At 41.8% G+C, this 140,013-nt stretch overlaps 3 protein-coding genes across 6 annotated transcripts; 1 reads left to right on the top strand and 2 right to left on the bottom strand.

Annotated features, from left to right (window-relative positions):
• Nucleotides 1-3,166: 3,166 nt before the first annotated feature.
• LOC117518935 (vesicle-trafficking protein SEC22b-B-like) lies at nt 3,167-13,302 on the bottom strand. The gene is given in 10 exon segments (XM_034180207.1): nt 3,167-4,069; nt 4,071-4,121; nt 4,123-4,181; nt 4,355-4,487; nt 4,489-4,502; nt 5,153-5,313; nt 5,501-5,610; nt 6,976-6,987; nt 13,218-13,254; nt 13,256-13,302. Coding segments are annotated over 10 exon segments (654 nt in total). The 5' UTR covers nt 13,288-13,302; the 3' UTR covers nt 3,167-4,024.
• Nucleotides 13,303-17,189: 3,887 nt separating this feature from the next.
• Nucleotides 17,190-61,556, bottom strand: npl (N-acetylneuraminate pyruvate lyase (dihydrodipicolinate synthase)). Of its 3 annotated transcripts, none has more exons than XM_034180206.1 (12): nt 61,373-61,556; nt 38,035-38,107; nt 37,809-37,882; nt 33,607-33,694; nt 33,439-33,496; nt 27,938-28,013; nt 27,697-27,789; nt 25,329-25,471; nt 25,142-25,188; nt 21,570-21,654; nt 21,448-21,487; nt 17,190-17,296 (listed from the first exon to the last, which is right to left on the bottom strand). In XM_034180206.1, exons 2-12 carry the CDS (start codon nt 38,094-38,096, stop codon nt 17,205-17,207), a joined length of 858 nt encoding a protein of 285 aa, XP_034036097.1. In that variant the 5' UTR covers nt 38,097-38,107; nt 61,373-61,556; the 3' UTR covers nt 17,190-17,204. The 3 variants fall into 3 exon arrangements, with proteins under 3 accessions (XP_034036097.1, XP_034036095.1, XP_034036096.1); XM_034180204.1 differs by lacking the exon at nt 17,190-17,296 and adding an exon at nt 18,809-19,762 and having other exon boundaries at nt 61,373-61,550; XM_034180205.1 differs by lacking the exons at nt 17,190-17,296; nt 61,373-61,556 and adding exons at nt 18,809-19,762; nt 38,311-38,361.
• Nucleotides 61,557-77,191: 15,635 nt separating this feature from the next.
• Nucleotides 77,192-139,558, top strand: edem3 (ER degradation enhancer, mannosidase alpha-like 3). 2 transcript variants are annotated; one of them, XM_034180202.1, is made up of 21 exons: nt 77,192-78,279; nt 78,362-78,407; nt 78,787-78,887; nt 96,372-96,411; nt 96,816-96,928; nt 98,097-98,250; nt 99,023-99,157; nt 113,642-113,747; nt 113,909-114,006; nt 115,111-115,236; nt 115,848-115,931; nt 116,145-116,228; nt 116,601-116,725; nt 117,785-117,956; nt 118,055-118,200; nt 118,320-118,464; nt 119,834-120,025; nt 123,585-123,750; nt 124,360-124,545; nt 124,868-124,915; nt 138,386-139,558. In XM_034180202.1, the coding sequence occupies exons 1-21, from the start codon at nt 78,191-78,193 to the stop codon at nt 138,760-138,762; spliced, it is 2,733 nt and encodes a 910-aa protein (XP_034036093.1). In that variant the 5' UTR covers nt 77,192-78,190; the 3' UTR covers nt 138,763-139,558. The 2 variants fall into 2 exon arrangements, with proteins under 2 accessions (XP_034036093.1, XP_034036094.1); XM_034180203.1 differs by lacking the exon at nt 124,868-124,915 and having other exon boundaries at nt 77,193-78,279; nt 138,386-138,762.
• Nucleotides 139,559-140,013: the final 455 nt, after the last annotated feature.

The raw sequence follows: 140,013 nt of genomic DNA, 5'->3' as shown, positions 1-140,013 counted from the left end.
GCAGGAGGCCTCTGCCCAGCCTGCAGATCAGCCTCCAGACGCTGCTTCCACCTGCTGGCCAGGAAACGTACCACCAGATTGCAACTGCAGGGCAAACTCGTCAGCAAAGGATGGAAAATCAGCATCATAAAAACAGTTTGGAGGACCAGCACTGTGCAGTGGCACTTTCCTGTCAAACCACTTCTAGGTCTGGAAGGAATATTAACTTTAGAATAAACAACAGATCACTTCCTGGGTCATGAGTCATAGTTTCCTCCCTAAAATTTGGAGTTAACATGTTTTTCAACATCTGTTTCCCACATGTAATGAGCTTTTTCCAGGAACCCTTTGCATATACTTTCACTTTTTTTGTTTTATGGCATAAAAGTTTAAAGGTTAAACCTTAAACTGTTTTTCAGACAAATTCCTTTGCTGAAGTTACATCTTAATTAAGGAGGTTCACCAACATGTCTCCTGAATCCCCCACAACAGTTCCTCCAGTAGCCTTATAGTCGGGCAGCTGGGACCATCGCGTTCTGCTTCCACCCCACAAATAAAACCAAACCGACTATGTTTAGGACTTTACACAACCACAAAACACAGTCAGGATGTTACCAAAAATAAAAACAGGTCTGACGCCAGAAACCCAAAATATGACATTCTGGCTGTCTCAAATCAAAGGCTGCATCCTCCAAAGGCTGCGTTTGTGGACCGCCTACATCTTAGTGACACGACTAGCCTTCACTTCAAAGGCTCCTAAGAAAGTTGCCGACAAAAACAGCTTTCTTTCCCCTGGAAAACACAAGGTTACAAGTGTATCCTTTGTGACCCAAACTTTGTGAACCAAACAAGAGTCGGCACACATTTGCTTTGTCCCCCCAAAACAAAATGCTTCCTAACACACACAATTTCATATTCCATACACACAATTATAAATACATTTATACAGTAGTGTTCAGAATAATAGTGCTATGTGACTAAAAAGATTAATCCAGGTTTTGAGTATATTTCTTATATACCAGTAGATTCAGTAGATTCTCACAAATCCAACAAGACCAAGCACTCATGATATGCACTCTTAAGGGTATGAAATTGGGCTATTAGTAAAAAAAAAAAGTAGAAAAGGGGCTGTTCACAATAATAGTAGCATCTGCTGTTGACGCTACAAACTCAAAACTATTATGTTCAAACTGCTTTTTTAGCAATCATGTGAATCACTAAACTAGCATTTAGTTGTATAACCACAGTTTTTCATGATTTCCTCACATCTGCGAGGCATCAATTTTGTTGGTTTGGAACCAAGATTTTGCTCGTTTACTAGTGTGCTTGGGGTCATTGTCTTGTTGAAACACCCATTTCAAGGGCATGTCCTCTTCAGCATAAGGCAACATGACCTCTTCAAGTATTTTGACATATCCAAACTGATCCATGATACCTGGTATGCAATATATAGGCCCAACACCATAGTAGGAGAAACATGCCTATATCATGATGCTTGCACCACCATGCTTCACTGTGTTCACTGTGAATTGTGGCTTGAATTCAGAGTTTGGGGGTCGTCTCACAAACTGTCTGTGGCCCTTGGACCCAAAAAGAACAATTTTACTCTCAACAGTCCACAAAATATTCCTCCATTTCTCTTTAGGCCAGTTGATGTGTTCTTTGGCAAATTGTAACCTCTTCTGCATGTCTTTTATTTAACAGAGGGACTTTGCGGGGGATTCTTGCAAATAAATTAGCTTCACAGAGGCATCTTCTAACTGTCACAGCACTTACAGGTAACTCCAGACTGTCTCTGATCATCCTGGAGCTGATCAATGGGTGAGCCTATCATTCTGGCTATTCTTCTATCCATTTTGATGGTTGTTTTCCGTTTTCTTCCACGCATCTGTTTTTTTTTTTTGTCCATTTTAAAGCACTGGAGATCATTGTAGATGAACAGCCTATAATTTTTTGCACCTGCATGTAAGTTTTCCCCTCTCCAATCAACTTTTTAATCAAACTACGCTGTTCTTCTGAACGTCTTGAATGTCCCATTTTCCTCAGGCTTTCAAAGAGAAAAGCATGTTCAACAGGTGCTGGCTTCATCCTTAAATAGGGGACACCTGATTCACACCTGTTTGTTCCACAAAATTGGCGAACTCACTGACTGAATGCCACACTACTATTATTGTGAACACCCCCTTTTCTACTCTTTTTTTTTTACTAATAGCCCAATTTCATAGCCTTAAGAGTGTGCATATCATGGTCTTGTTGGATATGTGAGACTCTACTGAATCTACTGGTACCTTGTTTCCCATGTAACAATAAGAAATATACTCAAAACCTGGATTAATCTTTTTTGTTTTTGGCCCAGGTTGGGAATAGAGATGTTCCCAAAAATGAAAAATAGTCTCAAGCCAAATATTCAACACTGAATCAGTTTTGACTTCTCCACCAAAGAGGTTATTCACAGATGTAAGAATGTGACCGTCATTGGAAACAGGAAGCTAGCTCCCCCCAAAAAGTTCACCAAAATTTGAGTTTCTCCTGTTATAAATGACATGTCCTCACTGCTTTCTTTTTTTTTTCTTTTTTGGGGGGGGGGGGGCTAAACACCTTAAATGTTGGTTTTGTTTAGTTTAGAAAACTGAGTATGTATGTAAGAACTCAACAAGACCATAAACATTATTGGCGTCATTGGAGGAACAAAACCATCCTTTCAAAACAAAGTCTTCAAACAGAAAGCAAAGTTCTTTGTAAATTATTTTTAATTCATAGATAACAGAACAGAAAAAAGGACAAGGTGTCTGAATAACACCTGTGACTCCTGAATCAGCCTTTTTTTTTTTTTTTTTTCGGTCTACACTCATGTAAACTTTACAGAAAAAAAAAAAAAAAGGACCAAGCATCTCCATTTTAAAGCCTGTCAAAATGTGGCGGTCCACACAGGCACTAGAGAGCACAATGGGAGCATGGACACGCTGTGCTGGGGTCAGAGATCAGATCAGAGGGGCTCACACATCATAGAAATATGACCAGTCAGAAATGAGTGAATCTGCAAAACATTCATACATAACAGTATGAGGAAAAAAAAACCCCTGATGACTTTAAAGGAGTTTGTGTCTGTTGTTATCCAGCAGGGCATTAGTCACAGCCCTTACACTGTGGCTGATTCACTCATTTTTATTTTAAATTGCCATTTTTAAAAAAAAATTGAAAATCAGGACCATTTTTGACATCCAAGTCTTTGTCTCTGCTGAAATTTTTCCAACACAGACGACAACAGTTCAGACTCCAAAATCAGGCCAACTTCAAACTGTCTTCATTATTTTATTACTATTTGGAGGTACGCTGATGAAACGGACTCATTATCGAGATCAGTGATATCCCGACATGGGTGCAGGTTTGACAATTTAAAACTGGACCAGTTTTACATATTTTGGCTCTCACCCCTATGGACAGGTTTTTTTTTTGGGGGGGGGGGGCTGCCTGTCATGACCTGGTTTGAGTGACACGTCTCGATCTGTTTAGCGGTAATGCCTGTTTCTGTCTGTGCCACAGTGACAGAGCAGCTGCATCACCTCGAAGCAGGGAAGAGATGGAAGCAGTTGGGGCAGATTCCCACCTGCTGCTCTGTTTGCACTTTTCTGGGGTTTTTTTAAGTATGAATGAACGAGTCTGGCGTTCGAGGTTTACAGACTCACAAAACAGCGGAAAAAAAAAAGAAGTATCTTCATGTTTCTCCCACACTTGCATACAAATCACCTTAAACACAGCCGACCCACACAGTCACACGCAGGAACATACTGACTTCCTCTAAACTTCAGAGAGATTCGGAGCGCGTGACGGTACGATGACATCATTACTACTCAAATTACAGGATGATCGACACGTGGGAACAAAATGGGTGGTGGCATAAAGTCTTATGTGGAGCCGAGCTCCTGTTATTGATTTATTTTGTTTGGTTTTTTTAGTTGAAGGTGGTAACTTTTTGTCGTCTCTGCAGACTGTGTACAGCTCAGTTTCCACTCCGGTACCTCCTACACCTTCTTCTATTTCCCTCTCAGAGCCACCAGAAGCGTACGTACACAATGAGCATGATGAAAAAACACGCCGCCGGCGGCCAGTTTGGCGTAAGTGGAGCGAGTATTCAGATACTTGGGCATCACTGCGATACTTCTTCGACAGGCTGGACAAGTTGCTGGCCTTGGAGTCCAGTGCTGCAGGGGAGCAGAAATCAGGAGGTCAGAGGAAAAGAGGCAAGAGTGAAATTAGAGGAGGAATTGGAAGGGAAAGGAGGGGACAAAAAAAAGACAAAACAAAGACACAAAGGATGAGAGTGCATCAGTGAGCTTTAGAATTCAACAACAGACCAGAGAAAAACAAAAGGTACCAGAGAGCGCCTCCCCTCGCTGCAGCACCTCCTCTATGTTGGCCACCATGATCCTCTGCACATCTTGGAGCTCCGTATTGATGCTGCCCAGATTCCTTCTGGCTCGGCTGTCGATGTACGACTTCTTTGTTTTTTTGGATGTATGTGTCTGGCAAGTGGCAGAACGAAATGGTTAAAGCCCTGAGAGGCACCTTTGGAGGACTTTTCTTTAACCAAACTTAATTATGATGTAGGATGTCAAGGTGGCCTTGTGGTTAGCACTGTTGTCTCACAGTGAGAAGGTCCCAGATTTGATTCTGACCTAGTCTTTCTGTGTGGAGTTTGTATGTTCTCCCCGTGTTTGGGTGGAATCCCTCCAGGTGCTCCAGCTTCTTCCCATTTCCAAACATGTGTGAATGTGTTTGTCATCTTGCCCATTGACTGCTGGGATTGGCTCCATCAACCATCTCTCCCCCATGACCCCGAGATTGAATAAGTGGCTTTAGAGAGTGGATGTGATGGATAGTTGTGATGTCTGATATACGCTAAGCAACAAGGAGTTGGGCTACCAATATGCAGACCTGGGTTTGATTCCCGGCTGTGCCACCCATTTGAGTCCTAGCACAGGAGACTTCATCTCCGCTGTCTCAGTCCACCCAGCTGTAAATGGGTACTGAGCTGGGCTGGGAAAGCAGTCTGTGAAGGACTGGCAGCCTCTCCCGGGGAGGTGTAGACTTCTGCTTCAAGCTCGGGTGTTGTGGGATAGACACGCCCTCCAACAGGCCATCAGAGCCTACACGGGGCTTAGTAATGACTTACCAAATTCAATGAAGGAATAAGGCCGAGATACTGTGTGGACCTTCTTTCCGTGCTGTTCATGAAACTCTGCTTGAAGATCTTCTAGATAAGCAAAGGCCAGCTTCTTGGGAAAACTGGCTTCACATAGCACCAGGTAGCACACGCCCTGCTCTATAAAATAACTGGATAAACAACAGAGCACCTGGTCAGAAAGAAAATGGAAAGCAGGTGATTCCTCAAGTCTATAATTAAGAAGCTGTTATCCAACACGTGAATATGTAGCATTTTAATGCACAGCAAATCTATAATTATGATAACATGGCTTCCTAACTGAGCAGATTATTAGAAATGCGAGTGCCGTTTACTCACTGGAAGGACACAGAACCAGCCTCTAAAGTGCACCGTGTGGGACTCTGCTCATTGAGTTTCCTGAAGAGCTGTTTAGCTTGACTCTGGTACTGCTGAAGGTCTCGGCCCATCTAAACAGGACGGGGGGGGGGGGAGTCAAAATCTTACACTGAAGACAGCAGTTCATCAATCAGGGTACTGTTTTAATTAAACTGCTACACAGAGCTCACAGATATACATGTCAAGGCCCAACGCCAACACCCTGGACGAGCAGATGAAGCAGTGGGGCAAAGGTAGGATACTGGGCCCACGTTACTGTTCACCTGTTTAAAGAACATTATCTGTTGCATCACTGGTAAGACACTGCCAAGCAGCAACAGACAAAAGTTGCACAGTTTCTCCAATCAAAGCCACAGAAGCCTATGACGCCTTCAGTGATGTCATGGTGTCTTCCCTCACAAATCTCCTTCATGCACAGTCACTCAGTTTTCGAGAACTACTTACTTTAGACAGATTTACCGCAGTGCACCATACAGTCTGTATTTCTTAATAACTGCTTAAGTCCAAGACATATTCAGTGTCTTGGAAATGTTCATGTATCAATCCTCTACCATATCTAAAAATAACTGGCTGTAAAAGTGATGACTGTGCAATCGAGATTCCAGAACAAAGGCAAAATGACCAAGTCCTGAAACACAGAGCATCAAAGGACATGTCCTAAATGCACATCTTTTGTGGCAGCTGGAGCATCCCTCTGTAGACAGGAGACTTGGGGCCATTTCTCATGTGTGCTGTTAGTGACACACATGGAAAATAGACAGAAAAATGATCTGTAGACAGTCACTTTGACATCACACGGACAACATTAAATAATTAACACCCTTTACTGGCGTTTCCATAAGTGAGAAAGAAGTCAATGACATGAAAAATATAAATAATTTATAACCATTCCAGAGACGGGAAAAAGTGTCAGACAACTGCTATCTGGTGACTTTCTGCTGTTCATTTTTCTGAACAATCCTTAAATAAACACATGGAGCTCTATGGCCTTCCCAGGATCTGGATTATAAAAATAATTTAACAAAGGAAAAGGAGACGGTGAGATGTTTATATACATATTTTTAAGTTTATATATTATCACACATTGAACAGGATGTATGCTTTCAGGGAGGTACTGCTGAAAGCCAGATCAGCAAAACTAGCCTGGGGAGAGAGAAAGCACTGGGCTCTCTCTCTGTCTAACTCACTCACTCACACCCCACTGGTGGTGTATTTAAGATGTAAACCGCATCACTGTCCAAATACTTATGAAACCTGGCTGCAAATCATTTGTGGTCAGCACTTGGCTGTAGACCGTCTTAATGTCTTGGGTACGACTGAGTAAATACTTAAACTGGTAAAACACTGACTTCTAAATATACACAAAAGCATCACAGAATATGAATGATGATGAAGACAACAGACATCATGCAGAGAAAAAGAAAAAGAAAACAAACCTTTTCACTTCCCTTTGTGAAAGCAAGCAGAGAGAAAATACAAAAATAAGATTAATTTAAAACATGAATCACGTTTAACACGAACTGTTAAAAGGGTTGGGCACCGGTTAAATAACCAGAGAGAAGAAAGACCCTGCATGTGTGACGGGCACTTGGAAAGTGCTTCCAAAGCTGGAGCCCAAAGTGCAAAGTGGATGTAAGAGGACATACGACTAATGTGGGATGAAAAAAAACAAACAAACAAACAAAAAAAAAAAACAATTATGACTGAAATATGTTCAACTAGAAGTAAATCCCTCCGACAGGTTAAGGTCACATGATCACTTCGATCAGCTAACAGATAATTCTAATCAGATTTGTGACGTCTTAATACAAGAATGTGAAGAAATAAATAAGAGTACATGGCAGAGTAAAAAGAAAAAGCTGTTTTTTTTTTGCCCACAGACAGATGCTGATATTTCTCTTCTGTTAGCTGGTGGACAGAAAAAATCAATTTAATGCTGTAACAATAAACAGGACCAGGCTAATACTACAAGATACCCACACTGCAGGGTACATTACATTATTTCACATTTTGTTACCAGGTCTCCTATTTCCAAAGAAAAGCTGAGAGATGCTGGACTGTTTGCCCCAAACACAGCAAGAACCCGACAGAAAGGAACACAGCTTTTTGAGAAGATAAACAAGTTAAAAGTCACAAAGTGCAACTCTTTTCTTTGGTTGGTCACATCACCACCAAAACTTAGCCATTTTCTTACTCACAAATCATCTCTTTACAAAAATCATTCCATGTCATAAAAAAAATTAACATACCTTGTCTTCAGCTGGTCATGAACTCATATATATTATCAAAGCCAAGTGGCCTCTGTGTGTGTTTGTGGGTGTGTGTGTCTGTGGTTTGATCATGGAGAAACCGAGGAGGAGCTGACATTTGCCGTTTGGTATGTTTTGTATTTTGGGTCAAGGATGAACGCTGTGAAAACAGAACGTTAATAGGACTAATATTTCTTGAGAAACTAGGGATATTAGGTAACAACAGTAAACAATGGACGTTGATGATAACATTCTGGACTCACATGCCATTCCAGCAAGGGGCGCTAAATCATATTTATACTAAAAGCGTGATTTTATTGAGTAGGTTCAATGTAAGGACATAATATAATTGTAAATACGTTAAAAATACATGGATGACACAAGAAAATGAAAACACTTATTTCCATTGTGGTCCATTTAAAAATCAAATATCAAAATAGAAGTAATAATGAAATAAAAATATTAATAATACCGATGATAAAAATAATGATAATATAATAGTGTGTATATGATAATGAGAACCTAAACAATTTATAAATACATTAAGACAGTAAATTAACATAAAAAATGTATGCAATTAACAGGAAATAAAAGGTTTGAGTTCTTCTTCTAAAAACTGTTGAGGTCTAAGGTTCTAAAAACATTCTGGACCCTCACACCATTCCAACTTATTATAGAAACTTAGCAACATGTATTACCACCCTTGAAAAATGTCAGCTATGTATTTCAGAAACACAACCCAATCTAGAGCCTGTGGATCCCCACGGGTTTTTCATTCATTCTGTCCAGAAGGTCATCGGTTGCCCTCTCACCTCTCTGGAAGATCTATACTGTTCCTGCTGCCTCATAAGAGCCCACAGCATTTCACAAGAACCAACTCATCCTGGACACTCACCGTTTGAACTGCTGACCTCCAGCAAACAATTCAGAACAATAAAAACACAGACTAACAGAAAAAGAAACAAACACATTTTAGCTCAAAGCAATTAGTGCTGTGTTAACTTGACTCCATGTGCAATATCCATTTGGAATGTGCAGGACCAGCTGAATGTGAAATAGTATGCACGTACAGTGAGGCAAATAAGTATTTGATCCACTGTCAATTTTCCCAACTATAAAGAATGGAGACGTCTGTCATTTTTATTGTAGGTATGCTTCAACTGTCAGAATCAAAAATAAATAAATAAATAAATAACCCAGAAAATCACTTTGTATGATTTTTAAATAATTAATTTGCATTTTACTGCATGAAATATGTATTTGATCACCTACCAACCATCAAGAATTCTGGCTCTCACGGACCTGTTAGTTTTTCTTTAAAAAGCCCTCTTATTCTGCACTCTTTACCTGTATTAATTGCACCTGTTTGAACTTGTTACCTGTATAAAATACACCTGTTCACACACTCAGTCAATCACATTCCAACTTATCCACCATGGCCAAGACCAAAGAGCTGTCTAAGGACACCAGGGACAAAACTGTAGTAAAGTAAACTAAGGAAGGGCTCTGTAAGAAGCATTTCAAGGTCCTGGAGTGGCCGAGCCAGTCTCCAGACCTGACCCCAACAGAAAATCTTTAGAGGGAGCTGAAACTCCAAACCTGAAAGATCTGGAGAAGATCTGTATGGAAGTGTCAACCAAAATCCCTGCTGCAGTGTGCAAACTTGGTCAAGAACTACAGAAAACGTCTGACCTCTGGAACTGCAAAGGTTTCTGTAAGAAAAATTAAGGTCTGTTTTTCCAATAGGATCAAATACTTTTTTAATGCAATAAAATGCAAATTAATTATTTAATCATACAATGTCATTTTCTGGATTTTTATTTTTTTAGATTCTGTCTCTCACAGTTGAAGTGTACAGATGATAAAAATTACAGACCTCTCCATTCTTTGTAGGTGGGAGAACTTGCAAAATCGACAGTGGATTTTGCTTATTTGCCTCACTGCACATACATACACACCTGAGATTTTATTCTATATTTCTATTTTAATATTTGTACATAGTACCTTTTCAATCCTGACATTCGTTTTTGTAACACTGAAGGGCAGGTGCAGTTTCATTTTATCCCGTAACCAAAATAAAGGCCTGAATTGAGATGGATAAAGGGGAAAACCAAAGCCTCTATCTCCCTCTGTCGGTTGGCAGCAGTAACTACAGTAGGCCCCTCCCCTTTTTTTCCAAATTGTACATACTAGAAAATGACTGCAAACCACACTGCACGACACAGCAGAATTACGAGTAAGAAACATGTTCAATTCAACTGTTTAATTTATATTCAACAGTGATTACAGTATCAATAATTAAGCCTCCTTTGGTTGAAAAATAACTAACTATCTGCACCCTTCTGTGATCAACAGTGATGTTAAACTGTGAAATTGCAAAACTTCTATGTTCTAAATAATAATAATTACAAAAACAAAAACCTGTTTTAACTTGCAGCTTAACCTTAACAATGGAGAAAGAAAGCCAGAGTAAAGAAAGCCACATTAGTATCGTGAGCCAGTATTTTATCTACTTAAAGGAATAAGTCACTGCTGCAAGTAAACACCAAAAGCTGCATTTACAAAGCAAATTATCTTCATGCTGGAGTGCTCGTGAATTTAAAAGCAATTCTTAATCGCGATTTACCACACAAACTCTGTTCCTAAAGATCCACTATATATATATATATATATATATATATACACATATATACACATATATACACATATATATATATATATATATACACACACACACACACATCATTGGATAACTACAGCCTGCCTCAGCCCCTGGCCAGTAAAGTGTTTTTTCCTTCCTCACTGGCTGGATGCGGACTAGGTAGGAACCCAACAGCAGGGTGCAACTTTTGAACATACCAATGAGAAAAGAGACGAGCTCTAAAACTGGGAAGCTCGAATATACGGACAATAGTGACGTGTCTTTCAGCTCTGTGCAGCCTGATCCCATCAGATCTCAGAAGAAGCAGTGCGGGACCTCTTTGGAACACCAGCGGCTGGCTGTGTGCATTTCTCCACGTAACACTGAGTTGCATCAGTAAGGGCATCCGGCGTAAAACCTGTGCCAAATATCAATGCGGGTCTGGTTGTATCCGCTGTGGCGACCCGAACACAAAACACAGAAGCAGCCGAATGGACAACCGATGACGTGCCTTTCTGAGAACCTCCAGGACATCCGATGCTCGGAAAACAGTCTTATCAACAAACAAGCTCAAGCAACTGAATGTTGACACAGCCACCCTTCAGGAAACACAGCCGGTAAGCTTGGCTATTTTGAAAGAGGACGACATTCTATACTGGCTTGGGAAAGCATCTGATAAGAGCACATGGTGCCAGGGTTGAATGAGGGCAGGCTGCTTAAGATGATAGAACTTGGTAAACGTACTCCAGAAAGACTTCCAACCCTCCACCTCAATACTACTGAAGGTCGTTTTACTCTTGTTTGGCCCAACACTGACCTCCGCTTCAGAAACAAAGGAAGGATTCTATGAAAACCTCATGTCCACTTTAGGAATACCTTGTTCTTCTGGGCAAGTTCCATGATCATGACTCATGGCCCTCTTGTTTGGTGTAGGCCAAATGAATAACAGACAGCCTGCCTGAGCTGTACACATACCATCATCTGTGCATCTCCAACTCCTTCTGAACCAGGCCTCAACACAAGCTCAGGGGTGTGAGTGGCAAACTGAGAAAGAAAAAAAAAGGAAGCGTGGGGTTCTGGGGGCATGCTCCCCTGGAACAACTTTCCTTTTTCCATGCATTCATCATACAAATATTGGTAAAAAGAATATATGATTTAAGAAGATGAACTTTATTATCCGAAGGAAATTCTTTTGCCAGAGTAGCAACAGTAACAGTGAACAGTTTTTTTGTTTTTACAATAGGTACCACAATTTATGCGAAATGACTGAAGACATTTGCACAAGATGTTTACCATATTGCACATAAGTGAGTAACTGAAAACTCGGATTGTCATGTATTTATCCTGCAGAAGGGGGAGGAGTTATACAGTCTGATTGCCACAGACAGAAAAGACCTCCTGTGGCATTCTGTGGTGCACCTCAGTGTCTCAGTTGTGGCTGAAGGTGCACTGACAGGACGTCAGTGTGGCATGCAGGGGGTGGGAGGTGTTGTCTCGGATGCTGTGCAGTTTCCTCAACATCCTCCTCTCTGACACCTCCACCTCCACCTCAGACCCCAGCTCAACTCCCAGGACAGAGCCAGCTCTCCTGATGAGCTTATTGAGTCTGTTTGTGTCAACTACCTTCAGCCTGCTGCCTCAGCACACTACAGCGTAGAAGATGATGCTCGAGACCAACGAGTAATAACACATCTGCAACAGATGCTGAGAGGTTGGTCCATGCTTTTGTCTCCTCCAGGTTGGACTATTGCAATGCCCTCCTCGTCGGGACCCCTGGTAAAACCTGCAAAAGCGCAGCACATCCAGAACTGTGCTGCCCGGGTCCTGACGAGAAGGCGCAAGTTTGACCACATCACCCCTGTCCTCAGATCCCTCCACTGGCTGCCCATCAAATACAGAATAGAGTACAAACTCTGCCTCCTGACTTATCAGTGCATGCACGGAACCGCCCCTGCCTACCTCAGTGAACTCCTCACCCCACACACCACCTCAAGATCTCTCCGCTCCACCACCTCCTCACACTGCCTTCACCAACCCAGGACCAGACTATCCACCATGGGAGACAGGGCCTTCCAGGCAGTGGCCCCTCGGCTCTGGAACTCCCTCCCAGAGACCCTGAGGGCCCCACAAAGTGTGGAGGCCTTTAAAAACAGCCTAAAGACATTGTTATTTCAAAAGGCCTTTTAGATATCTTATCGTTTAAATGGTTTTTGAAATCTGTTTTAATTCTGTTTTAAATCCTTGCTGTAGCACTTTGAGATTTCCTTGAAATGTAAGGTGCAATACAAATAAAATGTATTATTATTATTATTATATTTTGCAGACACTGAAAAATCTCATGAAATATTTGTACCATTGAATAAATGAAAAACAAACAAACAAACAAAACATTCATTTGTATACTTGCCAGTGACTTTTTAAAGTGATAAATTTGAATTACCTATGAAACTGGGCTGTTAAAGCTAATTATGTCACTTAAAATAAAATACGTATATAACCTTATGTAGTTTATCCAGGTGGATTTTCTCCAGGTGTTACTGCCTCACACGTCACAAAATGACATTAGCAAAGCAAAATGTTGTCTATACACACCACACACCACACACACAACACACACACCACACACACACACACACCACACACACACACACACACACCACACACACAACACACACAACACACCACACACACACACCACACACACACACACACACACACACCTCACGGCCACAAAAGGCGTATTTTTTTTCAAACGACACTAAACGAGTAAATAGATACAAAGTGAAACCTGCTCGTCCTCCTGCATGGACGCGGCAAGCGGCAGTGTCCGCCAGCCGAGCGATCATCGTCAGCACCATGTCTGTCAACTTTAGATCCGACCGGCGACGAAAAAGGAATGAAAGTGTTTCTTTGACAGACCGACAACAGCACCGACGCTGAGGTGGACGGAAATGACGACAACGGCAGCGACTTCTTCTTCTATGGCGTCGTTGCGTTGCTGCCACCTGCTGCATCAGTCCGGTATAGCAGCACTAAATCCTCTCGCGTTCAGAGTCTTTCAAGTATTTAAAAATTCAACTCTTCCGCCTCCCACTTGACCTTATGTCTAAAATACTTCCTACCTACACAAACGTCTTTCAGGCCCGTTCTCCTAAATTTTGAGAGAAGCTCGTGCCTTTCTCTGGAATATTGACTCCAGTGCACGAGGACATGCTGCACAGTCTCTGACTGTGAACATCAGAATCAGGTTCTTCTGCAGTTATTTACTGAATCTGTCACTTTACTAGTTATTGAAGATAATATAATCCTTTAACAGTCCCCGACAGGGAAATTTATGATGTTGCAGCGACACAGGGACAGTAACAGAACAACAGTGTAGTCTCCAGAATAACTTCAAAGAAAAATATGAAGTTCCTGCGCAAAATAACAATATATACAATAGAATAGAATACACTATATACAAGCAGAAAGAATGTTTAGTTAATATTGTACATGGTTGAAAAATTGTTACCAAGACTGTTTCAAGGCGTTTTGGGGCCCCAAGCAAAATGAATTGGAGGGCCCCCCCAACGCCTCACCACCCCACCCATCTGCCCACAAAACTACACGAACCACAGCATAGACACACCTTTAAGTTCACACTTTTGTATCAATAAAATATTTCTTTGGCAGTGCATTTGAAACTTGCAAACACCCACCACCATCCCATAATAACCAACATATAAAGAGAGTGGAAATTATGTAGTAAAAATCCATACCTCAAAAATGTGCACAGTAACTAAATTCAAACATAGTTTAAAAATGTTATCAAAAATATGTTATTAACAAAGTCATATTTAAATGTGAACAGGTATAAGTTGTTAACTTAAGGGGGAGAAGATATAGATAGTATGTATGTCTACATGAGTCCTTGGGTGTTATGCTCATAAGAGTCCAGCAGAGGGCGATGCGAGAACAAGGAAGTTGTCTGCCTCCCAAAAAGTAGTCTACGCTCAAAGGCTATTCGCCCAACCTTTGGGCAGATAAGTCATACATTGAACATTAACCGTTGGGCAGATAATGTCTTACCTTATTCGCCCAACTGTGATCGTGTATTTGACACATTTTGTGCATCTAAACTACGTTTTTTATACAACTTTTTTAAGGCTCTATTGCGGCATGTAAAGCGGCGTATGTTTGACACATTTAACGGTGCTGTCTTTAATTACTGCGGAAAAAAGAACACTACAATGGATGAAAGCAGACAAACTTCATAAGCATTTTGAACGGAAGCCTGAAACAAAACAGTTTTTGAACAAAATGCTGCTTGTTGCTTGTAAGATGGTGTTAGTTTAACACAGTTCCCTAGGTGTGATGAGCTAAACAGAACCGCTTTTGATCACAACCCCTCCACGGGCTGCAAACCCTCCTGCAGCCGGAGAGAAAATATCCACCCCCCCCCCCCCCCCCGCATTGAAACCGGAAGTGAACTTACAAGCGTGCTCATTGGTCGGTTGTGGTTGGGCATATATGCTCATGTATTTACTTTACTGAACCAACAGTTGGGCGTATAGCCACTCCGTTTTAGGAAACTCAGCTCACAAGTGGACATTAATCATTTATGAAGATGTAATACTGTCAATGTGACACAGCCATGCAGGTAGCTAACATAAACATTACATTCTGTTGACACGTCGACCTAATTTATCCAAAGGAAATGATCACTTACCACTGTCCTGTTTTTTCTTACTCTTCCTTTCTCTTCTTTCGTTTCTAGCTTCCTGACAGATAACTCCGCTTCATGATTGCTGAAGTTTTATATTTTGCTGGTGTCCCGGGTTCCGTTGAAATGAACTAGTACCCATCGAGATGAGCTCCACCACACAACTGGATTGCCCACCTCACCTGTCGAGTTGAGCTCCGTTACGTGGCTGGTTGCTGTGGGAAGGGCCCCCTTGATTTTGATAACAGTGTCGCTACACTTACCAGCACAGACTATCACAGAATTTAAATGGTGCTCACAGTTTGTCATTGTCTGGGGGCCCCAGGCCAGCTCAGGGCCCCAGGCAATGATTGGTTTGCTGGTCTGAGTGGTCTACGGGGAAAAGTGCTGGTTGTGGAGTCTTACAGCAGCAGGAAGGAAGGACCTGTGGTGACGCTCCTTCATGCACTTTGGGTGGAGCAGCCTGTCACTGAGGGAGCTTTCCTGTGCATTCAGGTTGTCACTCACTGGGTGGGAGGTGTTCTCCAGTGTGGCTGACAGCTTAGCCATCATCCTCCTTTTTCCCCAACTCCTGCACTGAGTCCAAGGGACTCCCCAGGACAGAGCTGGCCTTCCTAATCACTTTGTCAAGTCTCCTCCTCTCAGCACTTGTGATCCTGCTGCTCCAGCAGACCGCTCCATAAAAAATAGCTTATGCCACCACAGAATCAAAAACGATCCTCAGGAGCGCCCCCTGCAGTCCAAAGGACCCGAGTCACGTCAGCAGGTAGAGTCTGCTCTGGCCTTTCTTATAAAGTGCAGTAGTGTTGTTTGACCAGTCCAATTTATTGTTTAAGTGAACACCCAGGTACTTGTCCACTATCCCAATATCTTCTCTGGATCTTCACCGGTGTTGGTGGAGAGTGTCTGTACCTGCGGAAATCCACCACCAACTCTTTGGTTTTCCCGGCATTGATGGGTCACCCCTCTGCACTCTGTCATCCTCACCAGTGATGAGGCCAACAATTGCAGTTGTCTTTTGCAGGTGACCGTTGACAGAGTTGTTCAAGAAGTCTGCAGTGTAGAGGGTGAAGAGAAAGGGAGCCAAGACAGTTCCTTGCAGGGGCCCCGTGCTGCAGATGACCATGTCAGAGACACAGCCCCTAGTCCTCACATACTGTGGTCATTCTGTGAGGTAGTCCAAGATCTAAGATGAGAGGCGGGGCTCCACACCCCGTGATCTCCAAATAAATTGCTGGCCTCAGTCTCCTGCTCTCAGTATTTTTTTTCTGCTGCAAGTTAATTTCCCTTCAAACAATACACTTGTCCTCCGCTTTGGAAAGATTGATACTGATGTCTATGTTTTCTTTTGTCACAACTTTTTTGGCCAACCTGTCCACCTTCTCATTTGTTGGGATACCTATGTGGGGTGGAACCCACATCAGCGCTATCTCAACCTCTTTCCTTACACAAAATGTTGTCAATTAGTTGTCAAACAAACAAGCTTGATGAGTCAGTGGTGATGCGAGATGCGATTCAGGAGCAGTCATGATCACAGAGGGCACTCAAACCAAAAACACAAACATACATACTTACTTTTTCATGAAGAGTGTGAAACAGAATTTTATTTCACAAATGTAAATGACAAGTGTGTGTCTGGCTAATGTGAGGTACAAGCATTTCAGCCGGCAAAAGATGTAACATGGAGCCCCATTTCACCACAGTAACTTTTTCTGGGACTTTGCAACAGGCCAATGCAGCGACAAAGTAGCACACATCATAACGAGCACAAAAGCTCCTCGCCGATGGCAGGATTGTAAAGAAGGCCGTGACTGCAGTGGGCTGATATTTTGTCTGGTATTGCCAATGTACAACTGGTGCTAATGCTGTGGTAAGGAGAGTGTCTGCACTTTTCGTGGATGCAATTCAAACAGCTGAATCGGACATAGGTGCAAATGGTTCTCAATTCAGTGTGATGCGTCTGTCGACTCCAGTGACACAGCCCAGCTGTTTTCCTTCAGATGCTGGTTTGATGACTTTAACACCACTGAAATCTACAACCAGGGAAGTTGATATTTACAATGAAGTGAAGGACTACTTTGTAGAAAAAAAAATCCCTGTTGAGCAGCTGGTCTCTGGTGGAATCACCTGTGATGACCGGCCGTCACTGCACACTGTTACTGGACCTGAATTTTATGGATAAAAGTTATGGGATGTGATCAGGTCATGGCGCCTGATATTAAGATCATCAATTCCATTCTAGCAAAGGTAAAGCAACATCAGAGCTCCAAGTCGTTCTTGGAGGAATGTTCTGCAGAGTGCAGGGATCTCCTCCTCCACACTTAGTCAGGGTAAGAACCTACAGCGCTTTCTTCCTGGATGAAATCAAGACTTTACAGAAATGAGGGAGGAGGATACAACCTATTATCAGAGAGGCTACTTGATCTCAATTTCCTGGCAGATGTTACTGAGAAGATTATCCACAGCCTTATAAACAATAACTTGCTGTATTAAATCCAAAACAGAATGACCTCAACCTATGCATAATGTGTTTATGCTGCCACAAAACATTTCTGATCCACTGTGCTCAGCTTCCCCTGCAGTAGAGTGAATGCAACACCGCCCCTGCTTTACCGATTCTTCAGCCATCTCACGTTCCATTGTCCCCTCACCCGTGAACAAGACCCTGAGGTACTTGAACTCATTCACTTGGGGCAAGACCTCATTCCCTTCCAGGTGCAAGCAACTGAAATTTTTTTTGACTGAACATTTTCTGTGAGTGGACGGCCGAGTGCTGAAAGTGCCAGGTCCTCTAGGGGATCTGGGTGCATGCTCCCCCCAAGAAATTCTGAAAAAATTGTGCAGTTTGGTGCATTCTGAGAGCACTTTTGTCGTTTTCTTGGCTTAAAACAGTGGAATTTGAGTCTTATAGTGGAACAAAATATGGCTCAAGTCTTGATTTCAATTAAAATTTATTACCGTCTTGTATGTGTCTGTAAAAAGTTTCCACAAATGGACTGACGGTCTACATTATTTGACTTTAACTCTGTTTTCTTTCCACATTATAAAATTCTAAGTGTGTCTTATAAAACAATCAATAATTCCACCTGCAATAATTCTGCTTTTAGTAAATAATACACTTAAAGACATGATAACTGTTGCCAATGAAAAGTCTTTTGCCACTTATAAGTCATTTAAAAATGATGCAATAGCTAAAAAAAAAAAATGAAATAAAAAAGGACCATCACCAGATCAATACCACATATCATGCCCAAATACCACCAGAATGCATCACTTTCAAATGCCACACAATAAAAAATCATAACCAATGAAGATACCTTGAACAGTATTTAGAAGAGTGCTTTAATTTTACCTCAAAATAAATCTCATTTTGAATGTTTTATTTATTAAAGAGTAAAAACTGAAGGAAAACACTTGTAAGGCTTGAAAGACGTTTCTGTAGGAAGTATTTAAGGCATCAGGTCCCGTGAGAGGGGAAGTGTTGGCTTTTTAAATAGTTGAATGATACTGGACTCATCAGGGGGATTTAGTGCTGCTATAATGAACTGATGCAGCAGGTGGCAGCAACGCAACAATAAGGATGCCGGCTGCCATTAAAGACCGTAGAAGAACAGAGGGGTGCGCTTGATTCAATGCACAGGGACACACGTTTTGAGAAGAGCGCGTCAAAATAAAGCAAATTAGCAGTTTTATATGACGATATAAACGGAACATGGAAACAAATTTTGATGGAAATCCGTATACAAAAGGAGGTTTTGTATCCATGTATCTGCAGAAGCATGACATTCGCCAACCTTAAATGGAGTAAGTGGATACGAAAAACAAACCTACGTACGTCCCGGTCTTGTGATATTACATTTATTCATAAAAATCTGTTAATACAAAATAGTAGTTTATCTTAAAGACTTCTTCCTTTATCGCTTCTCATGACTTGGATATAGACATTTATTATTCCCATTACCATGTATGTCTCTCCCGTCATAGGAACGGAGTGACAGCAGCAGGTCCTTTCCATTTAAAGCAACAGCGACAAAATGCACCATATTTTAGAAATCTAAGCATTTGTTTCTCTGTGTTTACTGAGTATTTTTGGCTGCCTTTTTGTTAAAGTTTGTTTTTTACATATTCGTATTAGCTAGATTAACAAAATAAAAGGTGTAAAATCCCTTTAAATCAGAGCCTCAAATGTTGACTTTTTTCTCAGCTGGTTGCAACATTTTCTAAAATTACCATTATTTTGATCATCCTCCAACAGTACAGGTTAATACAGTTTATTTATCAAGTGCACAGCTTACTGTTCATATTTTGAGAATGGATATGAATAATGATATTGCAGTGACTGCTGATATAGTAGAACGTTTTGAGTGGACTGTGTACTACTTGGTGGATTTTCTTGTATAATTCAGTTATTGGTTTCAGATTTGGCTGCAGGTGATGTGATAATGTTAAGTGGACTTCCAGAAATGGAGTCTGAATGTTTGATATCAGCATTCAGGAAAAAATGCTGTAAAATTTCTCTGCAATCAACACGGCAACCTCATGAGGACACGGCAGTATGGGGAGGCGAGGGGGCCCCAGACGTAAGCCTGACAGCTCGATCATGAGCTGCTTGTTCAATCCCACGTCAAAACCTGTCAATTAGAATAAATCAGAACTTAAGCAGAGAATGACTGCATCACTACCACATTAGAGATCTTAAATTTGACAGAAAACATGACAGCTATCACCAGGGTTCTAGCCATGGTTGGGAGTGCTGGGCGGCCCCGCCTGGAACTGCAAATTTCCACCCAGCTCTCGGGTTCAAATTCGCTGTGCCACTCATCTCAGAATTTCTGAAAAAATAACTGAAATGTTGCTGGAAATGTTCCAATTTGATCATTTTTCAAGCTTATACAGTCATAGTTTTGCAATTTTAAACCAATAATTAACGTAATAAGAAATATATTTCTCATTTTCTTCATATCAAAACGCAAACAGTAGAGATAAGAGAGTCTGTGCGTTTTGTGGCCACAGAGCTGTGAAGGGCAGCAGCTGAAAACAGCGTCTCTGCTCCACTCTGAACTGAAGAAAAAAACATGAAAATTCCACATTAAATAATCCAGAGGTTCTGTGTCCGTATTTCATGATACATTCAGAAATTTACAGTTTATTTTACAGTTGAAAGGCTTCGTGTTTCCAAAAAGCTCAGAGTTTGAAAAAGAGCAGATGGTAGAGGTGGGCAGATCGATCCTAATATCGATACCAATGCTGGTATTGATACTGAACGATCCTCGTGTAAAAAGATCGATACTCAAGCCTTTTTTCTCTCCCGCACGCACTGACTGCTGCGCACGCAGATTCATCAAAGTCTACTCTCTCTGTAAGAGCAGCGCTGCGCTGTGTCACACAACACGGAGCAGCGCAGCCTTGTATTGTGGTTTGTCAGCCCTCTACCTCAGGAGATTTTGTTTTAAGTTGTGTTGAGTGATATTTTTTTAAACAAAAATGTTGATTGTGATAAAGTATTTTGCTGTCACGTACAATGTTTGGCGAAATTCTATCCTAGGTCTTTTGGATCCTTTGGATCTGTGAAGCTTAAATATGAAAAAGTATCAGTATCGATATCGGTGATACTGGGCCTGTATTTACTTGGTATGGGATCAATACCAAAATTTCCAGTATCGCCCACCTCTAGCAGTCAGTGTGATCAGCGAGGGAGGAGGAGGGGGAGGGAGAGAAACAGAGAGAGAGAGAGAGAGAGAGAGAGAGAAAGAGAGAGAGAGAGGAGGGGCACAGTGTCAGTGAAAGAGGAAAGTGGAACTGATTCAGAAAGTTTTTCATTTAAAAGAGCAGGTTTGACAAATCAGTCCAGATTCAGTTCGTGTTCAAACAAGGCAATTAGGTGTTATATTGTTTAAAAAGAAAAAATAATGCATTCCCACTCAAAAATGTTGAAAACAAAAAAAAACTAAACTGTCAGGATGACAGAAAAAACTGCTTGCTTCACTGGATTAAAAACTACTGTCATTTTTGAAGAAGAGAGTAAATGCTTTGTCCATTAAATATTAGTGTTTTTAACATTTTCAGTATTGTTCAATGTATTAACTCTGATCTTACAAATATGACAACATAAATATAATTTTTTTTGTTTATTATTCTTGTTTTCAATGCATCTAAAACCACCCAAAATTAGTTAAAATAGGGCTTGCCAGTAATTTTTTTGTGTATAAAACTCCTATAGCTTCAGGGGTCCACGGCCCTCTGAAGCTATGAGCTGCAATCACATAATTTACCCGGCACTAAAATGGTCCTAGCTAGAACCCTGGCTATCACCCACCTTTTTCCATGGCGTAACTGATAAGTTCTTGCATCTTGTTCTGTTTATTGAAAGTACAGTAAGATGTCAGCACCCAAAACCGATGTGAGACAGCAACAATTGGGGAATGCACACCACTCTACCTGGATTTTCCTGGCTTGGACGAGGTCACTATTCTCAAACGCTGAAAGAAGCTGATTGGCCTGGCATCCCAGATAATTATACGTGCTGAAGGCAGAACACAAACAAGGTACTTGTAGTTGTTCCCAAGAAGAATGAAAGGATCATATTTGTAGTTGCCATGTCCTGAAGGACCAGTTTCTCCTGCTGAATTAATACTGTGGAGGATTCAAATTTACACTTGAATAATATAATCACGTTCGTCCTGTTTTCTTTAAGCAAGTCAGAGGATGGATATATGAACATCTCAAAATTACTGAATATTTCTTGGCTTTCACTGACATTAATCATTAAGAAATACAAACAGTATGGTTGTGTACAGAAAACCTGTGTGGTGGTGGCAGATTAAAAAAACTGACTACTGTCAGAAAAATAATAACGTAATAATAGTAACCGCCCTGAATCGCGGCAGAGGAAGAGGAAGACAGATGTCTTGCTTCAGTCTGAAGACTTTATTACCGCGGAAGTGCCACCACTGAAGCACATTAGAAAAACCTCAGAATATATACAGCCTGTAACACACGGCGGGGGGTATCTTAGCAAAGATTTCACAGTCATAACCCTCCCCATGTCTCCAATACTGCTGCCGGACTTATCTACCCCAAGGTTGGCCAAGACAAACACATTTTATAAATGGGGGAGAGTGGCCGTCTCTTATCTTATTCCCTGAGAAGAGCTGTCTTTTGTTGTTTCACATGAAAACTCCCAGCATTAAATGTAAAGTTAGCACAATATATATTCAGCATACATGATATCAATTAAAAGAAAACTCCACATTCTCCCATCATGATAATAATGAAAAATAATAAAGTACAAGAACTTTTCCAACACTACACAAGGAGAAGCCAAGTGAGGGAAGTCACCAATGACAATGATGCTATAAGCTTCTGTAGCTGTGACTGCAGAGACAGTGGAAAGTGCAGCTTCTCTCTGTTTGACCAGCAGGGTGGGACAGAGATGAGAAGAAATTCCACACAACAAAATGGATCTAATCTAGACTTGTATCTCCCATGTGCCTTCTGTAGCTGAAATATCAACAAAGAAAAAATGCACTCTTCACAGTTTCTCCATTCACAGCCACATAAGTCTATAATGACTTCAGATTGGCCTGGGTGTCTTGGTGGCTTCCCTCACTAGTCTCCTCCTTGCACAGTCACTACGTTTTTAAGAACTGGCACCTCCAGGCAGATTGACCACAGAGTATTATACTGTTTGGTTTTCCTAAGGATTGATGTAAATGAAGCCCAAAACATATTCAGTGACTTGGAAATATTCATGTTTCCATCTCCTGACTTGTCTAAAGAAAACTGGCTGTAAAAGTGATGACATAGTAAAAATACTCCTTATACAACCCCTGGCAAAAATTATGGAATCACCGGCCTCGGAGGATGTTCATTCAGTTGTTTAATTTTGTAGAAAAAAAGCAGATCACAGACATGACACAAAACTAAAGTCATTTCAAATGGCAACTTTCTGGCTTTAAGAAACACTATAAGAAATCAGGAAAAATAATTGTGGCAGTCAGTAACGGTTACTTTTTTAGACCAAGCAGAGGGAAAAAAACACGGAATCACTCAATTCTGAGGAAAAAATTATGGAATCATGAAAAACAAAAGAACGCTCCAACACATCACTAGTATTTTGTTGCACCACCTCTGGCTTTTATAACAGCTTGCAGTCTCTGAGGCATGGACTTAATGAGTGACAAACAGTACTCTTCATCAATCTGGCTCCAACTTTCTCTGATTGCTGTTGCCAGATCAGCTTTGCAGGTTGGAGCCTTGTCATGGACCATTTTCTTCAACTTCCACCAAAGATTTTCAATTGGATTAAGATCCGGACTATTTGCAGGCCATGACATTGACCCTATGTGTCTTTTTGCAAGGAATGTTTTCACAGTTTTTGCTCTATGGCAAGATGCATTATCATCTTGAAAAATGATTTCATCATCCACAAACATCCTTTCAATTGATGGGATAAGAAAAGTGTCCAAAATATCAATGTAAACTTGTGCATTTATTGATGATGTAATGACAGCCATCTCCCCAGTGCCTTTCCCTGACATGCAGCCCCATATCATCAATGACTGTGGAACTTTACATGTTCTCTTCAGGCAGTCATCTTTATAAATCTCATTGGAACGACACCAAACAAACGTTCCAGCATCATCACCTTGCCCAATGCAGATTCGAGATTCATCACTGAATATGACTTTCATCCAGTCATCCACAGTCCACGATTGCTTTTCCATAGCCCATTGTAACCTTGTTTTTTTCTGTTTAGGTGTTAATGATGGCTTTCGTTTAGCTTTTCTGTATGTAAATCCCATTTCCTTTAAGCGGTTTCTTACAGTTCGGTCACAGACGTTGACTCCAGTTTCCTCCCATTCATTCCTCATTTGTTTTGTTGTGCATTTTCGATTTTTGAGACATATTGCTTTAAGTTTTCTGTCTTGACACTTTGATGTCTTCCTTGTTCTACCAGTATGTTTGCCTTTAACAACCTTCCCATGTTGTTTGTATTTGGTCCAGAGTTTAGACACAGCTGACTGTGGACAACCAACATCTTTTGCAACATTGCGTGATGATTTTCCCTCTTTTAAGAGTTTGATAATCCTCTCGTTTGTTACAATTGACATCTCTCGTGTTGGAGCCATGATTCATGTCAGTCCACTTGGTGCAACAGCTCTCCAAGTTGTGATCACTCCTTTTTAGATGCAGACTAACGAGCAGATCTGATTTGATGCAGGTGTTAGTTTTGGGGATGAAAATTTACAGGGTGATTTCATAATTTATTCCTCAGAATTGAGTGAGTCCATTATTTTTTTTCCCTCTGCTTGGTCTAAAAAAGTAACCGTTACTGACTGCCACAATTATTTTTCCTGATTTCTTATAGTGTTTCTTAAAGCCAGAAAGTTGCCATTTGAAATGACTTTAGTTTTGTGTCATGTCTGTGATCTGCTTTTTTTCTACAAAATTAAACAACTGAATGAACATCCTCTGAGGCCGGTGATTCCATAATTATTGCCAGGGGTTGTACTATTGTGAACACCCCCTTTTCTACTTTTTTTTTTTTTTTTTACTAATAGCCCAATTTCATAGCCTTAGGAGTGTGCATATCATGAATGCTTGGTCTTGTTGGATATGTGAGTACTGAATACTGGTACCTTGTTTCCCATGTAACAATAAGAAATATACTCAAAACCTGGATTAATCTTTTTAGTCACATAGCACTACTATTATTCTGAACACTACTGTATAGCTGCAAAGGTTACCAGACCACCAAAATTAAACAACTGAATGAACATCCTCCGAGGCCGGTGATTCCATAATTATTGCCAGGGGTTGTATGTAGTTTGTCCAATTACTTATGGGCTTGGACAATCAAGGAACTATGTGTACATATGGCTGGCATCCAGAAGCCACAAAAATAGTAGTAGTAGTAGTAGTCACTGTCCAAATACTTCCAGCCCTGATTGCATTTGGACATCTCCTCCAGCACGGTGATGGTTTTAGAACAGAGATGAAATACTGACCTGCCCACTGCCCCATCTGCTCCCATTGCCAGTGCTGGTAGGAGTTGCTATAGAAAAATGAAATAAATACATTTTAGAATCTATTGAAGGACCACATTAGGGTGTCTCTCTCTCTCTTATACACATACACACACACTTGTTTCTATACATATGCAGTTGTAGTACAAAAGAAATGAGAAACCCCGACCTCGTCCACGCCGTACAGGAACAACTGCTTCTGATAATTACTGAGGCACAGACCGAAGTCCATCAGGTCACTGCTGGAGAACTTCACACCACTGAAGGAAGGAATGAGCGTCTCAATACCTTCCAACACCTCTTTCGCTTGCCCTGAAGAATAAACACAACAACCTCACATTTAGCAAGTCTGTAACACGCCCAAGCTACAGCGCGTCTCCAGTTATAACCGGCTGACAAGTGGTGCAATTAAGTGAAAAGTCATGAGACCATCATTCAAGCTTCACATTTAAACCCTGATTCAGGCTTCCCAACATTTTATGGGAACAAAATTCCCTGATTTTTCCCTGACTTTTCACTGATGATATTAAAAATTCCAGGATCATAATTTTGACCTATTTCTTGCTTCAAACATCTTCAATAAGCAGCAACTGCAGGTCCTAAGACATAAACATATATTTGTGCCATTTTAAAACACAGCCATTCTTTCCTCACCTTTTTATTCATTTTTATTTTTACATCAATAATTGGAACATTTTGTCTACAGTATTAAGTTGGAAATTGTTGCGTAGCAACATGTGGCCACACAAAGCCAAGAGAACAGGGTCATCATACTTCAGACACATTAGTCACATACATGTACTTCAGTCTCAGGAAGTTCTCAGACTCTCTGCAGAGAAGCAAAGAGCTCACTGACAACATCATTCTGCCTCAGGGCATTTGACTTTGCAGCTGTGTGACACTGGTCTTTTGTTCAACCTGTAGATCCTGCACACCAGCATCTTATCTGAAAATTTTACAATGTTCAAAATTTCTGGCATGCATAAATTTTGTGCCACTTGTGTGAACTAGTCGTGAATATTTCACAATCTATTGCTGTAGTAGACATACGAGGTCTATTAGAAAAGTATCCGACCTTATTATTTTTTTCAAAAACCATATGGATTTGAATCACATGTGATTACATCAGACATGCTTGAACCCTCGTGGGCATGCGAGAGTTTTTTCACGCCTGTCGGTTACGTCATTCGCCTGTGGGCAGTCTTTGAGTGAGGAGTGGCCCACCCTCTCGTCGATTTTTTTCATTGTTTAGGAATGGCTCAGAGACTGCTGCTTTGTTTGATCAAAGTTTTTTAAAAAACTGTAAGGCACAACTGAATGGACACCATTCGATAAATTCAGCTGGTTTTCGGTAAAAATTTTAACAGCTGATGAGAGATTTTGGTGTGTAAGTGTCGCTTTAAGGACGGCCCACGGCGCCTGACGGCGATCTGCGCTCCGTGGCGGCGTCGTCTCGCTGTTTCAACCTGAAAACTTCCACATTTCAGGCTCTGTTCACCCAGGTCGTCGTCAGAGAACAGAGAAGTTTCAGAAGAGGTCGGCATGAGGAGTTTATGCAGACATTCCACTGTTAAAGGAGATTTGTAATGAAAGAACGTGCGGGCAGATTCGCATGTCGGGCCGGACCCGACCGCGGGGGGTCGCGACAGGAAAAACACCTCCATTGGAAACCTTAACGGACAAGTTGGAACATGCCCAGCTGTTAAACAATTTCTCAGATGCTCACTTGTTGAAAGCCATCAAAAGCCGCCTGAATTTTACAAATGGTTTTCAACACGGAGGTGTTTTTCCTGTCGCAGCGCAGACGGATTTGCGTCGTCGTCACGGAACCGACTCGGCGAATTTGCCCGCACGTTCTTTCATTACAAAATCTCCTTTAACAGTGGAATGTCCGCATAAACTCCTCATGCCGACTTCTTCTGAAACTTCTCTGTTGTCTGACGACGACCTGGGTGAACAGAGCCTTAAATTAGGAAGTTTTGAGCTCGAAACAGCCAGACGGACGCCACCTCCGACCGCGCCGATCCGCTTTGTGAGCTGTCCTTAAAGCGAAAGAAACTCCACAATCTCTCATCAGCCGTTAAACTTTTCACCGAGAACCAGCTGAATTTCTTGAATAGTGTCCACTCGGATATCCCTCACGGGTCCTGAAAAAATTTTGATAAAGCAACGCGCGCCGTCTCCAGCAGCGTCTCAGACAAAGGATTTCAGCTGAGAGGGCTGGACCAGTGCTCACTCAAAGCCTGCCCACAGGCGGATGATGTCACTGACACGCGTGAAAAAACTCACGCATGCGCACGAGGGTTCAAGCATGTCTGGTGTAATCGCACGTGATTGAAATCCATATAGTTTTTTTTTTTTTTTTTTTTTATAAAACTGCCGGTTAGTTTTCTAATAAACCTCGTACAGTATGCATCACCTTCAGTGGCTGTTTGACTATTTAATACCTGTAGTTTTGTGCTCCACCAACACTTTAAATGCACTTTACTGATGCAAGGAGAAGCATAAGTCATCAAACCGTAGGAACTGGAACGCACAGGTAATGCCGGTGACAGCAGGAATGTGATAGTAATAGAAGGGCAAACCCTGGGCAAAGAGCGCCACCTCCTGTAGGAACTTCCTCAATGCGTCTGAGGTAGGACAGAAGGAAAGATTTAGATTAATGATTTGAAGCAAATATTAATTAGTTCACTTTTGAAGTGTTTTTAGGAAGAGGGTATACAACTGTTGAAATCTAAAATTGCCCCTCATGTGACATCATGACAAACTGTTAGAGACCTGCAGTCTTGGGTTTGAGGAAGGAAGGAGCAATGACTGCAACCCCGTCAGCCTTGATGCATGCTGCATGCTCAGCCTGGAAGACACAAGGCGTGCAGGAACTTTAATCATTTCAGCTGTTGAGCAGTTTTTAATGACTTAATTCATAGGATCAATTCAAACAGCAACCTAGATACTAAACTGACCCATTTGCAAAAAGAATAATGTAGCACATGGCCTCGATTTGCTGTAATTAAATAAATACAGTGATGCTTTCTCAACAAAAACCTGAGGTTTTGAACTGAGGACAGAGAATGTTGTGTTTTCACACTCCACTCTGGCCCCACATCACAACAGAACTATGACTCAGAGGTTCAAAGGAATCCTTGCTTGTTTATCAGTTAAATTTTGGTCTCTGTGAATTACATGACATTATAATTGCTTCACTTCAGAATCTGAAATTTCCCAGGCCAGGAGAATCCACCTTTTATGGCCTCACACCAAGGCCAGAAGCTCTCCAGACTGCAAGAGGATCTCTTCCATGATAAGATGTAGGGATAACCTTTGAGCCTTGACAACCAGCTATTATCTCTAGGTATAAGTGAGGAGAGCTTTGCTTAAATAGGAATGCAAGAGACCGGTATTTTATGTTATGCATATATAAAATTCTAATGTTATTTGTGTTGATTATTCAAACAAAATGATTTACATATAATCACTTCATTTAAATGACGTGTTCCTTGTAACTGCTGTTGTGTTTAAATGTGATGTTTTTTTCTGACTTATCCTTGTTTTGATAATGGAATATTCTGTTAACCAAGTGTGTGTAGGATGTGTTTAAGCCTTTAATAACGTCATATTCATCCCAAAAATGTCTTAGAACAAGTGTTTGCTCAATTTCTCTGCCTCTCTAACACATTAAGTTTTCTGTGAAGTTACCCATCCACGTAGGTGGGGTTTAATGACATAAGCCCCCTTTAAATGTTTCAGAAAGGAGCTCTTCAGCCCTTCAGCTTCTTCTGCCGGCCTTTTCTGCCTCTCTCTTCATTTCTTCAAATGCTTAACTTTATTTTTTGGGTCAGCAAGGCCCCATGCTAGCCTAGCTAAGCTACCACATGGCTTCATTCGTTGTTTCATTCTTTGATAACTTTTAACAAATTAATAGCCTGATGTTTTTAAGGTTTGTCAAGTCTTTCAAATTTTTAAGAGAACTTCTGAGCTGAACTTTTCAAAATAATAGCAAATTTACAGAAAAGTGACTTTCCTTATCTGTGCTTTACAGCGCTGCTCTTAAAGTTTCGACTTTTTTCTAAATTCGCAAAGACTTTTAACCTGGCTCCAACAAACATTTTGAAAGCTACCAGAACCCATTTTCAACAAACGCCTTCCACCTCTGGGGTCCAGCAAGCTGGCGACAGACCTGACTGCAAGCATCAGTCATCCTGTCGGTACAACCAGCCAACACTGAAGCCTTGGGATCGCCCGGGAGACCGCTGGTTTAACCCCTGACCTGACCCAAGCCAAGACACATCAACAACGGATGGACAGTTCATCCGAACCATCTCTTCAACGGATCAGCTAAGTGACCCAGGTAAAGGTTCCAGAAAAAGGGTATTGTTGTCAATGGATGCAAAGTGGCTTCTTTTAAACATATTCTTATATTTGTTTAATAATTTTCTTAATAATAATTGGCTTCAAATTTCATCACCAAATTCTAATCAGATTTATTTACTTTAAGTCTTTAAGCTTTATCTCACTACTTTCTTTCAACGTCTCATGAGTAAGCAAATTGTGTCCATAAATGAACTTAATTTATCACTGTCCACTCAAAATGCCAGTAAACTGTTCATTCCTTGTATATTTGTAAATAAAATGTAAATATTTCTGCTGTGGTTCATTTTTTGTTCAGAAGGAACCCTTGGTCAATCATATCATAGAATTCAGACTTTCAGACCCGAGACTGATTAATTAAATTGAGACTGATTGATTAATTTGAGACTGATTAATAAGTGGTTGTTTAAAATTAAAGTACCTATGCTTTAAATAGGTGGTACCCTGAGGTAATTAGATATTATTCTAATTCAATAAAAATTATTAAACCATAAAATTGTTATTTTGGTGGCCCATTAAATGAGGTCTAGGCCATTAGGCCAATAACACATTGCGAGGCTTAACTACTTATTCACTACATTAAATTGGTGCCCATGTGAGGTGCCATTCATTCCAAATAAGTTAATTAAATGTAATTCATTACAATAACCCAATTCCAGCACAGTGTTATAATGTTTTCTCCTTACTGTTTATTTTCAGTCTACACCTTAAGGCACTGGTGTCCAAAGACATTCCAGACCAAGGGGGGCAGGTTTTCTTTGCAACCACCAACTCCAGCAGGTGGCTTCACTGATAAACTGATTCCATCTGCTCAAAGTGATATTCATCAGTGAAACCATCTGCTGGAGTTGTTGGTTGCAAAGAAAACCTGCTCCCTCTTGATCTTTTCTGGAATGTCTTTGCACGCCACTGCAGGGCATTTTTATTTATTTATTGTTAAATTTCATGAGTGAAATCTTGTATGAAATGGGTTGAAAGAATATAAAAATTGCAGTGTCAATGTGCTGTCTGAAGTACAGTATACGAGGTCTATTAGAAAAGTATCCAACCTTTTTATTTTTTTCAAAAACCATATGGATTTGAATCACGTGTGATTGCATCAGCCAAGCTTGAACCTTTGTGCGCATGCGTGAGTTTTTCCACGCCTGTCGGTTGCGTCATTCGCCTGTGAGCTGGCTTTGTGTGAGCACTGGTCCACCCCTCTCGTCGTTTTTTTATTGCGAATAAATGTCTGAATGATTTGGAGTTTTGCTGCATCAGTTTTTTTCCAGAAAATGTGAGAGACCTCCAGGTGGACACCGTTCGGAAAATTAATATGGCTTTCAGGGACGATTTTATAGGGATTGCACAGATTAAGGAGTGAGCCAGACGGTTTAAAGACCGCCCACAACTGCTGAGAGCGCGCCGTGCTCCAAGTGCCGATCGACAGGCTCAAACCCCACTGAAACAACCACATCATTTCCAACGTGAAGGCTTTGTTGATCCGGGACGTCGTCTGACTTTCACAAAAAGGCAGAAGGTGTGGACATCAGCACTTTTTTGGCACATTCCACTGTTACAGGAGTTTTTTTCATGGAAAGAAAAGCGGAGGGACGCGCCACGGAGCCATTCATAAGGCAGCACAAAACCACCTCCGTGTTGGTCTCACAGGACGGCTTTCAGGTGGATTTCAGATGGCTGTCGGTTGCTTTTCAGTCGTGTGATTAGCCGAGAAATTGAGCATGAGCTGGACATGCCCCAACATGTCCTGTGAGGCTTCATCACGGCATTGCTTTGCGCCATGCGGCTCCACCGCGACGTGCGGAACTCCTCCGCACGTCTGTCTCAATGTGCCGAAAAAGTGCTGATGTCCACGTCTTTTCACAATTCCTGTGCTAGTCAGACGACATACCGGATCAAGACAGCGTCCAGTTTAGAAATGAACGGCACATTCCACTGTTACAGGAGTTTTCCTCATGGAAAGAGGAGCGGAATTCCGCGCGTCGCGGTGGAGCCGCATGGCGCAAAGCAACGCCGTGATGAAGCCTCACAGGACATGTTGGGGCATGTCCAGCTCATGCTCAATTTCTTGGATAAACACACGACTGAAAAGCAACCGGCAGCCATCTGAAATCCACCTGAAAGCCGTCCTGTGAGACCAACACGGAGGTGGTTTTGTGCTGCGTAATGAACGGCTCCGTGGCGCATCCCTCCACTTTTCTTTCCATGAAAAAACTCCTGTAACACTGGAATGTGCCGAAAAAGTGCTGATGTCCACGCCTTCTGCCTTTTGTGAAAGTCAGACGACCATGCGGATCAACAAGCCTTCACGTTGGAAATGATCTGGTTGTTCAGCGGGGTTTCAGTCTGCGATCGGTGCTCGGAGCGCGGCACGCTCTCAGCAGTGTGGGCGGTCTTTAAAACCCTCTGGCTCACTCCTTAATCTGTGTATCCCATAAAATCATCCCTGAAAGCCATATTAATTTTCCGAACGGTGTCCACCTGGAGGTCTCTCACAGTTTCTGGAAAAATGATGCAGCAAAGCTCCAAATCGTTCAGACATTTATTCGAAATAAAAAAAAGGCGAGAGGGTTGGACCAGTGCTCACACAAAGCCTGCTCACAAGCGAATGACACAACCGACAGGCGTGAAAAAACTCACGCATGCGCACGAAGGTTCAAACTTGGCTGATGCAATCACACATGATTCAAATACATATTGTTTTTGAAAAAAATAAAAAGGTCGGATACTTTTCTAACAGACCTCGTATATTGTACCTTTTGTTGATACAATAATTTTTTTAAAGTAAAAAAGGTTTATAAATTGATAATTGTGAGCTTCAGTACATTTTATTCTATTTAAAGAGACTAAATCTAACAGTTATCAAGTTACAAACATTGCATTTCTGTTGACCCATAAGTGGAAGAAGAAAGAATAGAAAAGAAAAAAATCAAATACTACAATACTATTAAAAAAAATCTAGTGTCGAAAATGAGAATTTTAACATTTTTTTTTAAGAGTTGTACCACTACCGACGACATATTTAATTTAATCATGTTTTCTTTAAGTTCACTTTTATTTTTGAATTAGCAATTTTTCAGTGGAGCCCTTAGAGACAGAATGTTGTTGATTTGATGAGGGTTTTTTTTTTTTGTGGGTTTCATCACTATCTCCAATGTTCTCTATGTACAGATACTAAATATAACATTAATTAACAAGAGTTTTCTTACATGGAGTTTTTCAACAGATTTTGGGGAATTTGGGGGCGCTGAATCTCAATCTGGTGTTAGTTGTTGCCAATCCAATCACGTTTTTTGAGATATGAAAACATATTTTCGTATCAAGCATGGAAGTAAAAGTTGTCGTCTCACACACTCTTCAGCACCATAAACCAAATTACGGCTCTTGTTCACGTTCGGGAACCTGGTTTATAAATGATGCTTTTGACGCTGCTTTTGTCCGATTAATGGCATCAAACCCATGAGTGAATGAGCAACTTTTGTGTCATCCATCAATACGGAACATGCAGACTGCAACAAAAACAAACATGATGTGGTCGAGGAAATCTGAGCTCAGATTTGGATTCAGCATCCCAAATTACCCGAAATCAGTTCCTCAAAGTCCATGCAAGAAAAAATGGGTTTTTTTGACCAGTGTATTGGTCAGAATTTGTCAGGTGAGAATGTTAAGTTTTACTTACTGAATAAATTAGAAGTAGAAAGCACACTGAAATTTGGCCAGTTATAGGACAAAGAAGATCCAAGCAAATTTTAAAACATCTTGTGACAAAAACATAATTTGAGCATTCGTACAGTCTTATGTGATCCCTTTGTCTTGCAGATAAAGAGGAATATTTAGAAATGTTGACAAGTTCCACCTTTATGAGTGTGTTTTATAAGTCATGTTCAGAGCTCACAGACTCAATAACTCACCAGCTCCTGGGAATCTTTAAGACTCATGCAACCAACATGCACAATCACATGAACGTTTCTGCAAAGACATGCACACATTAACACTCTGATAACTGTTATCTATTATTTGATTTTTTTAGGAAGTGACTCAGTATATAGTCACATTAAATGGCCACTGTGATGACTTACTTTTCTTTGGCTTTCTCACACCAGTGCTTTGCCAGAAGCTTCCTCTCCTCCACGCTGAGAGACATGCCCTCTCCGGTGGTGCCGTTCACTGCAAACCCATCAGGTCGTGATTCCACAGAAGTCGGAGGTTAAACACAGTGTGTAAAACACGTTTTGAAAGTGCTCTTGAAACTACTGGATGGATGCCCACTAGAAGGTGTGGAACATATTGTGTTCTAAGTTTTAACATGTGCAGGCAACATGGATAAATGGCAATTTATACCTCCAAGAGTGTCATAATGTTGATGGAACATGATGAATTAAATCTGGCATGCCTGAAAATCTACAATTTGAGAGCAAGCTCACACAAATCAAATAAACAACAACTTGTTTGTGAGAAGAAAAAAAAATACATATTTGGGGCTGATTTGGTGGCCATCGTGAAATTAAGCTCCATCTTGGATTTCACTGATGCTTTAAAGCAGATCCATTGTGACGAGAGCATTCAATGCAAAAAGTCATTTTTTAGGAGGTCATTTTGGTGGGCCGTCCTTAGAAAACAGCCATCATCTTGATTTTCAGTGGCCATTTGACCAGGTTTATTAAGTCCTGTCTTGGGAATCATCATGCCAAATTTGGTGTTTGTACTAGTATTTGCACAATTTAGCTGTAAACTGATGTTATCTGCTCCACTATAATGTTTCTGCTGTGGTGATCCACTGTAAAAATGGGATGAGCCAATAGATTTAAAAAAGACACTAAATGATATAAACATTAAAAAGATTATGAACTCTGCTGAAAACCAAAAGCTTTTTTTCCCCCTCTCTCTTTTCTGCACTTCATGAGCTGCAGAACACATTTGGAACCGTCGAAAAGGTAATTATTTTTAATATTTAGATAATATTTAATATTTATATAGCTATAACTTGGTAAAACAGTTGCATGTTCATTCCTTCTTATGAACAGCTGTAAAAGTATGTTTCTGATAGAATTAACATCTCGTTATAATCGATCAGACGAGTTGCGCCCTGATGCGGTGCGCTAACGCCATCACTCGCACTCACACGCAGTGTTTTTGGATTATTTGCGCAATGTTCACATGGAGGTTGCATAATTAATGCGTGATGGAGATTTTAAACATTTCAAAATTTTCTTTGCACACTTGCACAAAGCCGTGTACAGTTTACAATGAGTTTGAGACGAGTTTACTCTCCTGCCACAAGCCTGGTGCACCCATCTTTGGGCAGTTTTGCCCATTCCTCTTTGCTCCACCTCTCAAGTAGGGTGGCAGCTTTCAGTTATTTTAGTAATCGAGTATTCTATCGATTCATCAAGTAATCGGCTAAAAAATACTTTTGTGCTTTTAAACAACATCAATACTCCAGGGCTCTCCCTAAGCAATGGCATAATGTTGCTGCCATTGTGCAGATTGTCAAATTCAGTGTATCCCTGTTTTCCAGGATAATTTTTTTTTTTTAAACGTCTTTATAAAAGTTTTGAATCTTTCCCAGTGCCAAGAGCTCAGCACTCCCCTGTTGATGCTCCAATATGATCCATGCGCAGTGAAGGCAGGGTGCGACAGTTTACCCAAACTGACTCCAAATATGACTAAATCAAGTACTTTTATTTGTTTTCGGAAATGTGCTCTGTTCTCAAAACAGTCCATGAGGCGCTCTCTCTCCCCCAGCATTCTGATTGTTTCAGAATGCTGAAACAATCAACAAGGGATGTTTAAGTACGTTTGTGCGTACTGGCAGTTGGGGGGGAAGGAGACCTACAACGGATTCTGAACTTTAGGATCTGATGTTTGGAGCACTGACGAGGCACCTGTCCGTCCCGCTGTACATCTACAAAGTGCCGTTTGCTTTTCTTGTACTGTTTTGAAAAAGGAATGCATTTCCGAAAATAAATAAAAGTACTTCATTTAGTCATATCTGAAGTCAGTTTGGGTAAATCGTCGCACCCGTGAAGGCAGGGAGAGTGTTGAGGCCGGGGAGGGCTGAGCTCCTCTCACTCGGTCGGTGTAATCCTCAGTCAGTCAGGCTGTCGTGAACGTGAACACAGCCTGTGAAAAACTGGGCTCTGGAGTGCAGCTTTTCCACAAAAGCCTCACTGAATCCGCTCCGCACCCGGTCGATGAAAACTCGACTTAAAATGCACGTAGAGCGGAGCGCAGCCAGTGGACCAAATCCTGTGTTTTTAAAAAATACACAAACACACCGCTTCATTTTAAATGTGCAGTCAGTCTATTTCAGATGATCAGCGTGGTGGACCCTCTGTCTCTTAAAAGGCTTTATTTTACTCGGTGTGACATTGAAAAGCTGTAGCTTTTGATGATACGCTGATTAGCTCTTAGCTTATGCGCATGCTCTAGTCTTCTTCTGTTTTTTTTCTGGGGAGGTTACAGCACCACACACAGGCCTGGCATATGTACTACAACGTTAAACATAGCTTCGAGGCACAGAATTTGCCTCAAACATTTTTTTGTAATCGAATTATTCGAGTTACTCGACTAATCATTTCAGCTCTACTCTCAAGCTCCATCAGGTTGGATGGGGAGTGTCGGTGCACAGCCATTTTCAGATCTCTCCAGAGATGTTCAGTCGGATTCAGGTCTGGGCTCTGGCTGGGCCACTCAAGGACATTCACGGAGTTGTCCTGAAGCCACTCCTTTGATATCTTGGCTGTGTGCTTAGCGTCATTGTCCTGCTGAAAGATGAACCGTCGCCCCAGTCTGAGGTCAAGAGTGCTCTGGAGCAGGTTTTCATCCAGGATGTCTCTGTACATTGTTGCATTCATCTTTCCCTCAATCCTGACTAGTCTCCCAGTTCTTGCTACTGAAAAACATCCCCACAGCATGATGCTGCCACCACCATGCTTCACTGTAGGTGATAGTGCCTGGTTTCCTCCAAACATGACACCAAACAGTTTAATCTTTGTCTCATCAGACCACAGAATTTTGTTTCTCCTGGTCTGAGAGTCCTTCAGGTACCTTTTGTCAAACTCCAGGTGGGCTGCCATGTGCCTTTTACTAAAGAGTGGGTTCCGTCTGGCCACTCTACCATACAGGCCTGATTGGTAGATTGCTGCAGAGATGGTTGCCCTTCTGGAAGGTTCTCCTCTCTCCACAGAGGAATGCTGGAGATCTGACAGATTGACATCGGGCTCTTGGTCACCTCCCTGACTAAGGTCCTTCTCCCCCGATCGCTCAGTTTAGAGGGGCGGCCAGCTCTAGGAAAGTCCTGGTGGATCTGAACTTCTTCCATTTACAGATGATGGAGGCCACTGTGCTCATTGGGACCTTCAAAGCAGCAGAAATGTTTCTGTACCCTTCGCCAGATTTGTGCCTCCAGACAATCCTGGCTCGGAGATCTACAGACAATTCCTTTGACTTCATGCTTGGTTTGTTCTGGTTTGACTGTCAACTGTGGTACCTTATATGTAGACAGGTGTGTGTCTTTCCAAATTGTTCAATCAACTGAATTTACCCCAGGTGGACTCCAGTTAAGCTGACCCTCTGTAAACATTGTCCATTGGTGGAACTTTTCCTTATATTTCTATAATCAACACTATTTAAATTTTATAGGCAGACACTTTTAGGGTGAAATCCTGGTGAGCGGGAAATTTGAAATTCCTCATATATTAATTAATATTTTGCCTATTTCAGGAAATAAGGCATCATTTCATGTGTTTTCCAATATGGGGAGTTCATTTGTGCAATTAGTTTTATGATCAGAAGTCAAGGTAATGGCGTAATTCCAAGGTCAATCTCCAAAAAGAAAGCCATTTTTGCTTTTTTGGACAGAAAACAAACAAGAGTCAGAATACTGGTACTGTATCACATCATCATATGTCTTACTTATGTTTAGCTAAGCTAAACCCCATTATAAAAATAACAAACTAGACCATCTTTCTGCGTCATCATTCAAAGAGAAATCATTTGTAGTCACAGATGTTAACGCTATAAGTTTACATTTTTCTAGAATTGTATTAGTTATAATGTGACATTTGGATTTCCCTGAAGGACTTTGACCAACGTCTTAAACTGATTCTGCAACACTCAGCCTTTTATTAATGTGCTGCAGCTTCATCTGCTGCATCTATTTTCTGACTAGACAACCTTCAACAGTCAGTTCAGAAGAGTTACCATGGTTACCAGATCCAGAATATCCAAAAAGTAGACAGGATCTGAATATCAAAAAAGAATGTGCCGGTAAACTCACCAAATATGTTATATACACCTTGCTTCTCTGTCAAGTAGTCGAGATAAGGTTCAATCTCTCCAAGGTTGATTTCACTGTTTTGGGGAAGAAAAAAATGCAAGAAATGACAACATGCACATTTGGCAATATGAAAAGGAAAAAACTGGACATGCACAGGACAGTAGATGTTTTCAGATCACCTCATTTTTAACTCTGATACTGACTGAGGTGTGTCTGAGCTACTTACCCTCGACCAGTTAATGGGGTAAAAGTGGCTGCAACCAGCTGTTTAGAGGAGGTAGGAGCCATCTTCGAGGTAGCTGACAAAAAGAAAAATGCATGCAGAAAAAGGAAAGAAACAAAAATATCAGTGACATATGATCAGTTTCATCACTTTAAAATGAACTTTAAATGAGAAATGCATGACACATAAAACAAATAGAGATCTGCAGTAGATACGGCAACTTTAAATAATCCACCATGAAATTTTAAAAGTTGGCTCTTTTTTTTTTTCCTGCCTTACAAAAAGAAATGATGTTGGAGTCGTCTTGACGGTTTTCTGCCCTGTCAGGGATTTCTTGACAAAGCTGTCATGTGAAACCCTCGTCTCATGTGACACAGCAAAGCTTCATGGGAAATGTAGTGAATAATGAAAAACAGCCAAATGAGTTGTTTGAAGTAGGAAACATACATTTGTGTGCTGCTGTAATTTTGTAAACTTCCTCACAATGAGTAAAGCTCAAATATGTGTGTCTAAAACATCTTGGCCATTATTTTCACATAGTGATGGTGGGCAGTTTAATGTATTGTTTCAAACATTGGCAGAAGTGAAAGAGGTTATTTCATCAAGCAACTGAAGTACCCTCCATGATTGTTATAAAACTGAGTTCAGTGCTTATTTGAAATATGTTGTTGAGTATTATGAGGCTGTCACACTCACTGTTATTAGTAGGGCATGCATATGTAGACACGATGGGGTGGCCACCGTTGCATGAATGGAAATGTATTTGGATAAGACAACTACGGTCATACCTGTGTGGCTCCCTGTCAACAGCTCAGTGGTTAATACCAACATACTGAGCAAGCTGGTACATTTGTCCTCTGCATTTACCTCATGGCTCCCAGCATTTTATGGGGACAAAATTCCATGACTTTTCTCTGTTGGAAGTTAAAAATTCCAGGATAACAATTTTGACCTGTTTGTTGCTTCAAACATCTTAAATAAGCAACGTAAACATATATTATATTTATGTCATTTTAAAACAGAGCCATCCTTTCCTCACCTTTTTTTTAATTTTTGCATCAATAATTGGAACATTTTGTCAACAGTATTAAGTTGGAAATTGTTGCGTACATGTACTTCAATCTTGGGAAGTTCTCAGACTCTCTGCAGAGAAGCAGAGAGCTCACTGACAACATCACTCTGCCTCCGGGCATTTGACTTTGCAGCCGTGTGACGTTGGTCTTTTGTTCAGCCTGTAGATCCTACTCATCAGCATCTTTCCTTAATGATTTGTAAAGCCTCTGTCCAACCAAATAATAAGCCATGAATAATGATCCATGCATGGGTGTGTCAGTGATTATTTGAAGAATGATCCACGCTTAAGCCGTCACATATCTGCTATAAAGGCACCTCTATGTGCCTCTCTGTACCTCACATGCCAGGTATCACCCTCTACTGAAACACGACCGACCTGTCATTTGAGCCCCGTCCAGCCTTGAATGGTTTGTGTCTCCACATATGATCCATGTAGTGCCATGATAACGCAATGTTGGTCGCATGGGTTTGGTCCAACCCTCCAGCCATCCCACACTTCTTGAAATTAGCGCCACACTCAGAGTCACTATTCTCCCACGATTGTTGAATAACTGGACTCGTACCAAAGAAAAACATGCTACATGGCTCATTATTCATCCTTCATTATTCGGTCGGACCTGGGCTTAAGTCTGCTCCAGTTTTTTGAGCTTTTTCTTTGCATCATTCAGCTCACTTTCTTCTTCAGCCCTCTTTCTCAGTTTCGTTTGATTCTCTAGTCCTGCCTTCTTTGCCTGCAGGTGGGATTGTACCTGGCATAGTTATTTTCCAGGTTTTCCCTGATTTCCTGGTTGGCTGGGAACCCTGTTACTCATCTTAATTACAGTTAGACACAGTCCAACCACTAGGGGCAGTGGGCTGCCACAGTCCAGCACCTGGGGACCAACTCCAGATGTCTCTGCCCCCTTGGTCGGGGGCAGAGAAAGGAGCAGACCCTGAATAAGCAATTTTTATTTATTTATTTATTTTTACTGTGTAAAGAAACTAAAGTGCCCGGAGGAAACCCACACAGACACAATCTCCAAACTCCATATAGAAAGGCCCAAGCCGGAAGTGCTCTTCGGATCTTCTTGTTTGTGAGGCAACAGTGGCAACCACTAAGCCGCCGTTCTGCCAGACAATATCTTTGTAGAGTTTAGAATGTTCTCCATCAGGTAATGTCATTAGTTTCTATGTAGTCACGTTCGCATTCAACACACTTAACCCAACACTGGAGAAGTTTTATCACCCCATCAGTGAAGAAATCAGGTGTCTTTTCACAGCACCAGTGACGCACAGCTGCTTGCACCTCAGTATTAGCATCATTAATGTAATGGTGTCCCATCAGCTTGGGGAAAAAGGAAAAAAAATCAGAGTGTGCAAGATCCAAACTGTACCGCAGGTGAAGAAAGATCTCAGTTTTGCTGCTGCAATGCGTCCAATGTGTGTGGATCAGCATTGTCATGCTGAAGAGCTGCATCTTTTTCTGGATAAACCTCCTTCAAGAGTGCACGCAGCTTTTGCAAATTGTCCACATATCCCTCAGAGTTGACAGTGTTACTGTGTTATCGTGCACCCGCTCTGTGGAATGGTCTTCCTGCGACCGTGAGGCAGTCGGAGTCCATGGACATTATGTCAAGACTTAAAACCTATTTTAATTCTCTTTCTTATGTTTATTTTTTATCAGTTTTATTCTTTTATTTCTGTTTTTAATTATGCACTTGATTTTTTTATTTATTTATTTTTATTTTAATGTTGAACTGTTGTGTGTGAGGTGCCTTGAGATAACTTTTTGTTGTGATTTCATCACTTTATAAGCTGATGAAATTGATTCAATTGAATTGAATTGTGTTCCAATTCTGGAAGAATGATTCCACTGCAGACCCCAAAAAATAAGTCTTCTCCAGCGGAAGAGAGGAGTCTGGATTTTCACCCTTCAAACTCCCTGCCCTCTTCCTGATTGTACTGACATCCACACAGACATCACCACTAACAGCACTCGTTCACCAATGAACGTCCATGGGTGCACAACCCTCTGAGGTGAGAAATTCAACAATAGGACAAATGCATGTCCATGTGCGTAATTTATTTATTTTTTATTAAACCAACTAAAGTACGCATATGTGTTACATCAAAGGTGATTTTGTGCATGCCTGAAATTGCAGGCAAAAACTGTTTGGGCAAGTGATCGTCAGTAAGTAAAGGATTATTCTTGCACTAGTTTCACTGCAATATCTTGCTTGTTACTGAAGTAACCATGTTGGAGGCAGAACTTTTCTGTCCATAATACGAGGGCTGTCAATAAAGTATAGGTCCTTTTTATTTTTTTCAAAAACTATATGGATTTCATTCATATGTTTTTACGCCAGACATGCTTGAACCCTCGTGCGCATGCATGAGTTTTTCCACGCCTGTCGGTGACGTCATTCGCCTGTGAGCACTCCTTGTGGGAGGAGTCGTCCAGCCCCTCGTCGGAATTCCTTTGTCTGAGAAGTTGCTGAGAGACTGGCGCTTTGTTTGATCAAAATTTTTTCTAAACCTGTGAGACACATCGAAGTGGACACGGTTCGAAAATTAAGCTGGTTTTCAGTGAAAATTTTAACGGCTGATGAGAGATTTTGAGGTGATACTGTCGCTTTAAGGACTTCCCACGGAGCGAGACATCGTGCAGCACTCCCAGGCGCCGTTGTCAGCCTGTTTCAAGCTGAAAACCTCCACATTTCAGGCTCTATTGATCCAGGATGTCGTGAGAGAACAGAGAAGTTTCAGAAGAAGTCGGTTTCAGCATTTTATCCGGATATTCCACTGTTAAAGGAGATTTTTTTAATGAAAGACATGCGGACGGGTCCGCGCGTCGGGACGCAGCCGGCACGGTGGAAAAACACCTCCGTGTTGATAACCATTTGTAAAATCCAGGCGGCTTTTGATGGCTTTCAGTGGAGTGAGTATATGAGAAATTGTTTAACAGCTGGACATGTTCCAACTTGTCCTTAAGGCTTCCAACGGAGGTGTTTTTCCTGTGGTGGAGCGTCGCGGTGGCTGCGAGCCGACGCTGCAATCCGTCCGCACGTCTTTCATTAAAAAAATCTCCTTTAACAGTGGAATATCCAGATAAAATGCTGAAACCGACTTCTTCTGAAACTTCTCTGTTCTCTCACGACATCCTGGATCAATAGAGCCTGAAATGTGGAGGTTTTCAGCTTGAAACAGGCTGACGACGGCGCCTGGGAGTGCTGCACGACATCTCACTCCGTGGAAGTCCTTAAAGCGACAGTATCACCTCAAAATCTCTCATCAGCCGTTAAAATTTTCACCGAAAACCAGCTTAATTTTTCGAACCGTGTCCACTTCGATGTGTCTCACAGGTTTAGAAAAAATTTTGATCAAACAAAGCGCCAGTCTCTCAGCAACTTCTCAGACAAAAGAATTCCGACGAGGGGCTGGACGACTCCTCCCACAAGGAGTGCTCACAGGCGAATGACGTCACCGACAGGCGTGGAAAAACTCATGCATGCGCACGAGGGTTCAAGCATGTCTAGCGTAAAAACATATGAATGAAATCCATATAGTTTTTGAAAAAAATAAAAAGGACCTATACTTTATTGACAGACCTCGTACATGCTCTTGGACCAACTCCTTCCCTATGAAACTGGATGCTGGACTTTCATCACCAACTGCCCTCAGACCTGCAGAATGGACAGGCACTCATCCCTCACCATCACACTGAACACAGGCATTCCCCAAAGCCATGTACTGACCACCTCCTCCATGCATTCTTCACCCATAACTGCCAACCCATCCACAACACCAACACATTATTAATTAAAGCTACTTTCACACCAGCACAAACGTAGAGTTGCATATTGTGGCGTACCTACTCCGCTGAGTTATGCAGCTCTACACTGAGTTTAAGCAGCTCTACGCAGCTCAGTGCCAAGTTTTTGCTCCCCAACGCAGCAGTATGCGGAGGGGTATGCGAGGCAGACACAAGAAATTAAACGTTTAATTTTTTCTGCATAGAGCCATGGACGCAGAAAACACACAGTTTTTAAGGGGAGGTGATGGTCTAGTGGTTAAGTGTTGGGCTTCAGACCAGAGGATCCTCGGTTCAAACCCCAGCCTGACCAGAAAATCACTAAGGGCCCTTGGGCAAGGTCCTAAATCCCCAAGTTTTCCCGGTATGTCGTGAGCACCTTGCATGGCAGAAAACTCACAATGGTGTGTGTGTCTGTGTGAATGGGTGAATGCGTGGCATCACTGTAAAGCGCTTTGAGGGTCTGATGCAGATGGAACAGTGCTCTACAAATGCAGTCCATTTACCATTTAAGCAAGTCTGCACTTCTGCATGTAAGTCTGCGCTACACTGAGCTACTGTATGCAAATCTACACTGCAGAAACTGAATCGTGGCTCTGAACGCTCCGTGGTAGAAACAGAAGATGGTTTGTGAGCGCTGCTGTGGAGGGAGAGATGCAGTTGCTTCCTCCACGGGCAGTGCTTGTGTGGAGCTTCTACCACTGCGTGCGACGGGGTGAGTGTGGCTGCTGTGTTGTCATGCCGTGGTGCTGGCCGGCCAGGAAGAAATTGTCAGCCTCCTTCGCCAGCGCACGGCAGTCTGTGATCGTGGGGTTGGCTAGTGCTGCATGCACCTGAGAAGGGAGTTGGTGCACAAAAAGTCCTGCTAGTGTCCTCTCAGGAGCTGCAGCATTCTGTCCATGAGCTCTGAGGTCTTGCTGTCCTCCAGCCCATGCAGAGAGAAGAGCCTGCTGGTCCTTTCAGCGTCTGACAGTTCAAATGTTTTGAGGAGGTGATCCGTGATGGTTGTTTATTTGTTTGTAGCAGGGGGGCTTCACAGGAGTGCGATCAGCCTCGATCAGTCTGCCAAGGAGCTGCAGAGGGGCAGCACAACGTAATATTTTATGTCGTCTGTGGTGATCTCTGAGTGAACTGTGCCTCGGTTTGTGCAAACCAGGTGGCAGTTTACAGAAGCATGACTTTGAGCATCACATGTGAAAAAGTTTCAGCAGCAGCAGACATTCACGTGTGAACAGCTTTGATCCACAAGGTGTGACATATAAAAACCGAAAACCCAGTGTGATCGCAAATGGCTGCATTCTTTTCTGAACAACATTGGAGTCACTGAATTATGTATAAGACAGTCCTTTTGTGCACGTGTGTACATGCACTACAACACATCCAAACACTGAATGCATTCATCCAGAGTGAATCAGCTGGAGAAAAGGTGAAGCGTGTGTGTGTGTGTGTGTGTGTGTGTGTGTGTGTGTGGCTGATCCACGTATGTGTGCGTGTGTGATCAGAAACAACTCTCTCTCTCTCTGTCAGGACATGGCACAAACCGGGTGGACACAAATGCAAACTCGGGTGCAGTTAGAATTAGGTTTAATCATTGTAACAGGCATGGATTCGGTACACAGGTGGTCCAGCAATGAAACAAAGGTACAGACAGGCGTAAGGCTGAGGCTTGGTCGAAATACATGGCGTGGTGGCAATCAAAGGCAGAGACAAAAACATGGTCGAGGACAAAATAAGGTCTAATACCAGCAGGCTGAATACAAGACAAAACGAGGCAAGGTGTGAGGGCTGGAAAATGAAATACATTCAACAATCTGGCGAGGGACTGTGAGACCGTGAGGGCTTAAATAAGTGGTGGTGTAATTACTGGAACAAGACGCAGGTGTCAGTGAAGGTTCTGGAAGGGGGTATGGCCAGGGAAAACAAAGGTAAGTGCAAGAGAGTGCAGTGAGACCAAAAACAAAGCAAACTGGGACAAAATAATAATTGACAGAAAAAAAAAACAACGGTGAAGAAATGTGAAGTGTTCAACACACAATAATTAATGTCAACTAAACTAAAGGGGAAAACTGGGCAATGACATGACTAACATGGTGGGAAACAAGAGGATCAAAGACTATAATAGAAACTACAACCGGACTGACCCATATCAAAGTATAAGAATAAATGCAACAACTGAAAATAAACCAGTGACCAAACAACACAAAATAAATGATAAACAGAAAATGCAATAAATACTAAAATGAACACAACTGCATGAAAACACTGAAGATAAATATTAACCAAAACCAGTGATTAAAACATAATAAAGCAACACAAAATAAATGATAAACAGAGAGTGCAATAAATAACTAAAGGAACATAACCAGACATGATGTTGTTTGATGAGATCTAAAAAAAAAAAAAAAAAAAAAAAATCACACAAAAAACAGCTTCTTCTTCTTCTTTGTCTTTCGGCTGTTCCCATTAGGGGTCGCCACAGCAGGTCAATCGTTTCCATCTCACCCTGTCCTCTGTATCTTCCTCTGTCACACCAACCACCTGCATGTCCTCCCTCAGCACATCCATAAACCTCCTCTTTGGCCTCCCTCTTCTCCTCCTGCCTGGTGGCTCCATCCTCAGCATCTTTTTCCCTATATATCCTGGGTCCCTCCTTTGCACATGTCCAAACCATCTCAATCTCACCTCTCTGACTTTGTCTCCAAACTGTCCCACCTGAGCTGTCCCTCTGATATGTTCATTCCTAATCTTGTCCATTCTCATCACTCCCAAAGAGAATCTCAACATCTTCAGCTCTGCCACCTCCAGCTCTGCCTCCTGTCTTTTTGTTGGTGTCACCGTCTCTAAGCCATACAACATAGCTGGTCTCACTACTGTCTTGTAAACTTTCCCCTTCACTCTTGCTGATATTCTTCGGTCACAAATCACGACACAAACAGTAGTGTCACCACGTTAGGTTCCAAAATCCGACAGACTCTAAAAAAATGAATTTCAGGGTGAAGTGTGTTGCCTCCTCTCTCTAAATCCTCTGTAAATCCGAACTTTCACTTTCAAATTAAAGCAAAGAAGCTTAGTTATCGGATGTTTGTTTCACTCTGTCGGCCACCTGAATGTTTCAGCTTTTCCTAAAATGTACATCACACGCTGAGAAATGACAAGTAATACATTTTCTGGAAATGCACCTCCTCACTTGTGGAGTGAGGGATAATTAGCATGAAAGCACATCAGCAACCACTAATTATTACTGCATGTGCACGGATAGATGTACAATCATGAATACTTTGATGTTGTGTTGCTAACCAGGATGTTAAATAACATGCAACATGTCCTTGTTTTTGTACTTGTTTGTGGCTTATTTTTTTTAAATCTAAAGGATAGTTTTTGGGGTTATTTTTCCATTCTTCTTGCTAGCAGGAAAGCATAAGTACTTTTTAATTGGTGTAAATTGGTTTCAGTATCAAATTTAGTTATTTCTTACCTTGCAAGTTCACCATTAGCACTTGCATTTTTTTTCGGGGAGGAAAGCTGGATCTTTTGGGATTTTTTATTTTTTTTTTGGACAATATAGAGGGGTGTCAAAATCTGAATCAGAAGGACAAGGTAGGGATGCACAATCCACAATTTTTCACTTCTGATCCGATCCCTATACCTGAATTTGGATATCTGCCGATACTGATACTCTTCCGATCAGTTACCAGAGCTCTGCTTTTTTCCCTTTCAGCGGACAGAATCTCCGTCCAGCTCCTTCTCGGCTGCATGCTGAGCTGCTTTTCACAGTGTTTGACAGCCTCAGGACAGTGAAGTGGCTTACTTGTTAGCACACATTTTCAGCAACAATTCAGGTAATTTTTCAGAAAATCCGTGCTCGACGAACAGACAATTTGAATCCAAGTGCTGGGCAGAAATTTGCCGCTAACCGCAGCTAGAACACTGAGGAAGAGAGCTCTCTAAAACAGCCCAGCTTCAGAAAGCCTCCCCCTCCCGCTCGGCAGCAAACAAGCAGAGAGCAAACAGCAATTGCGAGGATTCACAGTGGCTCTTCTCTGGTATTGGAAAATGTCGCGGGTTGGATCGGTATTTTCCGATACATGAAATACGTCAGGATTGGAACTCGACACCGGATTGGTCCCATCCCTACGACAAGGTGAGAATTTCACACTTTGAAGTGAATGAACCTATAGCCCGGTGATACGTATGACTTGGGAATTAAAACTTTTCAAATTGAAAATTACACAGCAGAAATGTGTAAAAAGTCTGGTATCTCCCACACTTTAAATCGTCTTTCTGCACATTCTTTTTTCTTTCAAATAAGTTTACTGCACATTTGTAACAAAGTGTGTCAATGAAACACAAACATTTTACATTAATTTCACTAATCAACAATTCAGCACACAGTCGGAACAGAAACAGGACTACAAGATTTTCATTTATTTTTTTTTGGACTTGGGGACATGAGGTCGGATAGGAACCCCGAGTGGAAGCGTTGCGCGCCGCTCCGGGTGATAGTTGCCAACAGCACTGCTATACTAAAAATGCCTGGGGAGAACTCTGAAGAGGTTATGACCACAGTGTGATGAGTCTGCAGTGATGCTTCCTGCCTTTTTCTTCACCCTGCAGTTGTACAAGTCCTGGACGGAGGGCAGCTTTGCACCAGTGGTTCTTTCAGCAAACCTGATTGTCTGTTGCAGACTGTTCTTATCCTGTTTAGTTACTGAACCAAACCAGACAATGATGGATGTGCATAGAACAAACTGAAGAGATAAGAGATATTTTACTGTCATTGTAATAAACAACGAAATTTCTTTGGCGACAATCAGTCAGTAGCAGCAATGATTAAAATTAAATTAAATATAAAAATAAAATCAAATAAATAAAAATAAAATATAAGAGTAATAAGGTGCATAAGACAACAATAGACATGTTATTACAATGGTGAGATATAAAAGTCTGGAGACAAGAGTCCCGGTTAGTGACTTTAATCCACACAAAAGTGACTCACGGTATTTTAATGACTTTGAGAGGGGTTAAGACGCGTATAGGATTATAGCTGTAGTACATGTTACTGATAAATATCTGTTAATGGGTCACTGTGTAGCTATTGTACATAATTACACGGCATTCTGTGTTGTAACACCCCATTTGTCTCTGCAGAATAAACGTGTGAGCATTGCTCGCTGGCAAGTTGAGTAAAGAGTTCGGCACTCATTTATGCTCACACGTTTCACCCACGATGGCCAACATCGACTGCCCTGCACCAGGCTGCGGCGTCAGCTGGCCCAGCTCAACTCCTCCAGAAGTCCTCATCCACCTCCTGGATATACACGCCAGCACAGCCCACTGTCCACCCAACACAGCTACTACCATTACGGCCTCTGCGGAGAAAGTGAAACGGCCCACTGTCTCGGCGGCTGGCTCTAGCGAGGAATGGTCCTACTTCCTGCAATGGTGGAATAACTATAAAGCCGGCCACACACCTTACTGGACAGGATATCGTTTACCAGCTCCTGGAATGTTGCGATGACTTGCTGAGGAAAGACCTCACCCACACCTTCGGCTCTCTCTCAAGCAGTGCCGAAGCCAAGTCCTTCAAAACATGAAAACACTTGCTGTCCACCAAGAGAACATCATGGTAGCTCGTGTCCAACTTCATAACATGCGACAGGACAGGGATGAACCTGTTAGAGCATTCGCTGCCCGCTTGAGAGGACAGGCTAGTGTATGCAATTTCTCAATTACATGCCCCAAACCTGGCTGCGCACAGGCTGTGGACTATAGTGATGATATGATACGGGATGCACTGATACGTGGAATCTGTGATGATGAAATCCGTCTAGACATGCTTGGCCAATCTAATAAGAAATCAACATTGGAGGACACTATTCAAGCAATCGAGGCCAAGGAAAGTGGCAAGCGCTCGGCCGGGCGCCTCTTTTTGGTGGTGACACAGTTACTGCAGCAGCCACCAGCTCCTACAGGCGTCAGGAGAGATCGCGTTTACAGACCAGGAGTAGCAGCACTCCCCACCTCAACCAGGACAACCCCTCGTGCGAGTATTGTGGCAGGCAAGGTCATTCTGGCAATAGGAAGGAACACATGAAGGCATGCCCCGCCTATAATCACACATGCGCCAAGTGCGGCCTACTGCACCACCATGAGAGTGTCTGTCGCCGCTCACAGCGGCAGAAGACATCTGAGTCCAGCCCAGCCCCAGGCGGTGCCACAGCAGTGTTTGAAACCTTGTGCTCCGTTGAGGTCCTCTCCTCAGACAACGCTGCCTGCCAGCCCCCTGATGACCCCACGGTGACCCAAACTATCAAACTGGAACATCACGTGTTTAATGACCTGTGTGAGGCATGGGAAAGGCATACATCCGACCCCCAGCCCTTCATAGAGGTCTCTGTGCAGGCAGTCCCTTCGGACACTAGTGATATTGGCCTTGTGCCCACATTCCTTAGCCCCTCCACGCCTGTCACTGTCCCCATTATAGCTGACACAGGGTGCCAGTCCTGCCTCCCTGGTGAGTCAGTCCTGTTGAAGCTTGGGTTGCAGTCCCGACATCTGATCCCCACTACAATGAAAATGTCTGCCGCCAACAGCCAATCCATCAACATACTGGGAGCTATACCTCTCCGCATATCAGGCACATCCCCAGCCGGTGATCCGCGCACTACCCATCAGCTTGTTTATATCACACCATCAACTGATAGATTCTTCCTATCCAAACAGGCCTGTGTTGCGCTCGGAATCATCCCCTCCAGTTTCGCAACTGTTGGTGCAGCACACTCGCTCACTACTAATACCGAGCCCACTTCACACAATTCCACTGTACTGCTCGATGAAAAACTCCTGTGTGATTGCCCTCGACGACAGGCTCCACCTCCACGCCCTACATCTCTTCCATTACCTGCCACTGAGGAGAATCGCGATAGACTGGGGAAGTGGCTGCTGGACAACTATGCATCAAGCACATTCAATATCTGTCAACATCAGCCCCTCCCCATGATGTCAGGTCCCCCCATGCACCTCATGATAGATCCGGATGCCACACCAGTGGCCCCACCATACCCCCATCTCGGTCCCCAATACACTGGCAGGAAGAGGTCAAGGCAGCCCTTGATCAAGACGTCCGTTTCGGAGTCATTGAACCTGTACCGGTGGGGACGCCTGTAACATGGTGTCATCAGATGGTGGTGTGCCCAAAGAAATCAGGCAAACCATGACGCACAGTCAACTTTCAGGCACTCAATCGCCATGCTACCAGAGAAAACACACCACACCCAGTCGCCATTCCACCAGGCTCGCGCCATTCCACCAAACACTACGAAAACGGTGTTCGATGCCTGGAATGGGTATCATAGTATCCTGCTGCATGAAGATGACAGGCACTTGACAACATTTATAACACCCTGGGGTCGATATCGATACCGTGTCGCTCCCCAAGCTACGTCGCCTCAGGTGATGCATACAGTAGGCGCTTTGATGAATTCTCACTGACATCCCCATAAGGTGAAGATCATTGATGACACTCTGATGTGGGCGGATGATATCCATGGCAGCTTCTTCCAGGCTGTTGACTGGCTTGACACGTGTGGGCGTAATGGCGTCATTCTTAACCCCTCCAAGTTCGTATTTGCCAGAAAGTCTGTCGAGTTTGCGAGCTTCCAAATTGACCCTACAACAGTGCGACCCTGCCCTAAATCTATTGAGGCCATTCAGAATTTCCCAGTCCCGAAAAACATTACAGATATGCGTAGCTGGTTCGGGTTGGTCAATCAGGTGTCATACACCTTTGCATCTGCGGAGAGAATGCAGCCATTCCGTCAGTTCCTGAAACCAGGAATCAGGTTTGATTGGACCGACAACTGAACACGCTGTTCAAGGAAACCAAAGCCCTCACTCATCAACGGGATCAAAAAGGGTGTAGCAATCTTTGACAAATCTAAGCCCACATGCCTGGCCACAGACTGGAGTAAGGACGGCTTAGGGTTTTGGCTCTTCCAGAAGCATTGCACATGCTCCTCATCGCGGCCATTCTGCTGCCCTGATGGATGGCAGATTACCCTGGTCGGCATTAGATTTACTTCGGGCGCAGAGTCCAGGTATGCGCCTACTGAAGGGGAAGCATTAGCTGTCGTGGACGCCCTGGAGAAGGCCCGCCACTTTGTCATCAGTTGCCCTGAACTCATCATAGCTGTCGATCACAAACCCCTCCTTAAAGTACTAGGCGACAGGCGATTAGATGACATCCCAAATCCCTGCCTACGAAACCTGAAGGAGAAGACCCTGCGCTACCGCTTTCATGTTGTTCACATCCCTGGAGCCCGGCATGCTGCTACAGATGCCCTGTCCAGACACCCAGTGGGGAAACCATCACACTTGGAGCTACCTGATGACTTGTCTGCTTTGTGCTTCACACGAACCCTACCCCCCAATGTCCTGGCCCGTCTGCGTTGCACCGACACGATGATCACTGAGGTATGTTCATATTACTCCACTGATAACTCAGTGATCAAATCAGTTTCATGGGATGACGTCTGCCTGGCCACCTCAAGTGATCCAACCATGGTGGAATTGCTGAACCTCATCGAGGATGGCTTCCCAGAGCTTAAGGCATGCCTCCCTCCAGCACTCAGACCATACCATCAATATAGGGAATATCTGAGCACTTTTGACGGTGTCGCCCTCTACCGTGACCGAGTCATCATCCCAGCGTCCCTGCGTAATAGGGTGCTTGAGGCCCTCCACTCAGCCCATCAAGGCATCACCCAGATGTGCTCCAGGGCAGAGTCGTCCTTCTTCTGGCCAGGTATGACCCCTGCTATCACAGAGCTACGAGAACGATGCACTGCCTGCAACCGCATGGCTCCCTCTCAGCCCAGTGCCCCTCCCACACCCCCCTTACTGCCTGCGTACCCGTTCCAGTGTGTTGCAGCTGATTACTTCTCATACCAGGGCAGACACTTCATCATCGTCGATCGCTACAGCAACTGGCCAATCGTGGAGGAAAGTGCCAACGGAGCATCGGGCTTGATCACGGCCCTTCGTCGCACATTTGTCACCTATGGAATTGCCATGGAATTGTCGTCTGATGGTGGACCAGAATTCACGGCACTCTCGACAGAACGCTTCCTCAATGATTGCCGCGTCCGACACGCCTCTCTTCTGTGGCATTCCCTCACAGCAACTGTCGGGGCGGAGGTGGGTGTCAAAACTGTCAAACGCATGATAACTGACAATATAGTTGATGGGTCATTGAACACTGACAAATTTCAAAGAGCTATGTTGCAATATCGTAATACACCAGACCGAGACACCCATCTCTCCCCAGCCATGTGCCTTTTCGGGAGGCCCATAAGGGATTTCATTCCCATCCATCCAGGCAAATACCAACCCCACCCGACATGGCGTTCGACGCTTGTGGCCAGAGAGGAAGCACTGCGCAACCGCCACATGAGTGATGCCGAACACCTCTCTGAACACACCTGCGCATTACCCCCCTTAAAGGTCGGTGACCCTGTCCGCATCCAAAACCAAACCGGCCCTCACCCAACCAAGTGGGACAAGAGCGGTATCGTCATCGAAGTGCGACAGTTCAATCAGTATGTGATTCGGATTGACGGATCGGGCCGTGTCACCCTTTGTAATCGCCAGTTCCTTCGGCGATACACCCCAGTTATACAGAGGGATCACTTGACGATGGCCCCTGGTTTGCCGTTGATGGTCCAGCTTGACAAGCCCCACGGAGCCCCACCCGAGGTGTTGCTACACGGGCCACCTGCATCTCTGATACCCGCAATCCCAACACCTGCCGATACTCCTCCTGCAGGCACAGTGGAGCCTACAACCCCAGACTGCTCACCAGGAATGCCCACACCGCGGTCACCAGGCCCTTCTCTGCCACGGACTGATTGCGTCCCATCCGCTGGACGCATGCCCCCGAGCCCTCAGAGCTCTCCAGGACTTCAACTCACCAGGGAGGATGTACTCCCAACCACTGACGCTGGGCGTCGTACCCGCTATGTCCTTCCCCCTCCCCCTTAGCTTATATGGAGGCTGCTGTGATGCTTGGGAAGAGGGTAGTCTATCCCTGTGACCCGTCATTATCCATTGTCCTTTTTGCTTTAAGTTTGATACACTCATTTTATGACTACCGGTGATTGTGCTTTGAATATCAGTCTTTGCCGTATCATTCCAAAGACTTGGGGGGGCATATAGGATTATAGTTGTAGTACATGTTACTGATAAATATCTGTTAATGGGTCACTGTGTAGCTATTGTACATAATTACACGGCATTCTGTGTTGTAACACCCACATTTGTCTCTTGCAGAATAAACGTGTGAGCATTGCTCGCTGGCAAGTTGAGTAAAGAGTTCGGCACTCATTTAACGCGGACTTGCCGTTTCTGAAGAGCAGCGAAACAAAGAACCAACGAGCTAGTGGATCGAAGCATTGCTTCAATGGTTCAAGCTTAAAAGTGGAGTCGCAGAAACAGCTGATTACAGACCCGCTGCAGACCAAACCCTGAATATCCGAAAGACTTTATTTGTACGTCCGTATGACCTCTGAAACTCGGAAAATCCATTAATTACAGACAATCCGTATCGGTTGACATGTATGTTTACTTGATGGTAATGAATAAAATTCCTCTTATAATTCCAAACCTCTGCGTCAAGTTATTAAATGGCAAAAACCTGTTATTATGAAAGAGGAGATGAAGGTGTGTGATTCCTTTCTGTTCCCATGTGCTGACATAAAGAGCTGCTTTATTATAAAAATGTGACGATTTTGGTGACGGCATCACAAAAAAAAGCATGAGACTGGGCTGAATTTTGATTCAGATGATTGATTCTCATCAGGTCTATGCTGCGAGTCATTTCTGCTAAAATTGTGTATCAGCAGCCATCTTTGTATATTAAATATGAATAAGTTTTAGGGTTTCTTGTATACCATTTAAATTTATATTCTAATACAATGAAGACAAGGTTGTGCTCTATCTTGCCGTGTTCAGAAGCAATGCTGTCATAATACTAACGGGCCACAAAAACAAAAGTGACTACAGCTTCCCCCAAACCTCAACAGTGGATTTTAGGGTTCCCCCACCTATCAAATCCCACTTTAACCACTGATTGTCATCACTTCAGGGCTTGTATTCACAAAGCATGCTAAGGCTAAAAGTAAGCCATGTGTTGATTTTAAGCCATTATACTCAAATCACATTCAGCAGTCTTCTCTGCCATTACAACCCCAAGACATGCCCTGAGGACTGGAGAAACCTTGGTAGGTAATTATATTTAGTCAGGATAATTACTATTAGAATTTTACAAAAATATGGTGTTAGGATTCTTTTATGTGGTGAGTGATCTTAAAAAGAATTGGACAGGAAATGGACTTCAAAGTGTAGATGTTGTATTGAAGGTGCCTACACTGATTACTGATGAGAGTCATTACTTTTTGCTGTGATTTGGCACTATATAAATGAAAATGAATTGGAATTGAACTAGCTAGAACTCACATAGGTTACATGTACTTTTGGGTGTTTTTGTTGTTTTCCGTATTTACTTGTAATTTGTTTTCCCTTTTCTCTCTTTATTAGGGATGGGTATTGAGAAATATCGATCCGATTCCTTGTCGATTCCCTTGTCGTTACCGCTTGTGAATTTTCTGTGTACTAAAAGTAGGCTTTACAGGTTTTCTATGTCAACAACATTTTATTGAGTCTTAAAGTAAATAAATATGAAATTGATCACTGGATCCTTGATCTCTGGACATAAACAAAAATAAACAAAATCTGTAGTTTTTGTCAAAAGCATTTCCTTTCAGACATTTTGGCATGAATGTCTCTCCATACCTCTGAGCTGAGCTCAGCTGGCTACTGCACATGAGAGCAGGACGTCTCATTTTGGGAGGAAAAAACGTTTTGATTGACTGCAGTTTGTTTGTATTACAACATTTGGAAAGAGGTGTCATTTGATTTAAACAGTGTTTCACTTTGAAGTTATCAATTCCGACTGTACTCTATCGTTCTAACTTGAGTCGGCAGAGAGTCACGCAGTGGTTGGAGCTGTGTGAACAGAACGTAGGACAATTCTTGTTTCTTTCTCGCAACAAGACAGGAGTCCCAGTTAGTGACTTTAATCCGCACAAAAAGTGACTCACGATTGACATATTCAGAGATGAAAGTGGTGGAAAAACAAAAAAACGGGAACCCAAAATTACTCCCCCAACACCACCCGCACAAAAATGTTTAAATTCTAGAAGCTCTGAAATGCAATCTGGGGCTATTCCAGACAATAAACTGCAGTGAGTGCAGCATCCATTTTGGTGAGAAAAAAACCAACTTTCCTTATTCAAATTCATTCCAGTAGTATTCTGCTCTTACTAGGATGCAGCAGTTTTCTAGCTTGGCAGAGAGTTCTGGAGGAAATCACTGAAGAAATTAACAAATTGAAAATATGGTTTGACCAAAACAAATTGTCAATAAAATTAAATAAAACAGGGATGACGTGGAGGTGTAAGTCATTCTGTGTTCACAGGAAACAGTTAGATATTTCTATATTTATTTATTTATGTTCATTGTAAGTTGATTTCATATTTTCTGTTGTATTTTTTATCACGTTCTTTTGTCTTTCTCTAAAATTGTATTGTCAACATCTCACCATGTCATTTGGGTCCTTCAAACTTTACTTTGAGTAAATGCTTCAGCAGAACATTTGCAAAACCTTTCAGCTTCTGGACCCCCCGCCTTTTTAAGAATTGTTCTTTATTTGCCTCTCACATGCCTGGAAAAGCTCCTCGCCATCTAACCATGTCCTTTAGGTCCTTCAGACTTTTTTCAGTAAAATGGTTCTTGGGAGCGTGAGCATGACTAAAACCTTTCAGTGGGGGGGGGGTCTGGGGGAGCTCCACCCCCCAGAAGCTCCACCTTTTTAAGCATTTTCCTTATTTTGCCTTTCAGCTTCTGGAGGAGCTCTGTCCCCCCATACTCCACACCTTTTTAAGCATTTTTCTTCTTTTACTTTTCAGCTGACCCTCCCCATTACAGCCCTCTTAGCCCCCTGCCACTTTAAGCATTTTTTTTAAATGTAGATGTAAATTAATATTCAAAGTTTTCAGCTAGTTGACAGTAGGGCTGTACAATATGGCCAAATTATCGTATCTCAATATTGTCATATAAATTCTCATGTAAATGTCACTTATATACATGCTGTCCATATTCTTGAGCCGTTTAGGTGGGTAAGGAGCGATCCCATGGGATAAAAAAAAGCTTTTCAACCTTCCATCCCTGGTTCTCAAGACCAGGCACCTAAGTGGCTCTACTCTCTCTCTGTCTCTCTCTCTGTCTTTCTCTCTGTTTTTTTTTAAGATATTTCGGTGTACCTTAGTAAACACTAGTAGAGTTCCACCTTAGATTTGGAATGTATAATAAAAGATATACCTTACTGAATTTTCGTATCAATATGATATACAATATGACTATGATTTGACACAAAGTGCAGCAACAGTGAAAATTAAACATTCTTAAACAAAACAGTAATAATACCACACTTATTTTGTACTCATCATAAGGTTAGGATACAGTGCCCTCCAAAAGTATTGGGACACTTGGAATTTCACACATTTTAATTTGTTTATGCCATTTTAAGTAAAAGAAAAACAAAAAATAAAGAATAAAAATTTCTTAATTATCTTCCTCAAACTCAAAATGAAAGCAAATCTCTCAAACTTGATAAAAACCTGGAAATAAAAATCAGTTTTGTTGCCAGTTTTCTTTAGACAAGTCAGGGAATGGAAACATGACTAGTGATAAAAATGATAAATGATAAGAATGGTGACAAAGGTCAGTTTCAGTTTGTACAGGGGTCAAAAGTTAAAATTGCTCCATTAATTTTGCTCCAGCTGTATTTGTGTTGAATTTGATGCTTGTATCACCATTTGAAGGATTGTTTCAGTTATCTGCTGCACTAATAAGCCAACAGAGCATGAACCAGCTGCTTTTACCTTAAACATGTTTGCACGCTTAAACAGCTAACAGACAGACATGGAAACCTGAATTAAAGGAGAAATGCTGCTTTTAACAACCTGGACCTCATTTCTGAGATAAAATGCGGTTGTTTACTAACAGTATGTTTGGTGTGATTAGAAGTCCATAGTTCAAACAACGTGTTCAGTTCAAATCTGAAGCAAATATTTTTCTTCTTCTACTAAGGCGGATTAGTACTTTTTGTGGTACACAGTGCCAACCACTGGACAGGAGGAACCTAGCAGTCACTGTGACTCACTGATTTAAAAATGCAGCTCTTTCAACCTGACGTGTGGTGCCGTGACATGTCAATCATCTGTGTCCAATCAGATTTCAGGAGAGTCCAGTGAAACCCTGGCCTCTGCTCTAGCTCCACCCATGCCAGGAAATGTTTGACATTTGAACATTTCCTGTTTCACTGTGACTGATAAATTGGCATTTCCTGTTTGAGTGTGAGCTTGCCACTGAGTTCCTGTGAGATTCCATGGGATGTCTGTCAATCCAGGAAGTGTTTGACATTTGAACATTTCCTGTTTTACAGTGGACTTGAATTTTGGCACTTCCTGTACCATGAGTGTACTATTAATATATAAACAAAAATAAATTTAAAAAATATTAAAATTTGTAATACATTTAACTCTTTTACAACAAATGCTGAGCCATTAATTATTATACAGAAAACAAATGCACACAGATGTGAACAGCTTAATGCTAACTTTAACACTGAAAATGCCACAGACATGCTAACATGTTAGCATCTGTCCCGTTTTTAAGTTATAAAATACATCGATCAACTGTTTTCGTTAAGCAAAAAGGCTATTGATGTCGGTGGATTGAATCAATTCTTAACGATACCCAAAAAGAACCGGTTCTCGACACCCAAACCTACTCTTTATTTGTTTTCGTTTTATTTTTGCACCTCACTTTTTTCCTTCTTTAATGACATGACCTAAGTCACGTCAACAGGGGGAGTTGTCAGAGTGTTCCATGATGCATACAACAAAATGGCCGACGCACATCCAAAATGTCCTTGTAACTATCTGATCTTAACCTGACTGCTTTTCAAAATTACTGACACACATCCAAAGTGTCCTATGACTATCTGATCTTTTTATAGCTGTCTAATTGAGAAAACCAAAGTATTCGCATCTATTTGGACCGCATGGTGGAACACTGATTTGTTGTTTGACACTGACTTACAGATACACTATAAAAATTTTACATACCGCCTTGAACGCAGCATGAGCAGACACCCGCTTATACCCGCCTACCTCACTTCACTTTGCAGCCAATCACATAGCCACTGATCCATGACAGGCAAAGGACTGCCCACTTGGGGGCCAGCCTAGACTCAGGAATAAAAGTTAGCATAGGGAGAAAATCTGAGCTCTTTGTCTAGACATTGCATGTGGTTTGTTCGAAGACCCCAGCGCTGCTTGATGACTCTTTGTAATCAGTGCAGGCACCTTTCAATACAACATCTAAACTTTGAAGTCTGTTTCCTGTCCAATTCTTTTTGAGATCACCCACCACATAAAAGAACCCTAACAATGGGGTCTGTAATGAGAAACACACATAAACCAAAAAAATATTTTCACAACAATCTAAAAGTTTGAATTTTAACTCAAGTATAACAAAAACATCAACAACATAAAAACATTTGATTTACATAGAATATGTTTGGTTGTTTTTGTTATGTATTAAAAACGTTTAATGGACAAAGAGGACCAAACTAAAATCCTGAAGAACCTTTGCAGCTGGGAAAGTGATTATGAAGATGGTTCACTAGCTGAAATGTTCACTTGCATCTTTGAAAAGAATGACTATTACTATTTCTGCACACAAATTGTGGACAAGAAGAATTACAAAGTTTACACCAGATTTTAAGGCAGACTGAGTGTTAAATATTGTTGTGTGTCTTTATTTCCTTCTTTCTTTAGAAAATTTTATTTACATTATATATATATATATATATATATATATATATATATATATATATATATATATACACACAATCATAACACATGAACAACTGCTGGATGGAATCTTAATTTTTTTTTCCTATATGAATCACAGTTCACAGTCATGACTGGACTAACAAAGATTTTTTTTCTTCCAAAATATATTCAGTGAAATAAAGCCAGTAGGAAATAAATGTAAAATTCTGAGGTCAACGGATGGAATGATCATTAAGGAAAATAGAGATTTATTTGTCTCTACACAAATTCATAATGCACCACAGGGGGTCGATACTGCAGCAGTTCATTGTTTGAGGGGAGTCATTTGTAGTTTTCAACATAATGAAGACCTAACTTTGTATAATCTATATACAACATACATATAGCTCTCTATTTATAGCCTCATTCTATATAATGACTGCATTAACTTATTCATTTGTATTTTAAAATAGGGGAAATAATGAAGCTCTAGCCCAAGAATTTGCATTTACCAAAAACATAATGACACACCAAACTATACAACCACGACTGCCCACACTATCACTAGAGGGAACTTTAATTCTGGACAGGAATTGCAGTAACTCTTTTATTAGAAAGTGTTTTACAGAGCATTTATTCCCTGGATGCCAAAATAAAAACGACTGTATAAAAAAGATTAAATAAATTTGATTTAAAAATAATTACCAAACTGAGTATCTTAATTTCCCCATACCCCCTAAGGCAAAAGAAATACACTTAAATTATGAATAACATCTACCCATCTAAAGAATTACTGAGGTTACGTTTTAATATTGAAAATAATATCTGTACATTTTGTGAAAATGATATTGAAGTTCATTATTTTTGGGTTTATGTTCAAAAATGGTTGAAAGAAATATTTCCATTATCACCAGTTTCTCTCTCAAGAGATTTGGTTTAATTTTAGGGGAAAAAGAACTCTGGGTCATTTTATATTTGGAACTGATTATGAAACCATAAATAAATAAATAGATAAGATGGACAGATAGTTATCCCCCCCAATTTTACTTTAAAATAGCTGATTGCTTGCATATCATCATCATCATCATCATCAATATTATTATTATTAAACTGTTGTGATTCTGGGTGCTCCTTTGTGTTGCTTCATTGTTGCCAAGGTTTGTTGAAATGTAGCCATGTTTGTTGTTTGTTATGTCAACAAAGTTAGTGAAAAAAATTAAATTCTCCCGTCTCTTGAAAATACACCCACGTGGTTTTGCCTGTACCAGATGTTGAGTTGGACCTTCTGGGGCTGAATAAGACTGTAGCCAGAAATTTAGTAAATCGATTTATATCTCAGGATACAGTTAGTATGTGCCACATTTTTACAGATGGGTCTAGGGATCCAAGCTCTGGTAGGGCAGGCTTTGGGGTTTATGTTATGAATAATCAGATAAGGCAGAGTACCCGTGTTACTAATTGCTCTTCTGTATGTTCGACGGAACTGTCAGCCATATGGTGGGCGTTAGAGTGGGTACAAAGTAACAGACCTTCTGAGTGTCATATTTATTCTGATTCTGCAGCTGCATTGCAAGCTTTGATGGGCGGAGCCTCGGGAGGAGCTCGTCCTGACCTTGTGCTAGAGATTCTGTCTTGCCTCCATCGCGTTGAGTCAGCTGGCTGTTGTGTAACCTTCACTTGGATTCCTGGCACTCTGGCATTTTAGGTATGAGATCGCAGATTCATTGGCCAAAGAGTCCCTTCTGAAAAATAAAGTTGATGCTAATATCCCTTTGGGAAAGGTTGATTGTTATAGTATTTTTAAAGAGTTGAGTGATCAGAAGTGGCAAAAGCAATGGGAGAGTGAGTCGGTAGGGCGGCACTATTTATGTGTCAGCCTTTGATTAAAATAAGAGACTCCACTCCTCATCCTGTCGTAAGGATCAAGTCAAATTGATTAGATTGAGACTGGGGCATTGTGGGTTGGCAGCATATTTAAAAGTGATTGGAAAACATCCAGATGGGTTGTGTCAGTGTGGTCAGTTGGAAAGTGTTCATCATGTTTTAATGTGCTGTCCTATGTATTCTAGTGATAGGCGGAAATTATTTAAAGATTTGTCAGACTGTGAATTGACTGAGTTTTCTTTTAGGTCAATTTTTTCTGAGGGCAGTTACTCGCATTTGGTGGACAAACCTGTGATTAAGTTCCTCCATTCCACCAACCTCTATTTGAGAGTCTAACATGAGATAAAGTATTTAACTATTACCTGTGGGGGGCAGCATTATGCTACGCCACCGTATAGCCTGCCGGAATCTATTAGAACAAGAAGAAATACACCCACGTGATGTGAGGGCGGGGCCGCAGCTGGCGCACGAAAAATGACTTTAACAATGAATTATTCATTTATGTCTGAGGTTCCGGAACGCAGTTCCGGACCGGTCCGACCCACTTTACCCCCTGGTTATGTATGAATTTAAGTCATAATTTGGTCTTATTTCACTCTCACTTCCGTGTTTACGCTGCCACAGAATGTTTACTTACTTTCAAAGCAAGTGAACGATCTGCTCCGTGTAATTTAATCCATTCAGCGCTGCACGCCTGACGTTTGGTCCACCTGGTCGTTATTAAAATGACTGTTTCTTTTTTAACTTCCAAACATTGAAAACCAAACTAAACGCGGGTGAGATAACGCACGAGTTGAGCGTGCAGCACAAACCATTCGGGGTTTCCACGTATCCCATAATCCCTTGCGCGCCAGAGAGTCGCTGCAGTCAAAACAACATAGAGAATCCTCACGATGGCAGTTGTAAATGAATATTATACTACAAAAATGTCATTTTTTTTAATGCTTTTCGTCACGTTAATAAGAGACTGCTGAAAACTTGCTAAAACAATTATAACAAAAAATCCATGTCTGCTACGTTTAATCTGCGTGGATTTAGGATTAGACATATTATATATATTAGTCTAGAACAAAGAGGACAAACAGTGTTGTAAAGAAGAATAATCAAAACGTTAAAGAGCAAATTTCACTTTCCCCCAGAATGACATGATCAGGAAGCGATTAGGTCACAGCAGCTCCCATTGAAAATAACGGAGAGATGTTTACATAAAACAAACGCAATAACAACATCTAAAAACCCAGAGAATATATTCATAAGAGTTTTAGGCACAGTATAAAAATAGTTTTATGTTGCGATGTTAATTATATTGTCCGTGTGCAGAGGTTAAAGTGAAGCCCGATCAGTATCAATGCAGTTCTCAATGTTACTGAGATCTCGCAGCGCAGCGACCTCTCCGAGGTTTTTCGGGATTTGAAACCTGAAAAGCCTCAATTTGGAAGATGGGCGTGGCAGCGGAAACCATTTTGAACCAGCACGTCGGACGTGCAGCGAGTTTCCGAACCGAGCCGAGCCGAGCCGGTGTTGTACGAAATTCATTTCCCCTGAAATAATCTGTTTCCCCGGGGTCGGGAGTGCGCACAGCAGCCGTCGGTTTGGTTTCCACAGTCTGCATAGAATTTATGATCGGTAAAACGATAACAATCAATCAATTCAATCAATTTTTTTTTTATATAGCGCCAAATCACAACAAACAGTTGCCCCAAGGCGCTTTATATTGTAAGGCAAGGCCATACAATAATGATGTAAAACCCCAACGGTCAAAACGACCCCCTGTGAGCAAGCACTTGGCTACAGTGGGAAGGAAAACTCCCTTTTAACAGGAAGAAACCTCCAGCAGAACCAGGCTCAGGGAGGGCAGTCTTCTGCTGGGACTGGTTGGGGCTGAGGGAGAGACCAGGAAAAAAGACATGCTGTGGAGGGAGCAGAGATCGATCACTAATGATTAATGCAGAGTGGGTGCAATACAGAGCAAAAAGAGAAAGAAACAGTGCATCATGGGAACCCCCCAGCAGTCTACGTCTATAGCAGCATAACTAAGGGATGGTTCAGGGTCACCTGATCCAGCCCTAACTATAAGCTTAGCAAAAGGAAAGTTTTAAGCCTAATCTTAAAAGTAGAGAGGGTGTCTGTCTCCCTGATCTGAATTGGGAGCTGGTTCCACAGGAGAGGAGCCTGAAAGCTGAAGGCTCTGCCTCCCATTCTACTCTTACAAACCCTAGGAACTACAAGTAAGCCTGCAGTCTGAGAGCGAAGCGCTCTATTGGGGTTGATATGGTACTATGAGGTCCCTAAGATAAGATGGGACCTGATTATTCAAAACCTTATAAGTAAGAAGAAGAATTTTAAATTCTATTCTAGAATTAACAGGAAGCCAATGAAGAGAGGCCAATATGGGTGGATATGCTCTCTCCTTCTAGTCCCCGTCAGCACTCTAGCTGCAGCATTTTGAATTAACTGAAGGCTTTTAGGGAACTTTTAGGACAACCTGATAATAATGAATTACAATAGTCCAGCCTAGAGGAAATAAATGCATGAATTAGTTTTTCAGCATCACTCTGAGACAAGACCTTTCTGATTTTAGAGATATTGCGTAAATGCAAAAAAGCAGTCCTACATATTTGTTTATATGCGCTTTGAATGACATATCCTGATCAAAAATGACTCCAAGATTTCTCACAGTATTACTAGAGGTCAGGGTAATGCCATCCAGAGTAAGGATCTGGTTAGACACCATGTTTCTAAGATTTGTGGGCCAAGACAATAACTTCAGTTTTATCTGAGTTTAAAAGCAGGAAATTAGAGGTCATCCATGTCTTTATGTCTGTAAGACAATCCTGCAGTTTAGCTAATTGGTGTGTGTCCTCTGGCTTCATGGATAGATAAAGCTGGGTATCATCTGCGTAACAATGAAAATTTAAGCAATACCGTCTAATAATACTGCCTAAGGGAAGCATATATAAAGTGAATAAAATTGGTCCTAGCACGAACCTTGTGGAACTCCATAATTAACTTTAGTCTGTGAAGAAGATTCCCCATTTACATGAACAAATTGTAATCTATTAGACAAATATGATTCAAACCACCGCAGCGCAGTGCCTTTAATACCTATGGCATGCTCTAATCTCTGTAATAAAATTTTATGGTCAACAGTATCAAAAGCAGCACTGAGGTCTAACAGAACAAGCACAGAGATGAGTCCACTGTCCGAGGCCATAAGAAGATCATTTGTAACCTTCACTAATGCTGTTTCTGTACTATGATGAATTCTAAAACCTGACTGAAACTCTTCAAATAGACCATTCCTCTGCAGATGATCAGTTAGCTGTTTTACAACTACCCTTTCAAGAATTTTTGAGAGAAAAGGAAGGTTGGAGATTGGCCTATAATTAGCTAAGATAGCTGGGTCAAGTGATGGCTTTTTAAGTAATGGTTTAATTACTGCCACCTTAAAAGCCTGTGGTACATAGCCAACTAACAAAGATAGATTGATCATATTTAAGATCGAAGCATTAAATAATGGTAGGGCTTCCTTGAGCAGCCTGGTAGGAATGGGGTCTAATAAACATGTTGATGGTTTGGATGAAGTACTAATGAAAATAACTCAGACAGAACAATCGGAGAGAAAGAGTCTAACCAAATACCGGCATCACTGAAGCAGCCAAAGATAACGATACGTCTTTGGGATGGTTATGAGTAATTTTTTCTCTAATAGTTAAAATTTGTTAGCAAAGAAAGTCATGAACTCATTACTAGTTAAAGATAATGGAATACTCAGCTCAATAGAGCTCTGACCTCTTTGTCAGCCTGGCTACAGTGCTGAAAAGAAACCTGGGGTTGTTCTTATTTCTTCAATTAGTGATGAGTAGAAAGATGTCCTAGCTTACGGAGGGCTTTTTTATAGAGCAACAGACTCTTTTTCCAGGCTAAGTGAAGATCTTCTAAATTAGTGAGACGCCATTTCCTCTCCAACTTACGGGTTATCTGCTTTAAGCTACGAGTTTGAGAGTTATACCATGGAGTCAGACACTTCTGATTTAAAGCTCTCTTTTTCAGAGGAGCTACAGCATCCAAAGTTGTCTTCAATGAGGATGTAAAACTATTGACGAGATACTCTATCTCCCTTACAGAGTTTAGGTAGCTACTCTGCACTGTGTTGTTATATGGCATTAGAGAACATAAAGAAGGAATCATATCCTTAAACCTAGTTACAGCGCTTTCTGAAAGACTTCTAGTGTAATGAAACTTATTCCCTACTGCTGGGTAGTCCATCAGAGTAAATGTAAATGTTATTAAAAATGATCAGACAGAAGGGAGTTTTCAGGGAATACTGTTAAGTCTTCTATTTCCATACCATAAGTCAGAACAAGATCTAAGATATGATTAAAGTGGTGGGTGGACTCATTTACTTTTGAGCAAAGCCAATAGAGTCTAATAATAGATTAAATGCAGTGTTGAGGCTGTCATTCTCAGCATCTGTGTGGATGTTAAAATCGCCCACTATAATTATCTTATCTGAGCTAAGCACTAAGTCAGACAAAAGGTCTGAAAATTCACAGAGAAACTCACAGTAACGACCAGGTGGACGATAGATAATAACAATAAAACTGGTTTTTGGGACTTCCAATTTGGATGGACAAGACTAAGAGACAAGCTTTCAAATGAATTAAAGCTCTGTCTGGGTTTTTGATTAATTAATAAGCTGGAATGGAAGATTGCTGCTAATCCACCGCCCCGGCCCGTGCTACGAGCATTCTGACAGTTAGTGTGACTCGGGGGTGTTGACTCATTTAAACTAACATATTCATCCTGCTGTAACCAGGTTTCTGTTAGGCAGAATAAATCAATATGTTGATCAATTATTATATCATTTACCAACAGGGACTTAGAAGAGAGAGACCTAATGTTTAATAGACCACATTTAACTGTTTTAGTCTGTGGTGCAGTAGAAGGTGCTATATTATTTTTTCTTTTTGAATTTTTATGCTTAAATAGATTTTTGCTGGTTATTGGTAGTCTGGGAGCAGGCACCGTCTCTACAGGGATGGGGTAATGAGGGGATGGCAGGGGGAGAGAAGCTGCAGAGAGGTGTGTAAGACTACAACTCTGCTTCCTGGTCCCAACCCTGGATAGTCACGGTTTGGAGGATTTAAGAAAATTAGCCAGATTTCTAGAAATGAGAGCTGCTCCATCCAAAGTGGGATGGATGCCGTCTCTCCTAACAAGACCAGGTTTTCCCCAGAAGCTTTGCCAATTATCTATGAAGCCCACCTCATTTTTGGACACCACTCAGACAGCCAGCAATTCAAGGAGAACATGCGGCTAAACATGTCACTCCCGGTCTGATTGGGGAGGGGCCCAGAGAAAACTACAGAGTCCGACATTGTTTTTGCAAAGTTACACACCGATTTAATGTAATTTTAGTGACCTCCGATTGGCGTAACCGGGTGTCATTACTGCCGACGTGAATTACAATCTTACCAAATTTACGCTTAGCCTTAACCAGCAGTTTCAAATTTCCTTCAATGTCGCCTGCTCTGGCCCCCGGAAGACAATTGACTATGGTTGCTGGTGTCGCTAACTTCACATTTCTCAAAACAGAGTCGCCAATAACCAGAGTTTGATCCTCGGCGGGTGTGTCGTCGAGTGGGGAAAAACGGTTAGAAAGTGAACGGGTTGGCGGTGTACACGGGGCTTCTGTTTAGGGCTACGCTTCCTCCTCACAGTCACCCAGTCAGCCTGCTTTCCCGGCTGCTCGGGATCTGCCAGAGGGGAACTAACGGCGGCTAAGCTACCTTGGTCCGCACCGACTACAGGGCCTGGCTAGCTGTAGAATTTTCCACGGTGCGGAGCCGAGTCTCCAATTCGCCCAGCCTGGCCTCCAAAGCTACGAATAAGCTACACTTATTACAAGTACCATTACTGCTAAAGGAGGCCGAGGAATAACTAAACATTTCACACCCAGAGCAGAAAAGTGCGGGAGAGACAGGAGAAGCCGCCATGCTAAATCGGCTAAGAGCTAGTAGCTACGCTAAGCTAGCGGATTCCTAAAAACACGCAAAGTGAATAATGTGTAAATAATTTAGAGGTGATTCAGCAGAATGAGTGCTTTAGTTAAGGCACGTAAAGATTACAATGGGAAACAAATCGTAATCTAGATAACTAGATCAATCTAACTGCGCAGATTAAACAGCTAACAGATACAGAAAAACACCGCTGTGCTCCGGAACAGGAAGTGATACAATACCGCAGTGAGAGCCAACCACCAGTAGAGGCAAGCAAGAGCTCCTGGCAGCTATTTCCACTGATTTCAGAGTGAGAAAGTCAGGCTGAAATATTCTGTTCCTCCAGGTAACTTTGGTAAGGAAAGTCAAATGTCTTCAGATTCACAGGAACAGTTGTGTATGATGAGCAGAAGAAATGTAGTTACTTCAATAATACATCTGCTAAGCAGATGATTTTAAGATACAAATCACAAGTGATTCAAACTGACCTTCGGAGGAACCTTGATTTTTCGTGTCGGGCACACAGAGCTTCCAGCCTTTTATATCAGTAATAAAAACTAAATAAAACCACGTGTTTGTATCCACTCTAAAAACTGTAACTGTGCTCGACCCAAATGTTTTTGGTGAAACATTTTTACACTTATAAATATTAAGTAAATGAAAAAGCTGTGAAATCATTTAAATATAGCTGATCTTGGTAAATATATCAGTTTAATTAGTCCTTTTCAAATATTCTGAATGTAATTTACCAAACAAATTAAGGATATTTCAAAAATGTAATTTTTAAATTTATTTCAATGACAAACTTACTAGCAGTTAACAGCCATTTCATTTGTTGTGTCCAGATCAATCAAATGAATGTGTTTTATAGATTTTATTAAGGCAGTGTTACTGTTTCTTAAAATGAAAAGCCACTGAATTACTTATTAGAGTGGACAGTGTTTGTTTGACTTTATCTGTCCGGTTAAGCTATCGTTCAAGTGAACACGATTCAAGTAGGAACAGAAAAAAAAGACCCCAAACACGAAAATCGTCAAAAACAAGAACACGTTTTATTTTTACACTGGAAAGTAGGTTCAATGGTGAAATAAGAACGTTAATTAGGATGGTTAAATGCAGAGGACAAATTTCATTGGGCCTCATGTATCAACGTTGCGTACGGCGATATTTGAGCGTATATGGGGTGTACGCCAAAACAGCTGCGCTACTTGGCATTTATCAATGTGGTTGTTGGCGTACGCTGCGCTGAAAATATACACCAGGTCGAGAGGTGGCATAAATTATACACCAAAATGAACCAGCGCTGGAATCCACATAAAAATGAAGATGATCAACATGATAAACAGTGCCATTATACAAATCAATGCATATGTTACATAAATAACACTGTCCTGATTATACTACATAATAATCAATACAAATCCCGCTTTTGCGGGATTGTTATGGAGCACGATCCGTGGCTACAGTACTGACTGCAAAGACAGCGCTGCACGCCATTTTCTCCAGACGTCGAGCCTAGAGCCAGAGCAGCGCTGAGCTTAACTTCATGTGGTGTGATCGTTTTAGACTATGAAATTGATAATTACAACTGTAGTTTCGTCATTCCCTTAATTCGCCCGTGCTGCAACCAGGTTTTGTCGTCTCCATTCGGTTGTCACAATAAAATAAATACAGAAATACATTTAAAAAATAAAGAAATCTGACAGATTAGGCGTGTCTTATTAATTGAGTGACCAAATATCCACATGTCAAGAATTATTGACATGTGAAAAGAGAATACAGTGGTCCCTCGCTATAACGGCGTTCACCTGTCAAGGCCTCGGAGTCTCGCAGAGTATTTAGTCCAATTTTGCATGCCTTTTTTTTTTTTTACAGTGTTCTGTTTTCTGCGTATCTGTTTATAAGAATCTTGTCGCCCAGAAGAAAAAAGAGCGCCAACAACTACTCATAACTGTGTTTGTCACTCAGAAACAAACACCTGCAGCGAGGTGTGAGTGGAAAAAGGTGCAGCGTCAGGACGCAGAGGCCCGATCTGTGAAATACTGGTGAGTCACTATTAATAATTTCTTATGTGTCCGACCTCATTCGTTGATCGTTAAAATTAATTTGTTAGTTCTAAATGCCATCATAATTATTTATAGGAAAACTTTCTATTTTTATTTCTCAAACAAATGTTTGGGCCTGAAACAGTTTGGTCTTATTTTTCTGCTAAGGTTTGAACTTTGAGAGTGTTTACACACGAGAGAAAAGTGAGAAAATGTTCATGCCTGATTGAGAAAGTGTATAAACTGTGTAGTGAGGGGTTTTACAGCTTTAAAATGTCTATAATAATTGTAAAAAATAACGCTGACTACGTCGCGGTTTCACGTATTTCGGGCTATTTTTTTAGAACGTAACTCCTGCGATTAATGAGGGACCACTGTAACACTTTATTGATTATATACTAAAAAACAATTGATACGACGGCCGCTTTTGACGCTCTATTGGCACGTGTCGTGATTGGTGGAGTTCTTTTTCATTGCCGTCTTCCTGGCTTCCATGTCGTAAAATGAGGGTGTGTCTGAAGCGGAGTCTGAATATTTATGGGCGTGTTTATTATAATTACGATCGTTTCCACCCGCCGCATTTATCAAGATCACGTCAGGCGTATGCCAGAAATGGGCAGGTGCGCACTGCTTGATACATGTCACGGCGACTTTGGTGTATTTCAAATTTACGCCGTAAATTTACGCCACAAGTGCGCAACATTGATACATGAGGCCCATTGTATGTATATATGTGCAATGACAATAAAGTTTATAGTCTATTCTTAGATGTAGAATTCCAACTCAAAGACAGAATTAAACCAAAACAGTTTTTTTCTTACCTAAAAGGTTCAAAACCCAGAGACAGGAGCTAACTCAGAAAAAAGTCTTTCCTTCTGAGTAAATTGGTTCAACTCCAGAGTGCAAAAGCCAAATCAATCCTCACTACCAAAGTGGCAACATGAAACACCAAGGAACTGAAACCATAACCCTAATGTACAAACATGCACACATTCAATGGACCCACAACTAAAGACAAGCAGGAGTCACTATATGTGGCCAGCCACATCTGTTTCAGGTGCAGACCCAAACAGGTGAAATCAGAGGCTAAGGACATGTAAGGGATCTAAGAAAACACCAGAGGGCATCGAACATTCAGACACTACATGAAACTGAAGATAATAAAAGGGAACACCAGGTGGCAGCAGATATCAAGATATTGCTTGAAACTGAAGCTGATAACTGCACATCAGAGAATAATGAAAAACCAGAGAAGAGGTAAAATGCTACGATGTGATACCAGATAAGAAGCCGGGAAATGCAGAGAACAATAGACAAGAAAACAGGTGATGCAAGATAAGAAGCTGGGAATAATACTAAGAGAGCATAAAGAGATAGTGCCATTTTATTTGCTGTAAATCCTTGTTTTTAAAATGCAGGCCTGCTTTTTATCCCATAAATTCAAGTCAAACGTAGCTGTGTAAAGAGAGAGAAGAGTGTACACTGTTTAACCCACTAAGCCATGCTGTCTTGTTTTTACCCTACATGCCAGTAAATCAGCAAACCAGGGCATTGTTTTCACTGGTGTGTGTGTGTGTGTGTGTGTGTGTGTGTGTGTGTGTGTGTGTGTGTGTGTGTGTGTGTGTGTGTGTGTGTGTGTGTGTATGAGTGTGAGAGAGAGAGAGAGAGAGAGAGAGAGAGAGAGAGAGAGACTGTGGTGTGAGACTTGATAACTCAAACTGCTGGACAAATTCCCTTCAAAGTTGGTGGGAAAAATACAGGTACTGTTGCATGATCTGTTACAGGATGAGCCCAAAAAATGCAAGCAGTAACTACACAGGATGTAAAGAGGAAACTAAGGTGATTTATTTGCCAGCGTACTGAAGTCCAGTCCAACAAACAGAGTCCGATATGTACAGCAAGGTTTAGTGTAGCAACCAAAAACAGACAGAGGAAGGCAGCATACAGCTGGGGATAGACAAAAAGTAATCAGTACACAATGTCACAAATCGCAAAAACAACCGGGAGGTGTCAAAGAATAATGAGGCAAACTGTGCAGTGCTAAATAGTGACACAAATGAACAGACGAGCAACAGGTGGTGTGACTGGAAATAAGCAACAGCTGTGGGGGAGACCAGGTGACAAAGACACACCTATAAACACACAGAAAACTGACAAAGTGTCACAAACCTGAAGGAACCCCGGGGGTGAGTACAAGACAAACACATACAAAAACCAAATACCAAAACACAAGGTAAAAAAAAAAAACACAAACCAATGAACAAAAGACTAATAACTAAGATGGAAGTCAAACAGGGCTTAAGTGAGCAAACACAGAAAAACATGACTAACAGATAACACAAAGACAGGAGACAGACAACAAAGACAACTAACACAAGGACAAAAGATGCAGACAGGGGACAGAACACAGTAGGTACATCTCAGTAAATTAGAATATCATTGATGAGTTCATTTATTTCAGTAATTCAATTCAAAAACTGAAACTCATATTTATACCAGCTGAGTTACCCGTTCTATGTATGGGTAGTAGAGAAGAATTTTAACCATGTCATTGTATATTTCTGTCATGCCCAGCCCTGATCCAGGCTTTGGTCCCTTTTTTGCACCTTTCTTTGCTGCATCTTCTGTTCCTGCTTTGATTTATTAGTTGTTTATTTTCATCATTTGTTTCTTCTGTGTTCTATTTTGCTTTGTCACTTTGTTTCTTTGCTACTTTTATACTTTAGCCATTGTCCAGTTCCGTTCTTGTTTTGTTCAGCCAGTTTGTGTTTTCATTGTTTACCACTTGTTTATTTTGTTCTTCTCATTTGTTATATTCTCTGTTGTGCTTTAGTGTCAGGTTTTGTTATCACAGTCTCTGTTTTATTTTTAATTTGTTTAGCCACTTTGTTTTCTTCGTCAGTTCCAGTATAGTTTTGTGTTGGTGATATCTTCTTTCAGTTCTCATGTTCATGCCTGGTTTGTTGTTGTATTATATTCTGCCCTTGATTTCCGTTTTAGCTCTGTTCTGTTTTTTGCCATTTGTTTCCACTCCACACCCCTGCACCTCCCATCATGTCTTCGTCCCTCACTCATATTTGAATGTGTTCACTGAACCTGTCTTGTTTCTTTCACTCACACTCTTGGCACCCGCTCACGTGTCTTTGTCTATTACATTACTCCACTTTGTGCACTCCCCTCCTCACAATCTTGCCCGTGTATAATCTTTGTTCACTAGCCACGCTCCTTTTAGGTCTTTCCTCATGTGCACATCATTAACACCACCTGTTCCTGTTCTCACATCCTGATTGGTCCACCTGTATTTAAACCTCACAGTCCTTCACTTCACTGCTAGATTGTTGTCTCCGTACACTTTCTAGCGCCTTCCACAGTCCTGACTTTTGCCACGTCGCGCTCCGATTACTGCTCTGTTCTCCTCGACTATGCCTCTTTGCCTCTCCCCTGATATCCGTGCTTGATCGTGCCACAGAACCCTGCCTGTCCACGACTGCGTCTCAGCTTAATCCTGCTTGTTCCTTTGACTTGCTGACTGATCACGTGTACCGTACCTGAGCCTGTAATAAAGATCGTGATTTCCTCCACACCTCAGCATAGTCAAATACACAGTAAAATCACCAGTGTTAAATTAACACTACCAGTGTACATATGGGCCTACTCTGGTCAGAGTGGGACCATATGTTCACTGACAGTGTTAAATTAACACTGTCAGTGTTAGTTTTACACTGGTGATTTTACTGTGTATGGATCTGGCTGCATCCACTGTGGTGACCCCAAACAAATGGGAGCAGCCAAAAGGACAACAACATTACCCACAGAGTGATATATGTGAAGCATCTACGAGGTCTATTAGATAAGAAACCGACACTTTTTTTTTAACTATATGGATTTGAATGACGTGCGATTACACCAATCATGCTTGAACCCTCGTGCGCATGCGTGAGTTTTTTCACGCATGTCGGTGACGTCATTTCCCTGTGGGCAGGCCTTGAGTGAGATGTGGTTCAGCCCTCTCGGCTGAATTCCTTTGTTTCACACGCTGCTCGAGACGGCGCGCGTTGCTTTATCAAAATTTTTTCTGGACCTGTGAGGAATATCCGAGTGGACACTATTCAAGAAATTTAGCTGGTTTTCGGTGAAAAGTTTAACGGCTGATGAGAGATTATGGGGTGTTTCTGTCGCTGTAAGGACTTCCCACGGAGCGGGACGTCGCGCAGTGCTTCCAGGCGCCGTCATCGGCCTGTTTAGACCTGAAAACATCCTAATTTAAGGCTTAATTCACCCAGGACGTCATCAGACAACAGAGAAGATTCAGAAGAGGCCGGCATGAGGACTTTATGTGGACATTCCACTGTTTAAGGACATTTTGTGATGAAAGACGTGCGCGCAAATTCGCCGAGTCGTTTCCGTGACGACTCGGCGAATCTGTGTGTGCCGCGACAGGAAAAACACCTTCGTATTGAAAACCATTTGTAAAATTCAGGCGGCTTTTGATGGCTTTCAACAAGTGAGTACCTGAGAAATTGTTTAACAGCTTGGGCATGTTCCAACTTGTCTGTTAAGGTTTCCAACGGAGGTGTTTTTCTTGTCGCGACCCCCCGCGGTCGGGTCCGGCCCGACATGCGACTCTGCCTGCACGTTCTTTCATTACAAAATGTCCGTTAACAATAGAATGTCCGAATAAACTCCTCATGCCGACTTCTTCTGAAAGTTCTCTGTTCTCTGACGACTTACTGGGTCCACAGAGCCTGAAATGTGAAAGTTTTCAACTTGAAACGGCGAGATGACGCCGCCTCGAAGCGCAGATCGCCGTCAGGCGCCGTGGGCCGTCCTTAAAGCGACACTACCAGACCAAAATCTCTCATCAGCCGTTAAAATTTTTACCGAAAACCAGCTGAATTTATTGAATGGTGTCCACTCAGTTGTGCCTTACAGTTTTTGAAATTTTTTTTTATCAAAGCAGCAGTCTCTGAGCCATTCCTAAACAATGAAAAAACGAGAGGGTGGGCCACTCCTCACTCAAAGACTGCCCACAGGCGAATGACGTAACCGACAGGCGTGAAAAAACTCTTGCATGCCCAGGAGGGTTCAAGCATGTCTGATGTAATCACACGTGATTCAAATCCATATAGTTTTTGAAAAAAATAATAAGGTTGGATACTTTTCTAACAGACCTTGTATTTCTTTTAATTTTGATGATTATGGGATTGTGGCTTAAATCTAATGAAAACCCAAAAGTCAGTATCTCAGAAAATTAGAATATTACATAAGACCAAGTAAAAAAGGATTTTTAAAACAGAAATGTGGGCCTACTGTAAAGTATGTCGATGTTGCAATTCATGCAGAAGTACAGTATGCACTCAATACTTGATTGGGGTTCTTTTGCATAAATTACTGCATCAGTGCGGCATGGCATGGAGGTGAGCAACCTCTGGACCTGCTGAGGTTATTATGGAAATCCAGGTTACTTTGATCATGCGCGCAATTTGGTGGGGGATAGGGGGGACATGTCCCTCCCACCTTTTCAACCAGGGGGGACAGAATATGGTATGCCCCCCCACCTTCTGACATATATGTGTGTACTTGAAACATGCTATGCCAGTCTTATGTGCAAACCATGTCAGTCTTATGTGCAAAACCATGTCAGAATAGTATCTTTGTTTCTGCAAGTTTGTATTTTTAGCAGCACTGACTTGCTTACAACACCTGTTTCTTGTTTGTCACATTCGGAATTTTGTGGGACTGCATTTGCCCAGAGTTGAAACCCAAAATAGTTGCCTCTAGGGACTAGTGTCTACACATAAGTATCAATGGACCATATGCTAATTTACTAAATTCTGAAAATTAGAAAAGGAAATCAGAAAAGCTATCTGGGACCTCAGAAAGCCCATCTGCAATTATTGCTTGATCTCCAAAATCAGTCTATGCAAGCGAAATTATGTTTAGTATGAGTGTTGTCATTAGTGCCACTTTGAAAATTAAATTCATGATAAGTAATTTATCCTAAACTTATGATCTGTTGTTTTTTCAAACTTATAAAAAAACAAATCTTGAGAAAAAAAATACAGCATGCGATAGTTAATAATTATTAAGAGCCTGTTCTTTCATATTTATGAATGCATTTTACCACATTGCAGTTGTTTTTTTTTTTTAAATGAAAACTCAACCTATCATTCTTTTTGAGTTCTACACGTGGTGATACCTTATTTACACCAGGATGTTAATAAAATCAATGCTGGCTATTCTCAGAATAAAGTACTTATATCCACAGTTTCAAATTGCATAAGTCAAATGGTGTCCACTTTATGGTCTTCTCAAAACATTAAAATTACTGTTCTGGATGCTCAGAATGCATCTGAGCTTATCTAGAAACCGTTGGCTTCTGGGGGCCTAAAGCGGCCCCCAGACCCCCGGCCTAAGGGCTTCAGCCCTGCGGGCCTCGCACTTTGTCACCCCCAATTTGTAGTTCTAAATTGTGTCCTTGGCTTTCATAGCAGCCTTCAGCTCATCTGCATTGTTTGTCTGGTGTCTTTCATGTCCCTTTTGACAATACCTCATAGATTCTTTGTGGGGTTTAGGTCAGGTGAGTTTTCTGGCCATTCAAGCACAGTGATACCATAGTTATTAAACCAGGTGTTGGTACTTTTGGCAGGGAGGGCAGGTGCCAAGTCCTGATGTAAAATGAAATCAGAATCACCATAAATCTTGTCAGCAGAGGGAAGCATGAAGGTGCTCTAAAATTTCCTGGTAGAAGGTTACGCTGACTTTGGACTTGATAAAACACAGTGGACCAACAGCAGATGACATGGCTCTCCAAATCATCACAGATTGTGGAAACTTCACATTGGACCTCAAGGAACTTGGATTCTATGCCTCTCCACTCTTCCTTCAGACTCTGGGACCTTGATTTCCAACTGAAATGCAACTTCTATAATTTATCAGTGATATTCTAATTCATTGAGATGTACCTGTACCCAGAGGGTATTAGATTTTGGAGTGGTTTGGTCAAAGGTCAAGGAAAACCTGATTCAACCCCCAAACCTCCTTCTTTTATTTTTGTACATCCCAACTTGGTTGTTGTCACATATGAAATCCAAGCTAGCTTGCCGAGGTTGCAGATCTATACTGATCAGCAAAATATTGTCCGCATAGACAACAAACTGGACTGGACTGTAAACGCAGATGCTGTGTATACAAAGGGTCAGAACCAACTGTACTTCTTCAGGAAGCTCAGATCTTTCCACGTCTGCAGAAATATGTTGCAGATGTTTTATTACTTGGTGGTCTCCAGTGTCATCTTCTCCACAGTAGTGTGCTGGGGCAGCAGGCTGAAGGCAGGTGACATGAACAAACTCAACAGGTTCATCAGCAGAGCTGGCACTGTCCTGGGAGTTGAGCTGGAGTCTGTGGTGGAGGAGTCTGAGAGGAGGATGCTGGAGAAACTGCTCAGCATCCTGGACAACACCTCCCACCCCCTGCATGCCACAATGACATCCTGTCAGAGCACCTTCAGCCACAGACTGAGACCACCGAGGTGCACTATGACAGGCCACATGTTTTCTGTCTTTGGCAATCAGGCTGTATAATTTCTCCCCATTCTGCTGGATGAATACATAATGAACAGAGTTATTCAGTTATTCAGAGTTATGTGCAATATTGTCGAACATCTTGTGCAAATGTCTTCCAATCATTTTGCATAAATTTGTTGTACTTATTGTAAAAGAAAAAAGTTGCTCACTGTTTACCTTTTCTGTACTATGGCAACATAATTTCCTTTGGGATAAATAAAGTTTATCTTATTTGTGGTAGGTTAGAATGACTTCATAATGACGTCACACAGAAGTCATGTGATGAAGTCATAGTCAAAAACACATTACAGACGTCTATATTAATAAATACGTGCGCGGGGCCTGTGTCGGCCCTCTGATGCATTTCAGTTTAAAATAAATGAAATGACAATGGATCTTACGGTAATCAAAACCAAAAGCTGTGCATATATTCGTGTCATTATGAAATATTGTAGTTATACAAGAATATCTAGTTGTTTTAAATTTAACATTTTTTATTTAATTCGACTACATTCCACGCTTCGTTGGAAATGATTACATTTGTTGTTTTATTAGCTAAGATATGAAGTTTAGTCAAAACTTTTCATTTTTCTTGCTTTTCGTGAAGGCAATACAAACGTCACAATCGGGTTCGTCTTATTCCCTGAGTTTCGTTTGTCAGGCACATTGGCTCGCGTGGATTTTCGGCAGCAAGGTGAAGCGCTCAGGTGATTCTGGATGCAATAGTTTATAGAAGTTTATTGGCATGGTGGTTAAAGTTATGCTCTAATAATCTCAGCAAAGAAGTTTTGTTTTGCACTTGGTCTGAGAGTAGACTACCTGAAAGTTTAGACGCCGGGCTAGAAACTCCACACATCAAGGAAGAGGATGTTGTTGAGGTTTTCGTCAGCGCTTCATCCTGGTTTCAGGCAGGCTGCCCGAACAAAATATCGGCGGAGGCTTAGTTCGGCTTCACGTTATAAAATACAGACAATAAAGTTAGTTTAGTCCAGTTGTTTTAATAATGGATCCCGTTTCTCTCGGTATATTCAATTCTCGCGCTCGACTATCACCAGCTCGGCTAACTAGCTAGCACATTTGGCTACCTGCTAATCAGAGCTGCAGTGAGGAAAGGAGCAAATAATTAACTTGTGTCTGAAAGATTTAACATCAGACTGATAAGAGGGGCCGCTGGGAGTCAATACTTCGAAGGATTATTGGTTTGAAACTTATTTGTCAGTAGGCATTAAGTAAGTAGGGACGCTTTGATTATTAAACAGGTTTGAACAGCTTCGTCAGGACATGAAGCTCAATGATTGCTGGTGTGTATGTACATATCAATGGGTTAATTTGGTTTCTCTTTGACAAATTATTACTTGTATGCGTGGCAGCGTGTCACATCACTTGGAATAGGTCTGGGTGACAACGTGGAAAAGTAAACAGGTGTGACACAGCTGCTCCCAAGACTTTATTTGCACTACAAGTCATCCATACTGTTAAATCTTTATGACTTGAAGTAACAGCATTTCTTTCTTGCAAAACTGTTAATTTCAGTTTTGTCTGCACTTACACATATCATCTCACCTGCTGAAGAAACACATGAAGTTGCAGAGGAACACAACATTAACATTAAAATTGTATGATGATGCTGTCTGTAAAGTGCAACAGTTATTGGATACCTCTTTGACAAAGCCAAAGCAGTGTTTTAACATGACCTCAGAGGAGTACACTTTGACTAGGTCTCTGTTTGTTTGGTGTTCATGATGATGCCAGGCGTTTGGTTAGTGGAGCTGGTAATGATGAGGTATTGCTCACTGACGTACTGAGCGCTGTAGTTGTATCGTGATCTCATTTCTTCATTACAATGCCATCTGTACTATTCTTATTTGTGGTGCTTGGAGCGTCATGTCACACTGGACTGGCTATGACACGAGAGGAGAGACAAAAGCTGAGGTGAGACTACATCCCTGTCTTTAGTGTTAGAAAAATTCTGAAAAATGTACTTCTTTCTGATTTTGGTTTGTCTACTCCAAAGGAATCAAGTGGTAGAGATGTTTGACCATGCATATCAGAATTATATGGTAAGTTTTTAATTCCTCTGCGGTTATGTAAAAACTGTGTAGCATGTACCATAATACAACTTCAGCAGAGTTTATATGTATTTTAAATGCATTCAGTATTATTAATTTTTTGTTGAAAAACAGGATTTTCAAAGTAGTGAAGTTTCCTTGCAGTACTTGATGGAGTTTGGGAACTGCTGTTAGAGAATTTTAAAAAGTGATTTCTATGTTCATGACACTCAAGACAAGGGAATAATAAAAAAAAAATTATGTGGGATTAACCATTTTGAGTTAATGTAAGGCAACAGTGTCAAAACAATGTGAGGCCGTTTCTTATTTAGCAGACGAAGTTGGAGGTCAAAGGATGCCACAAATAGCTTGCCATGTGTGTTTTGACCAGGACCATGCATATCCAGCAGATGAGTTGATGCCGCTAACATGCAGAGGGAGAGTACGTGGTCTTGAACCAAGTCGAGGTGACATAGACGATGCACTGGGCAAGTGAGTGTTGTTGTGCTTTTGTCTCTTGATGCTTTACCCGTGAACAAAATAATAAATCCACACATCAGCCATCAGAGAGATCTTTACCACATTCAGAGATGGAATGTAACGATTTTTGTATCTAGATACATATGTGTGTGTGTGTGTGTATGTATGTGTGTATATATATATATATATATATATATCTCCAAACTTGCATATAATGGATTCAGGTGGACCAGCGAATTTTGTTTCTTATAATCTAAATTCATTATATGTATAAAACAAACAAAACCCGTTATAGATTAGTTACAGTCAAAAGTCAAATTTCAAATTTATTAATTTATATAGCGCCAACTTGCGAGGAGGTCGCCTCAAGGCGCTTCACAAACATTTAAAAAAGCAGAACAAAATGAATTAAAAGATTAAAAACACAATAAAAAAAGTTAAAGCATAAATAAGTAAAAAGAATAAAAGAAGACATACAGTAACATAAAATACTAGTGATAAAACAAGGAAAAAAAATGTCTTCAGTCGAGACTTAAAAGTCTCCACAGAGTCTGCTTTACGGATCTGCACGGGCAGATCATTCTACAGAGCTGGGGCACAATGAGAAAGTGCTCTGTAACCTGCCAACTTTTATTTCACCCTAGGGACACACAGTAGAACAGCACCCTGTGAACGCAGGGCCCGAGCCAGTACATAGTGTTCAACCAGGTCGGCCAGGTAAGGATGTGCCAGTCCTTGAACAATTTTGTAGGCCAATAACAACACCTTAAAGTCCGATCTTAAAGAGACCGGAAGCCAGTGAAGGGATGCCAAAATGGGTGTAATGTGGTCAAACCTTCTGCTGTGTCAGAAGACTGGCAGCAGCATTTTGAACCAGTTGAAGACCCTTAAAGCTGGACTGCGGTAAACCAGAAAACAGAGCATTGCAATAGTCCAATCTGGAAGCAATAGAGGCATGAATCAGAGTCTCAGCATCAGCCACAGACGGGATGGGATTAATCTTCACTATATTTTGCAGAAGGAAGAAAGCAGTCCTTGTAATGTCTCTAATGTGAAGGTCAAAGGACATCGTAGGATCAAATGTAACCCCAAGGTTCCTCACTTTGTTTGTATGATGTATATCACACAAACCAAAGCTAAGCACCAGCTGATCTTTTTGATGCTGATGTCTTGCTGGACAAAGAACCATTATTTCAGTCTTATCAGAGTTTAAAAGTAGAAAGTTACTAGACATCCAGCTTCTCACTGCTGCAAGGCAGACGTCTAAAGATTTTATGTGGACAACATTATCAGCATATACAATTGAGCATCATCAGCATAGCAATGAAAGGCAGTCCCAAAATGCCACAGCATGTCCTCAAGGGGTGCTACATAAAGTGAAAAAGAGCAGGGGGCCAAACCGGATCCATGTGGAACCCCAAACTTCATGCCCCTGAGATCAGAGGTAGTGCCACTGCACAAAACAGTGAGAACGACGGAACAGATATGACGTCAACCACGCAAGGGCAGTTCCAGCAATCCCGAAACGATTCTCCAGCCTATCAGTTAAAATATGATGATCAACTGTGTCAAACATAGCACTGAGATCCAACAACACCAAGACTGTAGTGGTATCTGAGTCCATTGCTCGCAGAAGATGATTCCCCACTTTAGTCAGAGCTGCCTCTGTGGAATGATATTTTCTAAAAACAGACTGCAGTGGCTGAAAAAGATCATTCTCAGCAAGGTGCTCCATGAGCTGCAGCGACACCACTTTCCCAGAATTTTAGAACAAAATCATAGATTTGATATCGGCCTGTAATTTTTCAATACACTAGGGTCAAGATTGGATTTCTTAAGTAATGGTTTAATCACTTGCAGACTTGAAACATTTAGGAACGGATGCAGAAGTTAGTGAGAGTTAATAACTTCCAGCACAGTCAGCCCAAGAGTGGGCCACAGGTCCTTAAACAGTTTTGTTGGTATGGGATCAAATAAGCAGGTTGTGCTTTTTGTAGACGTCACGCGCCAAGCGAGATACCATCAAAACCTGTAAATCTAAGTAAGACGTCAGTGGCAACACCCACCTCCAAAGCAGGATGCGGTGGTTGGACCAAGGCGTGCTGAGATATGCTCAACCTAATATCTTCAGTTTTCTTCTCAAAAAAGTACAAGAAGTCCTGTGCTGAAAACGGAGAGTGAATAACAGGTGGCCGTCTGTGAATGAGAAATGCTGCCGTGTCAAACAAGAACTTTGAGTTATGTTTGTTTTTACTGATCAAATCAGAGTAATGGGTCCGCTTTCTAACCAGTAGTGCATGCTTATAATCTAAGATGGCATCCCGCCACACAAGGTGGAACACCTCTAATTTGGAACTACGCCATTTCTGTTCCAACCTCTAGCCTTCTGTCTAAGGTCACACAAGTAACCATTGAACCAAGGTGACTGTGGCTTGGGAAGGCGTGGCCTTAAAAGAGGAGGCGCAACCTTATCCAGTGTAGCCTTGAGCGCTGAATTCAAGCCATCTGCAAGACTATCCACTGATTGAACATTCTCCATACCTGAAGCCAATATTTCAAGCAGTCTAGCTTCGAGTTTAGTTGTAGTTGAGGGTTTAATGTGTTGCCGCAGTAGTAGATAAGGCTTTCGCTCCACTAAACGTAGCAACGTAAATGTAAACCTAATAAATGAGTGGTCGGAGACCACCGAGGCAAGAGGCAAAATGTCGATGTTCGCGACAGCAAGGCCACATGCGAAAACCAGATCCAGGGTATTTCCACTAATGTGCATCAAAAATCCTGAATGCATTGCTGGAATCCTAACACATCTGCAAGTTCCATAAATGATTTGCAGAGGGCTTATTTATATGAATGTTAAAGTCACCAATAATCAAAATGTTGTCCACACTCGCTGACAGGCTAGAGATGAACGCACCAAATTCATCTAAGAATTCAGAATATGGTCTGGGAGGCCTATAAACAGTGACACAATAACATGACTGATTTCCATACTTCTGACCCTGACAGTACGTAGCATCGTGGGCGAAGTGGTGAATCAGATGCTCAAACAAATTATATTTATGACCCCCAGCAGCCATAAGGTAAACCTAATCACAAAGACCATCTCTGTGTGGTCAACTGGTGCTGTGTCCATGCTTCAAGACTGCTTTGAGACCACCGACTGGCAAATGTTCAGAGCGGTTGGAACAACAGGGAGCAATGTGGACCTGGAGGAATACTCATCGACTGTGCACTGATACATCTGGAGCTGCATAGACAGTGTGACCACCGCCAAGACCATCACCATCAGGCCAAACCAGAAACCCTGGATGACCGGAAAGGTGCGCTCCCTGCTGAAAATTTGTGATGCTGCATTCAAAGACAGTGATGCAACAGCACTCAGAGCAGCCAGAAGGAACCTGTCTGCGGGAATAAAAAGAGCTAAGTCCACATATGCCCTCAAGGTTCAAGGCCACCTTCAATCTAACGACCCACGGAGTATGTGGAGGGGCATCAAATGCATCACGGACTACAAAAACAATGTAGCACAGTGCTCTGCAGACCCAACGCTCCCGTACACTCTGAATGCCTTTTATGCACGTTTTGTGGTGCCCAACACCAGTACTCCCTCCCCAGTCCCTCCCTCCCCCAAAGACCCCCCAGTCAGCAACATCACTACAGCTGAGGTGAGGAATGTGCTGCAGAGGATCAACCCCCGAAAGGCCCTGGGTCTTGACGGAATACCAGGGAGGGTCCTAAAAGACTGTGCACACCAGTTGTCTGAGGTTCTGGTGGATATATTCAACACCTCTCTGTCCCAAGCCAGACTTCCGCCGTGCCTCAAGACATCAAGGATGATCCATGTGCCAAAGACCTCTGCACCATCCTGCCTCAACGACTACAGGCCAGTTGCACTGTCAGAGTTGTAATCTGTAAAAAAAAAGCAACTCAGTTAACTAACACAAAGAATGATCACGCTAGAGACTGAATTTCATTTCCTGATCAGGGAGAGCCAGCATGACCCCTCGTCACTGTCCGTCAGTCAGCTCTGAAGGGCCCTGCCCACTCTGCTCCTGAATTTATTTACACACAGACATATTACAAAACGATATACAAGGTACAGCTGTGTTTTTTTTCAGTCAATTCATATTTGTATCACTTCGCACCTGGAAGGCGCCCTGTGGTCTTGCTCAGACAGATAGTAATTGTTCTTCAAATTGAAACATTACAGCGCCAGCCTTGAACTAGTGTACAGGCTGTGTTATTCTTTACTCAAGGCCGAAATATTAATCTGTGCTCGACAAAAACATAGCTCTAGCAAAACGGTCTGCGCATTCATTAAGCAAAAGGACAAATGTTACTTTTCTCATGGGAGCAGTTGTAATGATTACTTCAACAGTTCAGTGTATATTTCTGCTTTGACAATGAGTGATTATTTAGAAGAATAATGGTGCATGAACTCTCACACATGCATGTATGTATATATGGAAAATAGAGAACAGAATCAGAAGCAAGATCAAAGGCAGTACATCAAAGTAAAGACATTAATATTTGATAATAATATTGCTAATATATAGAAAACCCTGTCATGCACTCACCCCCATCACCACAAAGTGCTTTGAGAGGCTGGTGATGAGGCGCCTGAAGCAGACCATCGATGTGACTGTAGATGAGCACCAGTACGCGTACAGGCAAAACTGGTCCACAGCTGATGCCATCTCCACCATGGTGCATCAGGCCCTCTGCCACACAATTTCAATTTATTTTCATTTATATAGCGCCAAATCACAACAGAGTTGCCTCAAAGCGCTTCACACAGGCAAGGTCTAACCTTACCAACTCCCAGAGCAACAGTGGTAAGGAAAAACTCCCTCTGAGGAAGAAACCTCAAGCAGACCAGACTCAAAGGGGTGACCCTCTGCTTGGGCCATGTTACAAACATAAATTACAGAACAATTCACGGACAAATATACAAGACAGACTATTGGCGCACAGGACAGGAGGATCGCCAACACGAATACATCTTCCATCTCTGGATGGAGCTGCACGTTAAACAGAGAGAAAAAACAGAATCAGGCATCAGAAAGACAAAAAATGCTGTATAATTTGCCAGCATTAAACAACAAGAAAAACAGAGAAATACTAAGGTGATCACCGGCCACTAGCCCTAAACTTTACTAAAAGACCCAGAATTTAGGTAAAGTTGAGGCCACAGCCCGCTCCAATTACTAATAAATGAATTAAAAGAGTAAAAAGCGTAAAACAAAACTGTATCAGTATGCTAGCCATATGAAAGGGAAAATAAGTGCGTCTTAAGTCTGGTCTTGAAAATCTCCACAGAATCTGACTGTTTTATTGATGCAGGGAGATCATTCCACAGAACAGGGGCATGATAAGAGAAAGCTCTGTGACCCGCAGACTTCTTATTCACCTTAGGGACACAAAGTAGTCCTGCACCCTGAGAACGTAAAGCCCGGGCCGGTACGTAAGGTTTAATTAGGTTAGCTAGGTAGGGAGGTGCCAGTCCATGAATAATTTTATAGGTTAGTAGCAGAACCTTAAAATCTGATCTCACTGGGACAGGAAGCCAGTGAAGGGATGCCAAAATGGGTGTAATGTGGTTGTACTTTCTGCTTCGTGTCAAAAGTCTGGCTGCAGCATTTTGAACCAATTGGAGACCCCTAATTCTAGACTGCGGTAAGTCAGAAAATAGAACATTGCAGTAGTCCAATCTAGAAGCGATAAATGCATGGATCAGGGTCTCAGCATTAGCCATAGACAGAATGGGGCGAATCTTCGCTATATTTCGCAGGTGGAAGAAAGCAGTCCTAGTAATATTTCTAATGTGGAGGCCAAAGGACAACAAAGGATAAAAAATTACCCCAAGGTTCCTCACTTTGTCAGTGTGATGTATGACACATGAGCCTAGGCTGAGTGTTAACTGGTCAAATTGATGCCGATGTCTCACTGGACCAAGAACCATCATTTCAGTCTTATCAGTGTTTAAAAGTAGGAAGTTTCTAGACATCTAACTTCTCACTGATGCAAGGCAATCTTCTAAGGATTTTATGTGAACAAGATTACCAGCAGTTATCGGCATGTATAACTGAGTATCATCTGCATAGCAGTGAAAGGTAATCCAAAAACGCCGCAATATGTGCCCAAGGGGTGCTATATAAAGGGAGAAAAGCAGGGGGCCTAAGACAGACCCCTGTGGAACCCCAAATTTCATGTCACTAAGGTTAGAGGTAGTGTTACTGTACAAAACGCAGTGAGAACGACTGGTCAAGTATGACGTCAGCCATGCAAGGGCACTCCCAATAATCCCAAAATGATTTTCCAGCCTGTCAAGTAGAATATGATGATCCACTGTATCAAATGCAGCACTGAGATCTAACAGCAACATAACCGTAGTGGTGTCCGAATCCATTGTAAGCAGAAGATCATTCACCAGTTTAGTAAGAGCCGTCTCTGTAGAATGATATTTTGTAAAAGCAGACTGCAGTGGCTCAAAGAGATTATTCTCAGTAAGATAGTCTACGAGCTGCCGTGACACCATTTTTTCCAGAATTTTAGAGAAAAATGATAGATTTGATATTGGCCGATAGTTTTTCAATACACCAGGGTCAAGATTAGGTATCTTAAGTAATGGTTTAATCACTGCAGATTTGAAACCTTTAGGAACAGATCCAGAAGTTAAAGAAAGATTCATAATTTCCAGCACATTCAGCTCAAGAGTGGGCCACAGATCCTTAAACAGTTTTGTTGGTATAGGATCAAATAAACAGGTTGTGCTTTTTGTTATTACAAGTTTTGTCAGCATGCCTAGTGAGATACTATCAAATTCTTTAAATCTAGGTAATACCTCAGTAATGGTGCCCACCTCAATAGCAGGGTGTAGTGGCTGGGTTAAGGCATGTCGGGATATGTCTTCTATTTTCTTCCCAAAGTAATCTAGGAAATCTTGTGCTGTAAAAGGAGAGCGAACTACAGGTGGTTGTCCATGCATAAGTGTTGCCACTGTGTCGAACAAGAACTTTGAGATATGCTTGTTGTTGTTGATCAAATCAGAGTAGTAGGTCTGCTTTGTAGCCAATAATGCATGCTTATAGTCTAAGATAACATCACGCCACGCAAGGTGAAATACTTCTAATTTTGAACGACGCCATTTCCGTTCTAGACCTCTTGCTTTATGCTTGAGGTCACGCAGATAATCATTGAACCAAGGTGACTGTGATTTAGGGGAGCGTGGTTTTAACACAGTTCGAGTTCAGTTGATGCATCGCTGTAGTGATATATACGAGGTCTGTTAGAAAAGTATCTGACCTTTTTATTTTTTGCAAAAACTATATGGATTTGAATCATGTGCGCTTGCATCAGCCAAGCTTGAACATTCGTGCGTATGCAAGTTTTTTTTATGCCCGTCGGTTGCGTCATTCGCCTGTGGGCAGGCTTTGAGTGAGCACTGGTCCACCCCCTCATCGGATTTTCGTTGTCAGGGAAATGTCTGAATGGCTGGAGCAGCGCTGCATCAAATTTTTCAAGAAACTGTGAGACAGCCAGGTGGAAACCATTCGGAAAATTCAGATGGCTTTCGGTGAAAATCCTATGGGCATCACACAGATTAAGGAGCATTACAACCGGATTAAAGACGGCCCACAGCGGCTGAGGGCGCACCGCGCTTCGAGCGGCCATCGACAGGCTGAAATGACCAGATCATTTCCAAAGTGAAGGCTGTGTTGATCGTGTGACTACCAGAGAAATGGCAGAAAAGGTGGACATCAGCTATTTTTCGTCAGATTCCACTGTTACAGGAGATTTTGTAATGAAAGACGTGCGGAGGCATTCGCGCGTCGGGACGAAGCCGCAATGGCGTTAGGTCTTCCACCATTCAGAAGATTCAGACGGCTTTCGGTGCTTTTTAGTCGAGTGAGTATCTGAGTAATTGTGGAGAGCTGGGCATGTCACAACATGTCCCGTGAGACTTCCAACATGGACTTGCTTTTGTTCTCCGTCATTGCGGCTTCGTCCCGACGTGCTAACGCCTCCACACGTCTTTCATTACAAAATCTCCTGTAACAGTGGAATCTGCTGAAAAATGGCTGATGTCCACCTCTTCTGCCATTTCTCTGGTAGTCACACGACGTCCCGGATCAACACAGCCTTCACTTTGGAAATGATCTGGTCATTTCAGCCTGTCAATGGCCGTGGCGCTCCCTCAGCCGCTGTGGGCCGTCTTTAATCCGGTTGTAATGCTCCTTAATCTGTGTGATGCCCATAGGATTTTCACCGAAAGCCATCTGAATTTTCCGAATGGTTTCCACCTGGCTGTCTCACACAGTTTCTTGAAAAATTTGATGCAGCGCTGCTCCAGCCGTTCAGACATTTTCCTGACAATGAAAATCCGACAAGAGGGGAGGACCAGTGCTCACTCAAAGCCTGCCCACAGGTGAATGACGCAACCGACAGGCGTGAAAAAACATGCGCACGAAGGTTCAAGCTTGGCTGATGCAAGTGCACATGATTCAAATCCATATAGTATTTGCAAAAAATAAAAAGGTCTGATACTTTTCTAACAGACCTCGTAAGGTTGTTGTTCCACTAAACATGGCAGCGAAACTGTAAACTTAATAAGTGAGTGATCAGACACCACTGATGTAAGAGGCATAATGTCAATATTTGTGACAGCAATACCACGTGCGAGAACCAGATCCAGCGTATTTCCACTAATGCGCGTCGAATCCCGAATGCATTGCCGAAATCCTAATGCATCCACAATTTCCATAAATGATTTGCAGAGGGGATCAGAAGTCTTATTTATATGAATGTTAATGTCACCAATGATCAGAATGTTATCTACACTAGTTGACAAGTTAGAGATGAAAGCACCAAATTCATCTAAGAATTCAGAATATGGGCCAGGAGGCCTATATACAGTGACAAAGTAATACGACTGATTTTTATTCTTCTGACCTTGGCAATGTGTAATATCCTAAGCAGAGCGGAGAATCAGATGCTCAAACGAGTTATATTTGTGACCCCCAACAGCTAATAAGCTAAACCTAGATTTATAAATAAGAGCAACACCCCCGCCTTGCTTCGCATCACGAGGGAATGAATGAATGAATGAATGAAAACTGTTTATTTCGAACATTTGATACAACAACAATTACAAGATAGATCAGTAAAGACAACAACAAAAAAGTTCCTACTGTGTACCCAACATGTCCGAAAAGGGGTAGGGTGAAGCATCAGCTTATTTATCCCTACCCCTTCTTCCCCACAACCAGTAATACCCTTTGCCACATATACACATAAATTCCTACACACCTAAACCGATATCAATATATATATATATATATACATATATATACACATACACATACATATACACATCAACATACATACACATATACATATATACACATATATATACACAAACATAAATATACACCTACACATACCTACTTACATACAAAATACTATATATTTACAAGCCGAAGCAAAAAACAAAAACACCCTAACCCTCATTACCCTTCCTCCTCCCTATACCCAGAAAAAACCATATTTTTGTACCACTGTTTGAACTGGTTCATGCTTGGACATTGCTTGAGCCCCACTCCCAATCTGTTCCACATCCTCACCCCACAGACAGAAATACAGAAACCTTTTAATGTTGTTCGTGCCCACTGATGCTTTAAATTAAATTTCCCCCTCAGACTGTAATCCCCTGATCTGTTAAAAAACATATTTTTAATATTTGCTGGAAGTAAATTGTTTATTGCTTTATACACAATTTGTACTGTTTGAAAATGAACCAAGTCTGTGAATTTTAAGAATTTGGATTGTAAAAATAGTGGATTTGTATGATCTCTATAGCCAGTATTATGAATAATTCTTATAGCTCTTTTCTGCATTACTGATAGTGATTGTGTTGTACCTTTATAAGTATTACCCCATACCTCTGCACAGTACTGTAAATATGGTAAAACCAGTGAGCAGTAAAGAATGCGGAGTGAGTTGTGGTCCAGAATATGTTTCGCTTTGTTTAGAACTGAAATGCTTCTTGACAGTTTACTTTGTATATGTTTTATATGAGTCTTCCAGTTTATCTTATCATCTATTATCACCCCCAGAAACTTATTTTCATGTACCCTTTCAATATCGACCCCCTCGACTTGTAACTGAACCTGTATGTCTGTATTACAATAGCCAAATAACATGTATTTTGTTTTACTTAAGTTTAATGATAATTTATTTCTGTCAAACCATATTTTCAATTTTCCCATTTCTATACTGATCCTCCTCAGTAACTCCTGCAAATCCCCCCCTGAACAAAAAATGCTTGTGTCATCTGCAAATAATACTAATTTTAATATTTTGGAAACATTGACAATATCATTTATATAAATTAGAAACAGTTTTGGACCCAATACTGACCCCTGTGGGACGCCACAAGCATTGTCCAAGGGACGTGACTAAATGTATATGCTGGTGGGCAGGCCTCATTTAAGGGGAGGACAGCTGTAGGTTTAAGCCAGGTTTCACATAGCCCAATCATATCTAAGTGATGATCAATAATTAGATCATTGATCAACAATGATTTTGAGGACAGTGATCTTATGCTAATGAGACCCAGTCTAAGGACCTCAGTTGACAATTGAACTGTTTGGGTTTAGGGGTGGTACCAGAGTAGCATACGAGGTCTGTTAGAAAAGTATCCGACTTTCTTATTTTTTGCAAAAACCATATGGATTTGAATCACGTGTGATTGCATCAGCCAAGCTTGAACCTTCGTGCGCATGCGTGAGTTTTTTCACGCCTGTCGGTTGCGTCATTCACCTGTGAGCAGGCTTTGTGTGAGCAGTGGTCCACCCCTCTCATCGGATTTTTATTGCGAATAAAATGTCTGAACGATTTGGAGCTTTGCTGCATCAAATTTTTCCAGAAACTGTGAGAGACCTCCAGGTGGACACCATTCGGAAAATTCAGATGGCTTTCAGGGACGATTTTATGGGGATTACACAGATTAAGGAGTGCTCCAACCGGTTTAAAGACCGCCTACAGCGGCTGAGAGCGCGGTGCACTCTGAGCGCCGATTGACAGACTGAAACCCCGCTGAAACAACCAGATCATTTCCAACGTGAGGGCTTTGTTGATCCGGGACGTCGTCTGACTTCACAAAAATGGCAGAAGACGTGGACCTCAAGACTTTTTCGGCACATTCCACTGTTACAGGAGTTCTTTTCATGGAAAGAGAAGTGGAGGGATGTGCCACGGAGCCGCTCATGGTGTGGGACAAACGCACCTCCGTGTTGGTCTCACAGGACGGCTTTCAGACGGCTTTCGGTGGCTTTTCAGTCGTTTGACTATCTGAGAAATTGTGCATGAGCTGGACATGCCAGAACATGTCCTGTGAGGCTTCATCACGGCGTTGCTTTGCGGCATGCGGCTCCACCGCGACGCGCAGAATTCCTCCGCACGGCTGTCTCAATGTGCCGAAAAAGTGCAGATGTCCACGTCTTCTGCAATTCCTGTGTAAGTCAGACGACGTCCCTGATCAACACAGCGTCCAGTGTGGAAATAAACGGCACATTTCACTGTTACAGGAGTTTTTGTCATGGAAAGAGGAGCAGAGGAATTCCGCGCGTCGCGGTGGAGCCGCATGGCGCAAAGCAACGCCGTGATGAAGCCTCACAGGACATGTTCTGGCATGTCCAGGTCATGCACAATTTCTCGGATAGTGACACGACTGAAAAGCCACCGAAAGCTGTCTGAAAGCCATCTGAAAGCCGTCCTGTGTGACCAACACAGAGGTGATTTTGTGCCGCGCCATGAGCGGCACGGTGGCGCCTTCCTCCGCTCCTCTTTCCATGAAAAAAACTCCTGTAACAGTGGAATGTGCCAAAAACGTGCTGATGTCCACGCCTTCTGCCTTTTTTGTGCAAGTCAGACGACGTCCCGGATCAACAAAGCCTTCACGTTGGAAATGATCTGGTTGTTTCAGCGGGGTGCCAGCCTGTTGATCGGCGCTCTGAGTGCGCCGCGCTCTCAGCCGCTGTGGGCGGTCTTTAAACTGGCTGGAGCACTCCTTAATCTGTGTAATCCCCATAAAATGGTCCCTGAAAGCAATCTGAATTTTCCAAATGGTGTCCACCTGGAGGTCTCTCAGTTTCTGGAAAAATTTGATGCAGCAAAGCTCCAAATCGTTCAGACATTTTATTCGCAATAAAAATCAGACGAGAGGGGTGGACCACTGCTCACACAAAGCCTGCTCACAGGCGTGAAAAAACTCACGCATACGCATGACGGTTCAAGCTTGGCTGATGCGATCACACGTGATTCAAATCCATATGGTTTTTGCAAAAAATAAAAAGGTCGGATACTTTTCTAACAGACCTCGTATATAAGATGCCTAGAAGTAGGTTTAGGTTTGAGACATTCCATGTGCGTTGTAGGTAGCAGACACAAAATCTTGGCTTTTGCTGGAACAACCTCTGGGCCATCCTCAATTTCAACATCATCCAATATAGTAATGGGTATTAAGTTTGGAAAGCATATCCCTCTGATTTTTATGGACACGACTACAGCAGCAGGCCACAGTCTCAACTTGTTGAAATTCCCTCCCTGGCAAATAAACTGCACTATCACCATAGTGGATTTTCTGCACTAAATTCTCCGCTAAGCTAATGGATTCCACACCCACATTTGTCATAAGCCTTGCAGGGTCTCTAATCACCTGCTCCGTGGCCTGCTGTAAATTCCTAATGTTACCCTCCTTGTAGAGCTCTATCTATGTTCGCAGACAAGATGGCAGCACCTTCCCCAGTAGGGTGGAGGCCGTCTGGCATCAGCAAGCCATGGCGGCCCCAGAAAGAAGGCCAGTTATCAATAAAGCTAAAGCCTTGCTGTCTACAAAACTGCGCCAGCCACCTATTTAACGATGTCAGCCTGCTAAATGCCTCATCAGTACCCTGGGAGGGGAGGCGACCAGAGACTATTAATCGATGCCGACACATCTTTCTGGCAAGGTCACAAGTCCTCTCTATGTCCATTTTTGTGACCTCTGAGTCCTTCATCCTGATATCATTGGTGCCAACATGAATAACTATGTGACTATATCTCATGTCATGTTCCTTCGTCTGTCTTCCCTTCTGCAGTGTCAGCACCCTAAGATGAGATGCAATGTCGGGAGCTCTGGCCCCAGGAATACATTTAACGTCAACCGGCATCTGTAACCTGACTTTGCGGGTGATAGAATCCCCTATTACTAAAGTCCGGTGTTTCGGCCTGGAGACAGGAGTGGAAGTCACTTGTGGGCTCAGAGAATTCACATCAGGCAAATCCAAAGGGGAGAACCGGTTCACAGTTCACACTGGCGAGTGTGATCGGGGTGCCACAACTGGGCACCAAGCCCTACGGGGCTTCCTCCGCCTAGCCACAGTCCGAAAGCCGTCCTCCACTGCTGGCGTTTCTAAGCTGATGCTAATGGGCTTGCTAACCGGCCCAACACTAACCTCATCTGGAGTGCCCATAACATCTAACTCCACTGAGCTAAGAAGCTGCTCTAACTTACTGACACAGCTCTCTAAGAGAGCCACCCTATGTTTCAACATCACACAGGATTTACCGAGGGCGTAAAGTAGGATTTGTAGTGTACTTTGTGCACTAAGAAATTCAAGATTGTAGCCAAGCAAACACGTGCTAACCAATAATGGATAAGCTGACCACTCCCAAGGCTCACACAGACGCCAATAAATGAATTAAAATTCACAGTGGTTACACTGAAAAACTAACAGAAGTATTAAACAGGTAAAAAAGCAGCAGCTATAAAATACACTAAACAGTTAATTAACTAACAGACGTACAAAAAAAAAATGAAATGAAAAAAATGACGGGGTCCGAAATAGCTAATGCAAGCTAACTTCTAGCGAAAATGCTAGCCGCTCCTAAGATTTTACACAGGAGTAAAATAATTACTTAAAATTCACAGCAGTTTCGACTGAAAAACGAACAGAAGTATTAAACGGGTCAAAAAGAAAACAGCTATAAAAAGTAACGACGGGTGGAGGGGAGGAATCGACCTAGCTAGCGAAAGCTAGCCGCTAGCGAATGCTAAGTGCTAGCGATTCACAACAGGACTATCGTTAAATAACGTTCAGAGTAGATACAATTAATAACCAGAAGAGTGCTAAACAGAAATGAAAGAAGCGTATACAACCGTGTGAAGGTCAGAGTAGCGTCACAGTAACAAACAATCCGGCAGAAGCAAGTTGCCAGATCTGTGATTCGATCCTGGACTTCGCTTCTGCATTCAACACCATCATCCTGCAGAAACTGGTTTCCAAGCTGGCTGAACTAGGAGCCCCCTCAGCACTGTGCAACTGGATCCTGGACTTTCTGACTGGGAGGCCACAGTGTCAGGATCAACACCACCTCATCCTCCACCATCATCCTGAACACTGGCTCACCCCAGGGTTGTGTGCTCAGTCCACTGCTGTACACATTGATGACCTTCGACTGCAGAGCCCAGCACAAGAATAATCTTGTTAAGTTTGCAGACGATACAGCAGTGATCGGGCTCATTAGCCAAGGAGATGAGACAGCGTACAGGCGAGAAGTGGAGAACCTGACACGGTGGTGCAGAGGCAACAACCTCATCCTCAACACCCAGAAGACCAAGGAGATAGTTGTTGACACACCAACACCATGGCTGTCATCAAGAAAGCCCACCGTCTCTATTTTTTGATGAAATTGGGAAGGGCCGGACTGAACACTGAGGTCTTCAGGGCCTTCTACAGCTGTACAGTGGAGAGTGTCAAGTCCTGCTGCCTCCCTGTGTGGTATGGTGGCGGCACGGTGGCAGGCAGAGCGGAGGCGGAGAAGAAAGCGCTGCAGCGGGTGGTGAAGTCTGCACAGAGGACCATCAGATGCAGCTTACCACCCACTGGGGACACCTACATCTCCAGATGTAGAGACAAAGCCACCTGCATCCTCCGAGACTCCACCCACCCTGCGCACAGTCTGTTCACACCCCTTCCCTCTGGAAGGAGGCTGTGCAGCATCCGGACAAAAACGTCCAGACTGAAAAACAGCTTCTACCTGAATGCTGTCAGACTGTTGAACAGTTCAACATCCACCACCAAACTGTGAACATTGTACTTCATGCACTTTGTCACCTTCTTAATACTCTAACTCTGCTGCTGCTGCCGACCCTGTGCCTTGTATATATATTCTATGGCCACAGGGGTGCGCATATTGTACATTGCAAAAGTTTATATTGCAAAAGTTTATACAATAGGTTAGGTTAAAAAAAACTGTCCCAGTTAACTACACCAAGACCTAGAGAAACTGCATTTCGTTCTGCCTACAAGGGTCGAGTGACAATAAGAAGTGAGTCTGAGTCTAAATTTATAAATAAAAGCAACACCCCCACCTTGCTTCGCACCCCGAGACACGTGACTAAATGTATACGCCAGTGGGCAGGCCTCATTCAAAGGAATTGAGCCAGGTTTCACATAACCCAACCATGTCCAAGTGGTGATCCATAATTATATCATTAATCAAGAGGGATTTCGAGGGCAGTGATCTAGGCATGAGCCGGTATGAGATTTGGACGGTATGATAACAGTATTACGTATAGCTTTGAAATGTGCTTTAACATCATTATGGCTATTTGCATATGAAGCGCGCATGATTCAGGCACACTAATTGACGCGATGTCTACCGCTACGAGCACTATACCACTGATAAATTTATAGAAAATAATACTTGGCCCAGCTTCTCCAACAAAGTGCTTGGAATAGATGTATTTGTCCTTCTTGACATGTTTGTGGGAGAAATTTGGTCAACCACAAGCACGACTCGAGTCTACTGCTTGTACTTCTCAGTGGTTTCAAAGATTGGATAAAGTTTACTCCTTCCATGTAATCCTTTGCGGGTATCTTGAATCGCTCCACGTCCAACACAGGCCATAGCTACGGTGCTTTGTTGCTACCATTTTTGGCTTGAAGGGCTATTCTGCGGAAAATAAAACGAAAAAGCTGTCTTGGTCTGTTTAGATGGAGTGAAAAGTTCAATGCAGGCTTTGCCTCCTTCAGCCATGATGCTGAGCTAGCTAACAGCTGTCTGTTTGTAAACAGAGACAGAGGTGTGCGGCAGCGGCCGCCTCCGCTCTGCCTGTCAAGAATTCTCATAACCCGCTCATACCGTAGCACGGTATAACGGAAAATTTTAGTGGTTTTGATACTGTGGCTTTTTCATACCGCGGTATACCATGAAACTGGTTATCGGCCCATGTCTACATTGATCTGATGTTAATGAAGCCCAAACAGAAGACTGACATCTTTGAACAGGCCTGAGTAGCTTAAAATCCACTCCACGCTGTCCATCCAGCACCCGGAGAGTGTTAGAAACCGCTGTCGTCACATCAGGACTACAAGTCCCAGATGCCGCAGCGCTCTGATGATGTGAGCGCCGATGCGCTCAGCTGACCAGATAACCTGCACAGACGACCCAGTCCGATGGAATACAAACTTTCTCCGGGAGCCTCTGTGGACGCATTGAGGTCTGCTCCACAACCTCATCAGGAGGCGCTGAATGATCTATAGGGAATCCTGAATTCGGACCTGCCTCATAATGACCGGATCAAAAATTCCTCTGGAAAAAATAAACGCCTGCATTAAATAAGTGGCAGGTATTATGTGCATTAAAAAGATTACATTTGGTTGAGTCACTCTTTTTTCTCAGTCTGCTGTGGCGTAATCCGAAAGCCTGATTTATGCTTCTGCAACTCTAACTCTGTGGCCATGCCATGACGTCGACATGCGTGACAGTTTTAAAGTTCTGTCGCATCTTTATGAAATTTTTCTGGATTATTGTTTTTTCTGGATTTTTTTTTTGTCCCTCAACGAGCTCTTCTTCCTACAACCTCCAAATCAAAGGTACAGTGGACGATTTCTTCCATGAATTGCAGGTGTAATCATCTGCTCACTGCAAAAACTTTTAAAATATGACAGGACAGAAAGCAGTGAAAACATAAAAGTGATCACAGCCTTTTTAGGCGTTTGATTTAGCAGCACGTCAGACTGCTGGTCCCATGTCAAAACAAAAAATACACAGCCAAGGGTCAGTGCTGAACTTTAATTTCATTTTTTAACCTCTGTTACTGGGCACGTCCACACTCCTCTGTCCGGTACACGCAAGGGGTTTTTAAAGTGAATACATTGCGGTTGGACAGGAGGTTTTCTCCGATGTGAACGAAAATCTGTTATACAAAATCCTTTGTATACTGTGTTTAATACATGGAAAACCAAAGCATTGGGACTTTTTGTATTTGTGTGGGGAGTGTGAATATCCGGTTTATACGATGATAGTTTTGACAAGTTTTACTGTGTGTGTGTGTGTGTGTGTGTGTGTGTGTGTGTGTGTATATATATATATATATATATATTTTTTTTTCCCCCTGTTCTGGCAGGTGCATCATCGAACAGTGATTTTTCTTTCTCTTTCTTGTAGGTTCTCTTTGACTCTCATAGACACTCTGGATACACTAGTGGTGAGTTTTGTTTTCAGTACTGTTCTTTCACTGTGTGTGTGTGTGTGTGTATATATATGTATATGTATATATATATGTGTGTGTGTGTGTGTGTGTGTGTGTGTGTGTGTGTGTGTGTGTGTGTGTGTGTGTGTGTGTTGATTTAAATTTTTATAAGTTTTTCAACCATGTAGTTTTAAGCTGATATTTTATGTTATAAAGCGCTTTGTGACCTTTGTCTGTGAAAAGCACTATATAAATAAAGTTTACTTATTTACTATATGTGTATCCAGGGAAAATGTAATATATTGTCAGTCCAGAGTCACATTACAAAAGTGTCTTTGGAAACTGCCATTTTCAGTTTGACTCCTTACTACAAAATAGTCTGCTTTGCTTTGTAATTGTGTATTATTTGTTTTTGCCAGCTTTTGAACAAAACAACAGAATTTGAAGCTGCAGTGAGGAGAGTCCTATCAGATGTGAGACTTGACAATGACATTGTGGTGTCAGTCTTTGAAACCAACATTCGAGTGCTCGGGTGAGATTGGACTAAATTATGCACACTAAGAGCCTTATATTGACCATCTACAGCACATGGTTGAAAACACATCTTGTATTTCGGGTGTGTCCAATCCACTTTTCTATTTCCATACAAAGGAACCACAAAATACACCATTGGGCATCCATTGGGTTGTATTTAGCCACTTAAATAATCATGGATGTGTTTTTTGATATAACGAGATAAACTAGAGTTGCCAATGCCCTATAAAGGTGCCCTGACACGAGCATGTTTTTGAGACACGCAACAGCACGACCTATGCCGTGACGATGCCACCCTCTGTGTTCACAGCTGGACGTCGTTCTTTGTTCTTCCGGCTGCCACGCACTCTGCGCTGGACGCTGCATATGTAAAATAATTATTTTGTGGCGGATTAATCATTTTGTGCATGAGTGGGAGCAGCAGTCATTCATCAAAGCTCCCTGAGGTGAAGCAGTTGAGTGCCTCATTCCTGCAACACATCTCCCTCCTCCATATCAATTCAAAATCCAATCAATTTCCGCCATATCCCATCAGGTACACACACACAAACTCAGGGAGGAGGAAATCCAATGTACAAATGCACTGCAAACCAGTTATTAGGTTTTGTGTTTTTCCATTTTTACACATCTATTTTGTTTTAAAATGTTATTTTTAGTTCAGCTTTGTTGTTGTTTGATGCCCTGCTTTGTATTGCTGTGTGTATCGACAGAGTGTGTGTGTGTTGTTAAGCTGCCTGTTTAAAGTACATCTGAATATTATGCCATGTAAATAGCAGAATTGTGCACTCAGGTTCTTTGCAGTCTATGGTGCAGTCGCTTTCTACTGTCTGATTATAGTCACCTCTTAATTTATGGCCAACACAGGTGTAGGAGCACAGATGAGTGCATGTTTACATGCTGTTTAAAAACCCTGTGGGGGCCACTCTTGAAAATGACTAGTGTCAGTTGAAATAGAGCAGGCATTTGCACCGTGTGCTCATGTGTTGGTTGTGACATAGTGCACATAAGAATGGAAGAGAAATCGATTTAACATTTATTAATTTTTTAAATGTAAAAATAAATAAATAAAAAAAATCCAACTGACAACTGAAAAGACCACAGGAAGAAGAATTGAGTGAATTTTTATCTGTATTGTGTGGTTGTTGGGTGTGTGTGCATGTTATCAGAGGTCTGCTGGGGGGCCATGCCATGGCAGTGATGCTGAAGGAGGGTGGTCAACACATGCTGTGGTACCAGGATGAGCTCCTGCATATGGCTAAAGACTTGGGCCTCCGTCTGCTGCCGGCCTTCAACACCAGCAGTGGCCTTCCTTACCCCAGGGTGAGGAATACGCTTGCACTGAGACAAAATGCATTCATCCATAAATGCCATGCACTCCACTGTTTATGATATAGGGATAATCAACAAGAACGCCATTTATACCTTGCTCTTGATTTGTTTGTGGTAGTGCTCCAGCATTCAGTCATATTGATTATTAAGTCTAATTCTTCTTAGGATAAGAAGAGTGCTAATCATACTATTGAAAATAACGATACACTTTTTGAAACTAAAGGGTAATAATGAATGTGATGCCACAGATCAGTAATTATACTGAGCTCCACCTGGTTGACAGCAGCTGCTCATGCAGTTCAAGCTTTTGTTCTTCTGTGATCTCTATTTTGTTTATTTTATAACCAGTTCTTGGGTGACCAGCTAGATTAGCTAAGTTGTTTCTGGACAGTCTTACATCCTACCTGTGTTTCTGGTTTGAGAGCTGTTCATACAAAAATCATCCATTAGCCATTATGACTGTTAACAATGTTAGATTAATGTGATAATACCTTTTGGATTATGGGTGAAAAGTGCTCATGTTTTGCTTATTTTTTTTAATAACTAATTTGCAATGTGTCATTATTGTAGATGTTTAGGGCATAGTAAATATGTCTACAATTCATGCATGGGTTCTGAAAAAGTGTCCTTTGAGGGTAAGGGGTTATTCAGCATCCATTAGACTCCATTTCACAGGTCTAGGCTGAAGTAACATTTGAAAATCAAATGAGCATCTGAAAGCACATTTTTGAATATTATTAATTTATTTTTCTATCAACAATAGGTGAACTTGAAATACGGTGTCAGAGGTCCAGAGACGAGAACAGGAACAGAAACGGACACGTGTACAGCATGCGCAGGAACTATCATCCTGGAGTTTGCTGCCTTAAGTCGATTCACTGGGGATCCTGTTTTTGAGGTAACAAATGATCATCAAATCCTATCGTGCTTATCGTGCTATCGCTCATCTTTTCTTTCTTAGTTTCATTTCCTTCATTCAAGGGTAGGAACTGAGTAATGTGATTAAAATAGTGTTCATCTGTGGATCCTCTGTGTAACTTAAACTATTGTCAAAATAAATCAAGAAAAGAGCTTCCACAGAGTGGCACATTGTGTCCTGTGTGATTAGGATCCATTTTCTCAGTAGTTGCAAATTGTTTCATAAAGATGAGAGTAGGTATGTAACAACAGTGGATCAGAAATAAAGAATTGTGACTGATGGCTCAATTGGAAATAAACAATTTGGGCTGGACTCAGCTTTACACTTGTAAGATTTTTTTTTTTTTTTGGTTTTTAATTTTCTGAATTCGGGTTGTTGAGAATGCCCAGGAGTTATTTGTTGCTGCATCCGCCAGATCATGGAACTCCTTTGATTCTTGACTGACAACTATCCGGCTAAACAAAATTCCTCAGAGGTTGTGCAAATCCTAAAACAATGAAAAGGCTTTATGAGTTTGTTGAGCTATATTCCTGAAGTTATGAAGACGTTTATTTCAACATACGTGAACATTCTCACCATGCATTATGGCATAAAGGCACACCCTGTATACACAAATAATTTCAAAAGCTGACTCAAGTCTTTTGAAATGATTTGTGTTTATTTGTTTAGCACCAGCTACAGCCGGATCTGACTTGCCTCGTCCTCATCTCTCCTGACCGATTCACATCTGCTTTATATAAAGCATTTCTTCATATGCTTCTACAGGAATCATTGAATAATGTTTTTAAGTTCATCAGTTTTATTTTAAACTTGCTCCGTGATGTCCATGCTGTGCTACCATACCTCAATTCTAAAATCTCACTTCTGCACTCTGATACATAGCATATCTGTGTGTGTGCTGCACTTCACCACAAGGGTTGCCAGGTCTTTCTGTCAAAACCAGCCAAATATCTACTCAGAACTAGCCCAAAGCACCCCATCACAAATTCTCGCCCGATGACAGAACTCAAAAAATGTGACCATTGACAACTGTATGCCACTATCACCTCTGCCAAGGATGACATGATACCTGTAGAACCAGTTCCTCCTTGTGTTTATGAGAAGCAAACAAAAATCTTTAGGTTTCTTTTAATACATGTATCTGTTATTAGAAGCAAATTTATGCCTATCTGGGTTTGTCCAGGAGTTTCACAGGTCCATTTCGTGCAGCTTAAAACGTGGCCAATCCCCAGAGGTGACACAAAACACCTTTCTGTGTAACTGCTTAAGCGGCACCTGTGGGTTTTGTTGTTGTCTCACGTGTAGTTTGTGCACTATAGGGGCTGTCACATTTCCAGGGAGATCTGCTGCTGGTTTGACATATATGCTGGATTTTGAGTGGTTTTTCATCATATTTGCACGCTGAAAGAACTGATCCATAACCAATAAAAACAGATTTGTTTTAAAACCATTGCAGGGCCTGAAAAAAAGTCACGTGACTGTTGTGTTTTTACTTTGTCTTCCGAGCGGACTGGTGCTACACACTGGGCTGTGTGATTCCAACTCTGGATTATAGACTTGATGGGGAAAAAAAGGACAAAATTGTGGTGAGTCCACAATGAACTTAATGTACCTACTTGTATATTAAAACATTCCATGCAAGGTGTTTTCATGTAGGTGTTGTCAGGCGTATGGTACTTGGGGGGAGCATGCACACATAATCCAAACTGAATGTGCAGTGGACATAAACGTGGAAAAAGGATTAATTTAATATAACCCCCCGCTGGCCGAAGGCCTGAAGGGGGGTTATGTCTTGGTGATTTTCTTGAGTCCATCCCAAAAAGGGTGTAAGTGTTCTGAAATCAATTCCTCTCACATTAAGAGTTTTGGAGCTTTGCCGAACCATAGGCCCAGGCGGTCTGTGAAATCTTCAGTCTGCGGACAGGACATTTTTTTTTCTCTTATTGCACATTTCATTTGCACTTTTTATTACTGTGATTTATTCAGTGTTTAGTGTGTATTTATACATGCTGTACAGATATCAGCTCAAACCAAAGTCAAATTCCTTCTTTTCTGTGGATACTTGGCAAATAACACAGCTTTTGAAAAACGGCTGTGGAGTGCAGCATTTCCACAAAAGCTGCTTGTTGATTAAAAACTCTTACCAAATCTGAATAAAGGCTTTTTGTCTTTATGAATAGTTAAACATGATTCATTTAAAGTGTGTGTCCTTTTTGCTTCATCTGCGGAGGTGGAGAGCAGCCAGTGGACCAAACCATGTTTTTTAAAGATAAAGATAAACTTTATTGATCTCACAGAGGAGAAATTCACATGTTACGCCAGCTCTTAAAAAACACACAAGGTGGGTGCAAGTAGAGGAAAATGTTCATCAAGCAGCGTGTGCAAGGATAAGCAATAATAATAATACTTGTAACAGTATAAGACATAAGAAATGAGGTAGAAATAGAATATGTATTTATATATACAGACACACATGCATTTTAAAAAATATATACAAACACACTGCTTCACTTTAAATGCGCAATAAGTACATTTCAGACGATCCGCGTGGACCCTTTCTCTTAAAAGGCTTTATTTTACTCAGCGTGTGGCTTTGTAAATTTGCAGTGTCGCCTGCTACATTGATTGGCACTTACATTTGTTATGCACATGTTCTATGGTCTCCTCTGTTTTGTGGGTGCATTACAGCGTCACATACAGGCCTGGCATATGTGCTACAGCTTTAAACGAAGCCTCAAGGCTTTGCCTCGAACAGTTTTTGTAATCGAATTATTCGATGAATCGTTTCAGCCCTGAATACCCCCTTCTGTCTGTATTAATGTAGCAGCTATGGGAAATTTAGTCCCCCTCAGGCCAAAATTATTGGAGTGTTATATAAATATAGAGAGAATGAAACCTTTATCACTTTGAAGCACGTCTTGACACTAAATAAGGTGCGTGTTTATGTTTAAAATAATATGTAGTTAAATACTGCTTAAACAGTTTTATTAAGAAATCAGGAGGACACCTTGTAACCTGGAAAACAAATGCCTATTGTGTACAATAGCAGACCATGAAACCAAAAAGGAGTAGCACCCCCTGCCTCCAGAGCTGGCATTTCTCCCAGACTAACAGTTAACAGACCGGGAGTGTGACAAGATTGTACGCCAATTCAGTGAATTACTGGGGCTGCTTCAGCGATAGTTCAAGGTTGACTGTGAGAGCTTTGCTGTTGACATACAACCCCTGGCAAAAATTATGGAATCACCGGCCTTGGAGGATGTTCATTCAGTTGTTTAATTTTGTAGAAAAAAAGCAGATCACAGACATGACACAAAACTAAAGTAATTTCAAATGGCAACTTTCTGGCTTTAAGAAACACTATAAGAAATCAGGAAAAAAAAATTGTGGCAGTCAGTAATGGTTACTTTTTTAGACCAAGCAGAGGGAAAAAAATGGAATCACTCAATTCTGAGGAAAAAATTATGGAATCATGAAAAACAAAAGAACGCTCCAACACATCACTAGTATTTTGTTGCACCACCTCTGGCTTTTATAACAGCTTGCAGTCTCTGAGGCATGGACTTAATGAGTGACAAACAGTACTCTTCATCAATCTGGCTCCAACTTTCTCTGATTGCTGTTGCCAGATCACCTTTGCAGGTTGGAGCCTTGTCATGGACCATTTTCTTCAACTTCCACCAAAGATTTTCAATTGGATTAAGATCCGGACTATTTGCAGGCCATGACATTGACCCTATGTGTCTTTTTGCAAGGAATGTTTTCACAGTTTTTGCTCTATGGCAAGATGCAGTATCATCTTGAAAAATGATTTCATCATCCCCAAACATCCTTTCAATTGGTGGGATAAGAAAAGTGTCCAAAATATCAACGTAAACTTGTGCATTTATTGATGATGTAATGACAGCCATCTCCCCAGTGCCTTTACCTGACATGCAGCCCCATATCATCAATGACTGTGGAAATTTACATGTTCTCTTCAGGCAGTCATCTTTATAAATCTCATTGGAACGGCACCAAACAAAAGTTCCAGCATCATCACCTTGCCCAATGCAGATTCGAGATTCATCACTGAATATGACTCTCATCCAGTCATCTACGATTGCTTTTCCTTAGCCCATTGTAACCTTGTTTTTTTTTCTTCAGTTTAGGTGTTAATGATGGCTTTCGTTTAGCTTTTCTGTATGTAAATCCCATTTCCTTTAGGCGGTTTCTTACAGTTTGGTCACAGACGTTGACTCCAGTTTCCTCCCATTCGTTCCTCATTTGTTTTGTTGTGCATTTTCAATTTTTGAGACATATTGCTTTAAGTTTTCTGTCTTGACGCTTTGATGTCTTCCTTGGTCTACCAGTATGTTTGCCTTTAACAGCCTTCCCATGTTGTTTGTATTTGGTCCAGAGTTTAGACACAGCTGACTGTGAACAACCAACATCTTTTGCAACATTGCGTGATGATTTAGAAAATATAGAAATATAGAAAATATATATTAAGCGAGTCATATCCAATTAATTTCACATATTTTGCTAAGTATTTAATAGTAAAATAGCAAATAAACACTACTTTAAAACCTGCTTTTGGACTCTTTACCCGCAACAATGCACTCCCGCTGGTGCAATTGTTTACGCTGCAGTGGCTTCTGGGATGCATAGTTTTTGAAACCAGGAAGTGAAATATGTACACAGTGTTGTATCTTGGCCTTTTTTTAATGTTTCGACCTTATTTTTTAATTTAAATGATAGCCGTTTTGGTCACGAGTACCCACGCAGCTGATTAGCCCTTCACGTATCTGTATATGCTTAATATTAGCATTTTTCGGAACGCCTATGGCCAAAATGAATGGAGAAATTTACTTCCGGCACCAGTCGGCTCTTCGAGGTGGGCAGTCACTTTTGAGCTCCATTAACCACTCAGACCATGTCCTTAAAGAGAGGTTTGTCTTGATGACCTCTGGGAGGGGTTATCTCGCTCCCAGCAGGAAAACAAACAGATATTGGTAAGGTTGGTAAGGTTAGACCTTACTTGTGTGAAGCGCCTTGAGGCAACTCTGTTGTGATTTCACAATATACAAGGTCTGTTAGAAAAGTATCCGACCTTTCTATTTTTTTCAAAAACCTGATGGATTTGAATCACGTGTGCTTGCATGAGCCAACCTTGAACCTTCGTGCGCATGTGATTTTTTTTTTTTTTCATGCCTGTCGGTTTTCTAACAGACCTCGTATAATTGAAAATAAATTGAAATTGAGATAAGCAAATTCCTTTGTTTCTTCTGCTATTAGACTTTAAAATGTTAGTGACAGTGCTTGACTTGAAACCTTCATGTCTGGATCCTTGGCTGATGTCCTATCCTGTTTTCTGACATTCTTGTGCAATGTTATGTCCTTTGCTGCGATCCGTGTGTGTGGTAATGTTACATTCTTTGCTGTGACCCATGATTGTAAACTGAATTGCCCCTTGGGGATAAATAAAGTTTTTTGAATCTGAATTCAATTTATTTATTTCCTTTATATAGCGCCAAATCACAACAGAGTTGCCTCAAGGCGCTTCACACAGGTAAGGTCTAACCTTACCAACCCCCAGAGCAACAGTGGTAAGGAAAAACTCCCTCTGAGGAAGAAACCTCAAGCAGACCAGACTCAAAGGGGTGACCCTCTGCTTGGGCCATGCTACAAACATAAATTACAGAAATAATTCACAGAACAATTCACGGACGAATATACAAGAATTGCTGTTGGTGCACAGGACAGGAGGATCGCCAACACAAACACAACTCCCATCTCTGGATGGAGCTGCACCTTAAACAGAGAAAAGACAGAATCAGGCATCAGAAAGACAAAAAAATACTGTATAATTTGCCAGCATTAATCAACAAGAAAAACAGAAGAAATACTAAGGTGATTGCCGGCCGCTAGCCCTAAACTTCACTAAAAGACCCAGAATTTAGGTGAAGTTGAGGCCACAGCCCACTTCAATTACTAATAACATGAATTAAAAGAGTAAAAAGCATAAAACAAAACTACACCAGTATGCTAGCCATATGAAAGGGAAAATAAGTGCGTCTTAAGTCTGGACTTGAAATTCTCCACAAAATCTGATTGTTTTATTGACGCAGGAAGATCATTCCACAGAACAGGGGCACGATAAGAGAAAGCTCTGTGACCTGCAGACTTCTTATTCACCTTAGGGACACAAAGTAGTCCTGCACCCTGAGAGCGTAAAGCCCAGGCCGGTACGTAAGGTTTAATTAGGTCAGCTCGGTAGGGAGGTGCCAGTCCATGAATAATTTTATAGGTTAGTAGCAGAACCTTAAAATCTGATCTCACTGGGACAGGAAACCAGTGAAGAGACACCAAAATGGGTGTAATGTGGTCAAACTTTCTGCTTCGTGTCAAAAGTCTGGCTGCAGCATTCTGATCCTATTGGAGACCCCTAATGCCAGACTGCGGTAAACCAGAAAATAGAATATTGCAGTAGTCCAATCTAGAAGAGATGAACGCATGAATCAGGGTCTCAGCATCAGCCATAGGCAGGATGGGACGAATCTTCGCTATATTTCGCAGGTGGAAGAAAGCAGTCCTAGTGATATTTCTAATATGGAGACCAAAAGACAACGAAGGATCAAAAATTACCCCAAGGTTCCTCACTTTGTCAGTGTGATGTATGACACGTGAGCCTAGGCTGAGTGTTAACTGGTCAAATTGATGCCGATGTCTCACTGGACCAAGAACCATCATTTCAGTCTTTTCAGAGTTTAAAAGTAGGAAGTTTCTAGACATCCAACTTCTCACTGATGCAAGGCAATCTTCTAAGGATTTTATGTGAACGAGATTACCAGCAGTTATCGGCATATATAACTGAGTATCATCTGCATAGCAGTGAAAGGTAATCCCAAAATGCCGCAATATGTGCCCAAGGGGTGCTATATAAAGGGAGAAAAGCAGGGGGCCTAAGACAGACCCCTGAAGAACCCCAAATTTCATGTCACTAAGGTTAGAGGTAGTGTTACTGTACAAAACACAGAACGACTGGTCAAGTATGACGTCAGCCATGCAAGGGCACTCCCAGTAATCCCAAAATGATTTTCCAGCCTATCAAGTAGAATATGATGATCCACTGTATCAAATGCAGCACTGAGATCTAACAGCAACAGAACCGTAGTAGTGTCCAAATCCATTGTAAGCAGAAGATCATTCACCACTTTGAATGATATTTTCTAAAAGCAGACTGCAGCGGCTCAAAGAGATTATTCTCAGTAAGATAGTCTACGAGCTGCCGTGACACCACTTCTTCCAGAATTTTAGAGCAAAATGATAGATTTGATATCGGCCGATAGTTTTTCCATTCCCTAGGGTCAAGATTAGGTTTCTTAAGTAATGGTTTAATCACTGCATATTTGAAACGTTTAGGAACAGATCCAGAAGTTAAAGATAATAATTTCCAAAGAGTGGGCCACAGGTCCTTAAATAGTTTTGTTGGTATAGGATCAAATAAACAGGTTGTGCTTTTTGTTAACGTTATAAGTTTCGTCAGCATGTCTAGAAAGATACCATCAAATTCTGTAAATCTAGCTAATACCTCAGTAGTGGCGCCCACCTCAATAGCAGGGTGTAGTGGCTGGGTTAAGGCATGCTGGGATATATTCAACCTAATGTTATCTATTCTCAAAGTAATCCAGGAAATCTTGTGCTGTAAAAGGAGAGCGAAGTACAGGTGGTTGTCCATGAATAAGTGTTGCCACCGTGTTGAACAAGAACCTTGAGCTATGCTTGTTTTTGTTGATCAAATCAGAGTAATAGGTCCGCTTTGTAGCCAATAGTGCATGCTTATAGTCTAAGATAGCATCACGCCATGCAAGGTGGAATACTTCTAATTTTGAACGACGCCATTTCCGTTCTAGACCTCTTGCTTTATGCTTGAGGTCATGCAGGTAATCATTGAACCAAGGTGACTGTGATTTGGGGGAGCGTGGTTTCAACACAGGTGGTGCAATCATGTCGAGATCGTTTTGAGCACTGAGTTTAAACTATCCACAAGTCTGTCTACTGACTGGGTATTGGTCAAAAGTGAGGCTAAGACATCAGGCAATCTAGCTTCTAATTCAGTCGTAGTTGAGGAGTTTATGCATCACCGTAATGATAAATAAGGTTGTTGTTCCACTAAACACGGCAGTGAAACTGTAAACTTAGTAAGTGATTGATCAGAGACCACTGATGTAAGAGGCATGATGTCAATATTCGTGACAGCAATACCACGTGCGAGAACCAGATCCAGGGCATTTCCACTAATGTGCGTCGAATCCCGAATGCATTGCCGAAATCCTAATGCATCCAAACTTTCCATAAATGATTTGCAGAGGGGATCAGAAGGCTTATTTATATGAACGTTAAGTCACCAATGATCAGAATGTTATCTGCTGTCGTTGACAAGTTAGAAATGAACGCACCAAATTCATCTAAGAATTTAGAATATGGGCCAGGAGGCCTATATACAGTGACAAAGTAATACGGCTGATTTTTATTCTTCTGACCTTGGCAATGTGTAATATCCTGAGCGGAGAATCAGATGCTCAAACAAGTTATATTTGTGACCCCCAACCACTAATAAGCTAAACCTAGATTTATAAATAAGAGCTACACCCCCGCGTTGCTTCGCATCACGAGGGACGTGACTAAATGCATATGATGGTGGGCAGCCCTCATTTAAGGGGAGGACGGCTGTAGGTTTAAGCCAGGTTTCACATAACCCAATCATATCGAAGTGATCATTAATTAAATCATTAATCAACAATGATTTTGAGGACAGTGATCTTATGTTAATGAGACCCAGTCTAAGGACCTCAGTGGGGTTGACAGTTGAGCTGTTTGGGTTTAGGGGTGGTTCCAGAGTGGCATATATAAGATGCCTGGAAGTAGGTTTAGGTTTGAGACATTCCACACGCGTTGTAGGTAGCAGACATGAAATCTTTGATATTGCTGGAACAACCATTGGGCCATCCTCAATTTCAACATGATCCAATATAGTATTGGATATTAAGTCTGCAAAGCATATCCCTCTATGATTGTTATGGACACGTCTACGGGAGCAGGCCACAGTCTCAACTTGTTGAAATTCCCTCCCTGTCAGATAAACTGCACTATCACCATAGTGGATTTTCTGCACTAATTTCCCCGCTAAGCTAATGGATTCCACACCCACATTTGTCATAAGCCTTGCAGGGTCTCTAATCACCTGCTCCGTGGCCTGCTGTAGATTCCTTAAGTTACCCTCCCTGTAGAGCTCTATCTATGTTTGCAGACAAGATGGCGGCGCCTTCCCCAGTAGGGCGGAGGCCGTCCGGCATCAGCAGGCCACGGTGGCTCCAGAACGAAGGCCAGTTATCAATAAAGCTAAAGCCTTGCTGTCTACAAAACTGCTCCAGCCACCTATTTAATGATGTCAGTCTGCTAAACGCTTCATCAGTACCCCGGGAGGGGAGGGGACCAGAGACTATTAATCGATGCCGACACATATTTCTGGCAAGGTCACAAGTCCTCTCTATGTCCATTTTTGTGACCTCTGAGTGCTTCATCCCGATATCATTGGTGCCAACGTGATTAACTATGTGACTATATCTCATGTCATGTTCCTTCGTCTGTCTTCCCTTCTGCAGCGTCAGCACCCTAAGATGATATGCAATGTCGGGAGCTCTGGCCCCAGGAATACATTTAACGTCAGCCGGCATCTGTAACCTGACTTTGCGGGTGATCGAATCCCCTATCATTAAAGTCCGGTGTTTCGGCCTGGAGACAGGAGTGGAAGTCACGCGTGGACTCAGAGAATTCACATCTTACAAATCCAAGGGGGAGATCTGATTTACAGTTTGCACTGGTGAGTGTGATCGGGGTGCCACAATCGGGCACCAAGCCCTATGGGGCTTCCTCCGCCTAGCCACTGTCCGACAGCCGTCCTCCACAGCCGGCATTTCTAAGCTGATGCTAATGGGCTCGCTAGCCGGCCCAACACTGACCTCATCTGGAGTGCCCGTAACATCTAACTCCACTGCGCTAAGAAGCTGCTCTGACTTACGGACACGGCTCTCTAAGAGAGCCACCCTATCTTCCAACATCACGCAGGATTTACGAAGGGTGTAAAGTAGCATTAGTAGTGTACTTTGTGCACTAAGAAATTCAAAAATGTAGCCAAGCAAACACGAGCTAACCAATAATGGATAAGCTAACCACTCCTGAGGCTCACACAGACACAGATAAATGAATTAAAATTCACAGCAGTTACACTGAAAAACTAACAGAAGTATTAAACAGGTAAAAAAGCAGCAGCTATAAAATACACTAAACAGTTAATTAACTAACAGGAGTGTAAAAAAATGAAATGAAAAAATGACAAGGGTCAGAAATAGCTAACGCAAGCTAACCGCTAGCGAAAATGCTAGCCGCGCCTAAGATTTTACACAGGAGTAAAAATGACTTAAAATTCACAGCAGTTCAACTGAAAAACGAACAGAAGTATTAAACGGGTCGAAAAGAAATAGCTAAAGTAACAACGGAGAGGGGAGGTGTCGACCTAGCTAGCGAATGCTAACCGCTAGCGAATGCTTACTGCTAGCGATTCACAACAAGACTGTTGTTAAATAACGTTCAGTCGATACAGTTAATAACCAGAAGAGTGCTAAACAGAAATAAAAGAAGCGTATACAACCGTGTGAAGTTCAGAGTGGCGTCACAGCAACAAACAATCTGTCAGAAGCAAGTTGAATCTGCTGTACATGGCATTTGAGTGTGGCTCCAATTTTCCACGAGTGCCATTCCACTCCTCCTTCATGCACCATTCTGCCACACTTTTGTTATGTGTGAAGGGGCCCGGCGATGCAAGATACACATCCCACCTGCAGGCACAGAAGGCAGAACTAGAGAATCAAAAGAAACTGAGAAAGAGGGCTGAAGAAGAAAGTGAACTAAATGATGCAAAGAAGCAGCTCAAAAACTGACGCAAACTTACGAATCATTAACAAAAGATGCTGATGAGCAGGAACATTGGTTGGTCCTGAACAAAGGACCAACGTTACAGGGCTGCAAAGTCAAATGCCCTGAGGCAGAAAGGCAAAGAAGTGGAAGATGACATGAAGAAGGAGAATGATGTTGTCAGTGAGCTCTCTGGTGAGGAGAGGAAGGCTCCTGTCTTGTGCACTGCATGGGCTCCCAAAGTTTCCTGTATATTTGTTTTGTAAATTGTGTCGGTAGTATGGCCCAAGTAGAGGGTTGCCACTCTGAGTCTGGTTATTTTTAATAAATTTCAAAATAACTTTTTTCATGTTGTCATTTTGGGGTGTTGTGACTAGAATTTTGAGGGGAAAAAAATTTATTTCATCCATTTTGGAATAGAGCTGTACCATAACAAAATGTAGAAAAAGAGAAGCGCTGTAAATACTTTCTGGATGCACTGTATAGTGTTCGTGACCAGTAAACCTCAGCTTACGACACACACTGAACACTCATCAGAGTCCATATATGCATAGAGATCTGTATCACATATAATGTACATACTCACCATCATCCACAAGCCCACTTCTCACTATTGTCATTGCTTTTTAAGCTGCAGTCACTTTAATTCTTATTACTCCTTACTTTATCCTTGTCCTGATTTATGTCTTGTCTGGCTTTGTGATAGTACTGTGAGCAAGTGAAACCAGAGTCAAATTTTTTGTACATACTTGGACAATAAAGCTGATTCCGATGTTACACACCTGTTGAGGAACCCCCACCCCTGAATTGTAGAAACTTGGGGGGAGGGGGGGGTTTGGTAACATAAAACAGTTTTTGTCTGTGCATCTCTTTATTTTTAATTGGAATTGTTTTTTTTTTTTTTTGTTTTTTTTTTGCACAGCCATCACAAATTACAAAGATTTTTGACAATCACTTCTCAAGGGGACACCTCTGAAAACTTTAAAAATTAATATCTAGCAATATTGTAACCGATGTTCCCTCAAATTCAAAAAATATACCTCATGTTAGTCTCACTAAGTAACAGTTCCTTTGACAATCATTCCAGCTGTTCCCAGCATCCTCTAGAGAGACTTGATAGCAAAGACATACAGTCATTGTCTCTGGTCACTGGTTGTCATCCAGGTCTCATTACCATACAGTAAGAAGAATCATGACACAAAATACTTGGACCTTCGTTGTCCTATAAGGGTATTGGCAAAACAAAACACCTTTGTCCGGCAACCTCATGACTCTGAGGACTCTGAGGCACAAATGTCACTGCTGAGATAAATTAATGTCTCTATAAGTTTGACACTTACTGCTCACAGGTAAACTTCTGATGGCCAATTTCAGAAAGTCATTGGAAGCCTGGATCTTAGTTTTGATCTTGATTACTTTGTGCATCAAAAAAGGAAGTTCCTTCAACTTCTCCCTTGTTTTCACTTGAGGTCACCGTAGCAGATTAGAGGCTTATCTACGTACATGTTGATTTGGCACAAGTTTTACAGTGGATGCTCTTCCTGTCACAACTCCACATAACATGGCGAATAGGCATGGATGGTCTTGAACCGGGAACTTTCTGCTCTGGAAACCAGTATACTAGCCATTGGACACCACTTCACCTTACCTGTGCATCAAAGAAAAAAAAAAATCATTCAGACTTCCACAATAAATTCACACAGTACGAGGTCTGTTAGAAAAGTATCGGACCTTTTTATTTTTTGCAATAACCTTATGGATTTGAATCATGTGTGCTTGCATCAGCCAAGCTTGAACCTTCGTGCGCATGCGTGAGTTTTTTCACGCCTGTCGGTTGCGTCATTCGCTTGTGAGCACGCTTTGAGTGAGCACTGGTCCTCCCCCCTCGTCGGATTTTCATTGTGAGGAAAATGTCTGAACGGCTGGAGCAGCAATGCGTCAAATTTTTCCAGAAACTGTGAGAGACAGCCAGGTGGACACCATTCGGAAAATTCAGATGGCTTTCAGGGACGATTTTATGGGCATCACACAGATTAAGGAGTGGTACAGCCGGTTTAAAGACGGCACACAATGGCGGAGGGCGCGCCGCACACTGAGCAGTGATCGACAGGCTGAAACGACCAGATCATTTCCAAACTGAATGCTGTGTTGATCCGGGACGTCGTCTGATTGCCAGAGAAATGGCAGAAAAGGTGGACATAGCACTTTCCCGGAGATTTTGTCATGAAAACAAGAGCGGAGGAATTCGCCATGGAGCCACTAATGGTGCGGAACGAAAACACCTCTGTGTTTGTCTAACAGGACATGTTGTGACATGCTCAGCTCTTCGACAATTTCTTGGATACTCACTCGACAGAAAAGCCACCCAAAGCCGTCTGAATCTTCCGAATGGTGGAAGAGCTGGGCATGTCCCGTGAGACTTCCAACACGGAGGTGCTTTTTGTTCTGCGCCATTAGCGGCTCTGTCCTGACGCACGAATTCCGCCGCACGTCTTTCATTACAAAATCTCCTGTAACAGTGTAATGTGCCGAAAAAGTGCTATGTCCACCTCTCTTGCCATTTCTCTGGTAGTCAGACGACATCCCGGATAAACACAGCCTTCACTTTGGAAATGATCTGGTCGTTTCAGCCTGTCGATGGCCGCTTCAAGCGCGGCGCGCCCTCAGCCGCTGTGGGCCGTCTTTAATCCAGTTGTAATGCTCCTTAATCTGTGTGATGCCCATAAGATCTTCACCGAAAGCCATCTGAAGTTTCCGAATGGTTTCCTCCTGGCTGTCTCTCACAGTTTATGAAAAAATTTTGATGCAGCAAAGCGGCAGTCGCTCGACCATTTTCCTGACAGTGAAAATCCGCCGAGGGGGCTGGACCACGCCTCCCACAAAGCGTGCTCACAGGCGAATGACGCAACCGACAGGCGAGAAAAAACTCACACATGCGCACGAAGGTTCAAGCTTGGCTGATGCAATCACACATGATTCAAATCATAAGGTTATTGCAAAAAATAAAAAGGTCCGATACGTTTCTAACAGACCTCGTATTTATGATAGATAAGGAGAAATCTGTTTTGACACTATAACCTCAGTAAAGTGTAAAGGTAAAAATGGCCATCCATCCATCACCTGACAGGCCGCCACCTGACTGCTCTGCCCACATGCTTCACCTGCCGTTAGTGACTGAGGGGCAAATGATGGGCAACCAGTTTTCTCTTTTTTGTTGTATTCATTTTAACTACTTGCTATTTGATAATGTCAATGGAATTTTTAAATTCTTCATTAATCTTATTCTAATTGGTGTAATAAAGGGCTGAGCTTTGTGTATTAAAGTGTCACTGAAACATTTTATTATGTTGTCCCAAAGTTACACAACTGGAAACTTCTTTTTATGGCTGCAGCAGACTGTTGATCAAGTGCTGAGTCAATCAGTGTAATCCTAAAAACAAAGGGACAGCTACTGCCCATTGATTTCTCTTTCTAATCAATAATGCATCCTATCATGCACCCATGTAGGCCCATGCTAGGAGAGCCCTTGACTTTCTGTGGGAGAAGAGACAGCGGAACAGCAATTTAGTCGGAACAACCATTAACATCCACTCTGGAGAGTGGGTCCGCAGAGGTGAGACAGCTGAGACGTGATGACATAACGACAGCTGTTTTTTGGTCTGGCTGTGAATGTATTTGGAGGGACAGCAGAAAAAGGGGAAACCAGAACAGTTAATAATCAGTTTTCTGTTGTCTTAATACTTAATACATGTTACGTGATGTTTGTCTATCCAGACAGCGGAGTCGGAGCGGGAATTGACTCCTACTATGAATACCTGCTGAAGGGCTACATTCTCTTGGGAGAAGACCTGTTTCTACAGCGGTTCAATATTGTGAGATTACACACACACACACACACACATACATACATACATACATACATACATACATACATATATATATATTTTATATCTTCTTCTGTAATAATGGAGATTCATCACAATGGTCTTCAGCATGTGAGAAAGTGTTATATTTTAAGTTTGTGCAGAAGGATTCAGTTTCAACAGGATATTTTGCCCAGAAATCAGGCTTTTAAAAAAAAAAATCTAAACATTAACTTTAGCCCTGTTTAGCTCATGTGGGCCAAAGGTCCGGTGAGCTAACACTGTGGGTCATCTGTCTGTTGGTGTGTGTAAACATCATCTTCTCTGAAACTGCTGGACCAATGATGCTGAAACTTGGTGCGCACATTCCTACCCATGAGGACACCAAAGTTACTTCGAGGTGTTCCAATCCCATTTCATATATGGCGGCCATCTTGAAAAGCTCACATATATCCATTTGTCACCCATTTATCTAGCAGTTTAGTTGAAATTTGCTACATCTGTAGCAGTCGGCAAGCCCAAAAAAATATTAAATATGTTTTATGAAATTTTCAATTTTGACCTTGATATGACCCCTGGACTGTCATCACATCCACTTTTCCAGTTGTCACTTTAAACATCTTCTGCAAAACCACTGAACCAGTGAAGCTCAAACTAGGTGTGCATGTTCCTACCCATGAGGACACCAAGGTTTGTTTGAGGCATTGCAATCCGATTTAACATATGTGCTGCCATGGCAGCCATATGAAAATGATACCTAGAGCCATTGTCAGTAGTTTTTAAAGATACTGAGGACTGGAATTTGGTACAAGGGTAGCTAGTAGGTAGCTCCAAAACATATCTGACATGTTTTTAAATTTATATATATATATATTAAATTTAATTTTATTTATTTTTTTGACCATGATACAATCTTTGGAGTTTGGCCGTTGCCCACTTTTCTAGCTGAAATTGTAATGTCTGTGGCACTATTTTTTTTATTTCTTGTGCTCACAGGGATTATTTTATGTAAAAATTACTATATATTTTCATAGTTTATATGCTCTGTTCATTTTTTTTAGTCATGGTAAATCTGTATCTGCAATCCTTTCACTTTGTCCGTGTTTGATATAGCACTATGCATCAATCATGAAGTACATTAGCCAGCCTCCTCTGCTGCTAGATGTCCACATCCACAAACCTCTGCTTCCTGCTCGCACCTGGATGGACTCCCTACTCGCCTTCTTTCCTGGACTGCAGGTGAGAATGCATGAAATAATAATCATACATTTTTATGATTATACATTTTTAAATTGATTGCTTTATGGTGACAAATAATCTAAAAAAAACAGTACAGCTTTAAATATAAAAAAACAGCTGAAAGTATGCAATTAAGTGTACAGGGTGTAAAATTATATTGTGTGCATAAACAATAAAAATAGGCAGTATTGTTAACGTTTCAGGCACTGTAGAATTTTTATAACTGTATTTTTTTTTCTTTGTCACTTGCTCAACAGAAAATCTAATTTAGAATTACATCGTTTTTAAAAGGTTTAGGTGCCTTAAATGTGTCTAAAAGATTTGAACAGTAGGGCAATTCTATGGTAACAGAATTACAGTGACAGCCAAATGTGGCCGTATTTTAACTCGCCATTAAAAATTTGTTCTGACTTTAATTCTATTTCTGTAGAATTTCCAAGTACTCTGTCAGCACCAAGCTCGATTAAAAAAAAAAAAAAAAAGCATGACTGAAATGTGTTTTTAAAACATGACTCAGTATTTCTGAGATCCTCGGAAAGTCAAATGGTAGTATTTTTTTTTTTCTCTCTGGAGAGGCTTGTGCCATTTGTTTTGTTCTGTTTGTGACCCAGGTATTGAAGGGAGATATCCGCCCTGCTATTGAAACACATGAAATGTTATATCAAGTTACCAAGAAACACAACTTCCTGCCAGAGGTAACTTTCCTCACTTTATAGACATCTTAAAACATTGCGTTTTGGCTCAAACTGCCTAATATCATGATGAAGGACATTGTATAATGTGTTCATCAGTTCAATTAACACCATTTAGATCTTTTTGCCAGAACAAGATTATATTTTGTGACATGGCGGTAAATTTGAGCTGTCTGTCATAATTACAGTGGTTTGTCCTCCTTCCTCTTTCCCCAGGCCTTCACTACTGATTTCAGGGTTCACTGGGCCCAACATCCCCTGAGGCCTGAATTTGCAGAGAGCACCTATTTTCTTTACAAGGTAATATAACAAGGCATCTTGACAGAATGCAGACTTCTTGTCTCACTGCTACAGGTTAAACATGTCATGTACCATGATTTCTTCACTATCAGTAGTTAATAACTGTCAATTTTGCTACATTTCTGAGTTTCAGACCAAAATTGCAATGTGCAAATGCTCTCCATCCTTGCATTTATTAAGAAGCCACAAGCATACAAATTACTAATTAGTGCAGTTCATTAACATACAGTAATCCTTTGCCTTTGGGGCTTTATAAAAATAGATGAAGGAACAGAATATCCTTAAACAGACAGATCTGAAAGAAAAGTCAAGCCGCTTCATCATTGATGTTGCACATGTTACCGTTATACTGTTGTCCTCTCGTTCTCCCAGGCCACTGGAGACCCGTACTACCTGGAAGCAGGACGCACTATCCTTGACAACCTCAATCGCTTTGCCCGTGTTCCCTGTGGATTTGCTGCCATGAAGGATGTTCGCACGGGGAGTCACGAGGACCGGTGGGAATCTGAGGGCTTGATACATTTGTACAAAGATCTACTTCTAGCTTTCAGGGTTCTTTACCAGCTGGCTGTATGAACTTAAAATTCTGGTGGTTTGTGGAGCATGCAATAAACAACAGCAAGTGTAAAATATAGCTCTTCATATCAGCACTGTCACTTCAGAGAAAAACAAATTACAAGTTCCACCAGTATCTATTACATATAAGAAGTAGATGCAAGTCCAGTGTAGGCCCTGAGGCCAGTTGTTACCTCCAGATCCCAAAGAATAGCGGTTCTCAAGCTGGACCTCAAGTACCACCTGTCCTACACATTTTCTGTCTCCCTGCTCTGCCACAAGCTGATTAGTTCATTCAGGTGTGCTCAGCCAATCAAGTCCTGAATGAGCCAATCATCTTGTGGCAGAGCAGGTGAGAAATGGAAAATGTGAGAACCACTGCTGTAGAGTGAAGCGGATAAGAGATTAGGGATTTCATTTACTTCCCCAACCAAGCCTGGTACCCATTTACAGCTGGGTGGACTGGTACAATACAGATGATGTTTCTTGTCAAAGGACACAGGCACGTAGTGCAACTGGGAATCGAACCCAGTTCTATAGATTAGTAGGGGTTAGTGTTAGCACAAATGTTTTGAAATACCCCCTTAAAAATCTGGAACTGGTTATTATGAACAAGAAAATGCAAATCATTGACCAAATGATGTAGTCTAACTCCAGGAATATCACAGGAACACTGTAGATATTGTGAGGTTTGAATAATGTGAGCATTTATGTCCATAATGGTCTGCTTCTGAACATGTTGGTCATAATCCATGAGGAGCTTTTTTGGTTCTTCGTGAGGCAAAAGACGCACTCAATTTTGACAGGGAAAGCGAGGTATGTCGAGCATAGTGCACCTACAAGTAGAGACGTCCTACCATTGCCAGACAGCATTTTGTGAGAAAAGCTGATAATGTGCAGAGTTAAACCATCTTCTTAAGGCATCAGTCTAACTCTGGTTTGGTCATTATGAGCTGCTGGTGAATAAAATCTGGCTTATCTTGGATCTTGTCAACTTTCAGAATGGATTCATTCTTCCTCGCTGAGATGTTTAAATACTTGTTCCTGATGTTTGCTGACTCGGAGGACCTGCCGTTTGATGTGGAGGACTACATCTTCACGACGGAGGCACACCTGCTGCCCCTGTCACTCTCCATGACCCCTCGCTCCTCAGCTTTTCCCTTGAATAGAATGGTAAATCAGTTCACAGTGTAAGAATACAATCTAAAAACACTGTTGACTTTTCATATTGCAATTGTCACAAATCCTTTCACATACACTTGCTACTTCAGTCAGAAGAGGAGCTGGACGACTCGAACTTTGATTGGATCTGCCCCAACACCCGACTTATGTTTCCTGACCCCGCCTTTCCTCGCAACCTGCGAGAACCGATCCGTAGTGCTGTGGACAAGAGCTGCCCCCGACCTGCTCCGTACCGGTATGCAACAAGACGATGCCATCTCTGTTTGTTCATGTTTAAAGCTAAACATGAACATTTAACAGCATTTCTTTGCTGTCATTCATTGTATGTTTCGTCATTTTTACTTTTCTGCTCAGGGAGCCCGGAATGGGCCGTCCTCCCCTCAGGGCTCAGGACTTCATGGCAAACAATCCTGAACATCTGGAACTATTAAGGAGGATGGGGGTCAGCCTCATCCACCTGAAAGATGGCCGGGTGCAGCTGGTCCAGCATGCTACGCAGGTGAACAGTTTAGCATTAACGGTAAACAGACACACGCTTTAAAGGCCCAAAAATACTCCTTATTGCACTATTACATTAACAAAAAACATGTTTTTATGGCTAGGTTGAATAATTTTGCAGTAACCACATTAATTAGTAAAATGGTTTATTCTGTTTTGCAAATTCCCCTCAAAATGTAATGGTTTAATCACCAGGCCACACCCAACATTTTCAGTATGTTTAATGAAATTGATTTAATCCAGTCTTGGTAGAGTGTCATCTTTCTTTAAGATTTTACTTCCACAAATCATGACAAGTTCAGATTCAGATCTTATTCTGAATGCCTTTCATAACTCAAGATATACAATGAGAGCAGGCCTCGAGCTGAAGACCTTATTTGTATTCGAGCATACTGACACGCCTTGTGTATCAGTAGAGTGTTCTGTATGCAAACAGATTTTGAAAAAAGCACAACTTGTTTTAAAGAGGAAATGATTGGTCAATACTGTACTGCTCTTTTTCACTCCTGAGTGTTTAAAGTGGGCCAGTCACTTTTGAAGTACATTTTACAGAAGTGTGTGTGTGTGTGTGTGTGTGTGTGTGTGTGTGTGTGTGTGTGTACACACACACTCTTTACCCTTCAGTGTGTGTCCAAACGTTTGACTGGTACTGTATAAACTGCCAACGGGGATCAGTGTATGTAATGTAAGCATAGCACCTGCCATCTGGTGGAGATATGAGGGTAATACACACACAGATGGGCACGAGTCAGTGGGTTTGGCTGATTTTAAATGTCTATTTGTGCTTCATGCCATGCACTTTTATCTGACAAGCAAATTGAAGCTGCATTATATTTCATGTTGATATAAAACAACTGAAAATTTGCTGGATGTATTAGTTCATCATTAGTTAAAATTACAGTACCACAAATGTTTGGCCTTGGGCACTGTAAAAGCTGTTTCAGAGACAGTCATTGTTTGGGTGGTTAAATTAATTCACTGCGCAATGGACTACTAATAAAAACAAAAAAAACTGTTTTAAGCATGATCATTTGTACCTGCTCAGTCCATAAGTATTATATATACAAATAATAAGAGCATAACAGTCATGTCAAACACTTTGTTGTACAGCTTCCAATATTTTTTAGTGTCTTCCTTGGTTGAATGTTTTCATGCATGTGCATGATTGTACCTCTGCTCTTGTGTAGTAACAGACACGTGGATTGTGTTGTGTAACACAGAACCTAAACGGTATGGAAAACAGATTGAGAGACGCTATGCCTGTAACTCCAAACTGTTAGCTGAAGAAAATGCACATTGCTGGAAGTGGCTGAGCACCTTTAACAAAGAACAATCTCTGTCTTCTCCCACTTTTGCAAACCCACGTGTAGGCGGTCAGCGCGGTGGCAGCAGAGGACGGCATGCGCTTTATGCAGGAGATGATGGAGCTATCCAGCCAACAGCAGAAAGAACAGCTGCCTCCCAGGGCCATTCAAATCGTCTCGCATCCGTTCTTTGGCAGAGTTGTGCTGACCGCTGGCCCAGCACAGTTTGGCACAGACCTCTCCAAAGGTTCCACAGGAGTAAGTGGGTTTTATAGCCAGGCTTGAAATGAGCTGTCTAATTGTTTGCTTTTCCAAAGAGTTTCACTTACTTTTTTCTCATTTGTTCTCACAGATCATTTGCTCTCGCTGAATTTTTTTTTCTTTCAAATTTAAACCAAGATATATGCTGAAGTGCCCCTGTGACAACATAAATGTTGGAAAAACTACAGTCAGTTTAAAACAAAGGATCCGTGAACATTAAAGCTCCATTAGGCGGGCTGATCCCAACTACCCAGTAGCTTGTCATTTCACAGAATCTGCTCATACTGTATCTTACTTTCACTTTCAGGGCATTGAGCAAGTGAAGCTTTTTCCAGTCACTTTTGTCACTTTTAGCATAGTTGTCATTCACAGTACACAGTCAGTAATTACATTTTATGTCACCAGAATAATATGTTGTAAGTAATCAGAAAATACAAGAACATGTTCATAATTATACTGTACATTTTTTTTAATTCCCCCCCAAAAATCTGATTTTTTTTATTTTTATTTTTTAAAGAAAGTGCTCTGATGCCTGTGTATTTCCTGTCCAGTTTATCTAGTTTGTAGAAGAAGGGATTTTGATCATTCTGTGTAATGGTCAAGTGCATCAGGCAGTCAGAGGATTGATTACAAAGTGTTTTGATATAATTCCAGTTATATTTAAAAAAAAAAAACAAAAAACTGTCCTTTTAAGACCAAAGTATTTTCAGTGGTTTGCCGTGGGGTTTCAGTCAGGGCCTTCAGTAGACAAACAAAATGCACAAGACAACAACCACGCGTCACACCGTGCCACAGGCATCCAACAATATGCAAAACATTAAAATACGCCAAGTGAAGCAACAATGCATCCCAATGAGTATATCAATCAATTATTAATCAATATATCAATGCACAGTTAGCCAAAATCCACAAGTGCGCACATAATTGAAGAGACACAAATACAATGCAGCAAAACTTTTAAGTGCAGCCCAATTAAGCTCAACATCAGTCAATACGCTCAAAGAGCACATGAACAATTAAAAGGAAAAATGCTCATTATAGCCTCTATGACAGTGTAATAGAAAAGTAACACTCAGCCATTACTTGTAAATAAAATCCATGCATGTGTCCTTTTTTACGAAGCATTCAATAATGACGTGCTGCAGGTGTCCTCACTGCTTCAGCTGGCTGAGGAGTTCCTTCTCAGTTGACAGGGATGCCAAAGAAGATAGTCTTTCTTCTCCAGTTGTGTTCTTTGCATATGTTTTTATCCGTTTGAGGGCTGAGAATGAACGCTCCGCGGACACTGGAATGGTCAGGATCAGACAAGCAAGCGCACACAGTTCTGTCATAATGTCCGAAAGGCCCGTCCTCTTCAGAAAAGCCAGGAGGTCGCTGATACTTCTGCTGTGAAAGTTTGACATGTTGTACATGACTTTGAGCTCAGCTTTCAGTCTATTAAGATCAAAATAAGGACCGTAACTGTCTGTCAAACTTTGGAGCTCTGCCTCAGGAAATGTCTGCTTAAATGTGTTAAACCACTCCGCATCCAAAAGTCCAGCAAACCTCATTTTATTATGATCTTCAAATCTGTTCCTGATATGTGTGAGAATGTTATCAGTCACGGCCAAGTGAAGCTGTTTGTAGTGTGCCCATGCGTCAGGCTTCCCACGGGGCGTGCTCAGTGCACTTACAGCTCGTATGGTCTCCTCAAAAATGTCGCTGAATTTTGCTTTCTCTATCTCAACACTTTGGCAAAATTCATCAATTCTGGCCAGACTGAACTGCAGCGTCCAAAGTTTTGTTTGGTAAAATGCGAAACAACATGCTTGCGATGTCAGAAATCCCAATGAAGGCAAAAAGACAAAAAAACAAAACTCAAAACTTTTTATCTGTGCCAAGTGTCCTGATGCACAGTGAACTGTTTCCTGATCAGAATCCTCAGCGTGATCAAGGATGTGCTGAAGAGAGTGTATAAAGAACACTGACAATCCACTGAGATTTGCAAAAAATATTTTGCATTCTCTGATCTTTGATGTTCCCTGGGACATGACCAAATTTAAAAGTGTGCGCTGCGCATAACAGTGCTAGGAGTGCTAGGAGAGCGCTTGGGGAAGTGCATCTTTTACGGGTGCCTGCACTCTATTTAGCCCCGATGCCATCACAGCTGCTCCATCGTAACACTGACCCATTAACTTCACTTTGCAGTTGTAGTTCTCCAGTAAATCAAGAACGAGTCCTGCTAGATCCTGTGCTCGTTTCTTATCAGTAACGTCCTCAAAATTGAGAAATCTTTCTTTCACTCCTGTTTCAGTCACATACCTGAGAACATTGGAGAGCTGCACCACATGACTGAAATCAGTCGTTTCATCAACTGTGACAAACTTTGTGTGTTTAATCTCCTCTGTGATGTGTTCATTCAACACCTCGGCCGTTGCACTGATCAGGTCATTCTGATTTTCCCCGGCGTGCCTGTAAAAACAGTGGCTGTCAAGATGATGTCACAAGCCGCTATTGTGGTCTGCCAGCAGTGTCAATAAGTCAAAATAATTCCCACGGTTTAGTGAATCTCTGGATTTATCATGTCCCCAGAAAAACAGTTCTTGTTGCCCCAAAAAGACGACACAGTCAATAAGACACTTCAAGATGTAGCGGTTTTTCTTGACCTTGTTGTTGTGAACGCTGGTCTCCGTTTCCTCTGCTCATCCAGCTCCAAATCCACTCGATATTCACCATATGTTTTCAAATGCATGACATGATCAGGGTTTTGGTGTTTAAGTGCTGCCTTTGTTAAGCTGTTTAAACTGCTAAAACCAGTGTCGTTCCATGTCCCTCTGTTGGAGTTGGAAGGAAACACGGCCAGCAGAACAGCTTGTTGTGCTCTGTGCTAGCTGTTAGCCACTCGTAGTTACAGTCTTTAAAATGCCTTACAAAGTTCTTACTGGCCTGTGTTGGTGAATCCAGGTTTGGTGTGGGTTTTCCATTTTTTATTATTTATTTTTATCCGTGAAAGAACAACTTGAAAAAGGTGATTTTTTTTTTTTTTAGTAGATCAGCGATGAGGTCAACTGAAATTGCTGAAGCAGATGCAGCTGCCATTTTTAAAAATCAACTTCACATGCAGCACCCTCGGAAAATACAGGGGGATGCGCTTGGCACCCAGCAAGGCCAGGGGGAGGTACTGTCATTGTATGTCAAATTTTGATTGGCTGATAATTCTGTCAGTCATGCCAGTTGTCACTCATATGTGTGGCCTTTGAACAAAAGGGCAGCTGAATCAGTGCAGCAGGTCCTGAGGAGGAACAGCTCCACAGGGGTGTTCAAGGCACCTTCTAAAGTAGGAAATTACAATTAAACCTCAACAATACCAATATAAGCAACTCAGTTGTAGATTACACAAATAAATTACAAACTAAATAGTTTATTGAGACATTTTACACTTTTTCATTTTCCAGGGCTAGCAGAGAAGACCCTGCTGGCCCTGACAGCCCACCACTGGGTATTTTGTATTACATGGTAATTGAGTTATTTCCAGCTAAACATGATGCACCTGCCTGGCTCTTCCTCTTTTGTGCAGGTACGAGGTTTTGTGACTGTCGCTGAACCCTACAGTGGCTGTGCTGAGCTCACCAATGCCGAGTACGTCCAGGGCCACATCGCCCTGCTGCAGAGGGGTCAGTGTATGTTTGCAGAGAAAGCCCGACACATTCAGAAGGCCGGTGCCATTGGAGGAATAGTCATTGGTGAGCAAATGTAGTTAATGTTGGAAGACTAAAGGCATCAACTTAGTATTAGATAAATAGGTTATGTTGAGGTCAGCAAACTGATTATGATCTTGCAAGTTAACTAAGAAGTAGAGGGCAACTTGTAATTTTAAAACCAATAACCATAAATAGACAAGCCAAATAAAATCTTTAATTTTGCACAGGAGTTGTTCTCTTGCTTCTCTGCTAAAAGGTTGCATAATCCACAGCTTTTTGATATTTTTAGCTCTACTGGTGGTGTCATCGTAGAGATCTGGATCCTTATCAAATCCTCATCACAGATTGCACAGTTTCACTTGTTGCATGTCTGTTATGTTTGACAGCCAGCTTTCAAACTTATGAACCTTTAAAAAAACTAAAAATATCCTGACATTAGATTATTTATGCAAAATCTACACTTATGCAACAGCAAAATGTAATGGTGCTTCTTGAGATGTTTGATGGAGATTAGCTGAAATCTTAACATAAAAACAGTTGTGTTAGTAGACAGACGTATCGATATGAACCAATGAATAACATTAAAAAAAGTAAAAACCCCCATCTGCACGGGTCTTTCTCTTTTCTTCTTGCGCCTGTCACGCCTGCCAGATGACAACGAGGGCAGCAGCAGTGACATCGCCCCCCTGTTTCAGATGGCCGGTGATGGTCGCAACACGGATGAAATCACCCTGCCTCTCCTCTTCCTCTTCCACAAGGAGGGCAACATCCTGTTGGAGGCCCTAAAGGAATACCGGGAGGTGGAGGTGCTGCTGAGCGACAAAGCCAGAGACAGAGGTGTGACATTAGCTTTCCTTTTTATTCCCCTCAGCTGTCTGATTAGTCTACTTGTGTCACTCCACCCACTGAGTGACAATGTGTTTGATTTCATAAAAAGATGATGATGGGTCTTATTTAAACTCTTCACAGATGTGACTCAGTCTGATGGTCATCATCACAAGCACCCACCAGCTCTTCTTAGAATGGAGTTCAGGATCATTGAGCACATGACATCCCGATAGGTTCTTTCAGATCTCTGTTTCCTCTGATGGACTGTAACAGGCTGTTTCCTCTTCTTTGTCTCTCTTCTTTTAATAAACCTTCCCTTTTGAATGAGCAGCAGCCATATTCAAAGGGAAACCTCTCCCTGGCAGCCTGATTGAGGGCAGTAAGTATTCTCGTCTTTTCTTTCTTTTCTGCCCACATTTTTCTTTGTGTCTCTGTTACTGCTTTTACTCATCATGAACTTGACATCCCTCCTCCTTTTTTCCCTTGATTACGTGATTCTGTGGGTGTCTGATTGATAACCTTTGAGGAGTCCCAGGATTTTGTGATGTCATTTTCACATTTAAAGCTTGAGATGATGACAGCTGGGTTTTTGTCCACTGGAGCAAACTCGTGGTTACAAGCGGAAATAGCCGTTGATTTGCATGTGTAATGCAAAAGGTTAAAAAAATAAACATGTAAATGCAGCAACCACATTATCTTAGTATAGTATCGTCCTCTGTCTCACCAACCACCTGCATGTCCTCCCTCAGCACATCTATAAACCTCCTCTTTGGCCTCAAAAATGGTCATAAATCCCTCCTGCCACTTCTCTCCACCCACTCCACTCTGCCTGCACTCTATTCTTCTCCTCTTTACCACACTCTCCATTACTTTGGACAGTTGACCTCAAGTATTTAAACTCCTCTACTTTCACCACTTCTACTCCTTGTAACTGCACAATTCCACTGGGCTCCCTCTCATTCACACACATGGACTCAATCTTGCTCCTACTGACTTTCATTCCCCTTCTCTCCAGAGCATATCTCCACCTCTCCAGACTAGACTCAACCTGCTCTCTACTCTCACGACAGATCACAATGTCATCTGCAAACATCATAGTCCATGGAGATCCCTGTCTGATCTTATCAGTCAACCTGTCCATCGCCATTGCAAAAAAGGAAGGACTCAGAGCTGATCCTTCGTGTAATCCCACCTCCACCTTGAATGAGTCTGTCATTCCTTCTGCCCATCTTACCGCTGTCAGACTGTCCTTGTACATGTCCCGCACCACCCTCACATACTTTGCTGCCACTCCAGACTTCCTCATACAATACCACAACTCTTCTCTTGGCACCCTGTCATAAGCTTTCTCTAAATCTACAAACACACAATGTGACTCCTTCTGGCCTTCTCTGTACTTCTCCATCTGTATTCTCAGAGCAAACATTGTATCTCGTGTGCTCTTTCTCACTATGAAACTATATTGGTGCTCAGAGATCTTCGCCTGTTTTCTAAGCTTAACTTCTATTACTTTTTCCCATAACTTCATACTGTGGCTGATCAACTTTATGCCTCTGTAGTTACTGCAGCTCTACACATCACCCTTGTTCTTAAAACCAGGAACCAGCACACTTTGTCTCCACTGCTCAGGCATCCTCTCACTTTCCAAGATTTTATTAAACAATCTGGGTAGAAACTCCTAGATATTTCCATGCCTCCACCTGAATGTCATCTGGACCAACTGCCTTTCCACTCTTCATCCTCTTCATAGCTGCCTTCACTTCATCCTTACTAATCTCTTGCACTTCCTGATTTACTCTCTCCGCATCATCCAGCCTTTTCTCTCTCTCATTTTCTTCATTCATCAGCTCCTCAAAATATTCCCGCCACCTTCTCAACACACTCTCCTCACTTGTCAGCACATTACCATCTGCATCTTTCACCACCCTAACCTGCTGCACATCATCTCCAGCTTTGTCCCTTTGTCAAGGCCTATCGGTACAAGTCCTTTTTTCCTTATACTTTTCTGGACATCTTCGTTCCACCACCAAGTCTCCTTGTCTTCCTTCCACTGTCCAGATGTCACACCCAGTGCATTTCTAGCTGTTTTCCTCACCACATCTGCAGTACTTTTCCAGTTGTCCAAAATTGTTTCTCAGTGCCTTTTTCACCTCCTCACTGAATTTCACACCTTCCTCCTTCAGCTTCCACCATCTGATCCTTTGTTGAGCTCTCACTCTTTTCTTCTTCTTCTTCTTCTTCACCGCTAAAGTCATGCTACAAACAAGCATCCTATGCTGTACAGCTACACTCTCTCCTGCCACCAGGAGAGAGCCAAACCAAGGTTTGCCTGTTAGCTGAGCTTATCAGTAAGGTGCTAGTGACGCTAGCAGGTATTTGGTCAATTTAATCTGCAATTACGGAGGAAATAAGTGGGATATAATTTTTAATGCCCACACCAAAGCAGAATCATTACTAAAATCAGCTCTCGACCAAATATGATGATCTGTGTGTTTTGAGTCAAAATCCATAGAACACTGCCATCAACTGGATGGAACTGTGAATAGCATCCAACTGTCACACGATTGCTATGCGTTGCACTGAATCACACTTAACAGAATTTTCAGTTTTGCAAATGCTTTTTTTATAATTTACAAATCCACATTTATTTGTAAAAAACAGCACACGTTACAGTAACTTGTGTGTTGGTTTTTACAAATAAATAAATAAACCAACCAGTGTTAAGGAGGCTCATTTTCCCATAATGCCTTTTAGCATCTGTGAGTGCTAATGCTCAAACCTTCAGAATTAGCGCAATAATTTAAAACTAAAAGATATTTGTGATATTTTCACTTTGTAAAAATGACAGAGATGACATTAATATCAATAATCTGTCCAGAAATAGTTTTGTTTATAAATCAAAACCATAAGTGAAAACTGTTTGGCATTTGAGGTGTTCTGCCACACATCTGGGGCACTGTATGTTAAATGTAAATTACTCTTCCTTACAACAGTGGGAAGGGCACACAAAGACAGAAGCGCTGACTCGTTTGTGTTGGATTTGTGATCGCCTTTGATGCTACTCAGAAGTGTTGGTGGTGCTTAAACTCAAAACTGGCTTGTCAGTAGCAGGCAGTGTACCGGAGTCAATACAAAAAGTTAGCAGTTAGCTGTAGCTACTGCTAAATTGTTTATCGATTTAATTTTTCAATTTCAGTTTATTTCCTTTATATAGCACCAAATCACAACAGAGTTGCCTCAAGGTGCTTCACACAGGTAAGGTCTAACCTTACCAACCCCCAGAGCAACAGTGGTAAGGAAAAACTCCCTCTAAGGAAGAAACCTCAAGCAGACCAGACTCAAAGGGGTGACCCTCTGCTTGGGCCATGCTACAAACATAAATTACAGAAATAATTTACAGAACAATTCACGGACAAATATACAAGAATTGCTGTTGGTGCACAGGACAGGAGGGTCGCCAACACAAACACAACTTGCATCTCTGGATGGAGCTGCACCTTAAACAGAAAAAACAGAATCAGGCATCAGAAAGACAAAAAAAGACTGTATAATTTGCCAGCATTAATCAACAAGAAAAACAGAAGAAATACTAAGGTGATCGCCGGCCGCTAGCCCTAAGCTTCACTAAAAGACCCAGAATTTAGGTGAATTGAGGCCGCGGCCCGCTTCAATTACTAATAACATGAATTAAAGGAGTAAAAAGCATAAAACAAAATTGTACCAGTATACTAGCCATATGAAAGAGAAGTGCGTCTTAAGTCTGGACCGGTAGGTCAGCTAGGTAGGGAGGTGCCAGTCCATGAATAATTTTATAGGTTAGTAGTAGAACCTTAAAAGCTGATATCACTGGGACAGGAAGCCAGTGAAGAGACACCAAAATGGGTGTAATGTGGTCGAACTTTCTGCTTCAATCAATCAATCAATCAATTTTTTTTTTTATATAGCGCCAAATCACAACAAACAGTTGCCCCAAGGCGCCTTATATTGTAAGGCAAGGCCATACAATAATGATGTAAAACCCCAACGGTCAAAACGACCCCCTGTGAGCAAGCACTTGGCTACAGTGGGAAGGAAAAACTCCCTTTTAACAGGAAGAAACCTCCAGCAGAACCAGGCTCAGGGAGGGGCAGTCTTCTGCTGGGACTGGCTGGGGCTGAGGGAGAGAACCAGGAAAAAGATATGCTGTGGAGGGGAGCAGAGATCGATCACTAATGATTAAATGCAGAGTGGTGCATACAGAGCAAAAAGAGAAAGAAACAGTGCATCATGGGAACCCCCCAGCAGTCTACGTCTATAGCAGCATAACTAAGGGATGGTTCAGGGTCACCTGATCCAGCCCTAACTATAAGCTTTAGCAAAAAGGAAAGTTTTAAGCCTAATCTTAAAAGTAGAGAGGGTGTCTGTCTCCCTGATCTGAATTGGGAGCTGGTTCCACAGGAGAGGAGCCTGAAAGCTGAAGGCTCTGCCTCCCATTCTACTCTTACAAACCCTAGGAACTACAAGTAAGCCTGCAGTCTGAGAGCGAAGCGCTCTATTGGGGTGATATGGTACTACGAGGTCCCTAAGATAAGATGGGACCTGATTATTCAAAACCTTATAAGTAAGAAGAAGAATTTTAAATTCTATTCTAGAATTAACAGGAAGCCAATGAAGAGAGGCCAATATGGGTGAGATATGCTCTCTCCTTCTAGTCCCCGTCAGCACTCTAGCTGCAGCATTTTGAATTAACTGAAGGCTTTTTAGGGAACTTTTAGGACAACCTGATAATAATGAATTACAATAGTCCAGCCTAGAGGAAATAAATGCATGAATTAGTTTTTCAGCATCACTCTGAGACAAGACCTTTCTGATTTTAGAGATATTGCGTAAATGCAAAAAAGCAGTCCTACATATTTGTTTAATATGCGCTTTGAATGACATATCCTGATCAAAAATGACTCCAAGATTTCTCACAGTATTACTAGAGGTCAGGGTAATGCCATCCAGAGTAAGGATCTGGTTAGACACCATGTTTCTAAGATTTGTGGGGCCAAGTACAATAACTTCAGTTTTATCTGAGTTTAAAAGCAGGAAATTAGAGGTCATCCATGTCTTTATGTCTGTAAGACAATCCTGCAGTTTAGCTAATTGGTGTGTGTCCTCTGGCTTCATGGATAGATAAAGCTGGGTATCATCTGCGTAACAATGAAAATTTAAGCAATACCGTCTAATAATACTGCCTAAGGGAAGCATATATAAAGTGAATAAAATTGGTCCTAGCACAGAACCTTGTGGAACTCCATAATTAACTTTAGTCTGTGAAGAAGATTCCCCATTTACATGAACAAATTGTAATCTATTAGACAAATATGATTCAAACCACCGCAGCGCAGTGCCTTTAATACCTATGGCATGCTCTAATCTCTGTAATAAAATTTTATGGTCAACAGTATCAAAAGCAGCACTGAGGTCTAACAGAACAAGCACAGAGATGAGTCCACTGTCCGAGGCCATAAGAAGATCATTTGTAACCTTCACTAATGCTGTTTCTGTACTATGATGAATTCTAAAACCTGACTGAAACTCTTCAAATAGACCATTCCTCTGCAGATGATCAGTTAGCTGTTTTACAACTACCCTTTCAAGAATTTTTGAGAGAAAAGGAAGGTTGGAGATTGGCCTATAATTAGCTAAGATAGCTGGGTCAAGTGATGGCTTTTTAAGTAATGGTTTAATTACTGCCACCTTAAAAGCCTGTGGTACATAGCCAACTAACAAAGATAGATTGATCATATTTAAGATCGAAGCATTAAATAATGGTAGGGCTTCCTTGAGCAGCCTGGTAGGAATGGGGTCTAATAAACATGTTGATGGTTTGGATGAAGTAACTAATGAAAATAACTCAGACAGAACAATCGGAGAGAAAGAGTCTAACCAAATACCGGCATCACTGTTGTCGTGTGTTACCTGTGCTGCTCCACAGCCTGTCCAGTGGATTTTTATTTTATTATTTTATTTTATTTTTTTTATTTTTTTTTTTTTTATTTTTTTTAGCACTGTTGTCGTGCGTTACCTGTGCTGCTCCACAGCCTGTCCAGTGGATTTTTATTTTATTTTTTACCACTGTTGTCGTGCGTTACCTGTGCTGCTCCACAGCCTGTCCAGTGGATTTTGATTTTTATTTTATTTTTTTGGGCGCTGTTGTCGTGCGTTACCTGTGCTGCTCCACAGCCTGTCCAGTGGATTTTTATTTAGCGCTGTTGTCGTGCGTTACCTGTGCTGCTCCACAGCCTGTCTAGTGGATTTTTATTTTGTTTTAGCACTGTTGTCGTGCGTTGCCTGTGCTGCTCCACAGCCTGTCCAGTGGATTTTTATTTTTATTTTATTTTAGTTTTTAGCACTGTTGTTGTGCGTTACCTGTGCTGCTCCACAGCCTGTCCAGTGGATTTTTATTTTGTTTTAGCACTGTTGTTGTGCATTACCTGTGCTGCTCCACAGCCTGTCTAGTGGATTTTTATTTTGTTTTAGCACTGTTGTCGTGCATTACCTGTGCTGCTCCACAGCCTGTCTAGTGGATTTTTATTTTGTTTTAGCACTGTTGTTGTGCGTTACCTGTGCTGCTCCACAGCCTGTCTAGTGGATTTCTATTTTGTTTTAGCACTGTTGTCGTGCGTTACCTGTGCTGCTCCACAGCCTGTCTAGTGGATTTTTATTTTGTTTTAGCACTGTTGTCGTGCGTTGCCTGTGCTGCTCCACAGCCTGTCCAGTGGATTTTTATTTTATTTTATTTTTTAGCACTGTTGTTGTGCGTTACCTGTGCTGCTCCACAGCCTGTCCAGTGGATTTTTATTTTTATTTTATTTTATTTTTTAGCACTGTTGTTGTGCGTTACCTGTGCTTCTCCACAGCCTGTCTAGTGGATTTTTATTTTATTTTAGCACTGTTGTCGTGCGTTACCTGTGCTGCTCCACAGCCTGTCTAGTGGATTTTTATTTTGTTTTAGCACTGTTGTCGTGCGTTGCCTGTGCTGCTCCACAGCCTGTCCAGTGGATTTTTATTTTTATTTATTTTATTTTTAGCACTGTTGTGCGTTACCTGTGCTGCTCCACAGCCTGTCTAGTGGATTTTTATTTTATTTTAGCACTGTTGTCGTGCGTTACCTGTGCTGCTCCACAGCCTGTCTAGTGTCGGATTCCCTGTTTGGGAATCCGCTAGCTTAGCGTAGCTACTAGCTCTTAGCCGTTTTAGCATGGCGGCTTCTCCTGTCTCTCCCGTACTTTTCTGCTCTGGGTGTGAAATGTTTAGTTATTCCTCGGCCTCTTTTAGCAGTAACGATACATGTAATAAGTGCAGCTTATTCGTAGCTTTGGAGGCCAGGCTGGACGAATTGGAGGCTCGGCTCCGCACCGTGGAAAATTCTACAGCTAGCCAGGCCCCTGTAGTCGGTGCGGACCAAGGTAGCTTAGCCGCCGTTAGTTCCCCCCTGGCAGACCCCGTGCAGTCGGGAAGGCAGGCTGACTGGGTGACTGTGAGGAGGAAGCGTAGCCCTAAACAGAAGCCCCGTGTACACCGTCAACCCGTTCACATCTCTAACCGTTTTTCCCCACTCGACGATACACTCGCCGAGGATCAAACTCTGGTTATTGGCGACTCTGTTTTGAGAAATGTGAAGTTAGCGACACCAGCAACCATTGTCAATTGTCTTCCGGGGGCCAGAGCAGGCGACATCGAAGGACATTTGAAATTGCTGGCTAAGGCTAAGCGTAAATTTGGTAAGATTGTAATTCACGTCGGCAGTAATGACACTCGGTTACGCCAATCGGAGGTCACTAAAATTAACATTGAATCGGTGTGTAACTTTGCAAAAACAATGTCGGACTCTGTTGTTTTCTCTGGGCCCCTCCCCAATCAGACCGGGAGTGACATGTTTAGCCGCATGTTCTCCTTGAATTGCTGGCTGTCTGAGTGGTGTCCAAAAAATGAGGTGGGCTTCATTGATAATTGGCAAAGCTTCTGGGGAAAACCTGGTCTTGTTAGGAGAGACGGCATCCATCCCACTTTAGAGGGAGCAGCTCTCATTTCTAGAAATCTGGCCAATTTTTTGGGATCCTCCAAACTGTGACTGTCTAGCGTTGGGACCAGGAGGCAGAGCTGTGGTCTTATACACCTCTCTGCAGCTTCTCTCCCCCTGCCATCCCCTCATTACCCCATCCCCGTAGAGACGGTGCCTGCTCCCAGACCACCAATAACCAGCAAAAATCTATTTAAGCATAAAAATTCAAAAAGAAAAAATAATATAGCACCTTCAATTGCACCACAGACTAAAACAGTTAAATGTGGTCTATTAAACATTAGGTCTCTTTCTTCTAAGTCCCTGTTGGTAAATGATATAATAATTGATCAACGTATTGATTTATTCTGCCTAACAGAAACTTGGTTACAGCAGGATGAATATGTTAGTTTAAATGATTCAACACCCCCGAGTCACACTAACTGTCAGAATGCTCGTAGCACGGGCCGGGGCGGAGGATTAGCAGCAATCTTCCATTCCAGCTTATTAATTAATCAAAAACCTAGACAGAGCTTTAATTCATTTGAAAGCTTGTATCTTAGTCTTGTCCATCCAAATTGGAAGTCCCAAAAACCAGTTTTATTTGTTATTATCTATCGTCCACCTGGTCGTTACTGTGAGTTTCTCTGTGAATTTTCAGACCTTTTGTCTGACTTAGTGCTTAGCTCAGATAAGATAATTATAGTGGGCGATTTTAACATCCACACAGATGCTGAGAATGACAGCCTCAACACTTCATTTAATCTATTATTAGACTCTATCGGCTTTGCTCAAAAAGTAAATGAGTCCACCCACCACTTTAATCATATTTTAGATCTTGTTCTGACTTATGGTATGGAAATAGAAGACTTAACAGTATTCCCTGAAAACTCCCTTTTGTCTGATCATTTTTTAATAACATTTACATTTACCCTGATGGACTACCCTGCAGTGGGGAATAAGTTTCATTACACTAGAAGTCTTTCAGAAAGTGCTGTAACTAGGTTTAAGGATATGATTCCTTCTTTATGTTCTCTAATGTCATATACCAACACAGAGCAGAGTAGCTACCTAAACTCTGTAAGGGAGTTAGAGTATCTTGTCAATAGTTTTACATCCTCATTGAAGACAACTTTGGATGCTGTAGCTCCTCTGAAAAAGAGAGCTTTAAATCAGAAGTGTCTGACTCCGTGGTATAACTCACAAACTCGTAGCTTAAAGCAGATAACCCGTAAGTTGGAGAGGAAATGGCGTCTCACTAATTTAGAAGATCTTCACTTAGCCTGGAAAAAGAGTTTGTTGCTCTATAAGAAAGCCCTTCGTGAAGCTAGGACATCTTTCTACTCATCACTAATTGAAGAAAATAAGAACAACCCCAGGTTTCTTTTCAGCACTGTAGCCAGGCTGACAAGAGTCAGAGCTCTATTGAGCTGAGTATTCCATTAACTTTAACTAGTAATGACTTCATGACTTTCTTTGCTAACAAAATTTTGACTATTAGAGAAAAAAAATACTCATAACCATCCCAAAGATGTATCGTTATCTTTGGCTGCTTTCAGTGATGCCGGTATTTGGTTAGACTCTTTCTCTCCGATTGTTCTGTCTGAGTTATTTTCATTAGTTACTTCATCCAAACCATCAACATGCTTATTAGACCCCATTCCTGCCAGGCTGCTCAAGGAAGTCCTACCATTATTTAATGCTTCAATCTTAAATATGATCAATCTATCTTTGTTAGTTGGTTATGTACCACAGGCCTTTAAGGTGGCAGTAATTAAACCATTACTTAAAAAGCCATCACTTGACCCAGCTATCTTAGCTAATTATAGGCCAATCTCCAACCTTCCTTTTCTCTCAAAGATTCTTGAGAGGGTAGTTGTAAAACAGCTAACTGATCACCTGCAGAGGAATGGTCTATTTGAAGAGTTTCAGTCAGGTTTTAGAATTCATCATAGTACAGAAACAGCATTAGTGAAGGTTACAAATGATCTTCTTATGGCTTCGGACAGTGGACTTATCTCTGTGCTTGTTCTGTTGGACCTCAGTGCTGCTTTTGATACTGTTGACCATAAAATTTTATTACAGAGATTAGAGCATGTCATAGGTATTAAAGGCATTGCGCTGCGGTGGTTTGAATCATATTTGTCTAATAGATTACAGTTTGTTCATGTAAATGGGGAATCTTCTTCACAGACTAAAGTTAATTATGGAGTTCCACAAGGTTCTGTGCTAGGACCAATTTTATTCACTTTATACATGCTTCCCTTGGGCAGTATTATTAGACGGTATTGCTTAAATTTTCATTGTTACGCAGATGATACCCAGCTTTATCTATCCATGAAGCCAGAGGATACGCACCAATTAGCTAAACTGCAGGATTGTCTTACAGACATAAAGACATGGATGACCTCTAATTTCCTGCTTTTAAACTCAGATAAAACTGAAGTTATTGTACTTGGCCCCACAAATCTTAGAAGCATGGTGTCTAACCAGATCGTTACTCTGGATGGCATTTCCCTGATCTCTAGTAATACTGTGAGAAATCTTGGAGTTATTTTTGATCAGGATATGTCATTCAAAGCGCATATTAAACAAATATGTAGGACTGCCTTTTTGCATTTACGCAATATCTCTAAAATCAGAAAGGTCTTGTCTCAGAGTGATGCTGAAAAACTAATTCATGCATTTGTTTCCTCTAGGCTGGACTATTGTAATTCATTATTATCAGGTTGTCCTAAAAGTTCCCTAAAAAGCCTTCAGTTGGTTCAGAATGCTGCAGCTAGAGTACTGACGGGGACTAGCAGGAGAGAGCATATCTCACCCGTGTTGGCCTCCCTTCATTGGCTTCCTGTTAATGCTAGAATAGAATTTAAAATTCTTCTTCTTACTTATAAGGTTTTGAATAATCAGGTCCCATCTTATCTTAGGGACCTCATAGTACCATATTACCCCATTAGAGCGCTTCGCTCTCAGACTGCGGGCTTACTTGTAGTTCCTAGGGTTTGTAAGAGTAGAATGGGAGGCAGAGCCTTCAGCTTTCAGGCTCCTCTCCTGTGGAACCAGCTCCCAATTCAGATCAGGGAGACAGATACCCTCTCTACTTTTAAGATTAGGCTTAAAACTTTCCTTTTCGCTAAGGCTTATAGTTAGGGCTGGATCGGGTGACCCTGGACCATCCCTTGGTTATGTTGCTTTAGACGTAGACTGTGTTTCATAATTATTGTATGGCCTTGCCTTGCAATGTGGAGCGCCTTGGGGCAACTGTTTGTTGTGATTTGGCGCTATACAAGAAAAAAGTTGATTGATTGATTGATCACTGAAAGCAGCCAAAGATAACGATACGTCTTTGGGATGGTTATGAGTAATTTTTTCTCTAATAGTTAAAATTTTGTTAGCAAAGAAAGTCATGAACTCATTACTAGTTAAAGATAATGGAATACTCAGCTCAATAGAGCTCTGACTCTTTGTCAGCCTGGCTACAGTGCTGAAAAGAAACCTGGGGTTGTTCTTATTTTCTTCAATTAGTGATGAGTAGAAAGATGTCCTAGCTTTACGGAGGGCTTTTTTATAGAGCAACAGACTCTTTTTCCAGGCTAAGTGAAGATCTTCTAAATTAGTGAGACGCCATTTCCTCTCCAACTTACGGGTTATCTGCTTTAAGCTACGAGTTTGAGAGTTATACCATGGAGTCAGACACTTCTGATTTAAAGCTCTCTTTTTCAGAGGAGCTACAGCATCCAAAGTTGTCTTCAATGAGGATGTAAAACTATTGACGAGATACTCTATCTCCCTTACAGAGTTTAGGTAGCTACTCTGCACTGTGTTGTTATATGGCATTAGAGAACATAAAGAAGGAATCATATCCTTAAACCTAGTTACAGCGCTTTCTGAAAGACTTCTAGTGTAATGAAACTTATTCCCTACTGCTGGGTAGTCCATCAGAGTAAATGTAAATGTTATTAAAAAATGATCAGACAGAAGGGAGTTTTCAGGGAATACTGTTAAGTCTTCTATTTCCATACCATAAGTCAGAACAAGATCTAAGATATGATTAAAGTGGTGGGTGGACTCATTTACTTTTTGAGCAAAGCCAATAGAGTCTAATAATAGATTAAATGCAGTGTTGAGGCTGTCATTCTCAGCATCTGTGTGGATGTTAAAATCGCCCACTATAATTATCTTATCTGAGCTAAGCACTAAGTCAGACAAAAGGTCTGAAAATTCACAGAGAAACTCACAGTAACGACCAGGTGGACGATAGATAATAACAAATAAAACTGGTTTTTGGGACTTCCAATTTGGATGGACAAGACTAAGAGACAAGCTTTCAAATGAATTAAAGCTCTGTCTGGGTTTTTGATTAATTAATAAGCTGGAATGGAAGATTGCTGCTAATCCACCGCCCCGGCCCGTGCTACGAGCATTCTGACAGTTAGTGTGACTCGGGGGTGTTGACTCATTTAAACTAACATATTCATCCTGCTGTAACCAGGTTTCTGTTAGGCAGAATAAATCAATATGTTGATCAATTATTATATCATTTACCAACAGGGACTTAGAAGAGAGAGACCTAATGTTTAATAGACCACATTTAACTGTTTTAGTCTGTGGTGCAGTTGAAGGTGCTATATTATTTTTTCTTTTTGAATTTTTATGCTTAAATAGATTTTTGCTGGTTATTGGTAGTCTGGGAGCAGGCACCGTCTCTACGGGGATGGGGTAATGAGGGGATGGCAGGGGGAGAGAAGCTGCAGAGAGGTGTGTAAGACTACAACTCTGCTTCCTGGTCCCAACCCTGGATAGTCACGGTTTGGAGGATTTAAGAAAATTAGCCAGATTTCTAGAAATGAGAGCTGCTCCATCCAAAGTGGGATGGATGCCGTCTCTCCTAACAAGACCAGGTTTTCCCCAGAAGCTTTGCCAATTATCTATGAAGCCCACCTCATTTTTTGGACACCACTCAGACAGCCAGCAATTCAAGGAGAACATGCGGCTAAACATGTCACTCCCGGTCTGATTGGGGAGGGGCCCAGAGAAAACTACAGAGTCCGACATTGTTTTTGCAAAGTTACACACCGATTTAATGTTAATTTTAGTGACCTCCGATTGGCGTAACCGGGTGTCATTACTGCCGACGTGAATTACAATCTTACCAAATTTACGCTTAGCCTTAACCAGCAGTTTCAAATTTCCTTCAATGTCGCCTGCTCTGGCCCCCGGAAGACAATTGACTATGGTTGCTGGTGTCGCTAACTTCACATTTCTCAAAACAGAGTCGCCAATAACCAGAGTTTGATCCTCGGCGGGTGTGTCGTTGAGTGGGGAAAAACGGTTAGAAATGTGAACAACGGTTAGAAATGTGAACATTTCTAACCGAACATTTCTTCGTGTCAAAAGTCTGGCTGCAACATTTTGAACCAATTGGAGAGCCCTAATTTGATTTAGTGTTATAAAAGCTAACTTTCAGTTAGTGGATTTGCGGTTATCGAAACTAACTTTTTGGTGCCCACCACTGCAGCTGATACCTGAAATACAGACCAAAAGAATGTGTTTTAAAAGAAGCAGTAAAGACAGCAGATTAAATGCAGTATTTATGACCCAGATGAGTTTTTGTCTGGTTGATTTTCTCACTTGTCTTCAGTTTGGTGGTGTAGCTACGTTAGAGGCTCGATCCTGAGGGGGTGACTCACTGTTGCGCTGTTGTTCTCGACACGTCTGCACATCGCACAGCATCCTGACAGAGGAGCCTGCTTCTTTAGGCCCGTACATGTATTTTTTTCTTTTGTATGGAGCCGTTTCACTCCCCCACTTTCTTTTCAGGTGTGGATGTGCAGGAAGCAGCGGAGGAGGACTGCGTAAAGGAGATGACTCCCACCTCCTTTGAAGCTTCTCCCCAAACACAAAGGAGCACATCGAAGATCAGCAGCTCAGCTCCTGAGGACGCCGGCCCAACACTGGAGGAAGGTGGACCTGCAGAAGAACACATTAGTCCGACAGAGGACTTCAGCTTGCCCGAAGCAGACCATTCTCAGCAGGCGGAGGTGGATTTGACACGGCCTAAAGAGGACACAGACTCTGAGAAGAGAGAAGACGCTGAAGGAGACACAGACTCCAGCAGCCAATCCGTGGACGAGCTCTTAGCTGATTGGCGAGAAGACTTGGAGGCCTTCCGACAGATGGAAAAGGATGAACTCTGACATCTGTCAGTCTGTGCCCGGCACGCGGTCTCACTTTGGGGAGAAAGCTGGACATGTTCATGAATATCAGCCAAAGTGAAATCCTGAAAAACAGAACGGAAGCTTGTATGAGTGGAGGAAAAGTCTAAGTTGGGCCTGATTAAAAATCAGCTGTGTTTTCAGCTTCTGGTCCGTGGATCTCATCCGATGCCAGGGTGGCCTGCAGACTGATCTTTGGACCATGAGGAAGTTGGTTCATTTTTTTCCTGGTTTAATGTGCAATGAGAGACCAGTTTTTTTTTTTTTTTTTTAACCTCACATTCTCATACAGTTTCTGTTTACTTCATAACAAACCTTACAACTGGGCTGTATGTACGGTACTTTAACAGTGTCTCTATGCATTTCTGAGTCTTTTCTTTCTTCCGAATACCGTTAAATGTCAAATACATAATTTTAGACGAAAAATACATCGGCTGGTCGATTTTTATTTAAATGTGATAATTATACATTTGCCGTCATGTTCTGTGGACTGATCATATGTACACATTGATATCAACTGTAATTTATGGACTTTATAGGTAAGAATTAATGATGACATCAATCAAACGTAGGATCTTTATGATTTTTTTATGGACAACAAACTTAACACCAAACCTACTGTTTGTGGAGGATATATGAAGTCATCTGTCAGTGTAAATACGGAGCATCCAGAAAGTATTCACAGCGCTTCACTTTTTCCACATTTTATTATGTTACTTATTCCAAAATGGGTGAAATTCATTTTCCTCCTCAAAATTCTACTCACAGAACCTCATAATGACATTAAGTTTTTATTTTTATTTTTGCAAAGTTATTAAAAAAGCTCTGAACATAAGTATTCAGAGCTTTTGCTCAATACTTTGTTGATGCACCTTTGGCAGCAATTACAGCCTCAAGACTGCTTGAATATGATGCCGCAAGCTTGGTACATCCATCTTTGGGCAGTTTTGCCCATTCCTCTTTGCAGCACCTCTCAAGCTCCATCAGGTTGGATGAGGAGCATCGGTGCACAGACATTTTCAGATCTCTCCAGAGATGTTCAATCAGATTCAGGTCAGGGCTCTGGCTGGGGCACTCAAGGACATTCACAGAGTTGTCCTGAAGACGCTTCTTTGATATCTTGGCTGTGTGCTTAGGGTCATTGTCCTGCTGAAAGATGAACCGTCGCCCCAGTCTGAGTTCAAGCGCTCTGAAGCAGGTTTCATCCTTGGTGTCTCTGTACATTGCTGCATT

Source organism: Thalassophryne amazonica, chromosome 10, assembly GCF_902500255.1.
Source record: "Thalassophryne amazonica chromosome 10, fThaAma1.1, whole genome shotgun sequence".
NCBI lineage: Eukaryota > Metazoa > Chordata > Actinopteri > Batrachoidiformes > Batrachoididae > Thalassophryne > Thalassophryne amazonica.
This window is presented reverse-complemented; position numbering and strand designations above follow the sequence as displayed.

Coding starts and splice junctions, on each gene's coding strand:
- npl (XM_034180204.1), bottom strand. CDS start 38,096: ATGGCTCCTACCTCCTCTAAACAGCTGGTTGCAGCCACTTTTACCCCA. Junction 37,883..38,034: donor ACCCCATTAACTGGTCGAGG/GTAAGTAGCTCA, acceptor TCCCCAAAACAG/TGAAATCAACCTTGGAGAGA. Junction 33,695..37,808: donor AGGTGTATATAACATATTTG/GTGAGTTTACCG, acceptor ATGGGTTTGCAG/TGAACGGCACCACCGGAGAG.
- edem3 (XM_034180202.1), top strand. CDS start 78,191: ATGCCATCTGTACTATTCTTATTTGTGGTGCTTGGAGCGTCATGTCAC. Junction 78,888..96,371: donor ATAGACGATGCACTGGGCAA/GTGAGTGTTGTT, acceptor TCTTTCTTGTAG/GTTCTCTTTGACTCTCATAG. Junction 116,726..117,784: donor ACGGGGAGTCACGAGGACCG/GTGGGAATCTGA, acceptor GTCAACTTTCAG/AATGGATTCATTCTTCCTCG.